The sequence below is a fragment of the Solanum dulcamara genome, chromosome 11 (genome assembly GCF_947179165.1).
Source record: "Solanum dulcamara chromosome 11, daSolDulc1.2, whole genome shotgun sequence".
Lineage (NCBI taxonomy): Eukaryota > Viridiplantae > Streptophyta > Magnoliopsida > Solanales > Solanaceae > Solanum > Solanum dulcamara.
The window spans coordinates 57823575-57926163 of NC_077247.1; the positions used below are offsets into that span (position 1 = coordinate 57823575).

Genomic DNA, 102589 nt, shown 5'->3' on the forward strand with positions numbered 1-102589 from the left:
ATTAATTTATTTTGTTAGAATTAAGAAGCTTGTTAATTAATTAGTGTTAATTTATCCTATTTTAATTTTAGCCGTATTTTCTAATTAAACTCAATTCGACTAATTTTTTAATTCTTTTGGCTATAATTGAAATAATGTGTCCCTTTTCTTAATTTCAAATCTAACCATTTTTAACCCCAAAATGCAACCCATTTCCCACAACGTTACAACACATACATATGCTTACCCAATTTCCTTTTTTTCTGCCAACTTCCAATTCAATTCAATCTCCTACAATACTAACATATCCAATTCCATATACATATTATATCCCTATACTAACCAACTTCATCTACAGCAATTAACCCATCCAAAATCCAAACCCCAATTCCATGTATACCACATGGCAATACCAAGTGACCAACACCTACACGTAAACTTTCCAATGATCATTTCAATTCTCCCATTTTTTAATTCCTGCAACACTACGTAATACAATAATTTCAACCGATCCAGTGGCCCAATAAAACCTATACCCTTTAATTACCCAGTAGCCCACCGACCCAGCCCACCTTCTTCTCAAATCTCAAAATCCGTCACAATCATCTTCCCAATTCCACCGCCTACACATACGCACATACGGAGACGCGTACACTTCCAATACACCGGATACATACACTCCAATCCGACAAACAGTACAACCCACCTAGCTCCGCGTCTCTTCCTTTGCTCGCGAGATTGAGCCAGGTGACAAGCTTTTTTAAAAAAATAGAGAGAATAGAAAAAATATATTATATAAGGTATATTTCTCAAATTAATAAATAATAATATAAATATAAAATTAATACTTATAATAATTTAAATATAAAATTAAAAAAAAATTAAATATATTTTTAATAGTTATCTCTAAATTAAATAACCAGAAATTACTTGAATAATACAACTAGCATGAACGAATAAGGAAAATAATTTTTACCCTTAAAGTTGTTGGTAAAGCAAATTCGGCCCTTCATTTGCGTCTCCCTAACACAAACCCTAGAGAGAGTATGGCGGACGAAGCGGAAGACGCCATACTGACATATCTGAAAAACAACGATGAGATTTCCAATTCTGCAAACTTTGCAGAAAATTTTGGTTTTAGCCATGACGAGATCGTCAATGTCATTCGCAGACTCCATGGCTTTAGATTTGTCGATGCTCAGGTACTTTGTTCGTCTTTCTATTAGTTGAATGTCCGTTCTATTTCGTCATCTGATTCATTCAGTATTCAATTTCATTTGGTATATTCAAATTTGACTAGAGAAAAGAAAAAGCTACTGTTTTAATGTGATTAGATAGCTTAACTCCATGTGTTCATTTTTAAAATTATTAGCATTGAATCCATTATATGGGTTCGTATTTACTATTTATTGCAATTTTAGTAATTTTTTATATATAAATTAAGCTCTGCTATGCATTCAATTGAATGCAATATTTGTCTTGTGGAAGTATACTCACCTTGGTGTATTGGATAGTATGTCTACTTACGTAATGTTCCTTATTCCCATCCCCTGTTCTGTGGAGAAAAGATTCAATAAGCTCAGATGTAATTTCATTTTGGAAAGGAAATTCTGACCAGAGAAAGTTGCATTTAGTTAGATGGTCAAATGTGGTGATCAATATACAATGTGCTGGTATGAGGCTGAAGAGTATTAAGCTCCAAAACAAAAGCTTTCCCTATAAATGGCTCCGAGTTTTGATTTGGAAGACTTATGCAACTCCTAGAGTTGCCTGTTTTGGTTACGTTGCAGCTAGGGATGCTTGTTTGACTCATGATAAACTTCAAATTTGAGGTTTTTCTCTATGCTGTGTATGCTTTTTTTCATGAGAAGTCTATGGAAAACACCAGTTATTCATTTCCCCATTGCAAGCCAAGTGTTGCAAATTTTGTTACTGTTTTTAAGCGTTTTTGTAGTACGTTGGGTTATACCAAAGGAGATAAAAAGCTTGCTGATTTTCCCACGGAGTCAGAGAAAACGTGAATATTGAAGATGATTTGGAAGATCATACCCATTGTGCATTATGTGGGCTGCAAAAGATTTTTCATTTCCCCATTGCAAGCCAAGTGTTGCAAATTTTGTCACCGTTTTAAAGCCTTTTTTTAGTACGCTGGGTTATGCCAAAGGAGATAAGAAGCTTGCTGATATTCCCACGGAGTCAGAGAACCCCGTGAGTATTGAAGATGATTGGGAAGATCACACCCCATTGTGCATTATGTGGGCTGCAAAAGATTTTCTTCGAGGGAAAGATAGATACTATTTCTTTTTGAAAGCATAGGATTTACTTTATATATTCTTTTAGTATAGGGGCTAAAAGGTAGAAAATATGAATTATGTTCAAGTTTTTTCGGAGACATGAGGATATAGTGGAGAAACTGTTCAGCTATTTTTAACTCCACACAGTACCATCTTGGTACTGATTTTGATAAAACTTTCTTTCTGGCTTTTATATAAAAACATCTATACAAATCATTGGTTTCACAGATGTGAAACAATATTTGAATTTATTGAATTGTGCAGGATATTAGGAGAGAGAGATGGGTGCTTACTGAAGAGGGGAAAACTTATGCTGCCGTAGGTTCTCCAGAATTTCAGCTTTTCTCAGCAGTACCACCGGAGGGGATTGCGCGGGAGGAGTTGCAGGTGGCAGCATATTCTTGGTTTTTAGTGTTTTTACTTAGTTATTTTCACGCTCCATTTCAGATTGCTTTTACATCAACAGAACAAAATTATAATCGCTGAAAATAAAGATTCAAAAAGAAATGGGGAAGTCCTAATACTTTTAAACGACTTCATTAAATTAGCAGGTTTTTGGTATGTACACATTTTCATTGTTGAGTGAACTTTCTTTTGGCTAAGCGCTTATCTGGATGCAGAAAAAATTGGATCCTGCAGTTTATAAAATTGGTTGCCAGCAAGCTATAAAGAACAAGTGGGTTGAGATGGAGAAGACACATGTTTCAAGGAAGGTACAGTAGGCAAATACGTAGGACTGTAATTTTGCTCCTTTTATTTTATTTTGTTGGAGGTGTACTTTTGCTCATCCTCCTTTGTATGTCTAATATATCATTCTTAGTTATGATCACATTTTTTTAATTGATGAAAACCTGTACCTTCTCCCAACCCTTGCCTAAAACAAAAGTCTTATATCTTTCGATATCAAAAGTTTATTCTGTTGTTTTCAGTTTCTAAAAAAGATTATTCCATTGTTAAGCTTGGTTCTTTGTTACTTGCTTGTCTCTCACTTGGAGAAGCTTATCTCTCTGCTTCTCAATCACCAAATTCGTCCCACACAATTCATTTTGATCGGTAGTAATAGCAATCCTCTCTTGCAACTTTAATTTTGTTTTCAACCTCACTCTACTTAAAGTTCTTAACACCATCATAATCTACTTTCTTCTCCTACCCTTCTACTTGAGCTTGTAAGTGCAAAAATATATCTATACAATCATCCTCAAGATTATGGCCCAAGTGGCTCCAATACTTTTGAGATCAAAATATTTGGAAATCTATGAGTAGTGACCCTTCCGCTATAAGGTCTTTCTCTTTAGAAAAAAGAGGCGAGATAGTTTCATCATGTTACCTTGCCCAAATGATGAATAGCATTTTATCTATTCCTGGATCCCCAATGGTTCTTGCTTGGGGGACTAGGATAGTCAAATAATCAGGGATCCCCTCAATCCTCACAATGACTATGAAGGTCTGAAAAGGCCTTTATTACTTGCATAGTACCAGTTCTTTAGTGATAATAAGGTTCCATTTCTAGCTTATATTCAACATTATTAAACTGTAACTGTCCCTCAACTTCCCTTGTGGTGGTTCCAGGATTTTTCTGTTTATCCTTCTATGTTTTGTTGCTGCTTATTGTTTGCATCTACTTCAGTTTATAGCACGGGCCTTCTTTTGTTTTACCGTTTCTTTCCTTATCTTCATCTGTTGAATGAGGTCTCTGAGAACTATAGTGTAGAGGTAGCAAGTGAAGGTGACATCAACATGTGCTTCTTTTAATACTTTTTACAGGGATCTCCCTTTTAGTCTATTTGTTGATTTCATGTAGGTCCAACATGCTGATGACAAAGTTAAAGATTTGCTGTTGCGGATACAAAATGACGAGGTATATAGTTTTGTAGTCAGTGGTCATCTTATTCCCCAGCCCTTCACTTTCTACTCACCTTTCATCTTTTCTAATAGCTCCTCCCACACAGGAAATTAGTGATGGTTTTGTCGCTAGTTGACTATTATATTAATCAATTTGTTTTTAACAAAGCAAGGCTTTGCAGACTGTCAATCAGGAGGATATTGATGCTCTAAAGCGAAGAAAACTAATAATTCAACAGTAAGTATCTATTCTTCAATATCCTTTCTACAGCACTTGAAGTTTGCAAGATGTAATCTTACAATTACCCTTATACGTGGTCAAATACTGGTTCTTAAATATGTTTCTTACTGCTGCTCTTTATAGGGTTTGGAAAGGAAATTCCGTAAGAAAAGGTCCTGAATATGCCCCAAAAAGGAAAAGAGCAGCTACTGATCTCACTCGGGAAAATTTACAGAGGTAGCTTTCTGACTCATTTGGAATGAGTAGATAATCCTTGAAATTTACTTCTAGAAAATGGAGTTGTTTTCCTTGATGATGGATGATTTTTAGTTGCTGCTCAAGTTAAAAAAACTGTTTGCCTCTTAATTTGGACTGAAATATATTTCCATTTCTTGTTTCTTTCAGAACAAGTGTAAATACAAGAGGATTTTCCTCATAAAAAGATAGCTAGGTCATTCAGTTATGCGCTCAGCTCTGATTACATTATTGGAAAAACTAATATTTTGGAATGTTACACAGTCTGACCAAAAGCTTTTGGATGTTCCTGAATAGGGAATTGTATCAATATTTAAGGCAGTTTGAGCATATTGTTTAGTTTGTAATTTTGACAAAGGTCATCATGTCGCATAATGCACGTAATACAATGAATTGCCAAGCTATATAGAATCAAAAGTGCAAACTCCAGAAAAATGTCCTCGAGTTTGAACTATAAATTTGGTAAATGCTGCATAATTTACTCAAACGCCAAAAATTCAGGAGTTTGACATTGTCCTTGAGTTTGAGAACTCCCTACGTGTAGATCTCCAGGAAAGTGTCCCTTTTTAGCTTATTCTTCAGCTTTGAACTCTAGACATATGCTTGAGAGTTTCGACTATCCTGGAGTTTCACATGTAGGGGTTTCAAACTCCTAGATATTGTGCTGGAGTTTCACATTAGGAGTTTGGAACTCCAAGACGCTGTGCTTGAGTTTTTTCTTGTTTTAGCTTAGAGTATTTTACTTCCACATAAAGAGAAAGTAGTTTCTACTAGTTTTCAAATGTGGTCTATTTTTTCAATTACTAGTCAAAAAAGTGGTCATCACTTGTTATTTTTTCATTTTAAAAAACAAAACAAATTCATGGGCAGGATGGTTTTGGAGTTTGTAATATTTATTCATACAAATTCATGTGTTTGAATAATTAATCTAAGGAGGGCTCCACTAATTCCACGATGACGAAGCATTTAGTTTATTATCTAATTAACATATGTTGCTTGTTCCTTACTTCCTTTGAAGGGGTGACTGGAAAGAATTGGAATTTAAAGAGTACAACTTCAGTGCTAAAGGTCAGCCAGTTGAAGGTGGCCATCTTCATCCATTGCTCAAGGCATGTTTTTGTTCCCTTTTTCATTATTGATTGTTGCTGTGCCCTTATATTGATTTTATTCTGTTAGCTAACTGAGGCCATGCCTTCCCTCACGTGTTGTTGAAATCTTACCATCCTGTTGTAGGTTAGGCGGCAGGTACAAACAATTTTTCTTAATATGGGGTATGACTAATTGACCTTTTCTCATGTCTATATATGGAGGCTGTATAAATGCATGCATATGTGTGTAGATGAATATGTCTATATATATAGAGAGAGAGATATTTGGAAATTCTCTGTAGTGGACTGTAAGTGCAAACTTCCATTTGAATTGTGCAGGTTTGAGGAGATGCCAACAAATAATTATGTCGAAAGCAGGTAAGCCATTATTTATTGTTAGTCTTTTCCCTGATCATAAATATAAGTGAGCAAGTCATAATTGATGGAACATCCAGGATTCCCAAAGAAAAAAGTTGTTAGGCTATATGAAATAACTTAACTAGGAAAATGACACATCTCCTTATCTTTTTACTTTTATCCGAACAGTTGGAGCGGACATTTTCTTTGTGTTGAGAATGTAATTAAACAATAAAAGTATACTCTCTTAACAACTTAAGCTTTTAGATGAGATGGTCACACACTTCAACATGGTATCAGAGCAGGCAGTGATCTTGAGATCGAATCTCACTGCCACCCATATCATAAAAGAATTTCCATGTGCTTGGCTCATGAAAAAAAATCAGGCCCACACATGATAGGGTGTGTTGTGAATATAATTAAATAATAAAAGTGTGTTTTCTCTAACAGCTTAAGCTTTTAGATGAAATGGTAACACACTTCAACACTTTGCATGGCTCTTAGTTAAGAGGTTGATATGTAAATATCTTGAATCAAATCCTACTTTATCCTCCATTAGAGATGCATGTTTTGGCTGTTGTCATTTTACTTGCTAATGTTTCTACTTCCTAGTTCTTAACAGTCTCAAAGTACTTCTGCTGTAAAGCAAATTACTAAATGCTATTTTTTCATGTTGAACATTCATGAGCTTCTGATGGTAAACAATTAAATTTATTGAAGATGGATGGTAAAATATAGCTATTGAACATTCATGAGCTTTCAAGCTCAAATTGATGGTAAACCATAAATTTCACTTGCCAACTTTACTATTTAGAAGTCTTCTCTGGTGTATAGTTAGTGGTGATTGGCGCAATGTCATGTTCTCTTAGTAAAAATTGCGAGGATTAGTATTTGTGTTAATCCTTGTCAAAGAAGTATACGTCAATGTGCCTGGTCATAATTTGCAGTTTTTGGAACTTCGATGCACTTTTCCAGCCCCAACAGCACCCTGCCCGTGATTCGCATGATACATTCTTTTTGAAAGGTTAGTTTGACTTCACATTTTATCTGCCTCATCTGAGTTTCTTCTAATGGATTATTTGTTTGATATTGTAGTGCCTTCCTCGACAAAAATACTGCCAGAAGATTATGTTGAGCGGGTAAAAAAAATTCATGAATTTGGTGGTTACCAATCTAGGGGGTATGGTTCAATATTGCCAATCCTTAATTCAATGCCACTCACACTTGTCAAAGTTTTGACATTCCTAGACTCAGTATTTAACTGTCCTTCTTGCTTAGATATGGGTATGATTGGAAAAGAGAGGAAGCGAACAAGAATCTTTTGCGGACACACACTACTGCTGTTTCGTCAAGAATGTTGTATGCATTAGCTCAGGTTAAAATGGCTCACCATATCCAGAATCATAGTTTCATATATATATATATTACTTCATGCATTTTAAACCTGTAATACACATTTATTGCAGAAGCCATTCGCCCCCAAGAAATACTATTCTATTGATCGTGTTTTCAGAAATGAGGCAGTTGATCGAACACATCTTGCTGAATTTCATCAGATAGAAGGTTGTTATACAGTTATACAAATTCTGTGTCATTCATGTTTTCCTGTTCCTTGATATATTTTTTTCTTCTCTTGTTCTTCGATGGTACCGAACCTTTAAGCTCAAATAGACACTGTGCCTGCAAAACTGATTAATTGTCCCAAGTCCCAACTACTGATTGAATTCTTCATAGTAGAATTATATAATGAGCGTTGCTTGGTTTCTGTTTTAGGTTGGAAAGTAGGGAAGAGTATTTCTATTGCTTATTGTGACAGCACATTATCAAAGAGCCATTCCTCTTTGACATATTGCAATTAGGGTGCAGTTTGGTTCAGAGACTAATTATACAAGGATCGTTACGTGAATAATAATGTAGGAATTGTTATGTGGTGAATAATAATTACATGGATTGTTATGTAAAGATTGTCTACTTTGAGGGCTTGTCTTTAGACATGCTTATTCCATTTTTTCATGCATAAATTTTCGCATGAGTTGTGTTAGCAAATTATAGTTTGATACAGACTAACACTGTATTAGTCATCCATAGTTTTATACTGAAAGGCAGATGACTTTTCTGATACTATTTATTTTGTACTGTGGATGAGTACAACGCCTGTATCTGGCTTTAGATTATATTTGCTTCCTAGCTCATAGGTGATAGGTACTACATGGCCAGAATAAAATTTAGGGCTGCACTTTTTTTTTTATAGTTGTGAATTTACTTTTTTCTATGTTGCGTCTATGATTAGGCAGCTACTGGAACTGTTTTTACCAGCTAAAAGATCTTTTCAAATAGCAATTCATCACCTTTTGTTATGTTTTAGATTTCCTATTTGGGTGTATCATATATGACTTACCGAGTGACTGCTACAGTGTGGAATACCTCTATAATTTTGTAATAGTGGTCATGTGAAAAGCAGAAGACCAATTTATTTGGCATCCACCTTCACTCCTTTCCCCTTTAACTTAGCTGGTAGTCTGCTAACCTTTCTTGGCATGCTTAGAATAATATTTTTTGCTTACATGCCGAACGCAAGAAAATAAGTAAGAAACACACTTATTTTTCCAGAAAACATCTTCGTTCATGCTGAACACACCCTTAGTCTGCATACTTCTGAAACATATTTCTGCATCTGTGTAAATACTATACAGTTATAGGTCATCTCAAGCTATCTTCTCATATTCAAACATAATAATTGTCTTAAACTCTGTGTTAGGTAGTTGTTTAAGTATCTTCTTCTTTATCTGCATTTCATTTTTATTAAACAGTTTAATGAACATATTGTCACGGTTTCTTATTCCAGGCTTAATATGCGATCGTGGACTTACTCTTGGTGACTTGATTGGTGTCCTTCATGACTTCTTTTCTCGTCTAGGTGACCAACCAACACTACACTATATTCTTGTTTATGTTCAATTATTGGTACTACAATATCTGCTCAAGTCTTGGTTTCATAGAAAAGATAAAGCTTGCAGTGATATCATGTCCAACTCAATTTACATGAGCTTTTAATTTTGAGAGGGCTAATTACTGGTTGACTTTTCTTTTTCTAATTACAGGAATGTCCAAGCTTCGGTTCAAACCTGCTTATAATCCTTATACTGAGCCCAGCATGGAAATTTTCAGGTTGTAGTAGTATATTTGACGTGAATGAACAATTGTTCAACTCAGCATTAATTTCATATCCTTTTGTTTTGTCAGCTACCATGAAGGCTTTAAGAAATGGGTGGAAGTTGGAAATTCTGGTATGTTTAGGCCTGAAATGCTGCTTCCTATGGGTCTGCCAGAAGATGTTCGGGTTATTGCCTGGGGTCTTTCCCTTGAGAGGTATACGAACTGTTAGCAGCAACATGTTCTTATTTTCAAATTAAAATTAACTTCCTGTACTTATGTTATTGGGTGGTATTGATAGAACTGAGTTGTTCTTATGTTTGAACTTATTAGTTATTAACCTGTAAGGAGAACTGATAACCATAGTAAAGCCACACTTCTGTGCAGTGTTTTCTTCAGCCATACTATCTGAAAGCATGCTGTAGCAAGAAAGAGTGCAAAGTTTAATGTGTACATGTGATAATTGAATGTTCAAGGTTTGAAACCCTGGATCATTTGCATGTTTTTTTAGTTTGAGGCATAACGGGAGTAGGTCCCTAGAGAAAAAGGTATCAGTTTGTTTTTAGTGGTACTCAAAATTGTTTACTGCTGAAAAGTTGAAAGCCTCATTGGGTTGGTAGTTTATGTGACGTGAGTCGCTGATTGTGGTTGAGTAATCATGAGAGAGGGTAGATATGGTCTCTTTGTTGGTTTAGATGAAATTTTCTGCTTGCACGGTGGGTTGATCTGTTGACAAGGATGTATCACGTATCTATAATTCGAAATACCTGGGTGGTGGTGTAAAACCTACTTTTTTCCGTTTATATGGGTCAATAAAATTATGTTCACATTGTTTCATAGAAGTTTATTTTACTTGTCTTCGTGCACCAGGCCCACCATGATTCTCTACGGAATTGACAACATCAGAGATCTTTTTGGTCCCAAGGTATGCTTGGCACTTTGTTAATTAACTGTGGTACGGTTTCTCAACGATGCCAATGTTTGACCTTGTTCTTTTTTCTTTTTGCAGGTGGATCTAGGTCTCATTAAAAGAAATCCAATATGCCGGCTTGGACTTTAGTAATACAGCTTTCTTGACTTGTGGATCCATTCTATCACATGTGTCAGACACTGTTGATGGTTGAGAAGAGATTTTTCTGCTGGGCAATCAAGTTGAGATCATTTCTTTACGCAATGGGAAATCTCATTTGATCGTAGATGTTTTTATTGATACAAATGTGAAGATTAAACATCAGATGGGTGGGAGCTGTATTCAAATTTTGATGTTATTATAACTGGATTTGTGCTCATTTAGTCCCTTCACAATAATTATTTTGGATATCTAATGAAGGTTTATATGTGGAGTTGTTCATCCTAGGTCACGACTTTAATCAGATTCTCTGGTGGGAGATATATCTCAGATGGTTACTCACTATGAGTAGTTCTCTCAAAAAGTTAACTTTGTTTTACAATCAAAAAGGCACTTAACTATTGATTTTTCACCTACAAAATCATACAATCAATTTAAATAATTTTTTATTAAATTTTGTTGACATTAAATTTTTAATTTAAGTTATTTTTTTAGAAACAAAAAGGAACTCATTTTAACTATTTTGTTCATATGCCCTACTAGAATGAGTCATATATGCAACCCATTTGTCCCCCCCCTCTATTTAATTTCAACTTCTTAAATTTATAATATGAAGACATAATTTGCTACTCTTCAACTTTTCTCAGAGAATTTAGAAACATTGGAATCTTCATTATTGTCTCAATAATTGTTCAAAGGTTGACATAGACGAATTACCAAATTAAAACTAATTTCCTTATAAGATAAATTATTAAGTGAAATATCATCGATAATTGAATGACTTTCTAAGAACTCGTAAGTGACAATCTGAGCGACTTTAGTTGGTCAGCAAAGAGCTCGTAATAATAGAAGAAAATGAACTGTAAAGATCTCGTACGTTGTTTTTAGACTTCTTTATGTTTAAAAATAAAGATTTCTTATAAAACAAAATCTAAAAACTAAAAATGAAATTGTAAAGATTACACGATCAATTTACACTGAGCGCTTACCAAATAACAAGTATATGTTTGCTTGCTTTGATACAATAATTTTGGTAATGGCTCACTCGTCTCACCTGCTACTGACTATAAGATGTATGAAAGACAATCTGGTTTGCTTCCAAAGAAGGAGGGGAGTAATAATTTAGGGGATATGGACATTGGGCACAAGTTCGAGTGAAACATCATCCTACTGAAATAATTGAATTGTCACGCTTTTAATCCTTTAGGAAGTTCAGAAGGAACCAAAAAACAAATAAATACAACACAGGAATATAAGCTCACACCATCAACCCAAATTCAGCTTCGGCTGTAAGTTTACCAGTACAACAAATATATCAGTAATATATACCGCCCACAGCTAACACTCAATTCACCTTGAGCAGGTTTATGCATCCAGCCAACCAGAAGTATCAGTATCTTGATCGTCTCCTACTGCAACAATATCAGCTCATCTAAGTCATCATTCATCTAACACATCAAAACCAAATAAACAGACGATTGAAACTCACCGAGGTGAACGAGAGCGTGAACTAGAGTGAGAACGCGAAGGTGAATGTGAGTGAGAGCGAGTGCGGGACCGTGAGCCAGACCTTGAACGTAAACGATATCTACGAGAACTCCTTTCTCTGCTGGGACTCCGGCTACGTCGATGCCTTCATCAATTGTACATAATTCAGTATCAACCAGTGAAAGATAAAAAAGATTAGTATATAACAAATAATGGTTTGTGGGGGAGCACAAGATGATCTCTTGCCTAATAGAGGCAAGGGTGACAGTGGAACTTCAGAATATTCCTCTAAAGACGTTTTCTGTTAGTTGGCAATGTTAGAAGCTTCTTCGGTGCTAGAAACTGGGGTACAAAAGCCTAGAAAATATCCTCCAACTGTTGATATGCCTGGTTTGGAAAGAGGAGCCAAACGCTTCTGAAGGATTGGAGAAGTCTTTTGACTAGGGTGTCAACTGGGTGGGGGGTTCAAATGGATTGAGAATTTGAACTGATCTACCTGACACACATCCATATTTTAGCTTGGGACAAAGTGGGTTAGTTCAATGTAGAATAGCAAAGGGTCATAACTCAATTCGTCCAATTCAAATCATAAATGGGATACTACATACATACCCATGCATCAACAGGAACTAAAGAACAATGCGCGCTTGTTGTAAGGAACAGAAGTGAACCAACAACTGAAGGATTCCTTAGTATTTCAAGGGCGGATTAATGAATGACTGTCTTAGCTCTACCGACTGAGGCCCCGCCAAAGTTCGCTTTGCTTTGAGCCTTTAGGTAATCTTGTTTTCAGTTAACCCTCCTTGCCAAATTATTTGAAAAGTCAATATGATCTCAACCAATTTTAATTCATCTATTCTTTAGTTACTCCCCCACCAAGCCACCGAATCTACAATGGGTTGGCGAGTTAGAAAATTGCACAAGTTCCCTATGTCAATAGACGGATAAACTTTCTAGACAGGAACAACTGCCTCTAGCTCCACCAGCATGCCTCTTGTAGACAGGCATCACTCAATTTCTAATCAAGAAATTCAGAAATCCCTTTACATCAAGGATATACAAGGAGACAGGGTAAAGGAACATTAGATCATCAACTGCGGCAAGACAATTACTTCTGACAAGACAAATTCAACTCCCCTCTACATCAAGTACAAAATAACAAAAAGGATGAGTATTAGTACCTTCGAGGGGAACGACTGTAACTTCTACTACGGCTTCGGCAACGATACCGACTTACTCGGCTTGTCTCTGCTAGCTTTTCAAGCCTCTGTTTCTCTTGTTCTCTTTTCTTGGCAGTTTCAATAGCTGTATCTTTCTTGACTGCAAAAGACATCATTTAAGTAAAATGTACAACCTATTGTATGCAACCATGCATACAGCAATATGACCCACATAATCATATAAAAAGAAGAGAGACGAGATCTTTTCATCAAAAAAATGAAGAGATGTGAGGTCCTCGTTCTTGTTATACTCCTGCATGCAGCATATTATAGAAGACAAACAGTTTACTCTTGAGATGCACGTGAAGTAATGTATACTTTGTTTGTTCAATTGTTTGCTCATAATCCGCTTAAGTCTCTCCTGAGGTGTTTCCTTCTTTTCACCCTGCTGTTTAGAGAGGCTTGAACTAGTAGTTGTCTTGTTTAACTTTGATAGTGCAGAGGACGCACTGCCAAGATCAAAAAAAAAGGACAAATTAGTATCTGACTTGTCTTTTTAAGGAGACTCATACCCAAGAACAAACAGATATGTGGGGGAGGGAAAGAACAAACAGTCAAAAAAACAGAAAGTGGAAGGGTGTTGGAAGATGCACCTTGTTGGTGTTTTCAACATTTGGCCACTCTTATCCTTATCAATAGATACCCCAGATGCAGGATCTACATGGAGGGCCTCAAGAATACGACCAGTTGATGGCCTGCAGAAAAGTGAGATTTTAAACAAGAAATGTTTCATGTAATCATGCAAACTGAACAGCATCAAGTAAGTTCAACTCAGGGAAAATGAACTTCGGAATGGGACTTGCTCCCTCTTCCCCTTGACAGTTATTCGAACAGGTGTAAATGGTGATATATTCTAAACCACATTAAGTTCCTCAGCTAACAAATGGATGAAAAGCTGCAGCAGAGAAAAGACTGTCCAATCTAGCTTTGCAAGAATTAAAGGTCAAGTGCTCCGACCGGTTCAATGGATCAGTTCGAGACGGAGGAGATGGTGGTGGAGAATATCCTTCAATTTTAGGCTCGTTCTCAGCATTTGCGCCACCAAATTCAGTAATATATTCTATCTTCGGAGTTCTCTCTTTGCCTTGGTAAATATCATCAGATTTTCCTCCACGTTCGTAGCACCTTGAATGGGGAGGCGAGTATGAGAGAGACCTTGACCTGGATCTGTGCAGATGGAAAAAATGATTAAACAAACATTAGACAGACAACTGGCCATTTAAAAGTGAATACACAAAATACAAAAAGATAACAAACCTTCTGGAGCGTGAATAAGCTTCATATGTCGGACTTCGTCGAGATTCACTGCATAAAGAAATAGACAAAACAGAGTAAGAGAACAAGTCATACAACTGTGATTTTAACCTGATTTAAAGAATACAAGAGTAAGTGTGATCAATGCAAAAGAACTAGAGTACCGATAGGGATCATGATGGAGAACTCTACTCCCGGTAATACGGGCTGCTTCTCTTTCCCTCTCCCTTTCTAATTGAGAAGCCTTTCTTCTCTCTTTGCGACTCAGCTTCCTCTGCAAAGGAATGATTAGTATGAGAGTGGACCAACAATTTAGCAACGATTAAGTCTGGATTTTAGCCAACTTACTATTGCAGGATCTCCCTTGATAACTTCTCTTTGCCTCCTTTCTTCCTCCTTGGCCTTTTTGTCCATGTAGACAAGCCATCCATACCTTTTCACTCCATAATCTTTGGCAATTGACTCCATCACTTCATCGTTGCTATCATCACTATTAAAATCTTCATCATCCTCATCCTCCTCATCATCATCGCCATCTTCTTCACCATCTGAAAAGCGAGCCTCGTCTTTCCCCTCTCCGTCATATGAGAAACCCACTTGTGAATAGGACCCCTTGCGCACTGAAGACTGAGAAAGTTGAGGTCTGCAATACCGACAATTTTAGAGAGCAACAACTGCCTAGCAAACTAGACTATTTAATGTAACATCCCGGTTGAGAAGTGTTATATCACAGAACACCAAGGAAACCCACAAACAAATAACAAGTTTTAATTAATTGCAACACACTCACAGTTGAAGCCATTCAAGACACTAAATATTACCAGTACAACTCTGTACTAACTAATCATCTCTATAGTGAACATTTAATTAAACATCAAAATGATAATACCCATCTACAGAAGTATATTTTTGCCTTCACATTATAAAGCTGATAGAAAGTGAAAAGAAAAAAAATAACAGTTGCGAGAGATAATAAAAACCATAAATTATAATAAAGGAAATGTCACACACGAAAATGATAAATATTAGACATCTGGGTTGTAGAATCTAAAATGAGCTAAATAATTTTATTTAAGATGGGGAACCCCGTAAACTACAAAAAAAGTACAGAACCTACATCAAGATATAGTTCTCTACAAAAGGAACTCAAACTTCTATACAAATAGGAATCTCATGGGTGCACCAAAACAAGACACATGGGGCTATTTTCCAATAGTACAAAATCACAGTCAACCCCTTCAAGCACTCTCCTATTTTTATCATTCCATATTAGAATAGGGGGCTAATGGAGCAACATCCCATCGCCCCATCCCCTCAGTGTTCTCTTCCTCTTTCTAAAGGCCAAACTGTGCAACACTTCCTTCAAAAAAGAGTGATTATGAACTAAATATATATTATGTATCTAAAAATAAAAAATTATATATTACGTATAGTTACTACATTGTAGACCATAACTTTAAGCAAACAAAAGTTCAACGAACTTCATCACTTCCCACAAAATCTGTAAAGCAATGACCCACAAGTTTGAATCAAATAATTGAACATAACCAGATTTCACTTTGGGCCAACGCCATGAAGAATGTTTTTCATTTTAAAAAAGTCTCACATTTTCTTCTTCCTTCTCTTTTTTATTTGATCTTCGACTCTTCGCAGAGTAGGGGGAGTGGACAAATGGCAACTAAAAGGCAAAAGACCTAAAGTGAAAAATAAGGACAGAAAACAGAAACCTGTCAGAGCCAAGAAGTACAGTGGTCTTAGCCTCCATCTCCTGATTAACATGTTGCATACCCTCTTCATCTTTAACTGTCAATACATAGTGTTAACTCGGGCAGAGAATGGTGTCCCCAACAAATATGCAGAATTGTTTCTAACAAGAAAGAGATATTCTATAATGAATAGCAAAATGTAAGTATAGTCAAAAAACCAAAAAAGTACCGACATCCTCTACGCCGATGCTTAATTAAATCCCGATAACGCTGAAAATTAACAAACTCTTCTAGTTCATCCTCTTCCTCTGTTCTTTCTGGGGCCCGACGATGTCGGGAACTAGCATCACGAATAAAATCAAGAAGAGCAAGACCATCAAATCTGTAGGTTGATAGTCAAAACGTCAATTATATGAAGAGCCAAATCTCCTATGACAATCAGTATTCTATCATAGTAAGAGTTGTGAAATAGTGACCTGTCAATCAAAATGTCCTGTTTTCCATTCCAAGGTATCCTGATACATATACAAAGAAATAAGCACTTTAAAAAACATGAAACCATTACAAGCATGTGAATTTTATCTAATACTACTTCAAGCCAGAAAGAGTGATAAGCATCACCGCACAAATCTTAACTAGTTTCAAATGTTCTGATGACTTTGGATCAGTAAAAACCGAATCTTAGGAAATCGTGATATTAAAATACCTCAGCACAATAACAATACTTTTAGGATGATTCATTTCATCGGGGAGAAAGAGGAGGCATATAGAAGTATAATCTCAAAGAATGTGACCTTGAAAACAAGATGGTAGTAGTATGAGTTGCCAACTAATATCATTATTTATTAGACTATTATTTTTACAGTAGGCATGTAAATTTCAACTCTTGGAAGCAAATGAAACTAAGATGGTGATTCCAATAAAATCATTACATGCGCCAACAAAATGCAGACCAGAACAAATAAATATATTCAGAAATTTACCAAATGAATCTTAAAAAAATGAAGTTTAGAACCTAAATTGTAGACAATAAACAAGTACAACGAAGTAAAAATGTTAGTTCACTGCAAACATGCATCCTTGTGTATGATAGTTCAAATTAGCCAAAATGTCGTCAGTTTTCTATTCAATAATTGAATAATCAACATTGTTCCAATTTGTATGAAACTTTCCATATTGAAGCATCTCAAAATATCTTACACTATTCCACTAATAATAAAACTCAGTATACTTTTTAAATTCAAATTCATATTTTAAAATATTTTCACTATTCACTAATAAGCTAGATCAACACCTTAACTCCGAGTCAAGCCCTAGGATTACTTGAATGGAAGAAAAAAATCATACATTCCCTGCTGATCCTTGGTGGCTTGATAAAGAGCGTCGTCGCGGTATATACGACAGCGAGAACCGATGGCTTGAATGGATTGCTGAGGATCGCCACGGCGTTTAGCGAGATAGATGGCCCGTCTCTGAGCTCTCTTACGAGCAGCGTCCATCATATCGTGGACTTTCTTCTCCGACCTTCGAGCTTCGTGCCACATCTTTCTTCTTCTTGTTGTTCGGTCCCAATTTGCAGGTGAAGAATCGGAATTGGAAACCCTAACACCCTCCCTGACTTCCGTTCCCTGCGATTAATAACACACTCACTTTTAGGGAATTAAATATGGATCAAAAACGTGATAATCACGTGCTCCTCTTTCTTCTTTTGTTTGTCGGACCGGTAATTTTCATTTTTATAATGAATGACTACATATCTAATTTTTAATTAATCAAACTATGTGACTGTGGTTCCTTTATAATGGAAATATATTATATTTGAATTATTTTTATAAAAATGTATTACTCCTAAATATAGAATTTATAAAATTGATTTTGTAAATAATTGAACTAAAAATGAAGTGTGATGTTTTTCCCGAATTTGTTGATTTAAGATTAAGGTAATATTCTTAGATTCATATCAAATTAATATATCTTTATAAGAATTTAGGATAAATATTTCAACAAGCAATTCGATTTCTGATTTCAAGCCTTTAATAAAAAAACTCTCCTCTACTAACTCCAATTTTAGTTAGCAATTCATCAAATATATCAACATATTCTTATACATAAGATACATGTCACAACTCCTTGAAATCACTCATGAAATTATCAAAGAGTTCTATACCAAATTTGGAATAAAGAAATTTTATATATTCTTCCTAATTTGGTTATTGTCGAATAACTTTGTTCTTTATAGAGATTTAATATCATTATAGCTCCTTAAACTATTTAAACAAAATACATATATATAATATCATGAAAGTACAAATATGTCCATCCAATTAAATCTTTAAAGTGTTGATTAATTAGCAATAACAAATCGCTATTCCTTTATTTTTATTCTTAAATTTTAACAACTTTCTGTTTTATTTCGTCAATAAATGAAAAATAGATATGCGAAAAAAAGATAATTGTTAGTAACAATTAACAAGTTTATAGTTATTTATAAGTGTATAAAGAGAGTGTAATGTGCCGTTATGGACAATAGTAAATTGATCATGAAGCACAAATATATCTTACCTTTTTACATCATGAAGCAACAATAAATTGGTTATGTTATGAGATATGAAACTTGAACTTGTACCTATCCTAATTGTCATCCACATATTAGTTGTTGAACTATCATGAACTCAACAACGTCAACCCACCTAAGCAATGATTTATTTCTATATTGAATAACTTCACAAACATGCCCTAAGGCTATATCTTAATTATCGCACACAATTTCTCGTATTAAATATTTCATGAATCTTCTTTTTATAATATTGAGGTGCAATAGAATTATTTTCTCACCTGATGATGAACAAATGTACCACTTATGTGGACTACTTTTATATTTTCATCTATTTTATCATACTCAGTGTGATTCCCCAAAAAAAAAAGTTTAGAGAGAGTATGCTTTACTTCTGTAGCCATATTTTGTGTAAGACGACGGTATCCATACTATGTTATTATTGTCTTAGTTAATTATTGTTGGATTCTATTTTTACATTTTTTTTTGACTTGCCAAGTTTACATGAAATTAATGGGTAATTATTGTCGAAATGAACAAAAATGTCCCACGTTTATGATTTGGTCCAAAAATGTCTTTGTCGTTAATACTTTGATTCAGAAATGTCCTTATTGTTATTTAATGCGTCAAAAATGTCTTTTTTCAAATAAATATATTATTTATTTTCTTTCTGAACACATTTTTTCCTAATAATATTTCTTTTATTACCAAATGTTTATTCTACTTCAATTAGAAAAAAAATTAAAAAATTAAAAATATTTTTTATTTTATTATAATTATTTTTATCGTTATTTGAATACAATTTAATGATGGATTTATTATTATATTATATATATGACATATATTATCCATTAAAAATTAGAGTATATGAAATTATTCTTTTTAATTGATAAAATAAGGTTATAAAAAATAAATTAATTTCCTACATTTTTATTAGTTGAAATGGTTTGAAAGGAAAGAAAACAAGAATAGCGTTCCTTAAAAGTAATATTTTTATAAGGAACAATTTTTTCAAAAAAATATATTTATTCGGAAAAGGGCATTTTTGACCCATTTTATAACAATTGGGGCATTTTGACCCATTAAATAACAATAATAGCATTTCTGGATCAAAGTATTGATGACAATTTATTTTTTTTGATAAAACAATAACCGGAAGACATTTTTGTTCATTTCAAATAGTTTAATAGCATTTTTTTATCCGTTTTCCTTATTTAAATTATCATTCGCCGCTAACTTACAATCATAATTATGTGGCACACGTTCATAATTTGGCTTCTAATTATATAAATTCAGAATTTATATACTTCGATTATTAATGGTATAGATACATAATTTTTCTAATTGTACAAATCCAAAATTTATATATAATTATTATGTTGAAATATTTAATTTGTATAAGGTCTGAAAATAATTTTAAATATATAAATATAAAATTTGTATATAAACAGCAAATTATATAAACAAAAATTCACAACAAATGAAACTATAGTTCTGAAGCATAATTAAATATACCGTAATTAATGAAGATAATTAAAATACGTTGTGGAATTTTCTCATTAAAGAGCAATCATTATGAGTTGGACCAACCAATACCTAGCGTGCAAGGCCCACAAGACGATGTCACGTGGGCCCATTTCCCTTCTCTCGCCTAATATAAATTCATTTTCCTAGTCCACTTGAATCACAATAACCTACAGGCCCGAGCCATCGGAGCTACCCACCACCCTCTCATAGGGGTTGGGTTGGTCGGGCATTCTCCATGTCACACCTCACCGGAGCTCCGCTATCAGAACCACCGTTTGCACCATCCTCAGCGGCGATGTCTCCCTTGTACAAACAGAAATCTTGGTCACCGGACACGTTTCGCGATGAGGCGTGGCAGCGGCGGAAAGGTACCCATGGAAGCCGCCGGAAACGGCGGAGCAAGAGCGTTACCGATGATGACCTTGATGAGATTAAGGCTTGTATTGAGTTAGGGTTTGGATTTGACTCACCGGAAATGGATCAACGATTGTCTGATGCTTTCCCGGCCTATGACCTGTTTTACGCCGTCAATAAACAATATGTCGACACCATTTCAAAGGCTCCGTCTGTATCATCAGTCATCTCTGATTGCGAGTCAACCATTCCTCCGGATAGTCCCCACACCATTGTCGATCCAGGTATTTGTTAAAACCCTCTGCTTTTCCTCCATTGTGTTTAAATCATATTAATATTGTCTCAATTTTTATTAGTACTCTTTATTTTAGAATGTTCGGAAAACACAAATTTCATAACTATTCAACTATCGTAAAATCAATTCATTCATCTAATCATTGTTCAAATTTCCAATTACAGAAACTTTCTAAATTTGTTACTGTTCTTTATTGATTTGAATACATATGCACGATTTACTTTTGCCTATACTCCTAGCAAGATTCTTGATATGAAGTAGTAGAAAGTTGAACGTGTGGTTGCTAATATTTGGTAGGAAAAATGAATGTAGGAGATAATCCTCAGGCAGTGAAGACAAGGTTGCGGCAATGGGCACAAGTGGTTGCTTGCGTGGTGCGTCAATCTTCATATTAATGGATGCTGGAAGTTGCATATCTGTTGATTGAATGAATAGAAAGATGATGGTAATTTGTTGTACCAGTACTATTGTTTTTCGGGGCATTGAAGCAAAAAGGGACTAAATCAAACAAATCATATTCAATCTTAGAGCTAGTACTTTGTTGATTTGATGTTTATTAATATGATGATTGTGCTGCAACCACAAATACAACTGATCCATCCCAAACAATCTCTTGTTAATTAATTGCTAGTAGCCTTGTTTGTTGATATTTCCATCATTTGTAACATCCTTGGAAGACTGTTTTTTTTCCTTTGGAATGTTTCGTCTTTTTCCCTTCATTGTCTTCTGCACCTAAAAAAAGGATCAAAAGTTGTTTCTTTAGCTGATTTGTCATAGAATAGCGGCTAATTGAGGTTAAAGAAAGAATATGATAATTGCAAAGCATTCTCGGTTCTCTTTGCATTGATGCTTATAAGTTACATCTCAATTCTTTTTTTAGTTGAGGGACCTTGCTTTCTGGAAGTTTGATATTCTTCAAGCTTTCCCTTTGTACTATGCAAATATCTGATCCGTGTTTCTCATGATAAGCAAAGTGCTTACTTTATTTATTCTGATTGATTTTTGAATTAAAATTGGAGGGAATTAAGTATTGTTATTCATTACTTACAATAAATTCAAGCTAGTTCAATTATATTACTTTGACATTATGCGTGTGAAGGGTCATCTGCTACATGTTTGTTTTATTTGTGATATAGGAGAGTTTTTTCCCCTCATATAAACCTATTCTAGAGCTAGGAGAATAGCAGTTGTTATCTCTCATGGTGATTTTTTTTTTTTTCATGTACTCAACTTTCAAAATGCTTCGCTCATGTAAATGCACGGGATAAAGTGGCCACAATCAGGAATTTATATGAGAGGATTCAGAAAAGCAATAGGTTGATACACATGAGGACCAAAATATGTGACCTAGAGTAAATTTTGAACCCATTTTGCCATTTCACTGGACTTTTTCCTTACACTAGAAGATTATATATAAATTATAACAAAAGAAATTTATTTTTATGCTTTTTTTACATTACTCTGTTTTCTTCAACGACCCTTCCCTCCAATTAGTTCTGCCGTTGATGGGATTGGATGACAGGCCTATATAATAAGGAAAATAAACGTTGATATATATCGTTGACCTATTTTTTGATGTTTTGGTATTGGGTCAAAAGTCACTTCCATGTTGTTTAACGTATCAAAATATAATATAAGTTTAGTGATTTTATTGATATAAAAATACGATAAGTTACTTCATCAAATAATTTTTCTAAATTGAGGGACCATTTTTAATGTACCCAATTTAAAACTATAAATGTTTAATGCCCGATGTGCTAACTTTTTCGAACATTGTATATACAATATACAGTAATATTTTCTCATTTTAACTAGTTATGTTAGTATAATGAATTAATGATGTGTCAATGATATACAAACTTGCACTAAGTGAAGAGATATGCTAAGAACTCTTCATATAGTTTAAAAATTGTCTACCTAATATCCTTAACCATCAAGAATAAAAGCGGATCCAAAATTTCAATTGTATGAGTTCAGAAGTCGAGTTTCAACAACGTCACATCACTTTATTTGTGCTATGAGTTCATAGTTCAATAATTTCAGCAATTTCAATGAATCTTACACAGATAAATCCTTGTCTTAGCTACAACCTACAAGCTATGGGTAAAAATGAACTCACAAGTCACAACTATACTATCTGATTCACCCTTAATCAAGAGCCACAATAAAAAACTATTCATTGTTCTCTAAATATATGTATACCTGGTATCTGAAAAATATGTATACTGATCTCTTGAGATCACTAGCACATACACAAATGGTCATGAAATAATGACTATTTTGCTTTGGGACCATATTTTCTTTTCAAGCATTAAGGCATATTACGTTGGGAATTATATTTTATTTGACCAAGTTAAACATATGTCTATACTTACAATTGAGGTCTTTTCTCTATGTTAAGAAACTGAAACTTTGACTGTTGACTAGAAGGAAAAAAAAACGAAGAGGGAAGTCCTAAATTCAGATAATATTATTGCCTCCTTAAACACTTCCTTTATTTGCATATATATGTGATTTTAGTGAAAATGATATATATTCATTTAAGTGTGTAGACCGTACAAATTAAATTCTGTAACAACATACTATATATAATCTATATATGTAGTGTCGGCAAATTTAGTTTACCACGTGTGAAACGTTGACTATGAAAAAGGTTTTTGAATAAATATTCATCTCAATATTAAGTTAATAAGTAGAATTAGTCGATAACTTTTAATTGCCTGAAAAATGTGTATTTGGTGGTAAAATTTACCAAAAGTAAATTCTTTATTCTACATATTGAGGATCGGAAACACGACCAAAAAAGATCATTGAAGAAATGCTAGATTATTAATGTTAGTAAACTGTATTGAAAAAAAAAATTAAAACAGTAACAACAATTAAAAGTAATAAAACACAGAATCTGGAAATTTAATGCAAGAACAAAATCGAGCCCACTGACTGCACAGTGTGTCCTTAAGGAAATTATTCCCCTCAAAGTACCCGAGGTTTTGGAATCTTTCCTCACAGGATAGAACGATTTACTCACCAAAGTAGAGGTACTGCAAATCTTTGATGACTTCGAACCACTTGATGACTGTATTTCACACGAGTTTTAGGAAGTGCAGAAAGAAGAAGAAGATGATATATATTCAGAATTTCGTATGGAACATTCTGAGGATTAAGAGACATATATATAGACTGTTTGCACCTTTTAAGAAAAGACACCTGTTGGGAAAAAAATTGTCTGTTGAGAAAAGGTTTGCAACTTTTCGGACAAGGTTGCAACCTTTCAAAAATCTGTTGGAAAAAAACAGAGAAAAATATTTAAATTAATCCGGGAAAGAAACGGGTCGCGGTTCAGGATTTTTCCCCTTAATTAATTAAATAAATAAATAATATTAATTAATTAAAATATAAAAAACATTTGGTCCAAAAAGATTATCAATCAATCATATCAATTGACCGAATCCAAATCCAAATCCAAATCGAAGCCGAGCGAGCGACGACGACGACGGCGCGAGGGGAGCCCCTCTTCTTGACCCTTTAGCAACATGAAGGAGTGCTTCTACTTTTAAGTAGGAGACTTTTCATTTCCACCACATATGTGGGACCAAAGCTTATTTAATAAAGCAAGAGAGAACATATCATTTTCTTCCCCACTTCTTTTTCCCTCAATTTCCCATTCAAACTATCAATTAAACCTAACAATTAATACTATAGTATATTATATATAACAATCAACTTGCACGTTAGTGTTATATATTTTCATGGCCGACTGGAAATGTTAATATTTTAATTTAATGACTAGAGAGATGATAGGACGTAGTTTTCTGGCTTACCAAATCAAAGTTGCAATGCTAACGCAATATATGGGTGTTGTGGGGAATTTAACATAATATGTAAATCTCATGCAAATGGTTGATTAATTTGGTATACCAACAAACTAAAAAAGGTTAATTAAAAATTTTCTTTTTATATTGGGAGGCATTGACAATTTGCTGATGTGATGCCAAAGGGTAGTTACAAAGTATAGTACGAAATCGGACAGTGACATATAGAACCCGTTTGGATTGACTTTAAGTTGGTCAAAATTAACTTAAAGTCCATTTTCAGTTTTTGGACGTGTTTGTCTAATGCTAACTTTAAGCCAGAAAGTTCTTAAAGTCAGTCAAAAATGAAAAGTTAAGATTCCTAACTTTTTTTTAAGTGCTTAAAGTCATTTTCTTTAACCATGAAAATTACTTTTATATCCCTTATATTTTAACTAAATTTCCAAACTACCCTTTTTATTCTTTTAATTCTAAAATTCATATAATTTTCCTCATTTAAGGACTTTTATCCAAACAGTCAACTGATTATTTATAAAAATAACTTTCAGCACTTTAAAGTTCTAAAAGCAGTTCAAACATGAAAATTACTTTTTTTAAGCTCATCCAAACAGGCTCATAATATATAGATGCTCATCAGTTGCTACAATAATTTGAGGCTCAACAAAAAAAAAATTGGTATTTGCTTGGGTGGCAAAATGTCCAATCGTTCAACTTGTTTAAGTTTGGACGAATTATTAACCCGTATATTTATTAATTCAATTTATTTCAATCAAATTTATTAAAAATTATGTTGATATATAATTCAAATTGAATAATGAGAAATTTTGTCAAAATATTTTTTAATTTTTTTTTTGATATGTTATATATAGTCATATTAAAGAAACATATAGTTTTATTAGATAGTAAAATATTTTTAAAAAAACAAATAAAATAATTAAATTTAGTAAAAATTGAATTAGATTGGGTCTAGACTCGTTCTATAATTCATTACTTGACCTATTTTGACCAAGGAAATTTGAATTGAATTGGGTCTTGATCCGTTTGTTGTCTTTGATCCATTATGACCCGCCCAAATTCTGTCCAATAGCCCCACCTAATTTGCTCCAACATTTCGAGTTAATATGTCTACTAACAAACTATTTTAAATCAAGATATAAAATGGAATATTTTTTCATCACGAAAATAAAATAATATATATATATATCGTTCTAAAGATCTGAATGAAATTAAATTGATTCATCATCTCTAATATAAATCTATCTCGCATAATCCCATAATATAGTAAAAAGAAATTAAAATAAGTGAGTGAGGCCCCTTCTTTGGCTGAGTCTGCAATTTTTATATGAGGTAATCACGTAGAGAAAAAAGGTTATACAAATAAGGGGATTTATATTGAGAAAGCTGTCTGGTCTTCCATGGAACAGGAATAACAGCCATCCGTGTGTGAGATGTGATTTATCTTTTATATATACTCCCTCCCTTCACTTTACTTTATCATATTTGGAGTGGACACATTTGTTAATAAAGTAATAATTGACATTATGACTATTTTTATTTTTATTATATCTTAAAAACAATCTGGCGAATAAGTGATTAATGCTAAAAGTAAAATATAATTTTTTTTGATATGCTAAAAGTGATAATATATATTTAAAATAATGTATAAGTAAAAATGAACAAAAGGAGTAAGGAGTAGTATAAATTTCATAAAAGTTATAAAAAACAAACTCAAGAGTTTAATACCACGTGTAAAACTTGATGAAAACTTCAAACTACGTACTGAATTCAACAAGTCTTCATACTTAAGGTTTGAATTTTGCAAGTGTGGCGTTCAAAGTTCAAACTCAGATAACTTATTAAATAACACCCATCTTTGTAAGAAATAGCAAGTGTAATTTATTTAATTTTTTTAAAAATCCAGTTTAATGGAGAATTCGAGATAATGATCAGGGTAAAATTCACGAATAATCACTTTTCAATCTCAATAATTTAAAATAGGCGCTTTATCATGATGTTTTAAAATTGCGCTGGAATTTCATTTGAGGAATTTAAAATTCCATAACGACAACTAATTTTTAAAAATAGGAACAAAAAGTGGTTAATAGACATTATTTTTGCTATTTGACGTTTACTGACTCAACTAATTAGAACTCATATTCAGTAGACCTAGTAAAAAAGGTAATATACTCTTGTTATTGAAAAAAAATTTCATTTCAAAATTCAAACTCGAACCTCTGATAAAGAGTGGAATAATCAACATCTAATTTGTCGAACTTGACATTCTCTAAATCGCCAATTTCACCGCATTCTTCTAGCTCTAGGAGTCGGCATATTTTGAATCAACCCGAAATGTAAAGTGAAATTCGAAGTACTTTTTGGGATATTTGATTTGGATTTTTGGATTATGGGTTGAATTTCTGATGATACAGAAATGATGGTGGGATATTACTTTTTTGATAGTATAATGTTGGCGGTGTTTCCTTACCCAATCAAATACGACAACTAGTTAATGGCCGCCTCATTAGATTTCCTTGTTTGAATCATGATAATTGTATGGGCAGAGTCACTAGCTAGTTTGCTAGGGTCACTTTCTCTCTCTCACAAAAACAAATTTTGTATGAAAACTCCTCAAAACACAGTTGAACATGTAATAACTCATATCGCCTACTTGTTCGACGATTGATCAGTCAATGTTGCACATCCTTTTTTTTTTTAATAAACCAATTTGAAAACGACACCAATTTGATCACTCCTACTCTCCTTTTCAATTATCAATTGGACTTGGGCATATACAACTTCATGTATTTTTATACTCTCTTTTGATCATTATAAATATTACGTTTGTTTATTTTTACTTGTCTACTTTCAATTTTACAAGTTTTTTAAGAAATAATAATTAATGTGAGTAGTCTAAGAGTAGTTTCTTGGAACATTGGGACGTTGACGGGAAAACCCATAGAGTTAGTTAAGATTCTAAAGAAGAGGAAGATTAATATAGCTTGTGTACAAGAGACCAAATGGGTAGGTTCTAAAGCTAAGGAGGTAGACGGGTATAAGTTTTGGTTCTCTGGTAGATCGAATTATAGGAATGGGGTAGGCATTTTAGTAGACAGTAATTTAAGGGATCAGGTGGTGGAGGTTAGGAGAGTCACTGCTAGGATGATGTCGATAAAGGTGGTCGTTGAAGGGATCACGTTGAACATTATTAGTGCTTATGCGTAGCAACCGGGCTTAAGCGAGGAGGATAAGAGGCGCTTTTGGGAGGATTTGGATGAGTTAGTGGGAGGCGTACCGCCTATTGAGAAGCTTTTTGTGGGAGGGGATTTCAATGTGCACATCAGGTCTATTTCGGGAGGGTATGATGATGTGCATGGAGGTTTTGGCTTCAGGGACAGAAATGGAGGAGGAGTTTTACTTTTGGATTTCGCAAGAGCTTTTGGGTTAGTGATAGCCAATTCGAGTTTTCCAAAGAAGGAGGACCACTTGGTAACCTTTCGGAGTGCGGTGGCTAAGACTTAGATTTTTTACTCTTTAGGAAGGATGATAAATGTTTGTGCAAAGACTGTAAGGTCATTCCGATCGACAACCTTACGACCTGACATACGCTCTTGGTGATGGATTTAGGGATCAAGATGACGAGGAAGAAAAGGATCGGGGATGACTGACCTAGGATCAGATGGGGGAGTTTGACCACGGCTAGCGCCCTGGAGATAGGGGAGAAATTGAAGGATATGGGGGCATGGGATAGTAATCGGGATGCGAACACTATGTGGGATAGGACAACTAGTTGTATTAGGGTTGTAGCAAGGGAAGTGTTGGGAGTCTCAACAGGTAGCCATGGCCGGCATCGAGGAGACTGGTGGTGGAATGGAGAAGTGCAAGGAAAGGTGAAAGCAAAGAAGATTACGTATGCGAAGCTGATAGAAAGCAAGGATGAGGTGGAGAAGTGGATGAATAAGGAACTTTATAAGATAGCGAGGAAGGAGGCGAAGTCGACGGTTTCGACGATAAAAACGACAGCTTTTGAACGCCTTTATGCTGAGCTAGAAGAGAAATGCGGGGATAGAAAATTTTTTAAGCTAGCCAGGGCACGGGAGAGAAGGGCATGCGATGTGGATCAAGTGAAGTGCATTAAGGACGAATATGGAAAAGTATTGGTAGAGGAGACCCTCATTAAACAGAGATGACAGTCGTACTTCCAAAAACTCTTGAATCAAGAAAGGGACAGAGAAATTGTGTTGGAAGATTTGGAACATACAGAGAGGCTTCACGAATCTGGGTGTTGCAGGAGTATTATGGTCAAAGAGGTTAAGGGTGCTGTGCGTAGGATGTGCTGGGGGAGAATGACCAGACCTGACGAGATTCTTGGGAATTTTGAAAGAGCGTGAGCTCGGTAGGTTTGGAGTGGCTCACTAGGTTATTTAATATCATTTTTAAGACAACAACGATGCCCGAAGAATGAAGGTCGAGCGTAATGATCCCTCCATACAAAAACAAGGGGGATATCCAAAGCTACAATAACTATAGAGGTATCAAGCTTCTAAGCCATACTATGAAAGTGTGGGAAAGAGTGGTGGAGATGAGGGTTAGGAGAGGCGTGTCTATTTCAGAGAACCAGTTCAGATTTATGTCGGGACGCTCAACTACAGAAGTCATCCATCTTATGAGGAGACTGGTGGAGCAGTATAGGGAGAAGAAAAGAGACTTGCATATGGTATTCATCGATCTAGAAAAGGCTTAATTTAAAGTTCCACGAGAGATACTATGGAGATGTTTGGAGGCTAAAGGTGTACCTATGACATACATTAGGGTGATCAAGGACATGTATGAGGGTGCCAAAATCAGGGTAAGGACAGTAGGAGGGCACTCAGAGCACTTCCCAGTTGTGATGGGGTTGCATCAAGGATCAACCCTTAGTCCGTTTTTATTTGCCTTGGTGATAGATGGATTGAAGCGATAAATTCAAGGTGAGGTGCCATGGTGTATTCTTTTCGCGGACGACATAGTCTTGATCGATGAGACTCGTAGCGGAGTTAACGCTAAGCTGGAGGATTGACGACATACCTTGGAGTCTAAAGGGTTTAAGCTGAGTAGGACCAAGACAGAGTACTTATAATGCAAGTTCAGTGAGACACCTCAAGAAGTTGGAGCGGAAGTTAGGCTTGGTGACCAGGCCATCCAAAATAAAAGTAGTTTCAAGTACCTTGGGTCTATCATGTAAGGCAGCAGAGAGATTGACGAGGATGTCACACATCGTATTGGGGCAGGATGGATGAAATGGAGGCTCGCTTCCGATGTTCTATGTGACAAGAAGGTGCCACCACAACTTAAGGGCAAGTTTTACAAAGTGGTGGTTAGACCGGCTATGTTATATGGTGCGGAGTGTTGGCCAGTTAAGGTCTTTCACGTTCAAAAGATTAAAGTAACCGAGATGAGAATGTTGAGATGGATGTGTGGGCATACCAGGAATGACAGAATCAGAAATAAGGCTCTTCGGGACAAGATAGGAGTGACATCGGTGGAAGAAAAGATGCGGGAAATGCGACTGAGATGGTTTGAGCATGTGAAGAGGAGAGACATAGATGCCCCAGTGCGGAGGTGTGAGAGGTTGGCCATAGATGATTTTAGAAGATGTAGGGGTAGTCCGAAGAAAAATTGGGAAAGAGGTGATTAGACAGGACATGACGCAGTTACAGCTTAACGAGGACATGACCTTAGATAGGAGGGTGTGGATGATATTAGGGTAGAATGCTAGTACATAGTCTCGTTATTCTTCCGTATTAGTAGGCGCATTAGCGCACTATAATTTCTTGTGCTCTGACTTCTGTTATTATCTCTTTATTACTTTCAGGACTTTGATTACCCTATTTTATCTGTGTCGCTCTCGTTATTTGCGTTATTCGTTATTTGCTTTCCCTTATCTTCTTAGCCTTATCTGACCACTTTTTAATGCTTCTTTTGAACCGAGGGTCTCCCGAAAACAGCCGTCCTACTTTGGTAGGAGTAAGGTCTGCGTACACTTTACCCTCCCCAGACCCCACGTTGTGGGATTTCATTGGATTGTTGTTGTTGTATCTATATTAATCGATGTATAGTTTTAGGTCTTCAAAAATGATTTGAAGAATAAATAGATAATGTTGAGGGTAAAATAGAAAAATAATTATTTTTTTATATATTAAAAATGACAAATAAAAGTGATTTTTTTTTTGAAATAGTGAACGATTAAAAGTGAAGGGAGGGAGTATATCCCATATGTAACTTCTTTATGCGACTATATATAAAAGTTAATTTCACCATCAAGTTAGTTAAAGGGCGATTATTTCCTATTCTTTTACAAATTTGTTTTTAATTTTATATCTTCTTTTTTACGAAAGATCTTTATTTTTTATACATAAAAGATCTGAAAAGGTCATTTATATTCAAATTATAAGTAGACAAAAAATTTCAATTTCTCAGTTATGAGCTAAGATACGTATAATTATATAAATAATTTTCATAACAAGCCTGACCTAATATCTTTAAAAAAATATAAAGTAAATAATTTGGTATAACAGGTTTTCTTATTGTATTACGTACTGTGGGAATTCATGTTTGACTAATTGGAATATGCTTGTAGCATTATATTACCTACATTTCTGCAGCAAGGAAATTAAACCATCCTATTGGGAAATATACGACTTGTCAAAATTAAAGTAGACCTCTCTTTTAATTTCTTCTTTTGTCGTTTTCTTAGAAACAACACAAAAAGAGACGTAAAGGTTGAATAAGGCGTTTTTAATTAGTTAAACAAATAAGTAAGCTTTGATTTGCAATAATGATCTGGTAGGATATTCTTGCCCAAATTTCTTAGCTTAAAGTCGTTACACAAGTTTAGTGAATGCAACTTAAACCTAACCCCCCATTAATTAGAAGGACATGAAGTTTTACTTGCTAAAGGGAGGGTTAATTTGCTTTTTCTTTGGGTTACTTCCTAACTACTCTATATAAGAGATTAATTAGAAGCATCTATGCAAGCTGCAGGAAATTAAACTGTCTATTTTCATCGATATATAGTAATTAGTCTTGTTCTTTTAAACAATAACGTCATCATGACTGCATGTTTTACTACACGGAATTAACTAAAACCTCTAGAATTCACTATTAATTATTATTTCTATATATGTAAGAAGGTCGAGAAAAACCTTTATACATATATAGGAAAATAAGCTTGTACTTTTTTGGCAAATTGTGAACGTACATGATTGCAAAATTTGGAGATAGAAAAGAGTTATTATTTAATTTTATTCCGATCTGACAATAAAAAAAATTATTTATACTCCCATACATTAAATTGAATAACTTTCAAAAATATATAATTCAAACAAAAAATCTTTGGAACTTTCATTTATTGAGTGATTTTACTGAGCTTTATTCACTAGGATAACATAGCTAGAAAACTATTTTTTTTTTATCATATTAAACTGAAGCTCATTGTATACAATTCTTTGGGAATATATCGTTGATTAACCCCAGCACTATATATGGTCATTTCCTTAGCCTACTCCCACTAGTTATTTTTGTTAGTATTTGTTATCATAATAAAATAGAACAAATATGGTTGTTTCTATTTAATTAAAATATAAGATGTCTATTTTATCCATATAAACTTTACTGGATTTTCTAGAATTTTCACTAGCATGTCCTTGTAACAACTGGCATTTGCCATAATGTTTTGGTTATGGTAGGTAATAATAGTATATAATCAGTAGGAATAAATAAATAATATTTCTTTCACATAACAAAAAACTAGTCCTTAAAGTTTATACCTTTTTTATAAACTTCTAAATTGGCGGCCAACCATCGTCATTATTTTTCAAAAGTACCTATCCAAACATTAAACCGAAAGTCTCACATTACGCACTAAGCTCCCTCTTCTTCTACAACTATAATTCCTCCAATTCTAATACGTGTAACATTTTCGTCAAAATAGTGCGAAGGATACACATTATGGAATGATATATTGGATATTGTATTATTTTTTTGTGGCTATTATAAAGGGGAATTCAGAGGAGGGTCATATAATTAGCAAAAATAAAATAAAATAGACATATAAATATCAAGAGAGAGACGACCTCATTATTCCTAACAATAAAAACAAAATCTATATATATTCCGTCTTTTTTTAACTTTATTTGTGAGATTTAGGCACGTTATTGTTAATGTTGAGAGAGAGAGATGAGAAGAATTGAGAATGCCCAAATGAAAGAAAGAAAAGAAAAAAGTCCTTAAGCGTGCAAGCAAATTGGAGTTTGTTAGGTGAGAGAGTAGAAAACTCTATCCACTTGCCAAGTTAAAATATTGTCAAAAGTTTTCATATACAATAAATTTAAGATTGTTTTGAAAATCAAGGACCATTTTTTAAAATTTTCATATTAGAATTTGATTATTTTAAATTTTTATCGCATAATACTTTATTCGGAAGAAAGTATTTTTTATCAATTTTTTTTTTTATATTCAAAATTTTTAATTAAGAAAGAAGAGCAAATCTTATCCAAATTCACCACATATTTTTGATGGTTAAAAAACACTTTACCGATGGAAGAATATGAATATGCACCACCTAATTAATTGAAATTAAACAGAAAACACTTACCTATCAATTGTTGGTATCTATCAATTTATAGAAATCTTCAATAAGAAATTAAAAAATGGGTCCATCACCCACTACTTCCTTCTAGTGCATTTCATTATTTGAATTTAAACAAAGAAAAAAAGGAAAAAAAAGAGGTTACCTGTCACTATGCGACAAAAGCGCGTATTTTCTAAACTATGGGCCCTGCCTTAATTAGACTTTGTTTCTGTTCGAAAAGTCTTCTAAATATTTCTAGAACCTCTTAGTAGATTACTACTATTAAATTTGCTATTCCCATTCTTTTTTCTCTTCCATTTTCTATGAAATTTTATTCATCTTTTCTTCATTCTTCAAGAAGAGAGAGAAAAAGGCTGAAAATTCAAAGTTTTTTCTTCTTTTTTTTTTGGGAGAAAGATAGTTATGGTCGTGTTGTTCTTGGTGAAGTTTGGCAAAGTTGTAGCCAATGGAAGATTCTAAGATCATCATCAATCGTCCCAAAAATAATCTTGTTCATTCTCTAGTGTTTCTTTTCGGTTTCTATTGTTGGGATTGGGAATTCCTCACTGCCCTTTTGCTTTTCAGTTACTGCTCCTTCTAATTTTCCTCTTTTTTAAAATTTTCCCTAGGATCTTGTCAATTAATTTTAGGTAACTCATAAATTAATAAGCCCAAATCCCCAAAGGGGGGTTGATAGATTTAGAAAAACAAAAGGATAAAAGAGACAGAGGATGTCGCAAAGGACATCGCCGGCGCCGTTTCTGTTGAAGACTTATCAATTGGTGGATGATGCGGCCAACAACGATGTCATATCTTGGAATGAAATTGGCACAACGTTTGTGGTGTGGAAAACTGCTGAGTTTGCAAAGGATTTGCTGCCCAAATATTTCAAGCATAATAATTTCTCCAGCTTCGTTCGGCAGCTTAACACCTATGTAAGTCTCTTTCCCCCTTCATCTTTAAATTCTTGATTATATACATTTATTTTTTAATATATATAGTCCCATAATTTCTTTTCTAGATTATATTTATTGATTTGGTGCCCAATCTCTTTTAACCAATTACAATTTCTTAGGTTTAGACAATAAATAGATAGTTATTCCTCCGTAATAAAAATATGTATATATTCTAGAAAGTAATTTTTTAGTCCCTTAAAAAAAGAATACACATTTTTATGGTATTCAGTTGGTTAAGCACCTCCACCCACGATCGGTTCGAGTCACACTGGAGGGAAAGTGTGGAAACACTATAAATCCTCCAAAATGGGGGATAAAAAAAAAAAAATTATATGTAGTTGCACAAATATTTATGCACGAGTTTTTAAAAATTTCTTATTAAGTCAAATTAAATTACATAAATTACCTTTATATCAAGTCAAATTAGATTACGTAGTTGGAGGGTTACATATTACATATTTTTAAAGATATTTATTAAGAATAAAATAAAAAAATATTTTTAGGAATGAATAGTTTTAATTAGTATTGACACACCTAGTTTCGGATGCTTTCGGGAACGTTCTAGAAATCTTCTCCGCAGGACGTGAAGTCAATTATCATTTTCTGTAACACATCAAATATGTTCTTTATTTTTTTTTCTCCCTCCTCTCTCTTAGGACTAATAATAAAAGATATTATGCACCCTCTCGAGGACAGGAAGAGGAGCCAATTCTCCACCTAATTCATCTCGTGGTTATACTAAAAAATTAAATAATTTAATTTTAACAGTAAAAAATGTACAGTAATTCTTTTAACTTTACTGAAAAGTCCATAAATATAAATTTATTTTGTATTTGTTAATTTGATTTCTGAGCGCAAATAATTTATCTCATGTGGTGGTTGGTGACAAGGACAAATGTATGAGGTAGGAAAACTGTAGAAGCAGTGCCGTGAATTATCGTTTGTGGATTATCGATATGTCATGCCATGATCCAAAGAAGGTGACCAAGTCCAATTGGAAACGTGGATCCTATATCTGTTCCCTATCACAACGTATTTTGTCCCTACTTGTAGCTGGAATTTTAGAATTTAGCAAAATTATAAATAATGATTGTTTTCATGAATATATAATACTATTCCAAATTAAATTCGTGTTCTATCAATATGGGTTATGACTTAGTGGCGAAATCATTTTATTCTTAATTAGAGGTTTTGGTTTGAGTTTTTGGTATGGAGAAAATTCTATTGGAAAAACCACTCCGAATGGATCCTTTAGTACGCAATTTGAATTTAGTCGGATCTCCAATGCCTACTCCGAGTAGGAATCAAAGAAAAAATTGTTCTAGAATACTCTTTTCTAATTTTTACTTCTGCTTTGTCTACTTATATTTTCCAATATTCCAATTTAACGGTGGAGGGGAAAAAAAGGTGAATATTCCTATCTACCCGGGACGGAGGAAGGATGTTTCTTTTTGGGCCTAACATGATAGAACTACGAAGAAAAATGTTGTTGGTCAATTTTAGCTGCATTGCTTTCGCATAAGTTGGGCTATTAAAGTCATATCCCATTATCCCAATCTTCCTAAAGTAGTTTAGTCTATTTTTAGGCGTTTTGATAGATGTCTTTTGCCTAAGAGCCCGTTTGAATTGGCTTTAAGTTGGTCAAAACCAACTTAAAGCTCCTTTTTAGCTTTTGGACGTGTTTGCCTAATGCTGATTTTAAGCCATAAAGTTCTTAAAGTCAGTCAAAAATGAAAAGTTAGGATTTCTAACTTTTTTTTTCCAAAGTGCTTAAAGTCATTTTCTTTGACCATGGAAATTATTTTTATATCCCTTGTATTTTAACTAAATTCTCAAACTACTTTTTTTTATTCTTTTAACCCTAAAATTCACATCATAAGCACTTTTATCCAAACACTCAACTGCTTATTTATAAAAATAACTTTCAGCACTTCAAAGTTCTAAAAGCACTTCATACATAAAAGTTACTTTTTTTAAGCTAATCCAAACGGGCTCTAAGTCTAATACTCTAGAAGCGCCCCCCCCCCCCCCAAAAAAAAAAAAAAAAAAAAAAAATTATGATTTTAAATGTTAATAATATAAAATTTTAAGAAGAGAATAGAGAGTTGACTAATTGAATCATAATTCCAAAAAGCTATTTTTATGGCTTTCCTTGCTGCTCCCCTCTTTTAGTAAGTTTGAGAGATGCATGTTTTTGGCTCGTGAGCTAATTTTATGTACCGAACTTTTACAGTTTTACCCAGTGTTTCATTGAGTGAATATATAGATTTATTAACCATGGTTATGTTATGTTGTTGTATATTCATATACATGGCATGCATCCATCAATGTTAACAGCATACCGGGGTATGCTTTAACCTTCGCTTGGTGTGACATGTGCACCTTAAATCCACGATAAACTATTTCTCCAAACTCAACAGAAATTTGATACTTCAACCAAAAGATCCTCTTTCACTTATAAGTGTTAGGTGGTGAATAGCAACATCTCAATGCTTTAGATTATACCTTAAATTTATTGAAGATCAAGTATTAACTAGATAATTAAGATCATTTATAACATTATGTGACTTTTTTTTGTCACCAAAAAGTTTCTCATCTTTTTCTCCTATGCTGCAAGCAGGGTTTTCGGAAGATTGTGCCCGACAAATGGGAATTCGCCAACGAGAACTTCAAAAGAGGACAGAAGGAGCTCCTCACAGCAATACGCCGTCGGAAGACCGTGACATCAACCCCGGCCGGTGGAAAGTCCGTGGCAGCCGGGACTTCAGCATCTCCGGACAATTCCGGGGATGACATAGGTTCGAGTTCGACCTCGTCCCCAGACTCCAAGAATCCGGGTTCCGTGGAGACCCTAGGAAAGTTAGGAAAGTTGTCCCAATTCTCGGACTTGTCAGATGAGAACGAGAAGCTAAAGAAAGACAACCAGATGCTGAGCTCAGAGCTGGTGCAGGCGAAGAAACAATGCGATGAGTTGGTTGCTTTCTTGAGCCAGTACGTGAAGGTTGCACCCGATATGATCAACCGTATCATGAGCCAAGGAACCCCATCAGGGTCCAGCCTTGAAGAGTTGGTCAAGGAGGTTGGTGTTGTTAAAGATTTAGAAGAGCAGGGTAGTTATAACGACGATGATCAAGAAGACGATGACGAAAAGGGTAATAGTACTCTGAAACTATTTGGTGTGTTGTTGAAAGAAAAGAAGAAGAAAAGGGGTCCGGATGAGAATATTGATATTTGTGGGGCACGTGGTAAAATGATGAAAACTGTGGACTATAATGGTCCATGGATGAAAATGTCTTCGGCAGCTGGAGAGAGCAGCAAGATTTGTAACTGAGGTGAAGTTGATGCATGTGTTCTTTAAAGGTTTGAGCAGAGTAATTAGCTTCTCCTTTTTGATTTACAAGTTTGATGTTTATGAATAAATAGAGAATATAATTAGTATGAGTAAGTATTGGGGTTAGATTACTGCTAAGTTCGTGTATACACCACCTTTCATGGTCGAAATTTGACCTTTTTTAATGTGCTACTGTTGGTTGATTTCACAATAGAAAGATATGTCCAACTGCAATTGTAGCTCTTGTAATTTTGCGTGCCCATAAATAAAAGTAGGAATTTTACAAATTTTATAGTGTTAAGAGTTACTTATATTGTATCTCTATTCTTTTTTAAATTATTAGAATCTCTTAAATTTTCCTAAATAAAACAAAAGCAGTCAATAATAAATTAAAAAATTATTTTGTTTTTATTTATGTGATGCGAGTTGACTCAATATGATGTTTAAGTAATAAAGTGAAGAAAAGTTTACCCTTGACATGTTACAACTCTTATGTAGCTTAAAAGATTTTTAAAACTTATAGTTTAAGACACACTGTGATATTTGTGTGTATCAAAATTTCTTAATTAAAAATAAAGGGATCTTGAAATTAAATTATTTTTAATATAAAAATGTCTAATTCTTCGTGGAACATAGAAATAAGAAAATAATTTCACATAAACTTAAATACAGGGAGTACTTATTTGGAGAAGTATTTGGCCAAGTTTTCTCTATCACCTTCCTTTGCTCTCTTCTCTTTATGATGATTTGTCATTAATTTTCCTCCATTTTCAAGCCCTTCTTTGTGTGGAGTAAATTTATTTTGAGTTGTTTAAAGAAAGATATGAGCTGTTATTCGTCATTGAAGAGCTTCGAAACTCAAATGTGAATCGTTTCAAATTTAAAATTATATGTTAATCATTTCAAATAATATTTAAAAAGATTCAAAACATTTTAGGAGTGCTTAGAGGAGGGTTGAGTTGGTCGGATTTTAAAAAAAGAAGAAGCTAGATTGGAAAGATAAACTGCTATAATGTATATTTTTTATATACACTATTTATACAAAATATATATATATATATATATATATATATATATATATATGAGCTATTTTGTTGAAAGAAAAATAACCTTAATCTTTATTTTATGCGAATATTAGTCACTATAATTAATTCATACATTGAGTATATATACTCACGGAAGACAACCTAATCTGGCGGGTGGATTTTTTTTTTCTTGAGGCAGGTGGCTAAAAATAACAAAAAACCAAGAAAATCCTCCTACTCCTACTCTTAGAAAGCCTGAAGTGGCAATAATAAATACAGGCCCATTGGGCGTAACTCGGATCTGCAAACATGAATTAAATATCAAAGGCTCTTCTGGTCTCAGCGTCTCTTCTATTCTGACAAAGGAGACAACGATACGGACAGCGACACACATTTCACATATAAATTATGGTAAATCTTCTTTCTACTTTCTGTTTGGATTGCTCTCATGTTTTATTATGATTTAACCTTTGTTAATCACAAATATTATATCATCTTCGTTTGCCAAGTGATCATATTTTATGCTACGTGTTTTATGTTCCTTTCGAAAAATAAATTTAAATTGTAACCTAATTAGAAAAATTACCGGATAAGGTGGCTGTGTTTATCCTGGATTTCCCCAATAATGCAATTTAATACTCATCACCCTTCAATACTATATTCTCAAAAAAAAGAGTAGATGAATAAAGGCTATTTAGAGGGAACATAGGAAAAAAAGGAAATATTTTTAATGTCGTTCGATTGAGATAATTGTTCATATGAGGTTTTGAAGAAAATTTAATCAATATTGATGATGTTGTGTTATTCATTTAATATTAGGAATAGTTGTTATGGAACTATGCTATGAAATAACATTTTGTTGTAGGATATTTCAGGGCAACTAGCCTCTGCAAATGTGTGTTTCTTGATATTTTGCTTGTTATTGAACAAGAACATCTTTTGTGACCACATTCTGACTTATTCTTATGAGATTATGATTTGGCAATTGATGCTTTTCAGCCTTACGCTGAGACAATACGTACTTTTGCTGATTGCTATCTAAATTTTATTGTTCTCACTAGATAGCAATGAGAACAATATGTCGCTTTCCCTATCTGTTTAGCACCTTTTAGTTAGGGTCCACACTAGGGATTTGGTTAAACCACTAAGGATTCTTTTTCTAGTGTTGTAGGTGGTCAACGTATCAGCTATTCTTCCCCATTAGATTTGTTTTTTCCCTTCTCTTTTTTTTTTTTCATTAGATAAGATTAGATGAAAGATATTATCTTTAACGCTTTTTTCTCTTCTATGGCTTGCTCTTTCAAATAAAATTTTGGCCTTCAGTAATGCAATTGGGAGAGCCTCGGGGGACTTTGGTCTAGTGGTAAGATCGCAACACGTGATTTGTGGGTTAGAAGCACGTCCCGGATTCAAACTCTTCGGCAGAAAAAAATCTACTATTTTAGGGGATAAGGGTAGAGGGACATGCCCATTATCCTTTCGAGTTTCTAACATCAGATGGTTTATTTAGATGGAGAGTTTTATGCTGTGGCTGATTACACCAGCAATATTATTGTTAATTGGTAGATGAGCTCATGGAAGATCTTACAATTTTTCATGTTTTTATTACATTTTAAATGAAAGTAAAATCTCATTTCATATTGTCTGTTTTTTTCTTTTACTTGTGAACAAACTGTATTTGAGCTCATCATCAGGCAAGCGTAACTAAAAAGATCTTAAGAAGGGAGACTAGAAACCGTCACCCTGGGCTGACGCAACAGAAAAGGCAAGAAATCAAAGAAGCATTTGAGCTCTTTGACACCGATGGCTCTGGTATGGAAGTTTTTCTATCCCAATACAATCTTCTTGTTTGTTTAACAGACCTGTGCTCGCGTTCTCTTTAACGTGATATTTCCTTAATTGGTACTGTTCAGGAACTATTGATGCCAGCGAGCTGAATGTTGCTATGAGGTTTGGTAATTTCTTTTCTGAAGTTGAATCAATCTAAGATACAATATGTAGTTATGTGCTAATGTAACTTCTATTGCAGGGCCCTTGGATTTGAAATGACAGAGGAGGTAATTTTGAAATCCCATTGCATCCTTCTAGTTTCTGTTTGAAAACACTCATCCAGTATTTGTTTACGTCCTCTCTTCTAGATCATGATTAATTAATGTTACATGTCAAACTTTTTGTTTTCAGCATGTTGAGCTGATGATTGCTGACGTGGACAAGGATGGTAGTGGTGCAATTGATTTCGATGAATTTGTACACATGATGACTGCCAAGATAGGCGAGAGAGACACTAAAGAGGATCTCGCAAAAGCATTTAACATACTAGATCAAGATAAAAATGTAAGTCATTATCCACATAGTTTTGAATCGTGCTCCACGTGGATTTCTCGGTTTTAGAAAGAATGTAAGTCCTTATAATATTCCATCTTGAGATTGCAGGGGAAAATATCTGCTGCTGATATTCAGCAAATTGCCAAGGAGTTGGGTGAAAATTTCACCGCAAGAGAAATACAAGAGATGATAGCGGCAGCAGATGGTGATCGTAAGTTCTTTTCTCCAATGCCCCTACATTCTTACTTATTCCATTTTGCAGGAATCTTTAAGTATGGTCCTAAATTTCTTTTACCCTGTTTAATATGCATTAGATGGTCTTTCTAAAGTAGCATGAGTGAACATCAATAAAGTAAAATATCATTTCCAGTCGAATGAATCCATTTTTTATGTATACTGATCAAGACATTTGGGTTTTCTTATATAGGTGATGGAGAAGTAAGTGCTGAAGAGTTTACAAGGATGATGAGGAAAACCAGCTTCTCAAACTAAGTTGTACAAAATCATATTGTGCGTGACACATAAACAGATTACCAGCTTCGCAAACAGAGTTTACAAGTTGCTTGTCCTTGTCTTTTTCCCTTCTCCTATATCACTCTGCTCTGTCATGTATTGTGTGTGACACATAAACAGATTACTATTTTTTTCAACTGAATAAATCAAAGAAAACAAATACGATTGAAAATTAAAGGTAGTGGATCCTTGCATTTGCCCAGCTACATTTTTGTAAATAAAATTTATTGATAAGTAATATATAAGAAAGGTTTTCTTTATGTTATTAACACACAAATTCAGAAGAAAGATATGCACGGCAAGTGTAGCCAGCTTAAGAAGAGTTAAGATAAAGTGAAATTATACGTGATTGCTATGCTTTAAACAATTTAGATGGAACGTAAAATGATATTTGTTAGATCCTCACTCTAACTAAGCAATGTCGACAAGGGCATGACAAGGATTTCTACGTTGGCCTTTGGCATGTGCGTGGCGAAGCAATGTTGTGTTCAAGATGCTTAGGTATTGGCTAGCCAGCTTGGATGCACAAAGGCAGGACAGACACATGTGCCCTATGGTGATCAAAGTCAAATACCAATTGTACAATATAGTTATATAAGGCCATCAATAGTATAATACTGAAAAGAAACCACGTGATTCTAAGGTATTTTTGATGGTACTATATTTATTTAGTTTGTGGCTTTTTTAAAAAAAAAATAACATGCTTTAAAAATATTATATACAGCAAATGTTATTATATAAGATTAATCACGATTGTTTGCAAATTTAACTATCTGTTATATATAAAATTCATTAAATATGTACATATATTACATTAAAAACTAAATTATTGTCAATTGAGTCACTAATTCAAAATCCAAACTCATACAATTAAAATCCTCATTCCCGTCTCATAGCAGTTACCACTGTTAGGTATAGGATGTTGGGGAAACACGAGAATTACAACAGCAGTAAAATAATATTTATTTATAAGTGAATACAAATAATGCTTAAGTCGTGTTAGACACTATTTTAAAAAAAAACATTTCAGCTACGCGAAATATTTTTTCAAATTATACAAGCCTTCTCTATAAGAGAAACATGAACAACAAAATATAATTAATACAAAATCGAAGTTAGCTTTTGTCTTCTTCCTTCTGAGAACAATTCTGAGCCCTTTTATAAACTAAGCAAAATGAGACTTAAAAGTATAAAGGAAATTCAATACTAATCTCATTACATGTGAAGCAATGTGCATAATTGCCTTTGACCATAAGGTCAGCACATGGAAAGGCATGAATAGCCTCTTGTCCTAAGAGGTGGACTAATACTTGAGCACATAGAAATATGACAATTGATCAATAAAATACTTTTAAAATACAAAATATTTCAACAAAATGAAACTTCGATTTTTTAGGCTTCCTTCCAGAACCTTCGAGGACTACATGTTCTAATTCCAAAATACGTGAATGTTGTGGTGTCAAATGCATATTTGCCTACAAAGAATCACATGCATGTAATGATTTTTCTGAAAGAGCCACGTAAACTCAATACAGTGGTCTGTACTTCCTCAGTTTTAGAATGTTACGTGGCTCACTGTGTGTGCATGCAATTAGTGATTCAGCTGCTTACACAGCCAACCCAAACAAAATCGATTGATTATTTAAGTATAGGGTTTGGCTTATATACATTAATTGATGTATAAAATATTTCTGCATCGGGAAACTATATTACATGTTATAGTAGCAATTAGTTTAATTGTTTTCAAAACTATCAATCTTAATTTTTATGAAGAAGCACCTATAAGTCTTTTTTTTGTATGAAATGTATATGAGTTTAATTTCTTCAATATTTAATAGCTTTTTAAATTTATTAATAATTTTTACTTAGACGATTGAATCATAGCATAGCATAAGTATTTATCTTCTTATTATAAGATTAATCACGATTATTTGCGAAGAAAACTATCGTTATATATTTTTAAAAATTATTAAATTTATATATATTTTTTAAATTAAAATTTATAATAATAAATTAAAATTTTAATTTTGCATCCAACAGTTACCACTGTCAGGTGGAAACTTCAGTAGTGAGTGCAACTCTAAGGGGTCGTTTGAAGCGAGAAATAAATAATAATACCTACATTTCGTTAAGGGTATATTTTAGATTAATTTTGAAATTATTTTTTTTATTATTTGTACTATAATAAATAAATAAGTTATCTCATATATATATATATCATGACATATTTAGCTAATCCCATAGAGGCTTTTACATTTTCCTTCCAGAACCTTGGAGGATAACATGTTCTAATTCCAAATACGAGATACACTGTGTTTCATGAAATAGGCACAAATGGCATACAGCCTGACTCACCGCGTGTGCATGCAGTTAGTGATTCAGCAGCTTACACAGCCAACCAGAACAAAATCGAGTACCCCATTTTAGTATTAGAGTTTGTCTTTATATACACTGCTGGTAATACTTTAAAGTAATTTAAAATCCAATTGTACTACTTAAAATTATTCTTTCAATTCCTTTTTACTCGTCACTTATCATATTCATTAAAATAATAATGATTCATTGATATGAACTATTTTACCACGTTATTCTTATTAATTAATCTTTTGTATTAAATTTTAAAAAATTATTTAGAGAATAAGTAATTAATTAAGAAAAAATAATAATATTTTTTTTGATATATTAAAAATGACAAATAAAAATAAAAATTTATTTTTAAAATAATAAATAAAAGAGTATTGTTCGAAAATATAGAAATATAAATTTCAATTTTGGGATCCTTATTTACACATCCGAACGAAGGAAGCTACTATATTTAGAAAGTTGTAAGTTCTTTCTAGAACCTACGAAGATATTTTATATTTTAGAACCTACGAAGATGCTTTGCTGTCAAGTGGAAAAAGATTAAATAAAAAGGACCCATTTTTCTCCAAATAGCCACGTCAAGTAGTCAGAGTTGCTCATTACGTGGCGTACATATGAGAACTTCGTGTGCAGTAAGTGTTCCAGCTCAGCCCAATCACATCCCAAAAAACGGAATCTATAAATACGCACACAACTTATCCATGTCAAATCAATCAGTAACAACTACAACACATTTCAGAAGAATTTCTATTTTAGAAAAGAAAGAATGAATACATTCTGTCAAGATTCTCTACTTCTTCAAGAGAATCAATGTTATAATCTCGCCCACAAACTGAGTCAAAACCAAGAATTTTACTACATGGTGTCAGCTCTCCGACATGTTGTCTCCGGCGCTGGCGATGGTCTGGCGAACGGCGAAGCTGCTCAGCTTTTGTGGGAAGTACAAAATGCAAGTGGTGGTTCAGCTAATTCCATGCCACGTAAGCGCATTAATGTGGACTCAGTGGAGTTGCAGAAGGGGAAGAAGAGGAGAAGGAGAAATACGAAGAAGGAATTTAGGGGAGTGAGACAAAGGCCATGGGGAAAATGGGCCGCGGAGATTCGCGATCCGCACCGAGCCCAACGAGTTTGGCTCGGTACTTTTCTTACTGCGGAGGATGCTGCTAGAGCTTACGACAAAAAAGCTATTGAATTTAGAGGTGAAAAAGCTAAAACAAACTTTCCTATTTCAGAATATACTGCAGCTGCGGTTAATGATCAGATTAACAAGTCGTCTCCAATGGTAGTAGTGGAAGATAACAAAGAATTAGAACAAGTCCTTAATGTTGGTGACGTGGCTGTTAATGGTGAAAATAGTAGTAGTAGCATGCAAAATGGTGATTATGACGACTTTTGGGAGACATTGGAAGATGATGGACTTGTCAAGTGGATCACACAGGATATGTTCTTCTGATCATTTAATTTCTCTTTCTCTATTCGGCTTATGTTTTTTTAATCTTATCTGAAAATATCTTCTTTTTTTCCCTTTGATGTTTGTCGTTTTCTTCAACTGCTTTTGAGCGGCTAAGGAGTTGTAGGAAATATCTTGTAATTTAAGTATTGTTACTCAAGTGTTGAGGTTGTAATCATATTATATGTATATACTTTCTCTTCTGAAAAAGTGTCTTTTTCTTATTATCATTATTATATCAGTAAGTTTTTCAATTTAGTATTTTATATGATTAAGTTCAAATTCTGGACTAAATCTATTTTTAATTTAAAGATTATAAAATTTAATTATTTTTTAAATCAGGTGCTCAATTAAATTAAGATAGTTAGGGAGAGTATCTTTATGGAAAAAGGAAAAAGACTTCAACAACAAAGGCGGCCGTGATTTCTTTTCTTTTAGTAATAAAAAATGTAAAATCTATTTCGAAATTTAGCTAGGACAACAATAATAAAAGTTTTTAAAATTTTCTTTTTTATATTTGATTGAATACGTGGAAAAAACATAAATTGACTATATGCGTAACCTACATAAAAGAACTTTTCTAGTGAATTTGCTCAACTTTGCGTAGAAAGGTCTCAATTTTTGGATAAGGTATCTCAGAGAAATATTGTTGATGAGAAAGACCAGCTTTGAAAACTAGTACAAAATCATATGGTGTGATGTTTGACCAAAAAAAAAAAAGAAGCCACACACACACTCTTTTTGACATTAATTGAAATTGCTTGTCCTTTTAGTGAAGAATAAAATTGAAGTGAGACTGGATTGGATTGTGATACTTTACTGCAAATAATTTAAATATCTTCAAGAAAATAGTAGGATAGATAAGATGTTACATAAAAAATTAAAATAGAATGATTGAAACGAAAAATTGTAATTAAAGTGTAACGCATAAAATAGTATTCACCAAAATCAAATTTGTTTTGCCCAAATTTACTACCCTATTATAAGTGGATTAAATAACTAATTTGTTTTGCCCAATTTTACTATTTTATTTTTAATGTAATAATATAGGATTTTAATTTAAAATCAATTAAAATTTTATTACTAAATCTTTCCTTTATTTGAATTAGATAAGAATCCTAATATTTTTTGCACTTTACCGACTAAAATTAGTTTCCTTTTATTCCTATCATTAACCTATATGAATTAGGATAAATAATCTTATAAATGTGTAAGTTTCTTATTTTATTTTTTTCCATATTCTTTACTCACACTCTTCTCCACGTATATTTTTCTTTTTAGTGTTACTTATTATTAGGGTTTGTATTGACTATAAAATTTCATGGCTACACAATATGTGCATTCAAGTTATTGGAATGATCAAATTCAGTCTACTAGAAATTATGTGATCAACAGAAAACCTATTTACGTCAGCTGGACTTTTCCACCTAAGGGGCATATTAAAATCAACACCGACGGTAGTTTTATGCCTAATTCAGGATTAGTCGGATTCGGAGGGGTTGCGCGGGATGAAAATGGCAAGTGGTTAGGCGGGTTCTATGGAAGACTTAGCGTGAAAGCAACATCAAGTCTTACGGCGGAGTTATGGGCTATACGTGGCGGTTTGATCCTAGCCAAAATTTATAATCTGAAAAAAGTCATCATCGAAACAGATTCAAGTGTTGCCATAATGTTGCTAGGTAAAACAATCGTGGAAAATCATCCTGATCGTGTTGTAATGGAAGAATGCAGGAGTCTCATATCCGAACTTGGAATTGGTCTAATCCATACTTTAAGACAAGGAAATTATTGTGCAGATCATTTGGCGAAGTTGGGAAGAATGCAAAAAGAAGATTTAGTCATAATACATCATCCACCCTATTCCGTGCAACGATTGCTTCTAGCGGATATAGATCATGTAGCATATGCTAGATATCCAAAACCTTGTAACCTAATGAGGGATAGGACAAATATCGGGAAGTTGTAGATTTTGTAAAAGTCGAAAAGAATAATTGCAATGATATGTTATTATTTTTTAAATTTCTGGAAACCATGTCATGCATAATATTAAATTCGTAATCCTGATTTATTTGTGATACTATAACGATTGTTTAAACCTTCAATAACAATTGAATGTCTATTGGACTAATATATAATCATTACAATTAGTTTAATTAAAGTACTAATTAGTTCCTTGGAACACATTAATTTATAAAGTTGTAGTATTTGTTTTTGTAAAAGCGTATGTAGTCTCGTAGAGATGAGTACGATATATTTTCTTAAGCATAGATTTTACTTTCAAGAATTTAAAAAGTCGAATTTTTGAATTAGACTTTGGTTTTTGGGTTTAACTAAACCCAAAAGCTAGCTTAAGATGTTCCCAAAATTATATAAAGAAACCAAATTATTAAGAATATGTAAAGGATTCACTCGGCAAAGGTTAAAAGACGTGTGTCTTTTGAACCCTGTGTCAAGAGAACTAACTCTGATATTTAAATAGAAAATGATAGAAAAATATGCTTAGTAAAAGAATCAGCTCCAAATCAATTTTGTGGTTAGAAACAAAAGAGTTATGATCAACAAGGGGAAAACACTTTTAAACTAATTAAAAGTTCGGTTTACATGATTTCTGGAATGATCGAGAACATCCTAATTCATAAAACAAATTGAATTTTAATAAAAAATAATTTGATTGTCTTTTGGAATCTCATTTGAACTTCTTGTATTTATATAAATGAGTCAAATGTTCGATCATTAAAGTCCAACAATAACATTATTTCCTATATAATGTCGCCTTTTTAATTACATGAACTGCATGTCATATATTTAAGATGACATAATTATAAGGTACTTTCTCTATTTTAAAATAAGTGATATTTTTAATTTAGACACATTCTTAGCACTTATACACTCTTAAGAAATATGAAAGTGTTTTATTACTTTACCCTAAATTAATAATTTCCTTGAAAAAGAAGTGGTTATTGACTCAATCAGGTAGTCCGATTCGGTTCCTGAATACATCAATAACTTCTTACACTTAATAATAAATTTTTTTTAGACGATTGGATTATATTCAATGGAGAATTTAATTGTGGGTGAAAAAAAGGATCACATGAATCCATGATTCAATATATTATTTATATGATTCTTAAAATATATCTACTATTATCTAAAGATATCCATGATCAAAAGATTGAGTGATTTACCGATTGAGAGATGGACTTAACTCCTCTAGACTAAGGGATCGAATCTCACTTACTGCCATAGTGTTTTTCAATTTTTTATTTTTTTTCTAAAACCACCTTTCATATAAAGTTGCCCCTTTCGGTTTTTACTTATTTTCAAAAGTAAAACACGCAGAACAAAGCAGCCAAAATACGAATAGATGATATTTTTGTGATAATATAAGTATTTATTTTTTGCTTGTCAAGTTATTGATATTTTAATATTTTTTTTATCTTATCTTAAATAATAATAATAATAATATATTTATCGTCTTAAAATTCTGAATTCACTACTAAACATAGAATAGTGTCTTAGAAACAATAACATGCTTTAAAAATATTAATCCGTTGGATGTCATCATATAATTTTATTCTATCCCATATACTTCAACAAACAATCCCTGATAGAGGCTTTTGCGTTTTTCTTCCAGAACCTTCGAGGGATTACATGTTCTAATTCCAAAATACGAGATTGTTGCGGTGTCAAGTACATATTTGCCTACAAAGAATCACAATGTACTCTAATTTTTATGAAAGAGCCACGTAGTGTTACGTGGCCCAGCAACGCCGTCAGATGGAGGCACAAATGGCATAAACCCTTGCACACCACTTGTGCATGCAGTTAGTGATTCAGCAGCTTACACAGCCAACCAGAACAAAATCGAGTATTTAATTTTAGAGTTTGTATTATATACATTATTACTAGTAGTACTTAAAATTAATTTAAAATCCAACTGCTGTTTCCTAAACTTCATATTGAACGAATTGATGAGATTTTCTTAATAGTTCAAAATAATTGCGAGAATTATTAAAAATATTTACTCTTCATTTAATGAGGTTTCTTAATTATTTTATATATTTTTATGAGAATAAATTGAAAATAATCAAAAAAAAAACAATAGTACATTTTTCTTAAAATATACCAACAAACAATTGAATTAATATTAATAAAGATATTTTATTTAGTAAGTACAGAACCTACGAAGATGCTTAGCTGTCAAGTGGAAAGACCGTTTTGACTCCTGTAAAGATATCACAATGGACCAATTTTTCCTTAAATTAGCCATGTGAAGTAACCAGAGTTGCTCATTACGTGGAGTACATATAAGTCAACTTAGTGTGCAGTACGTGTTCCAGCTCAGGTCAGTCACATCCCCAAAACAGAATGTATAAATTCGTACACAACTTATCAATGTCAACTCTTTAATAACCACAACAAACTTATTTTAGAAAGAATGAATAGATTTTGTCAAGATTCTCTACTTCTTCAAGAGAATAAATATTGTCATACCCTCACCCACAAACTGACTGAAAACCAAGAACATTATGTTTTCTCCGGCGCCGGCGATGGTCGAGCGGACCGCGAAGCTGCTCAGCTTTTGTGGGAAGTTCAAAATGCAACTGGTGGCTCAGCCACGTCAGATAATTGCATGCCACGTAAGAACATTAATATTGGTGACCAGCATTGAAAAACTAGTACTTAAAATCATATTGTGTGAAATTTGACCGGAAAAAAAAACTTTTTGACTTTAATTCAAATGGCCTGTCCTTTAGTCATCATAACAAGAATAAAATTGAAGTGAGACAGGATTGGATTGTGATGCTTTAATGCAAATAATTTAAATATCTTCATGAAAATAGTAGGATAGATATATATTACATACAAAATTAAAATAAAATGATTGAAACGAAAATTTGTTATCAAAGTGTAACGTCATAAAAAAGTATAGACCAAAATCAAACGTAATTCATAGAACAATTATTACTATCAATATTATATATTGTATAAATGAGCGAAATGTTCGATCAGTAAAGTCCACCATTATCATATTATTATATCCTATATAATGTCACCTTTTTAATTACATGAACCGAGTGGAATGTATTTTAGATCATATAATTACAAGACACCACTTAATTTGAAATAAAATAAAAAACATAAAATACCAATTATATTTTGAATAGGAGAGAGTACATTTCATACTTATGATATATTTATTTTAGTTATTGAAAAATTAATATATTTTTTCATAAATTTTATGTCATAATGTTATTACTCCCTCCATTCTAATTTGATTTCACTTTTTTATTTGTTAATTCTGACAAACCAACATAGGATAATTTTTTTCTTTCTATATATCCTCAAATTATTAACATTGAGTTAATGTCTTTGAAAATGTAGTGAGCAAATATGTTTAAAACTCTATCAATTAATAAAAGTAAAATGGTAAACTCACTATATCAACCACTGTTTTTTTAATAGGTGTGTAAAATCAAAATTTGACAAATAAAAATGAATGGAGGGAGTAATATCCTAGTCAAAACTTCAACGTTAACAAAACTTTACCTCTATTGTGGTTAAAGGAAGATTCAATAAGTAATGAATGTGGTAGAGACTTCCATTTGCGGTTCCTTCTGGTACCTTCGATGATTACATGTCCTAATTCTAGGAATATACAAATACGAGAATGTTGCGGTGTCAAGTGCATATTTGACATATTACTGAGTTTTCTAAAAGATGACCACGTTAATTCTGCTGATGTCAAACCTCAACGTGACACTTCCTTGGGCTCAGCAGCTCCGTCCACCTCAGCAGATTGGAGACACAAGTGGCATACATATGGCTAGCCACTCCCACACCCAACCAAAACAAAATACAGTATATATTTCTACTACTTGTTATATAATATAATATAATATTATAAAATAATTTTTCTTACCTTTAAAATTATGAACGAAAAAAGGTTATGCATGTACAGACATATTTATGATATGTAAAACCTTTTTATAAGAAATTAGTAAGAGTTTATATACACTCTTATTTGTCCAATATTTATTTGATGTACTCTTAAAAGTGTAATAAATAAAATGACTATTTTATTATATCATCTTTGATATAATAAATTTAATTCTTTAAAAATGTATTAAAAAATAAATATAATTAATAATAAAGCTAAATAAAAAAATTAAATGATAAATTTTATCTTGATTTTTCAAACTAGATATAAAAGCACATATTTATTTTTAATATAATAAATAAGTAAAAGTGAGTTGGTGTAATATAAGAAACAATAGTACACTTTTAACTCCTCTCAAATATTTTGTATATAACTATAAAAATATTAAAGTCAGTTACTTAGTACTTAAAATTACTTTATTAAAATTTAAAAATAGAAGGTTCCGTTGCTTTCCTCCGAATGAAGGAATCTCCTATCTATGGAAGATGGAAGGTTCCATATATAAGTAGTAGTATTTTTTAGAAGCTACGAAGATTATAAGAATGCTTTGCTGTCAAATGGAAAGACCCTTTGCCTGTTTTGACAACATAGAAATCAGCAAAATCGAGTGCAGTCATTTACATATGTGGCCTACATCAAAGTCAACCCCGTGTCCAATGAGTGCTCCAGCCACATCCCCAAAACTGACTGTTTATACACATAAATACTACTCCATATAAATACGCCCACACCATATCCATTTTTCATTGTTTCATTAACAACAACAACAAATTATTTTCTTATTCAAGAAAAAATGAATGGATTCTGTCAAGAGAATAAATGTACTACTCCTACTCACAAACTGTCTCATCAACAAGAATTTCACTACATGGTGTCAGCTCTCCGACATGTTGTCTCAGGCGCCGCCGATGGTCGACCTGACGGAGAAGCTTCTCAGCTTCTGTGGGAAGTTCAAAATGTAGCCACGTCAGATAATAATTCTTCAATGCCACGTAGGAACATTAATCTCGTGGACGAAGGGAGTTCTTTCAACGTGGAGTTGGAGCACGGGAAGAAGAAGAGGAGGAGGAGGAATACGAAGAAGGAATTTAGAGGAGTGAGACAAAGGCCATGGGGAAAATGGGCCGCGGAGATCCGCGACCCGCACAAAGCCCAACGACTTTGGCTTGGTACTTTTGTTACTGCCGAAGATGCTGCTAGAGCTTATGATAAAAAGGCGGTAGAATTTAGAGGTCTAAAGGCCAAAACTAACTTTCCTCTTAAGGAATATATTAATGATGCAGTTGTTACTGATCATGAGAACAATTCCCCAATGGTCGTAGAACAAGTTCACGATGGCGATGAGGTGGCAGTGGCTGATAATAATAATTATATTGATGGCGAAAACTGTATGGAAAATAATGGTGATGACTTTTGGGCCACTTTGGAAGACGACGGACTTGTCAGGAGGATAACACAGGATATGTCCTTTTGAACCTATGATATTTCAATTCTGCTTATGGTTTTTGTCTTATCTGAAAAATATCTTCGTTTTTTTTGCAGGTTGTTTTGTCGTTTTCTTATTTTTTTCTTTGACTACTCTTAGGTGGCTAGTAGGGAGTGGTAGAAAATATCTTCTTGTTTGAATATTGTACTGAAGTTTAAGGTTTGCGACTATTATTATTTTCGTCAAAAAAAAATGACGGAAAGTTCGTATCTTCAAAAAATCATCCAACTTATCCAAATTTTAGAATTTGCCCTACTAAAATTACTTTTATATTTTATTTTAGGATGATAAACTAATTCAACTATTATTTTTTTTTTCAAAAATTAGGAACAAAAAAGTCTATTAAACTATCATTCTCGTCATACCATATTAAAGTTTATTTTTTTTAATAATAAATATATTCAACTCATACACATGATATCTATTAACCCAATTCATATTTATTAATGGATCTAATGAAGTTTTGATGATAGATAAAATGTACTGGGCCAGCTAAATAAAAGTGAAGTTGTCCTCATCTCAAACATTATTACAAGATGGGTTCAATCTTACATGGTGTTTGTGATCAACTGAACATCCATTACGTTGCCTAATACGACGAAGATCCAAATTGTAGAATTTGTTTCATGCTTAGGTGTTTTACGGTCTTTGGGGATAGAATTCTTGTATTGGGTAATGATCGAGTTGTACTATTTCAACTTTTTTTAAAAGCAATTGTTTAGGGATAAACATAATAGGAACTTAGCTTCAAGTTAAGGGTAACTCGAAGAGGGAAGTAACAATCTGCATAGGTTGTTGATATAGTTAGTTCCTAGGTTGCCTTTCTTGTATTCTAAATTCTGTTGAGCCTCACTTATTTTAGTGAATTTGGGACAAATCCTACATAGGTGTAGGTCGTATTTTTGTTCACCCCAGATGTTTTTCTACGTAAAAATCGTGTCTTTTTACTTTACTGCATTTCACATTTTACTTCCAAATAGAAATAAACAAGTAACCCAGTCCATCACTTGAGCGAAAATCAAGTATAACCCGATTCACTCCCTCTTATGTTATAGGAAGTGCAGAGTATCAATATCTTACTCCCAAACCTGACCTGACCAAGAAGATCCAATAATAGTTGTTGATCAAAAAGATCCAATAATAGTTGTTGATAAAATTGACAAAAGTATATCTCGACCTTCTTATGATAACAAATTGTTGTAAGAAAACTATTTTTCCAACCCAATTTGCTAAAGGTGCTAGTTCAAAACGCAAAAACCTGTGTTAATGGTTGGCGATCATCTTATGGTAGAAGAAATAATGAGTGTTTGGTTGCTATCTAATTCATTAATAATTATCAGTTGAATTGGTTGTGTTTCAGTTGACATGGTTCTATAAATAATAAAAAAATGTAATGAAAGTGTCCAAACTAGCTTGTGTGTATATCCTTTCGAGTTAGGTTATGTACAACTTGACTATTTCACTGAATACTCATTGTGGTAATTGCAAGGACGTTTGATATTTAATTTAAAGAAGCGTCTCAGAAAATAACGGGTGGCGACATTTATGGCCCTTTCTGAAACATATTCCCTTATCTATGAGAGGAATGAAAGGTGGAATTATAATCTTTATATTCCTTTCGACAAGCAAGATATATATCGAAGGTTTCCGCCCCAATCAATGTTAAGTACTCCCTCCGTCAATTTTGCGTAGCACTTTTTGAATTTACATTTGACATAATTTGAGAAAGAAGTGAAGCATTTTCGAATTTACATTTGACATAATTTCTCCAAGACTAATGCTGTAATGATATAAAACATTCGTTAACCATTTGTATTACTATAAATCGTTTCATTAAAAGTAAAAATAATAATTTTAAATAGATTAAAAAGAAAATTATGCCACACAAATTGAGACAAGAGTAATAGACTCGCCATATCAAGAAACAAAGACATGCTCAATCCCAGATTGCTTTACTTACAGGCATTCAAAACTCATATAACCAGATAACCATTGGCGTGCTCTTAAATGCAGAAAATTCTTTTTTTAATTTAACATCTGAGAACACTTGGTAGAATTGAAAGAGTGAAACTGGCACCAAATAGAACAACTTTTCAACAAAAAACTTACCAAAAGAAACTGCTGCAACAAAAAGTACTAAATGGACTCTTAGACCCTGCATAATCACTTCTTATTCCGCGCTTCGAGTACGGTTAATCTAATCGAGCAGGCATGCAACCACTTAGTTATCATTTAACAGTGACAATGACTCAGAAATGTTGCAAATATTTCATTTTCCACTCAATTTCCAGGCTAACATAAGATATTGGAAAGCAAAACAAGAGCATTCTACTAATGTTTAACAAATGGCTTGTTCCTTTTGTCCTGCTGTTAACAAATACCAAGGGGGGACTAAATCAACGAATAGAAGCCAAAGCAATAAGCAGTTGACGAAAATTTTGCAGATAACAGCCGGGCAAAGGTTTAATTTCAAATCTCAGCAGCCAAACCACAACTCAGTAATCCGTATTCCGGACAAAATTGAGAGGATCACTATAATCAACAACCAATTATCTAAAGTGCAAATTAAGTTATTTTCAGAGGCCATAAATGCAAGAAGGTACCAAAACTAGCTTGATTGTCCCCCTGACATATACTCAGTAACAGATCCTTCCTTACCTATCAAGATCTCTAAACAACCATGTGCTTTGCTCATCCAGTGGTTTTTGTCCCACTAAGGGTTTGCTTAGCCACGTATATTTGTTTCACCTTAGTAGATGGAACCGCGCCCAAAGACTGATTTCTGCCCTGGAAACCCATTCTGCGATGGGACCAGTCATTTCCAGCCATATTTCTCTGAGACATTCCACCACCCCTGTGATAGTTGTAGCCTGCAGTTTGACTCTGCTGAGCAGGGGCATTCTTCTGCTGGCTCTGGGTTTTGTAACCACTGACACCTTGATCTTTACCGCTGTTGCTGACACCATTTCTGAGAGCATCAATTTTGCCAGTATCTGCATTGGCACATCCAGTGGAGCTTTGACTGGCCTGACTCTGAGCAGAACCACCAGTAGCCCCCGATTTGGAGGAATCTCCAAGACCAATTTCAACAGGAAACTGAGCTGCATTGGCAACTGTCGCAACAGTAAAACTTGGGGTACCATCAGAGGCTTCTGGAGGATGAGGTTCCAAGAACCTATTGGTATTCAATGACTTATCAACAGAATGACTGTGTCCAAATTTAGGAGGCAATGCACCTTCAGCTTGCTGCTGCGAGGGGTGAGAAATGGGAACAGAATGAAGAGGCGATGCAGGGACATGAGACCAGCGAGCTTGGACTGGCATTTCAGGTGAAGACTGAGTTGAAACCAAAAGCAAAGCAAAATGTTATATGAGAGAACTGCTTGCACCAATAGATCATATAACAAAAATCTAAGGCGTTACAGAGTCCATATTCTTAGAAATTAATCAATAAATTCTACACTAAATGAAATAAAGGAAGACAATTATGATTATTTCAAAATCCAAAAGAAGTGAGCAGCTAAAATAGACAAGTATACTCCACTACGATGGGGTGAGAGATTCTACAAGCCCTCTTTTTTGTTACATCAATGATGGTATGGCATTCATTACCTGGAAAGGAGACACATCAAACATGGCCAGAGGAGAAGCTATGGGCATAATTGGTGAAGCAGGGCCAAGGTGCTGGACGGTAGCAGGCATATTTGATAAATTCCGCTGAGAACCAGCCATATTTACATTATTCATATCCACCTCGGTAATACCCATTGCGGAGGATGAGGGTGTGTGCTTCCAATCAGGCTGCTTTCCAGAAGGTAAATAAGTGGTACCCATAAAGCTTAATCCAACCTGGCCATACTGTCCAACTGGAGCAAAATGATTATAGACTACCATGTGCGGCGGACCTTGGACCCCAGGGATACCTCCAGGTGGGCTTATGAAAGGGCCAGTGAACCCTGCTGGATGACCGTAGAATGAGTCCAGCGTAGAATGGCATTGTTGCCATGCACCAAGTGGACCTGAGCTAGACACAGTAGCTTTCTGTGACTGTGATTGGGAGCCACCCGACTCTTTATGTGGACCGAAGGCAAAAATAGGACCACCCAACATGGGATTCATCTCATAGAAAGGAAAATGTGACGGCGGGCCACCAGGAAAATGAGATAGGATTTGGCTCGAAGAATTCTGGGGACTTGGCAGGGACGGCCACAATGATATCGGAGGAGTTTCAACATTGAGATCAGCAGGAAGAGATACACTAAGAGACTCTTCTGCCCTTGATTGGCTGCTCAATTGCTGATCACCTGCGATAACACAGACTGATTAACAGGCAACTGATAGAACCATTAGATGATAAACAAAGTATAACTGGGGATTCCAAATTTTGTACCTTCAAAAGTTTTAGTTTCTGAAATGGCAGAGCCCAGTCCATTCCCGACAATTTCATCACTGCTGATAGCTGCTACAGCAACAGCAGAAGCAGCTGCTTCAGCTTCAGCCTCAGAATCTTGTACATTTACGCATGGATCATTTGCAAGTTTATCTTTGTCAAAGAAAAGGGTACAATCACTTTCATCTGGAGAAATATTACGGGAAATTTGTACTTCAGATCGATTAGACCCTGGAGCTCCAATCCCATGTGAAACAACACGACTACTAGTATGAAGAACCGTTGGGGATGTAACAGCACCTGATAAGTGAGGGGATTAGATTATACATATAGAATAATCATAACTTAGAGATACATACATATGAGATGACAAGGCAGGTTACCAAATTGAATTTTCTCGCCAGCAAGCAGGGAGTTAATTGGACTTGCAGCAGAAGAAAAAGATTTGTCCTTTGTTAAGATGGATGATGATGGTAAGATGGGCTCAGTGACTGCACTACTGTGAGCTCCAACAGAAGCCGCATGTGCTTCGAACCTAGCAGGGTTCATAGCCTCTTCAAGTTGGCTCTGTGACAAGGCCATAACCTATGCCAAAGTCAGTCAGAAAATTTCTCGGAGCCAACGATTACAGGAACAATGAACCACAAAAGAATATAGATCTCATAGTCAACAATCTAATAAACAAAAGACCAACGAACAATAGCGCCACCAATATTTAAGTTTTAAATTTGTGAATATCTAGTATCATTTATGAAAACACGGATAACAAAACCAGTCACAAAATAACGCATTACCTAGCTGATGTTCAAGAAAGAAATTGTGTTGGAATTTTGGCTCAGATATGGATAAAAGATGAGAACCATGAGAAAAACTTCCAAAAAGAAAAATAGCCAAGTATTTTAATACCATATTGATAATTTGGAAAAGAATAGTCACTCCAATTTTGGGTTTGAAAGAGGAAAAAATCAATAAACTGATAGCAGAAGTAAAAACAAGGAAGAAAAATATCACAGCAGAAACTGTTGGGAGTATAGGTGCCCAATAAAACTACGTTGTTTACAATCAAGTTAGCAAATCCAGCATAAAATTTTTCGTTGCACATTCAATCAGAACACAATTTAACAACAAAAATGACAGTGATCTAACTGGAAGCAGTATCACATGGCTGTATAAAACAGCACAGTTATTGAGTGGAACAACAGCTGACAAATGAGAATACCTGTTGATTGATCTGTCCACTACCCCAAGAGTTTAGAGGTGATGATGTTACATTCTCTGTATTTTTCTTGCTCTCAAACATCAAGCCTGGTTCAAGGTCATCTCCACCAGCAGAAACACCACCAACTGAGGTGGTTTGGTGCGACCTGTAGAAGTAAACAAACAACACATGCATAAGCATTTTAGGAGGTCAAGAGGTTCTTTGGCTATATTTTGCCAGTAGAGAACACATACTTTGCCGTATGAAATTGTTTATCAGCATGAGATCCATTGATCCCTGCAGGCGTTCCAATTGGAGCCAGTGGCTGCAATACCACAGCAGTAAATCCAGTGGACACATCCTTATAAGCAGATACTTGCGCCTCTGAAGCAATAATATCTAAATAATTACTCTTATTTGATATTTCTCCACCCACAGATACCGGAATTTTATTTGGGCTAGTTGAAATTGCACTACTTTGTCTGGTCGTCCGAGGTTTGCGTGGAGGCTGAGAACATGATTAAAAGAAGGTTAACAAATAACATTGCATAAATACAACAAGATGGTACAAATAAACATGGGTAAGTCATGATACCTTAGAAACACGGGATTTCGCCTTGATTTCTTTTTCTCTTTGTTCTCGCCGATCATTCAGCATTTGCCTCTTAGACCTGACTTCAATAAAGTCATCTTCATCGCTGGGTGCTTCTATGCCAGGCTGTTTAAAAACACGTACAACACCACTTTGCAATGGAGCATCAACATCCTCCTCAGATATGTTCATTTTTAGGTTTCCCTCGCCAGTGTGAGAAATATTCTGATTTTTGTGCAGAGATGCCCTTCCGTCATCTTTGCCTGGCTTGATACTAGAGTCAATCTCCTGAGAATCAACATTTGCTGACTTAGAATCTAACTCCACATTTTGCTTCAGTAGCTTACTAGAAAAGGATCCTCTCTTTAATCCACTTCTTGCCAGAACCGCTGTGGCAGTTCTCCCACCCTGATTTAACTTATCACCATGACCAGAGTCATTAGAAAAACCAGTGCTGGATGATTGCCTGCTATCTGAATTTTCGCGGATTCGAAATTCAGTTCGCTGAACTGTCCGACGAGGTCGTCTCTGAAATCTACTTGACTCAGAAAAAGGACCATCAGAACTTGGGAAAGATGACCTCGAATTAGAACTTTTTACAGCATAAGTGAATCTTTTCCCCTTGTTGCTGTATGCTTGGCCTTGCGCCCTGCCCCCAGCAGAATTTCTCTCATTAGAAACTAACTGAATTGATGGCAAAGCACAGGACGGGTTGCCATCAGATCCCTTCTCCTTAGATGGCTGCACATGCCTATCTGCATTATTCAAGCCCTTAGCTTCAACTTGGATATCTAACTCCGAGATAAGTTTTATATCACTAGCACCAGCAATCCCAGCAATGTTGGCCATAAGAGCTTTGCTTTCTGCACTTCCTTGTACCGGCTTACTGCCATGAGGTTTCACTAGAAAACCATGTCCCTGATTTGCTGAAAGAGATTGAACATTGACTTTCACCAGACTAGAAGTAGAAGCATCTTGAGAAAGTTGGGGAGGCATAGAACCTCCAGAGTTTTGATTGGTATTGTAAAGAGCCTGCACATTGGACTGACCAAAAGACATCGACTGAGCAGTGATTGGCAGAATCCCTTGTGAGACAGTAGATGAATACCTGAGCTGACCAAATTGGAAGATAGGAGGCTGTGATGGATGTATATGAGCAAGGGATGGACCAACTGGTGGATGGAGATGAAGAGGCATTTGAATGGAACCAATTTGGATGGCTGGTACCGGAGAAGGTATCAAAGAAGGACCAGAAAACAGCCCAAACTGAAGCTTAACAGGTAAATCAGGTTGACTAGAAGACGTTAAACTTGACACACTAGTCTGACCAACAGAAGATGGGGTGCCAACAGATGAGAAAGTTTGCTGAGCACATAGGCTAGAACCACAATAAGCATCAATACTAGTCAATAGATGTGACGCTGCTGGAGTGTGAGGTTCAGCACTCAGTCTAAACTCAGATTCTTGCATAATTTTTTCAGCTTCTTGGACCCTGTTAGAGGAGCTATCCAAACTTGCCCCAGGGGGCCCTTGAACAGGATGAAGGCAATTTTCATCAACTTGAACCCCATTTATAGATCCACCTTCAGAGGTTTCAGGTCTATCAAATACACTTTCTTCATTCCTTGAATTCCTCTCGAAATCGTCACTAGGTATTGCAACTTCAACACCCTCATCAAAGCCCAAAACCAAGTTATCTAGATTGTGAGATGATTCTCCCTCACCTATTTGCAGATCTTCAAATTCTTGGTTCAGATCAAGATTCTCATCATCTGCTTCACGCACTTCATCTTCTTCCCTATAACCATCATCATCCTCATCATACTCTTCTTGCTGCTGCAATTCACCATTATCTTCCACATTCCAGTCTTCCTCCTCCATGGCGGAGAGAGAGCTGGAAGCCATCTTCATGGCATCCTTTGCAGAATTATCATTTAAGAGAGTGCATTCATATCCAGAGAGACTTACATTATTACCTTCGGCTGCAACAGATTCTGAAGGAGAATCCCCAGATTCATCCAACTCATCATGAGAGAGATGAGGAGGAGAGTTTTGGGGGCTTGTGACAGATAGAGAAGATTGTGAATCACATCTCGGGGTCATATCTTTATTCAGTTTTGTGTCTTCTGCAAGAGTGTTCTCCTCCTGGGAAGCAACCAGTTCAGATGGATGGCCACCAAAATAGCCTGTCTGCCTTGTAGATTCACCTCCCCGAGGATGAGGATAATGGCTTTCATTGTCAACAAGGTTTGATGAACCAGGGTGATCATTCATACCCCTAAAAGTTCTCTGCATAGTAGAGAGTGAAGGTGGAGGAAGTACCCGTGGCTGTCTCACAGCATACCTTGACTTACCATAGGAATAAGGTTCATCCGCTTCAGAATTTTGATATAGCCGATCTGGGTAAGGGAAGCGAGTATTGCCACGAGAACGAGCTTGCCCCCAACCAACATCACCATACCTATCAGCAAGATTATCATTAAATTCTGTGTCCATGTCCCTGTTCCTGATGAATGGATCAGCCCCCATAGATACGTTCCACCTATGCTCTTGCTGATGGACAAATTCATCTGTAAATCCTTCTCGTCCACCTTTGGCAAAATTCCCAGAAGCCAAATATCCAGCTGATCCTGATAAATCTTTCCGGGGGGCTGCTCTGCCTCCAGCAGATACCTCCCTTCTTGGACTATGATGATCAATATCTTGGTCTCGTAGATGCATTGATGAGCTGCTTCCATTCTCAAATACATCCCCTCTACATGAATTAATAGGTCTTCCTCTGTCTGGAAAATTTGTGAAACTCCCTCGATAGGAATAGTGCTGGGAACTTACATCAGAAGATCTGCTTAAGACGGCTGTGTCAAAAGATGCTGAAGTTGTTAACCGTTCCACCATTCTTTCACTCTCATCCCAATTATCCACATCAGATGCCCCTGAAACATCAATTTCCTTGCTCATGGCAGATATTTTATCATCAGTAGTGACAATTAAGGTATCAGTTTTTGTCACTTCAGTCTGCCTCTTGGCTATCTTGGCCTCCAATTCCAAAAGTTTTTGTTTAGCAGCCTGCTTCCTCCTTTCTTCCTCCATGAATATCCTCCTTTTCTCTTCCTCTCTCGCAATTCTCTGCTCTTCAGCTCTTCTTACTGCATCAAGCCGCTCTTGCTCTGCCCTCCAAGCAGTTTCTCGTGCTTCTTCTTCCAACTTAATCCGACGTTCTTCCTCTTCTCTAATCAGTCTCTGCCTCTCCTCTTCCTCTATTCGAGCTTGCTCCAATGCTCTTTCTTGTTCTTCCATAACTCGTTGTCGCTCAAGCTCTTGCATCTTTTGAACTCGCTCCAGTTCAGCCTCGAAGGATTCTCTGACAGGGTCATAGAAATCAGTCTGCTTAACCACATCCTTTTTTCTCTTGAACACCCCAGCATGTCCTCCAGAAAAAAGATCCCTTTCATCAAATCCTGTAGATTCGAATTCTTTCAGATATGGATCCTCTCTGTATGGCCTTTCGCCCCTTGAAACATGTTTCTCCCTGCCGACATTCAAAACAGGGTCACCAAGAGGCAGTGATTTCCCAACAGATGAGAACGAAGATTTTGACCCAGCCTTGTTCTGAAATCCATCACGCCTGTATCTGCTGGAAAGTTCACTACCAAGGCGATCTTGAGTCATGCGCTCAACCCCTCGACTGTTGGATGATTCTGTTGCATGATTCCAGCGTTGTTTGCCATCAGTAACAAGACCCATGTCCTTCCTTCCATATGAATAATCCCGACTTCCAGTAAAACTTCCATCACGAGCGGTGTCCCCAAAATATGGCGGAACATATTTGTTATCTTCCCCAAAATCTTTGTTAACAACAGATCCACCCGAGCTAACAGCATTTCTGTTGTTTGCAACATCTGGAACATTACCATCTCTAGAATGAATTGAGTTCCTCCATGTGCTTGTTTCCCTACCTTCTCTACTAGGTATTCTCAGATCCCTGCTATAACTGTCACCTCTCTGGTCAGTGGAAAACCCATTCCCATTCAGGGTATCTCTAGGAGCCCTCCTTTCATATTGGTTATGAACAGCTTTATGGGGTAAAACACTAGCTCGAGGCATGTCAAAATCCCTATCCCAATAATTATCAACTTTTGAAATACCAATATCTCTGGCCCTATCTGCAAATACATGTCCAGTGTCACGTTCATCATCAGCCCAATCAAATCTGGGATTCAACCGCAGTAATGGAAGAGGCCCCGGAAAGAAATCTTCCTGCTTCCGAGGTTGATCTCCCCTGCGAGCACTGCTCAAACCATGACTTTCATACCCATTTTCTGCCAGGCCATTTCCAGGAGCATGACGCGAAGAGTGCCCATGAGGACGCATATCAACCCCCGAACTCATGTTGTAACTGTCTCTTTGTTCATCAGATGACCCTTCACCAGATACCTGCTTCTGCTTTTGACTCAAACAATCCTTTTGCTTGTTTGCCTGTCCAGAAGAGACAGGCATCGCAGCTTGAAGAGAAGGAAAATCCTCACCTCTCAAAACTGAGACTTTCTCAACTGTCAAAGGAAATGATTTTGCAGGACCAATAACTGCAGCTCCAATTCCACTTACACGAGCTGAAGGGGGCATATAGGATGCACTGACCTGGTTGGTGCCATCAATACCATGCCCAGTATGATCCAAGCCATCAACAACATGACCATCAGTATTTACATCTTTCTCTTGCAATGCAACAGCAGCAGGCTTAGTCCAACCCATACCAGAAGATGATGGCCTCGGCCCACTTCCTTGACCACCACCTCCTGATATCCCACCACCGGATCCTGATAAATCAAATTTCTCATGCTCTTTCCTCAGTGAAGGCAAATTCAAGGGGGGTGGAACAGATAATTTCGGCCCAATTTTCTGAGTACTTCGATGCCGTGACAAAACAACCAGACCGCCACCCCCACTACCAGACCGCCCACGGCCCAGACCGGCGGCCTGGCCATAAGAACCACTATAAGATTTATTATCATGATGAGGAGACTGTCCATATGATTTATTCAAATTCACAGACACGAATTTGCTCCCGACACCGCCATGATTGGCCATATCAAAAACCCACAACGCATCAAAAGTAAATATAACAATGTTTTCTCTAGCCCCCAAAGAATGTTTATCAATAACAAAACCCTAGGAACCCACTCCGACCTGAATCAAGACCCAAAAAAAATGAGAGTAGTAATAGTTTAATGGGGATAAATTTATTATTACAGATAACGAATCGAATAGAACAGGTATTGAACAGTATTAGTGGCTAGATTAGGGTTTGGATACAAAGCGGGTCAGAAACGGGTTAGATCAGATGAAAATGAGCAGGTAGGCGTACGATAATGAGCTTACCTCCGACGGCGTAAGATAAATGACGGCGATGTTTAACGTGCGCCGCGTCTATAGATATAGAGAGAGGGAGAGAGTGAATGACGTTGGAGAAGCCCTACTGCTCTAGTCGTCGGACAATAGAGGGATCACTTCTCTTCGTTTAGAGAGAGAAAATTGGGGTGAAACAACGACCGAAATATTAGGGATTATTGTTTTTTCCTTTTCTTTTTTCCCCCAAATTTATTACTCTAATTACATATCTCACCACAATATTTATTGGATTTCGTTAATGTCGGCCCTCGACTCCTTGCTTTGGGCATTTTGGCACAATTATATCGTTTCATTTTTCAAACTAATTAGGTATTTTTACACAAATAATCGGACATATCAATTTATTTTTAAAAAATTATGTACATAGAGTAAACACAATCATTCACATACTATACATATATACTTTTTATTATTTTTAATTTAATTAGTTTGGTGAACAGCTATTTAAATTTATTTTTCAACTAATTATCTATAAATTGTGTCAAAAAAAGAGGTCAGATTAGAAAAAATACTACTACTATTAATAAGAGTCTACCAGCAAAAGGTTGGTTGTCATTGTGTTTGCTTGTAGCTCTTAAGGATGTTTTTGGTAATATATTTTGAATTGTTAGAAGAAAAAATTAAGGGTGACAAAAGAATTTTAAAATTAAGAAAAAGTGATCCAAGTAATTACTGATTAGATGTGACAATTTGAAAATTAGTGCTAATGACACTAATTTTAAATCTCTCAAGTTTTATTATTTATATAAAAACCCTATTTTTCTCATTCATCCCTCTTCCCTCCCCTTTCCCACCTTACCAATATGTCGCCACCGTCCCTTCCCCTTCTCTTGTCGTCACCATTGTCGTTACACCTCCGCCACCATTAATTCTTCCTCTTCTCCACCACTTCCTCCTCTTCTTTCTCATCCACCACCACTGTTGCAAGCTCTTTCTTCTCCACCGTTGTTCCCACAACAACAACCACCTCAACTTTCGTTGTTACCACCACCATCAACCCCTTCTTTGTAGTCATAACCACCATCTCATTCACCTCACAACCGTTGAAGTTGCTGCAAAATGTAAGTCATTTGTTGCAAAAAGTTAGCAATTTGTTGCAATAAATGTCCTATCTGTTGCAACAAATAACGACATTTATTGCAGATAGAACATTTGTTGTAACAAATTGTTAACATGTTGCAACAAGAATTTAATGCAACATATTGCTAACATGTTGCAACATACTGTAAAAATAAGGATCAAAAAGAGAAAAAAAAGAAAAGCGAGATAAAAAATGTTGAACGTTGATGGTGATGACAGCAACAACAAAGACCATAAAGAAAAAAAAAAAGTAGATGGGGAGAGAGAAATCTGGAAAAAGAAAGAAGGAGAAACAAATGAAGATTAAAAAGATAATGATGGAAAAAATTTCAAAAGTTGAAATTTTAAAAAAAGGGAGGAAAGACTTTTCAAAATTTTCGAAATATTAATATACACCCAAATTTTTTAATTAAGTCTACTCTTCATTTATCACATTTGACCAAGTTATTATTACCAAAAATAAAACCAACACTTAAAAGAAACCTTTTGTTCAATTTTCTCATGCGTCTCTTTGTTGACATACCTGTTTCTAGTCAAGGGTATTTACGTTTTTTTTTTTATATATTTAAAAATAATCTTTTAAAAAATACTATAAATAACAACAATTAATAACTTAAAAAATTTATAAGACATAAAAAAATCAACCAACTCTCAAAATTATATCAATGTCACAAAATTGGGAAAGAAAAAGTAACATATATTATTTGAAAATGACGTAAAAAATACTATAAATCAATATAATTAACAACTTGAAATATTTGAAAGACATAAAATATTTGATTGACTCTTCAAATTTTATGTGTCACGTAAATTGGAACACATGGAATATTGTATATTGTTTGAAAATAATGTAAAAATGTTATAAATCACAATAATTAACAATTTAAAATAATTCAAAATCATATACGAAATTGAATAACTCTCCAAATTTTAACTATAACGTAGAAATTGAAACAGGAAAAAATTTCTGTGGGTAAGAAATATTAAGCATCACTTGTTATTACGTATCTAAAATATATATATTTAAAAATATTTAAATATTTATATTTGGTAACTAATATGCAACGAATAATCAATATCTTCTAATTCGTGTGAATGTAATACAAATCAATTTGGTGTTTTTTTTCTTTTTTTAAAAAGAAGAAGATAAATATGACTTTACAGAGTGTATATGATGAGTGTTAATATATAATTTACTTTTTAAAAATCCCTTTTTTAATTTTTTTTTTAATACTTAAAATATGTGTACAAGATATTATTTGGGAAAATTGTAAACGAAGGAAAACAGCCTGAGAAAGTATTTGATGATTGAATTTGGAGGAGAATATTCGTAATCTCTGGGAACATTGAAAACACATACACGCTCAACTGAGAGGTTACAAAAAGGGGAATTGGGCTTTAGAGTAGGGAAATTGAAAGGTGAATCCGCGAAGCAGTGGTTTTTTTTCTTCAATTGTTCAGCGAAGCAAAAGTCTCAGAAGCCACACTGATGGAGCCCAATGAAGCTCCATTATCGACTTCTCCATCAAGCTTCAGTTTCAGCCAGCAACGTCATTTCTACCTCGCCGTCGATAGAATTCAGTTCAAAATGGTAACCCTTCCTATTCTCCAATTTCCTTCAACCATTAGCTTTTAATACTCATTGAAACTGAAATGAAACAGGAGACTTTGGTGGATCTATTGGGCATGGCTGGCCGGCTATGGGCCATACCTATTGTAGTTAGCTGCAGCACACGTGACGAGCTCGACGCTGTCTTCTCCGCCCTTTCCAATATCCCACATATTACAATGGCCGCTCTGGTTCTCTCTCAATCCGTTTTCCTCTTTGTTGTAAATTAGTTTAAAATTAAGTTGTTAAATCAACATTGTTAATCTGTTATGGGACTTAGATGGTTACAGAGGATTCATATAACGGATACAGGTAGTTTGGAACTTTGAAATTGAGTCACAGCTGGTTGATGGATTGAATGATGAACATGTTATTTGAATGAAATTAGTCTTAGCAAAAGGGAAATTGATATGGAGAGTCTCAACTAGGTAGGGATTGAGGGTTAGTTGATTGATTGATTGAACATATATGTGTGAAATTTGCAGTACAGTGATCTTCCTGAAGCGGAACGTGCAAGAGTTTTAGCTAGTTTTCGTCAGGCTACAATGAGGTGGATCAAGCAGGATTCAGGGGAAACAGAGAAGGTAGAGGAGAAGTCTCATTTGATAGTTGTCACGGATGTTTGCCTTCCCCTCGTTAACTCTGGGGAGTCACCTATTAGTGCTCGTGTCTTGATTAATTATGAGCTACCAACAAAGAAGGTACTCTTCTTGCAGGTTTTACATTTCCTTAATCTTTCTTTTCAGCATTTTAATAACTCTTACTCGTGGGACTTGAAGAATTGTTAATTAGAGGTGTGACTTTTAATTGTTGGATCATAACACTCGTAGTGGACTTGTGTGAAATGACAATACTGTTCATTCCCAGCTTGGAGTTTAGAAAAAGAGAGAGCTAACTTTTGAAGAGCAGGAACAAGTAAACCATAAGTTTCTAAGATCTGCTTATTCCTTTCTGGCATCGTTTGACCAGTGTACACTGAGACCTGCTTATTTCTTTCAGCTTTTGATGTTCCATTATTTCCCTCCTTTTGGATTCTAGCATAAAGCTTTCTCCCATAACATGCTGCTTATTTGTCTTTGTTAGAAAGTGAAATCGAAAATGTCGCCACAAGTACATACATAGAGCCCGTTTGGATGGGCTTTAAGTTGGTCAAAACCAATTTAAAGCCCCTTTTTGGCTTTTGGACGTGTTTGCCTAATGCTAACTTTAAGCCATAAAGTTCTTAAAGTCAGTCAAAAATGAAAAGTTAGGATTTCTAACTTTTTTTTTCTAAGTGCTTAAAGCCATTTTGTTTAACCATGGAAATTACTTTTATATCCCTTATATTTTAACTAAATTCCCAAACTACCCTTTTTATTCTTTTAACTCTAAAATCCAAACACTTATTTTCAATATAAGCACTTTTATCCAAACACTCAACTGTTTATTTATAAAAATAACTTTCAGCACTTCAAAGTTCTAAAAGCACTTCATACATAAAAGTTACTTTTTTTAAGCCCATCCAAACGGGCTCATAAAGAGAACATGTTAAATTCATATTTATTGAAAGTTAGTATGTACCTTCAGGTTTAAAATGATGAAAATATTACATAAACAAAACTGTTAGAATAACTATCAGATTGGAGCCATTAAGCTGTTAGATTAGGTCGCGAGGATTCCGAAGTTAAAATGAAACGCTTGAACTCTGTGCAAATGCTCTCATAAGTTTGAAGTATGGAAAGTACTTTAGAGACTGAGGATATTAGGATAAGTAGAAATAGAACATAATTTATTCATAGTTAGTTTAGCTTTCTCAAGAGGAATGAAGTTGAAGTGAGATTAAGTAAGAATGTAGTGCCGAAATGCACATACTTCAAATGTCTAGGCACGTTCTTTTAAGAGAATGACACCAAATATGGAAATTTCACACATGAAATTGAAATAGGATGTCTGACATGGAAGAGTGATATGTGATAAATGAATTCTTATGTATAAGTGGAAAGTGAGTTTCATAGGATGGTCATGGACCAGTGTCTCACAATATTGTTTGGAAATCATATGGGCTTCTAAGCACCAAATATCACAACAACAACAACAACAATATACCCAGTGAAATCCCACAAGTGGGGTCTGGGGAGGGTAAGGTGTACGCAGACCTTACCACTACCTCATGGAGATAGAGATGCTGTTTCCGAAAGACCCTCGACTCAAAAGTCACTGTTCCAAGTTCGAGAGAAAAACAATATAGATAGCATAATAAAATACTACTACAACAACAACAAGCCCAGTATAATCCCACCATGTGGGGTTTGGGGAGGGTAGAGTGTACGCAGACCTAACCCCATCTTGAAAGGTAGGACGGCTGTTTCCGAAAGACCCTCGGCTTAAGAGAGAAGAACAAGAGAGGAAAAACAAGAAAAACAAGACATAGGTCAGTAGAGCCAAGCATATCGAAAACAATATAAAAATATGAATAATGAGAGCGAGAAAGTCAGGGTAGGAAAGACCGAAAAAAAAAGAGCATTAACTACTATAGATAAATAGGATACCCAAAGTAAACCGGACCAACAAATACAAGCAGTAATCAAATGCAGAAATCAAATGTTAATAAACAAATGAGCAAAACTACGACTACTATGAAGAAAAGATAAGCCACCTAGCCCACTATCTTAGTCTAAGTCCTCCACAGCCTCCTATCTAAGGTCATGTCCTCGGTGAGCTGCAACTGTGCCATATCATGTCTAATCACCTCTTCCCAATACTTTTTCGGCCTCCCTTTGCCCCTCCTGAAACCGTCCATAGCCAACCTTTTGCACCTCCGCACTGGAGCATCTGTGTCTCTCTTCTTCTCATGCCCAAACCATCTCAGTCTCGCTTCCCGCATCTTGTCCTCCACCGATGCCACTCCCACCTTGTCTCGGATATCTTCATTCCTAATTCTATCCATCCTAGTGTGTCCACACATCTACCGCAACATTCGCATTTCTACGATAGCAAAGTAATGCGATAATCAAAGACAATAACAATACAACTATACAGGCACGCCTAGACCTACGACCACCCTAAACCGACACACGACAAGACACCATTCTATCCCTACTAGTCTTCTACCCTAATCCGCGACCTCCACTCCTTTCTATCTAAGGTCAAGTCCTCGGTGATATGTAGTAGCGTCATATCTTGTCTAATCACTTCTCTCAAATACTTTTTCGGTCTACCCCTACCCCTCCGCATAGCCCCCATATCCAACCGCTCGCACCTCCTATCTGGGGCGCCGACACCCCTCCTCGGCATATGCCCAAACCATCTCAGTCTCGCTTTTCTCATCTTGTCTGCCACAGATACCACTCTCACCTTCTCCCAAATAACCATATTCCTGATCTTATCACTTCTAGTACGTCCACACATCCATCTCAGCATCCTCATCTTCGCAACATGCATTTTCTGAACATGAGAGTTCTTTACTAGCCAGCACTCCACTCCATATAACAACGCTGGTCTAACCGTCATTCTATAGAACTTACCTTTAAGTTTAGGTGGTACTTTCTTATCACACAGAACTCCAGAGTCAAGCCTCCATTTCATCCACGCTGCCCCAATGCGGTGCCTGACATCATCATCGATGTCCCCACTACTCTAGATGATGGATCTAAGATATTTAAAGTTTTCTGTCTTGGGGATAGGTTGGGTGGCAAGCCTCACTTCTATGCCCTCTTCATCCATCGCAACACTAAATTTGCACTCCAAGTATTCTTTTTTGGTCCTGCTCAAACTGAAACATTTGGACTCCATCGTTTGTCTCCAAATCTCCAACCTATCATTAACTCTGTTCTGAGTCTCATCAATCAAAACTATGTCGTCCGTAAATAGCATACACCATGGAACCTCTTCCTGAATAGACCGTGTCAGCTCATTCATCACCAAGGCAAAAAGAAAAGCTATTGTATAAATGCGGATATTGAGATGGGTTTGTGTTTATACAAGATTAGATAACATAAGAAACAATCACATTTGACAGAATGTATCCAACTGTAGTGGTCCACAGGTGTGATAGTATGATGATTAAAGATGCTAAAATTGAACAAGGTAGACATACTGGTTAAACAAAACAAAACAAGGTTGATATAAAATCACATGGAAAGAAGTTCTCTTCAAAGACTTCTTTTCTTGATCAAGGAGTTCTCTTCAAAGACTTCTTTTCTTGATCAAGGAATTCTCGTCAAAGTAAATCATCCATACAAGCGCAACCAATTAGTTTGGATTAAGGCATTGTTGTTGTTTTTAGACATACAAATGTCCACGTTTTTGCCAGAAGTGTTTTCAGTTTTGTTAAGGTTTATATACAACGTAAAAATTGGTGTTTGATTTTTTTTTTTGGATAACCTATAGTTTCTCTTAAAATACATTATTTAATATCAGATGAATAAACTTAATGGAGCTGGAAGAGGTGTAGAGGATTCTAATAGTCTATCCCATCTAGTTTTAGGATTGAGGTGTAATTGATTTATTTATTGTGTAAATGCACTCAAAAGATGATTCAACAGGATTTGTATTCCATAGGTTCACTCTTATATGTGCATAAGATGTGAGATGCTAGATAAATACTTATTTTCTCATCCGAGTTCTGGATTTATTTCAAGATGGATAGACCAATGCATGAATTGCATGATCCAATTAGAAGCCAAAGAAACATATTAAGAAGGTACATCTAGTGATTCCAACTTTCTACAATTCCAAATTATTTTTGCCTACTCATGTTTAGTTTCTTTGTTAAACAAGTTAGTGATTATAAGTCCAGTTAAGTAAGATAAGATGCACTGAAAATGGTCTAAGGTCTTAAACATTGAAAAGAAACTGAAATGTAGCACTTCTTTTTTCCTTATTTTTTTTTGGGAGATGTGGGTTTGGGGGAGAAGGGGTTCTGTTGCAGTGTTATCAAAAGAAAAAAAGTGCAAAAAAGCTCTAAGGTCCATTGGAGCTTTAAGCGCAAATAAAACTTGTGTTTTAACGAAAAAGGCACAAAGGGAGAAAAAATATAAATATATATATGTTTAGTCCAGGACTAACAATTATAAGCATGAATGACAAATATATGAACAAAGAAGTTGATTTTTTCCCGATAACGTGAAATATCAATTATTTAGTGTCGCCTCTTCAAAAGAAGCTCATTGTCAAGGAGAAGTATGCCTTAGAACCTTGATGACGACACTGAAGTGCACATTAAGTGAGACTAAGCGCTCAACACATTTTTGCCTTGCTTCAGGGCTTAAGCACGCTTTAAGTGCGTATTTGACAACACTGTTGTATAGTGACGGCATCATAGGGGCCTGCTCCTTTTCATATATATATATATATATACACACACACACATATATATTGGATAGATGAAAGATGGTTATTATGTGATTACACCTCTACGACTACCCGAGGAGAAGTGAATAGCCACGTGCTTTGGGATAATTGACGTTCACAATGCCACCTTAATCTTAGCTAGCAGTGCAATGATAAGTAGCTCGGACTCTAATGTGGGTGTCCGATACGGGTGTGGATCTAGAGGTCGGATTCTTCACGATCAAAATTTTAAGATTCGGGAGTACAAATCTAGTTATGGATACCGGTGCGGGGATTCGGCTAAAAATAATTCAAATATCTAAAAGTAGAGTTATAAAATTATGCCAAGATCATGGTATAGACTATTTGGAAGGAAAGAAATACATGAATTTTTCAGAGCAAGTTTGAATCTGTAATTATAATTAAGTACATATGCATCTCCTTGCTGTTTTATGGTGTAATATGGCTATTACAAATGATATAGCAGCCACGATGAACTTCTTGAGTTCATTGCACATTCAACAATGATGTTGATCTGTAAATATCTTTAACGCATCTTCCGGTTGCTGACTTTTTTATACAAATATCTTTTAGCAATAAAAAAACATAGGCCTAAATTATAGTGTCACCCTAGCTTTTGTTTTGATTTCAGAACTCATTGTAGTTGTCTCGAATTTCTCTATTGATTTTTGGTCAAAGTACCCAAAATTGATTGACTAGATCCTGTACAGATCCCCCACCCACGTCGTGCCGCTCGGGTACGGCACATAAAGTGAAGAGTCCGAGCAATTTAGTTCACTGCAATGTGAGCATGATTCTTCGCCATCCACTAAACCCGTTTACATGAAGAGACTGCACACCACCATGTTCCAGGATTTCTTGATGCGTGTATATATGTATACAACGGGTTCAAAGGATAGGATGAATTTTAAGGATTTGGCATATGCTGATTAGGCAGAGAAGTAACAATGATGAACAACAAGAACCAAAGGTGAACAAGGGCAACTAGTGAGACTTTTAAGTCTTAAACATGAAAGAAAACCATTAATTGCTCCAGAGTATCCAGACATGCAAGTACTGACTTGAGGTTTGCTGTGATTGCAAAACCCTAACATCATTCGAAGAGAAATTATCATGAAGATCTTGTCAGACCCTGAATTTGCTCGGATACCATGTCGGCTGAAATCTTTCATCAATTTGAGATATTTGGTGAAGAATATGAACACCCCAGTGTGGTTTCTGTATTTGTGAATGAAGAATATGAACATCTGGAAGAGTTGCCAAAGCTGTGAATGAATGTAAACAACTAAACATATATCCTCACAGATTTCAGCTGAAAATAAAATATCTAGATGCTATGCACGAACAACTAATAAGCTGCACAACACCTGTAAGCTGTTGATAAATAATAAATTGGGCCTAGTCAACTTAATGAAGAACTGAACTCATAAGCTTGGGCTAGCAGCCCAGATGCTGCCTCCATTTACTGTATTAGAGACAGATATCTAATTTGCCCGCATATATGTCTCCACTTTACACTTGTTCAAAATCAGCTCAGGTAAAATCAATCACTGTACCTGATAATCAATATATGTGTGAAACAATTAACTCAATACACTCTTTAATGGGGGTTGAATTTTTTGAGGTATTTTGGCTTCAGTTCTCTTTTTTCATGAGTATAATATATATCATGGGCTCATAAGATTCTTCTGTTCTTAATTCTTTAAATCTTATTAGTTCCTCATTTCTGTTCTTTAGGAACCAAATTTGATCCTAGAAATTGTTGGAGGAAGTTGGCCTAGAAAAAACATGTATAGTGAAAGATATATACTTCACTTGACAATTGCATTTAATTGTTTGAATTTGTGATCTGTACCTCAGGACTTGCAAATGTACTTACCTTGTTGTTATGCTCTTATGTAGGAAACATATATGAGGCGCATGGCTACTTGCTTGGCAGCAGGTTCTCTTTCCATACTAAAGAACTGGATTTGAAAAGAGAGCAGATTAGACTTGAGAGAAGGAATAAGAGGAATGGAAGCAAAGAATGCAAGATAGAACATAATTATTTTTCACATCTCCTTCATAATACTTCCTTCCTCATTGGAGTCAATTAAGAAGGATGTCATCCAAATGCCCGTTCCTTCAAACTCCCTTCCCCCACCTTATTTTCTATGTAGTTGATAATATGTAGTGTCATGTTAGCTTTGTTATTCTTGAACATATCACATAAGTTTCTTGATCATATGCAGATGGATGTGTGATCAACATGGTTGTTGGAGGCGAAGTTGTTACTCTCAAAAGCCTTGAAGAAAGTAGTGGCCTTCTCATAGCAGAAATGCCCATTAATGTAAGGTCTTAATTTGGTTCTTGCAGTTTATTATTGCATGGAAACATCAGTGTGAAGCCAGGAATGGGATTATGAGTTATTTGGACCCGTGTGTTGTTGTATTGCAATTTGTGGATGCATACGTGCACAATTGTCTCGTATTTCTATTCTTTTGAAGCTCACTAATAATCTCAATAATGTTTGCTTGTCAACTTGTGCACATGCTTCTGAGCAGATTTTTGAGATTCTGTGAAGAGATGAGGCCCTGCAGATGTCTTCTGAACCCATGAGATTTCAAGTAATTAGGCATATGATTAAAAAATTCTCCACTTCTGTAGTACTACATCAGACTGTCATTTGGCTTTCCTGTGAAGAGATGAGGCCCTGCAGATGTCTTCTGAACCCATGAGATTTCAAGTAATTAGGCATATGATTAAAAAATTCTCCACTTCTGTAGTACTACATCAGACTGTCATTTGGCTTTCCTGAGTAGAGTTCTGTTGTTGAATTTGGATCCTATTCCATGCTTTGTCAATTATGAGATGAGTGTTGATTACCCGAGCCTTTATCTGGGGGGTTAGGAAGGGGGTGAATGTGATTTTCATCTTCAGGATGGTTTCAATTTTAACGTAATATAGCTCCTTGCCTATGTCATTAGGAGAGGGGCTATACAGATTTAGTAGCTGTTCATTTTAATCTGAAGGTACTCTACACGAAATATGAATTTGGGAAGATTTGAATTGTCAGTAGGTTTACGTTAGAGCAATTGAGATGTTCAAGAGGTAAGATCTTTATTGGGCCATGTCAATGTTGTTCATATATGCATGAAGTCCAGTTTTGATTATTTAACTGGTAGTTGGAATTTAGAAAGTTGCATTCTTGAGTTCAAGCCTACTAATGGGATTATGGCCTAGAAGGGTCCCTTTTATCATTGGGATTCGTGATGCTTTGCTGCCAACCAATGTTTCTCGTTCTTGGCTCTAGTCATTCTCATGACTTTACTTTCAATTGTGACTTGATTCCACTATCTTTCACAAATGAGGCCACAGAACTTGGTTACATTAGCTGTAACAACTGGCACACTATCACAATTTGCCGTCGTGGTTTATATTGCATGAGAAAGGGGAGGGACAACTTTTATTCTTTGCTGCCAACTGATATGGCCAATTGGCCATACATTTGGAATTACAAGATTTCGACTTGAGGACTTCTAGTATTACTTTTGTTGTACTTAAATGAATTGGTCATGTAATAGGCATAGAGATGGGAAATGTAGTTAAGTGTTTGTGATATTGTAATTCCAATTTTATGAGAGAAGAGAAAGTATATAGAAGAAAAAGAGAATAATAGTATAAAGACAGAAGAGAACAACTAATTCAATCTGTTTACTAGTATGTATTAGTATATATCTTTTATCCCAATCAAGGAGTGATTTATGTTGGGACCGGTAGATTGTCTGAAGCCAAATAAGTTCATTGGAATTTTTCTAAGAAAATCTTGGAATTGACCTACTCAGGCCCCAGATAAATGAATTGGTTGCAAGATGTGGAGCACATTTTTTTCGGTCTAGCGGTTAGTCCCCACACTGTTAAATAGGTTACTTTTGTGTCTGCTTTGAGGATAATTAACCCATTAAAATCTTGAGTCCTAGAGGTTTGCTATGCCACATTTGAAGCTTCCTGTTGAAAATATCTGGATTTTAACCTGCATTTTTAACTATGCTAACTATTTTTAGCTGTGGTTTATGCTCGATCCCTCAAAGTCTTCTATCTGCTTACATTATATAATTTTTCTCTCCATTCAAAGAGATTGTGGTGAGTATGGAGATGGAGAAACAGATTTATATATGCACAGTTGGAAGAAATTACTAAGAAGAAAGAAGCAAAACAATGTTATTAAAAACAAGACTATTTTTGTGGGAAGGTAAGATGTGTTTTTCTCCAGGTTGTTTTCGTTTCCCTAGTCGATGTCTAATTTCACATACAGTTAGATCCCCTGAATTGTTCTCGAGTAAAGTTTTATGCCCATTTTAGCTATGATATTCTTGATAAATCTTGCAAAATGGCTGATTGCAACATGCCAGGGTGTTTTTGGAAAACAGTTGAATTTTCAATCCTTAACTTGATCTCAATCTCCTAAACCAAATATGGGATAGAAAAAACGAAAGGTAACCTCGCCTAGTCTTAGGGGAAGCTACACATAAATGACTTTGGGAAACTTTCAAAAACATCAAACATTAGGCCTTAAATAGGACTACTTAGCTACAGTTTCACTAATTACATTCGCAACTATACTTTGGTTTGCTAAGCATTTGTTTTTTTGTATTTTTTCACATATTTCAGAGATAAAAACAAAAAAAGACAAACTGATTTGTATCAAAATGAATGCATATTAGGAGGAGAGAAGCAAGGAAAGAGGATGAATACATGTTGCATTCATTGTATCACGGATATAAAAATACATAATACAAATACAGTTGCATATAAATTTAGTTTTTCGAATACAATTGATATAAAATACAAATTTCTCACATGTATTTGATTGGATATTATTGATACATAATACATTTGACAAAGAAAATGAATGCATATTGTATTCTTATGAATACAAATATAGTTTTTTGAATACAATTGATACATAATACATTTAATGCATTTCTTCTTATTGGCGGGAGAGAGAGGGGAAAAGGGAAGAGAGAGCAGCGGGAGGAGAGGCAAGGAAGAGATGAGGGAGGAATTCGCTATAAAAAAAATATTGATTTATTGTAATTCTTTAAATTATAATTGTGTTTCATAAATATGTTGATATTTTTACCTTCTTAATTTTTCCAATGACTTTCAGGGTAAGAATTTGGATCTTGTCTAATTATGTAGTCTAAAAGAAGTAGAAATTATTTTCCCTTAACCCCAATACTTCACAGCGTGCCATTACAATTCCTTCCAAAAAGTGACTTGTATAGCCGAATAGTTTGCCTTCCAATCGTAACTAGCAGTCATTTGACGGATGATCATTCAATCTTTACGTGCATCAAAGTCACTAAATTATTTTTGTAATGAAAAAACTTACTCAACTTAGCCCAAATATCACATAGAGTTGCTAACTTGTGACCAAAAAGTTATTTAACTTTACCTAAATTTGTAGAAATAATATTGTCTATTGACACTAGGTCTCTGAGACATAATATAGAGTAATATTTTTTGTGATTCACTGTTGACGCTCATTATACAAGTCTTCCATTGTGAATGCCTTGGGCAAAGATGTATAATTTCTCATGACCTCCTTCTAGAGAGAGTAGAAGATACATTACGAACTTCATGTCAACCTCCTCTCTCCGACTCCGAGGAGGTTTTAGTTTTACCGGTAACTGGACTTATATCCCATGGGTCTATAATAAATGATGAAGTTGATTCAGCAAATCCTTATAACAAACTTGAAAGTAGGATAAGAATCATCAATTTCATGCAATAATCAGGAGCTAGGGTTGGGTCCCCACATTTGAAGGGGACATGCAAAGCAATGAATCTGAGTAATTGGTTGATGAAATTTTTTCCACGGAAAGAGGGAGTGTCACGTGAAATCTGATTGCCAGTGCATTGCCTGTTCCGGGCAATTTAATCTAAGTGTTTGTTGTGCGTCTCTTTCTTTCATCAACTGTGGGAGATATTGATAGAGATAGGTGCTGTCTTATGGAAGGGAAGAAAGGGAACACAATGAAGATGGACAATACATGGTCCCTAAAGTTTTATGACAAAAAGGGGTAATATCATCTGCATCTTTGCCATGGATTATTACTTCTCCTGATACAACAATTTAGCTAGTACTAAGGTGGCCTACCTGTGCATACTGCTTTAGAGATTTAGAGAGACTTATCAAGTTGGCTTCCATCAATAAAAAGGTTCTTTTAAACTTTAAGGAAAGGAAAGTATATTGCTACTTTATGACTAGCACATGGCCATGCTAATTCATGTTGCAAGTCCTATTCACAATTTCAATTTTGTGAATTCAACATTAAATCACTGATGGATTCAGATCTACTATTTGTTATAATATTAGTGGATTTTACACACAAATTTATATCTGGCGTCGAAATTATTTGGTTCATATGAACATGGTGCCGCAGCAAAGTTAATTAAATTTCACTAGTCTTTGGTGCTATGGACTTATGGTACAGGAGGCAGATAATTAAATATAGCTTCGGAGGGTTCGTTCAACACTTACTGATTACCCCTTCATAAACGGATGCTTGAACTATGTGTCATTTGTCCATGCATGTGGACAATACCGATTTTACCCCTTATAATAATGCTCAGAAGCTAACCATCGAGTGTATATAAACTTTATTAATACGGACGATATAGCAATGATTAAGGTTCTCGAGAATTTGGCAGTTAGGCAAGAGTTTGTAGCAAATTCTGTTATACACCAGTCCAAATTAAGGCGCACGGGGAACGTAGATTTTGACCTGCTTTTGCCGTTTGAATGGTTCATGTGTATATACATATCTTCCATGGATTTTCTTATCAACGACAACTGATGTATTACACGTGCAATGCTTTGTGAGAGTTTTCATATACGTGGTGTTTACTATGCTACGTCGATGGCACTTCCCTTCACTCGAATCCTCACCTACACATGTTGTAAATCCCTAAATTATTGCATTTGATCTTTGGATTTGAGTATTATGGTAACGCTGGAATGACATTTAGTTATCCAGAATTTATGATTCTTTAACTAATTGATGGGATATTTAAGATTAAATTTATATTTTGTTTGATTAAAAATATAAATTAATTCCAAATATAATACTCGACATTTATATAGTAATTTAACTTATACCCAAGTGAATGATGTATTTTTTTTATTTAATAGTGAATGATGTATTCTTACTAGTCATTCCATGTCCATTTTTTTCCTCCAAGTACTATTAACATTACTGCTACTATTTATAGTAGTGAAACTTTTAAATAGTCCGATGGTATAAAGATTTTTACTATTATATTTCTTTTACCTCTTTTGGTAAAATGATATATATATTTAGGTAAGATTGGGCACATCTTAACAATTCTATCTATTTCTTGATACCTTTGTAACTAAATAACTGGCCTATGAAAATTGAAATAATAAATTGAGAAGTGAAAAAGAAAAGAAATGCAAAGCAAGAGAAGGCAAAGAATCTAATGACGAAGAGATGTGATGACAGCTTAGTGAAATTTGTCATTTGCATGGAATCCAACAAAGATTTGGATTGAAGTAGAGAAAGGACAAAGGTTTTCCCCATGTATACTTTCCACCTTATCTTTCCTATGTCTCACTCTCTCCATTTTAAACCACCGAGAGCTCACTCTTCACCCACTGGTATATATCAACACTATGTACATTTTCCTTGATAAATAGATGTTGAAACTAGTTACTAGTAGTGGATGAACCAGAACCAACTTCAATTCTCTCTTTTTTATCAGAATAGAATGTTTATGATCCCCCTGATACATTAATTAATTAATCGTTGTTGTTCAAGGTTTCTTTATTAGCTTCTGCACGACACCTCCTGTTGTTTTTCGTGATGGCTCTAACACCTTCAACGCCTCTGCTGATGGATACTAGTATTCCGATATTGAAATCAATTCATGCAGGTACAACTCCGGATGAACAAGATCAAACTCATCAACGACCAAACATTACTGAGGTTAGTTTTTAAATTTTTCTTTTTTTTTAAAAATAATAAAATTGAATCTGGAAATTAATTGGAATGTATGATGCTAGGTTGTGGAGGAGGTGAAGTTGCTATATTCAATAGCCTTTCCCATCATTGCTGCTGGATTGCTTATATATGGAAAATCAATGATATCAATGTTGTTTATGGGTAGATTAGGTAAAGAAGCACTTGCTGGTGGATCTTTATCTATTGGCATAGCTAATATCACTGGTTACTCTGTTCTTTCTGGGCTTGCTATGGGTATGGAGGCTATATCTTCTCAAGCTTGTGGTGCTAAACAATGGCCTCTTATGGGTCAAACTCTACAACGTACAATCTTGATTCTGTTATTTTCATCCATCCCCATTTCTCTTTTATGGATAAAGATTGAACCTTTACTCCTTTTCTGTGGCCAAGATCCAACCATTTCATCAATTGCTTCAACTTATCTGTCTTTCTGTCTCCCTAATCTTTTCTTTCAATCCATTATCAATCCTCTCAAAATCTACTTGAGAACTCAGAATGTTACTTTCCCTGTTACTTTTAGTGCTGCTTTATCACTTGCCCTGCATGCACCTATCAACTATTTACTTATCTATCAACTTGGCCTTGGCATTAAAGGTGTTGCTATGGCTGTGGTGATAGCTGATTTCAATCTTCTTGCTGTTCTTTTTCTTTATGTTAGTTTTTCTGGTGTTCATAGAAAATCTTGGCAAGGTTGGTCAGCTGAATGCTTTGAAGGGTGGAAACCAATTTTGATTCTTGCTGTCCCTAGCTGTATATCTGTATGCTTAGAGTGGTGGTGGTATGAATTGATGATATTGTTATCAGGGGTTCTTTTTAATGCTGCAGAGGCAGTGTCTACTATGGGAATTCTCTTGCAGGCTACTTCACTTGCTTATATATTTCCATCAGCGTTAAGTTTGGCTGTGTCCACAAGAGTTGGGAATGAATTAGGAGCCAATAGGCCTAATAAAGCAAAGACTTCATGTCATGTAGCAATTTTGTGTGCTACATTTACAAGCTTCATAGCAATGCTATTTATGACAACATTAAGAAATGCTTGGGGCAAGGCTTTTACAGACGACGAGTCGATTTTGTGGCTGACAGCAGCGGCAATGCCGGTGGTGGGGTTGTGTGAATTGGGAAACTGCCCACAGACCACCGGTTGTGGTGCTTTGAGGGGCAGTGCAAGGCCAGCTTTGGCTGTTCATATAAACTTGGGCTCTTTCTATGGGGTTGGATTGCCCCTGGCAATTGTATTGGGCTTTGTTATGAAGATGGGCTTGTTGGGCCTTTGCTTGGGCTTGTTGGCTGCTCAAGCTGTTTGTGCATGTCTCATGGTTTTTGTGTTGAGTAGAACTGATTGGATGGTTCAAGCCCAGAGAGCCAAAGAGTTGATTGGTGTTGATGTGGAATATCAAACTATATCAATTAAAACAGTGTGCTAGAAAGTTAATTTGTTTATCCTTTGTATACTGATAAGTACAGTACAGTGCAGTGGTATGTATCTTCCTTTTTTCTAGTTCTTCAGCTTGTTTGCTCTCTATAAAAAAAAATCGGTTTTTGTGGTCCTTCAAGTAAATAATTAATATGTATATATATATGTTGCTCATGGAGTCATGTTTAATAATTTCATAGGTAGGAAGAGTTTGAATTTGAACATTACTGAGGATACATAAATTTAAATCAAAATATAATTTCAAACTTAATAACACATTGCCGGCTGAACACACAGGGAATTGGAGGTAGCATTGTCAAAGACACTTGTAAATTGTAAAGCTTGTCAAAGTTAAATGAGTTGCCATTAGAAATTAATACTAATTAAGTACATCCAATTAGTAATTAACAACCACAGAAGCAAACATTTTCACCTGGTCATGCCTGCATGATAAGGGGGCATCGTAACTCCCCGGCTTTGTCTATCCATATTAGCTTGCCACCCTACAAGTACAACACAATTACAATACATTATTATAAACGTAGTGTATAAGTGACCTGATTATGTAAATATTTCTTATATCATCAGTGCATAAACTTATGATTACCTATGCCCATATCAAAGCCACGGTTCTTAAGCTCTCTGTATTCTTGGCAAAGAGCACAAGGTTCACAGAAAACGTGTACAAGACAATCAACACAAGGTGCCTCTTCCAGATCATATTGCCCCCTCATTTTGGACCTATAGAAACAGGAATAAAGGCTAGGCAATCCTGTCAGCCCCAGCAAACCATATAATGCACCTCTACTCGCACATGCTAACATCAAAAAACAACACAAACATCATAAACTTACTTCATTACAATCATTGCTACGAGTAACCTCTTTTTACACTTCACAAAAAAAAGAAAGTTTCTTGATTTTTTTGGGTGTTTGATTAATAAGTAGACAATATTTTTGAGGAAGTCTATAGATTAAAGATTAAAAAATAAATTTATCAAATCAGTAAGGGGCCGTTTGGTTACTGGTTAGAGTTATGCATGTATTAGTTATGCAGGGTTTAGTCATGTAGGTATTAGTTATGCAGAATTTAAAAAAAATTAGTGAGCTAATTCTTATTTCTTAATTTCAAAATGTTTAGTGAGTTAATATTTATTATACTCATTAAAATAAATAACTATCTAAATAACACATTAAAATTTAAATAATACCAATAGCTAAAATAATAAAGTAAATAACAAATAACTAAAAACAATTAAGTAATTTGTATTGAATAGGACTAAGCAATCAAGACAAAAAAGGGGTAAATGTGTAGTTTGTTATTTTAATACATGTATAACTAATACCCACATAACTTATTCCACCTTCTATCCCGCATAACTTATACATAGATTCCCTCATAAGTTATGTCAGTATTAATTATGTAGGATTACAAAAAACGCAATCAAACATTATATAAGAGTAATATGTGATATAACTTTTGTCCTATTTGCAAACCAAACATGATATAAAATTAATACATGAATTAGCTTTGGGTTTATTCCATAACCAAATGGCCCCTAAGTGTTTTGATAATTTTTTTGAATCCTACGTATTAATGATAATGTCTAAGAATATAGTAGTTGTTGCAAGTGATGAGAAAATCGTCTTTGAGCTTTAACTCATTCCCAATAGCTGCAGTGTAATTGCTCAAGAAATTAAAGAGACCAAAGTACACCTCCGGCATAGATGCAGGATCTAACACCCCAAATGATCATAACTAGACATATGGAATGCGAATAATATAATATGAGAGTCGAACATTGAATTAATCAAGAATTAGGATGAGACTAATTATAATACCACAATAAAAATATGAATGTTGAGCCTCAAAATTAGATCATGTGGCGAGAATTATTATCCAAAATTATATAAATAGACCAAATTACAACTTCTACACTAATGAGTTGAACAAGTAGTATGAAGTTAAAAGTGAAAGAGGGTATTTACTTCCCTTTTCCATCGATTTTTTCTCTTGGTAACCAAATATCAAAAAATAATTTATTTGAAACAAATTAACTTTCATCGTATCAAAAATACGCCTAAGTGAAAAAAATAAGTGAGACAATATCATAGTACTAAAATTAATGTTTACATACTTACAAGTTGTTCCTTTGTTTAGTATTTCGGAGATCTGTCCAAAGGTGATACAAGGGCAAACAGAAGTAACTAAACAGTTAGCAGGGTCATCAAAACAGTGGCAAAGACCGGTTGACCACGGCGGCGGCGTGGCGGCGGGAGAGTGCACCGGCATACTGGGGGCAGATGCGTAGTGAGGAGGAACATAAGGTTGTTTCATAGGGCCAGGATTATATCCTTCACCGGAGAATTTGCCGTAGTCTTGATGAACCGATGGATACATTATATTTGTTTTTAGAGTAAAGTTAATTTGAAGAAAATGAATGAATTGTTCCTCTTGGTAAATGGTACAATGTCCTAATTTAACGCAAAACATTAGTTTCAAGAAATGACTTTAAAGTATGAAATGCGTACCTAAAACATCCTTTCTAAGAAATCTTGTAAGAGTTGAAATTTTATTAATTAAAGTAACTAGCACTATATGCAACAACACGAGTATAGTCTACCGACGACTTTATCTCTACATTTAGAGGTAAATATGTTATTTCTGATAAGCTCTCGGTTCAAAGAAAAAATAATCTAAAGTAATTCATAAAAAAAATATAACAGAAGCGAAAACATAACAAAACATTTTGAACAGTAACTACAACAAAATAATACGATAATTAAAGTACAAGAAATAGTCAAAAAACAAAAATTACATAAACAAGACTACAACTATTACTGCCTACATCCCATATTAGATAGACACTTTCTGTTTTACACGATAGTTAAGAAATCATTAATAAATTGATCAATTTTACTATTTTGCCTTTTGTTTATATCAATGGACATAAAATAAGTTAGAGAAAATATGCATATAAAGAGTCTGTTTTGATAGACTTATTTTAAATAGTTTATAAGTTGAAAACAACTTATAAGTCAAAAAAAAATTGTGTTGCACCAACTTATTGGGTCTTATTTTAAGCACAAAATGACTTTAAGTTGGTCAGGCAAACACTCAAAAAGCTGAAAATAACTTATAAGCAGCTTATAAGTCAATCCAAATAGGCTCAAAGTATAGAATAGCTAGTATTGAAAATTGTTCGTATTCAAACTGTCATATTAATTATAGGGGTAAAATGAATTTTTTTTTAATTAATACTATTCTGATTGTAAATGATCAAGTAATATGGACAATTATTTTTAATAAAATGTCCATTTAATTGGGGACGGAAGGAGTAATATGAATGGACTTGCACAATAATATAGTGTACCTTCACTTTGCACCATATGGTGGATGGAAAAGAAAAAGAACAACTTGCACAATGTACCTCTTTCAATTTGTAGTTTTTTTTTTCTTCAATGGTCTTGTTTTTCAGGAAGTGCATTTTAATAGCTAATTAAAGTCTCCTGCGTTAATTTCTTGATTAACCTTATTGAATTGTACACGTCGTACCATAAATTTCTAAGGGTAAATTAAAGGTCAAATCCATGCCTTTGCCATTATAATTTTGATACGAAGTTTCTCTTAAAAGGGTTTAATTTCCTGTCTCATTCAAAGAGGTGAATGAGATACTGTATTATTTTCCAAATTCAAAAGGTTTGAATGGATTTTACTTATTTATAAAAGGAAATGGATCAAATAGTCTGAGATAATGTTAACTTTTCTAGAAAATAATGCCAAGAAAAGAGAATGAGGGTTAGTACAGTTTATTGAAGTGGATGTCATGTTATGTGACAACTCATAAATTAAAATTAAGCATGCTAATTTGAACAATTAAATCGTACAATATTCTGGTGGTGTTATCAAGGGTTCATCTACAAATGTAACATAAATTAAATTTATAAACATTCGTGTGAGTTAAAACTGAGCATTTCAATGCGCAATCCAAGCTCAATTATTCACTAAAATATTTGGAGCACCTTATTAAACTCTCCCTCTCAAAATAAATGATATTTTTAATTTGGGCATATTCCTTAAAAAAAATTCTCATTCCTAAAAAGTTTTTTTCCGTTTCAAAATAAGTAGTATTTTAACTTGGACTCCTTTTAAGACAACTACTTATTTCTCCTTTTCAAAATAAGTGGTATTTTTAGTTTGAGCACACTCCTTAAGAAAGTTAGTTATTCCTAAAAAATGAGATGTATTTCCTTCGTCCCAAAATAAATACTACATACTCCCTCCTCCCATTTTAGTTGTCATGTCCTACCAATAATTAAGATTGCTCGGGGTTGGATCGCCATCTGAGAGTGAAGAAGTCATCCTTCACCACCCATGAAGAGTCGAGCAAGAGCAATCGCAGCAGGCGAAAACTCCAAAATCCAAAACGTTGGTTAGGGTTCCGGAGATTCAATTTGACTAATTTGCGCTTTTCAAAAGTCAATTTAACTAATTTTTAAAATTAAATTATATTACTTTAACTCAATATTATAAAGTAAAAAATTAGATATTCAAAAACTATACGAAAAGTACTATAAGTTATAATTTTTTCATATCAATATGATAAAAAAATATATCTTAAAATATTAGTCAAAGTTTATTTAGTTTGACTCTCAAAAAGAAAATTATGACAACTAAAATGAGACGAAAAGAGTAATATTTTAGCTTAGACACACTCCTTAAGAATCCTACTTATTCCTAAAAATACTCTGTCCGTTTCAAAATAAATGATATTTTAGTCACTTATTTCGAAATAATGAAAAGATAAAAAATAAATATATAAAAAAACACTTATTTTGAAAAAAATGGAACTAAGTCTTTCAATAAATTAAAAGGATGCTTCTTAATTAAGTAAAATCTGATCTTTAAGCTGGTGTCCACGTGAAATGAGAAAGAGTGTTCAACGTTAGGTTTCAGCAAAAATCATTTAATCTACTCTTTCTTGATTTTATCAATAACAACAAATTAATCATTCAAAATTAGAAGTCCAACCATAAAAAGTCTTTACAAAGCAATACGCACCTTCCTAAGAAATTGCCTCATCGCTTAATTTTTTTAAATATTTCTTATGTATATCAGTTTTGACAGAGTTAAAAATATTTACTAAAATATTCATAAATATTAAAAAAAAATTACAGGAAAAGTCAATTTTTCCATGTATTTATAAAGTATAATTGTTCGATCAAAAAATAATCAATCGACTCCAATTAGACAAAGATAATTTCGGCCCTATACGTGCAGGGCCTACATCACGTGGGAGGCCCATCAATGCATGAAAGCTGCTAATTCTGTACTAGAATGAAATGGATAAAATTATGGTGGGCTGGCTAGCTATGCCCAACAATGTAAAGTTTGGTAAAAATTTAAGGAATCCCGAGCTACAAATTGCATCCTATTTCTATTCTTTTAATATTTATAAAAATTTCTTGATTTTAAAAAAATCCAGATACATAGTAGATTGCCGAATTCATAGTTTTGATATATTACTTAACATTTTCTGTTACGATTTATAAGAAAATCGACTTTAATTATAATTTAATTTCTACTATTCACGTCCGTCAGTTACTTATGAAGCTGTAATCCGTATGAACTCCAACATCATTTCAAAATTTAAATTGTTTTCATCTTAGTTCTCTTCAAAACGCATCAAAATAGAAAAATTAAAAATCGATTTAAAGCCATATGATGAATATATCAATATTGTTGAGACATTCAGGTTTTTGGGAAAACAATGTGAAATATGAATAATACAAGAGTGATGGAATAGTTATAGGGCAAAATATCTCTTTTATGAATTTGAAAACTGCCATTGTTGTTGAATTGGATATCGATGTGTCGAGGAAAAATATGAAAATTCGATACATAATAGAAGGTAATTCGTCTCCATTAACAATTAGGAATGATACGGGAATAAAATTGTACGTTGAGTTGAAAAACAAATGTGCCTGATTTCTCAATGTACCTACTTTGTATTGATACATCGGATAAAATGGCTAGACATATATGCTTGTTTGATGGCACTTCTGGTGAAATCGTTTGTATTGAAGGTACGACTAATGATACTCAAGCTCTTTGTTACACCCCATATTTTTTTTAACTCGGAATGTCTCTTCAGTTCCTTAGACATTATCATGTGATCCGGATAAGCTATGGCACTACCAAATAACTCTAAGGAAGGGAGGATGTGATGCCCCGTGATAGGGAAGGTTGGAAATAGAGTTATAAGTATTTGAAAAGAGTTGGAGGTCAACTAACAAATCGTGGAACTTGACTTTCTTGCGTAATCTACTAACTTAGAAGTCATACACACTTAATCTACTTGAGTATACGTCGAGATTATGTAGCAAGGAGTGCATAGGCTCTTAAAATGAGATGAGATGACGAACCTACGAAAGGGAGCGAAAACTAGTCTCCGAACTTACGAAAGTGAAGCAAGCAGGTAACAAGCAAGTAGGTGACAAGTAAGCAGGTGACAAGCAGGCAGGTGATAAGCAAGTAGGTGACTCACCTACTTGGGATGGACCCCATGCTGCCACATGGCAGTTTTGGGTTGGAAGCTTGGACGAGGTGGCACCCTAAGAGGCTGCCACGTGTCACCCTAGGGGGCTGCCACGTGTCACCTCATAAGGAGGTGTATATATATATGTTGGCTGACTCTTAACTCATTTTCCATCCAAAAACATCATCTAAATAAGAGGAAAAACGTGAAGAACCAAAAGGAACAAGGCAGCCACATTTTTGAAGAATTAAAGGTGAGTTCTTCGATTTTTCCTTCGTGAATTAATTAGCTATGGTGTTCCTCAAGCACGTGGAGATGTATATATGCATATATATGTATATTATGATGACTAAGAAGTCATTTCTTCAGCTGTACACTTAGGAAAAATTGGACAGAAACGTGAGAGGAAGAAGAGAGGAAAGCTACGACCTAGGGGCTGCCAAGGTACGCCTCCGAGTTTCGCTCCATAAATAAATTATCTAAGGTATACTACGATGAATTTAGGGTGCTAATAACATAAATTTACTTCTTGGGGCAGCGAGCAAGTCGCACAAACAGCCCGCTCAATTTCAGCGCGTTTGAAGAAGTTCCGAGTTGCGATTTGACAAGTTCTAGCCAATTTCGGGAAAGGTAAGTTCTTCCCCTTTAATTTGAAGTTTATGAGGTTAAATTAGGGTGTATTACACACCTTAGGATCTGATGGAAGTTGGGGAAAAGGCTTGAAAAGTTCGGCATTCGAAATAAGCTAAAACGTAGTCGCTATGGTTGAATTGTCGCCGAAATAAAGTATTGCCTTATGAAGTACTGCTGCAGGGGAATTGGTTGGTTGTTGCAGGGCCTAAATATGATCTAATGTGGGTTAAGGTGCTGCTGGTAGAGTCCACATGACCCCCTGTTGCGTATAATTAAAGGCGTTATAGAATAAAGACTAGACACCCTATTTGATATCATTTTTTTGAATGGGGCATTTGAAGTTATATTGTATATTGTTGGTATGCATTGCTGCAGGTTGTTGTTGTTGGTTGGCTGTAGTTCTTAAGGACCTAATTAGAAATTTGGATAGGGCACATTATAGGGGAGGTGCTGCCCAATTTTCGTTAACGCCTTAACAAACTAAAGAACTAGTCGAGGAAACGACTAAGGAAATAGATTCCATGAATACTAAGGTGTAACCTAAGATACTAGAAAGCTAAGAGTAGTTGATATTCGTATTAATTTCATTTTGAATAGGTTCAGAAGAAGACGAGACGAGACGAGTAGGATAAAGGGTAACTCCCAAGAGGTATGTAAAGCTTTCTCTTGGCATGTTTTGATGTAAGTTCGTACATCTATCTTTTTTTCCTTTTGGCAATGTTTAGCCTTAAGTGAATTGTATATGTAGTGCGGGGATAATTCCATTCTCAGAATTCCGAGTATGCCTCATAACCCCTATCTACTGTTCAGTATTAGAGTTCCTGTGAAGATTAAGTATTGCCCAGTAGGGCTTCTATGTGTCAGAATGTAATGTATGTGAAGCTATCTCTCATTTCCATTGAGATATAATTGATACGAAAATAAGATTACAATGCCATAGTAGTTCACCAAGCCTCTGAAGGGCCGGGTATGTAATATGTATATGAAGATCACCTGAAGGAAAGTACAGACTATATAGAGCTTATTCTCTCTCTTCTTTTGGCATATCTTAGCTTTAAGTTAAACATGATACTATCTCTGAGGTAATGATCTAGCTTGCATATGGTTACTTACTACTCTGCTTGTGCATATGGTTTACATATCCTTATCGAGTCCCATAGAGGGCCGGGTATGACCGAAGTCCCAAAAAGGGGTCGGGTATGATATAAGATGATATAAATATTTACCGAGTCCCAACAAGGACCGGGTATGATCGAGCACCACCAAGGGCCGGGTATGCTATGTGAATGCAATGATAAGACGACATGATTGCAGACCGAGTCTCATTAATGGGCTGATTATGGTATATTTATGCTTATGATGACATAAAGATAAATTTGTAACACCGAGTCTCCGAGCGGGCCAGATACGGTATGTGATAGTGATATACATGACTTTATTTTGTAAGGTGCAGGTACAGTACCCTATTAAATGTTATACTTGGTTTCCTGCATCCTTGGTTCAGTTGTTATCTCAGTTATGTTATGCTTATATACTCAGTACATATATCGTACTGACCCTCCTTTCTTCGGGGGGGGGGGGGGGGGGCTGCGTTTCATGCCCGCAAGCACAATACAGATTTTGGGAGTCCACCAGCTCAAGATTCCACTCAGCAAGTTTAGAAGAAGCTCTATTGATTCGGAGCCAAGTTTTGGTACCAAACCACCGATGTATATATTTGGTTACACAGGGGTACAGCGGGGCCCCTGTCCTGCCATATGTTGTCGTTCCTATTCTTAGAGGTCTGTAGACATGTATGTGTGGGTTGTTCTTGAATTTATTTCGACTGTGCCTATACGGCACGTTGTAAATGTTTTTACGTTATGACAGTCTTATCGGCTTGCATTCTCTATCATGATACGATATGAATGAAAGATGCCACACGTACACAAAAAAGTTTTAACTCATTGGGGTTTTTGTGAGTAGTATCGCTTTGCTCATAGTTCAATTTGACTACAGTTGACAAATATGTATACGGGGGTCCAGGTCGGACCCCAGTCGTGGCCCACAGGGTTAGGTCGTGACACTCTTGCTGTGGTTGAAGCAAGAGTTGGTGATTCGTATTATATATCGAAATTAGAAGTAACAAATCACATTACAGATACAAACAATACTGATGTGATGGAGAAATAATTGTATAAGGATAAAGCAACACTCGTATCAGTGATGGCGAAATACAAGGTTGAGCATAATTTCAATTTCAAGGTTAAGAGATATGATAAAAAGAGGTATGTAAGTATTAGTAGTGCACTGACAATTAAGATATTCATAATTTTTTTTATATAGATAAGTAATGATAAATTGTAATTTAATTTTATGTTGGTAAATTGATAAATGTTGATATTGTATGTGCTGTTAAGACCTTCTTAATATGATAAATAGATATTTTGATACATTGATTTTAGATGATGATGATAATGTGTTTCTATTCTTTTATTTTCGAAATGTTATGACATATATAATGTATCAATAACTGTAACATATATCAATCAATATGGATAATTTATTTTCTGATACAAACTATATTGATTTGAATTTAAAAATTTTTGATTATTAATTTATTGTTTATTAATAGTGTATTATTTCTCAATTTCAGCAGTTTGTTGAATTTTTTTATGTGTGTCGTTGTTCATCTATAATATATTTGATACATATAATATAGTTATGTATTAGTATATTTTTCAGAAGACTGTAGTTAGTGTATGAAGGCATCTTGTCGGAAAAAAATTTAGATGTATTCAAAGTGAGGTACTTCAATGGTGAACATACATGTCCATTGGGAGATAGAAAATTAACCAAGGTCCAAGCAACCGTTGGATTTGTTAGTGGGGTGACAGCTCCTAAATTGGTCAATCATAAAGAATTGACAGCTCAAATGATATAATTGATGTTGTGAAAGAAGTGTACTGGATTGATATTTCTTACCATCAAGCTTGGCGTGCATGAATTCTAAAAAGGAAGGATAAAATCAAACAGCCCCCGCCAAAAAATGTAAGAATGTATGTTAAATTGATTAAGTCTAAAATGATACATTTATCAAATCATTATGATAATTGAATAATAATTGTATTAAATGACAGAGTATTTCTAATTTACCTCGCTAAAGATGCTAGACATAAACATTTCATATTTAGGCTTAAGATCAGCCACTCGCCAATTACATATTCTTGAAATTTAATTTCCCTCTTTAACTGCAATATCGGGGTGCACTATTGATGCACATTCATACATCCATGCATTTAATGCGTAGGGAATGCCTCCCAAACGATACAACTATTTAACAGTTATAAATTATTGTCTCATACTTCTCATCAATTTGAAGTATACGAGTTGACCCTATTGAAAATGCTCGTACCGACTATCCTCAACCATTCTAATATCATCCACTAGTATGGTTGTATCACCAAGTTGAGAAAAAAAAGGGTATGAATGAAGTACAAAATGGCCATTTGAAGTGCATCTTCATTATTGTCCCAATTGCCCAACGAAAATCTCTGAACCAAATGATTTTTATTAATATCAGATTTGCTATCAGGAAAATACTTCTCTAACAACCTGCTAGGAGGGGAGTGAGGATATGCAAAATTTAAGATATTACCCGTGCATCTCAAATCGATAATGATGGCAAATTCTTTGATAGAGAAATGTAAGACGTTACCCTGTATGTGTCTAATGTGCAATTCATTGGGATTGTTGTGCTCCAACTGAAGAAGCAAGATACATTTTGTAATTTATCTTTGAAAATTACACTGAGGGATATTGAGGTAAGAACCAAATATAGTTTGCCGAAATAATTAAATACCTTCTTCTCTTATTGACAATAGAAAATCAGTCACAAAATTTGGGTTATAAGATGTACCAAACCTTAATGAGTGAGTGGAATATTTTTTATAATATATTTCATACCCTGCAGTAATAACACAAAGTAAATACTTAAAAGCTTGTATATACATAATAGTGCGTCAAAGAGTGACAACTAACCAATAACTTACTGAAAATTATACAAATAAATAGCATGATACACAAAATTATATGCCTGAAAAAAAACACAAATTTATTTAGATATGAAAACAGTAGGAATGTATCAAAAAAAAATTAATCACAGAAATCAGTATCATATTTAGTCAAATACATTTATATGTATCAGTATCATGTTTAGTCAAATGTATCAATATGTATCAGTATCATTGTCATGTTTAGTCAAGTGTGTCTATATACATTTTTAATGAAATATATTAGTAACAATTTTAATTCAAATGTATCATTATTAGTTATAATGAAATGTTACAGTAATATATTTTGATCAAATGTATATGTTTTTGATTTAAAGAAATGTATCATTATCAAATTTTAATAAATGTATCAGCCTCAATTTTACACAAATGTATAAGTATCAAATTTGATCTACCTTACGAACAACAATTATTATTCAAATGTATCAATAACAACTTTAAACAAATGTATCATTCTCAATACACATATTTGTACGATTTGAATAAATTTGTTGATACATCTCATGCTATAATACATGATTATTGATACATGTAATCCTACTGTTAAATATAGTTACTGATACATTTGATTGATATTGATACATTTGCATATAACTGGACGCAACAAAATTATAACTACTGTTCATGATATGTTGTATTTAAAATAAAAAATAATTAGAGAAAAAGTTGAACCTATGATAAATTTGGGCGTGTAATTGCGAAATCTACTTTTTCCCTCCTTTTTTGAAGCTTTTTCAGAAGCTTCTTCGGCTTTATACTCTGAACCAGAGCATTCAATCTTCTTAGCCTTCGCCATTTGCAAATTCTTGGTGCCTACTATGTATTTACCTTGTTTGGACCTATCTTCATGGAACCCACAATCAACAACTTCAGTAACATTAGGTATTCGATTTCGATATTGAGAAATCAGTTGGGTGAGACCAATACTAAAGGACGGACCGATTTCCATATGAATCAGTATATTTTGAAAGAATTTGAAGCAAAAAAATTTGACATTAAACCAGTAACTTTAAGAAAACATATGCAGAAATACTAATACCTCTTTTGAAAAATGCAACTTACAATTGCGCCTTAGAGTTAACCTTTAGTACGTGAGCGTGATTTGAGGCGAAGATTAAGGTGTTTCCTTCTTTTTTGAACTGTAAAATCGAAAAATGTGAGAGAGAAAGACGAGAAAAGAGGGTTTTAGGCGATGAAGAAGGATTTTGCTGAATGTATCGGGTGAGGGAAGAGAGAGAAATAAAAGTAGGAATTTTGATAAATTTTTTAAATGGTTGAAATTTTTAATAAATATGGTAATATAAGATGTGTACTTTAGTAAATTTTTTCTAAAGTTTGCACATGAAAATTATCAAGTCCAACAGCTTCAAGATTTGGTTCACAACATTTTCCATATAGCTTCTAAGTGGAGGGAAACAACCCAGATTTGAACAACTTCTTGTCCATCATACAATAATATCCATTTACGTAAATTGATTTGTGCAATTTCCATATAGCTACTGTTTCTTATGAAAATAACATTTCCACTAATCTTTTCATGAGAAGTCTTGTCCACAAGCTTCGATAAATAGGAACAATTCGATTGGCCTACTTTTTTTTGAAAATGGTCGATCGGCTTAGCCAAAATCCTTGGCATGATGCAAGTGACAGCTTGTATCCAACTTTAAGTGGTCTTTATGGTTTGAAAATAAGTTATGACAGGATCAATTACGTTGAAATTAGTTATTCTAGTATTATTTTTTAGTGAATGTTTGGTTTATTGTATTAAAATTAATATCAATGGTATAATATTTTGGAATAGGTTGTTTGTTTTTTAAAAAAATCCTCCATAAATATAAAGGATGTGAAAATGGATACATAAAAAGGATTTGAGGTGATATGTTTGTCATTTAAATTAGTGATAATTTTGTTATTTTAATTATTTTATTTCATGATAGGTTAATTCACAATTATTATTCCACTCAAAAATAGAAATAACTTATCTCAATACTAATTATTAATCTTGAGATAAATTATTACAAAATTTATAACCAAATAATGAATTAAAGGATACTAAAACTTTATCCCAAAATTATCAACATGTCCTAAAGTAATTGGCATGTTGCACTAATTAAAGGAAGTGAAGATAGTGAACAGCTGGAACCTGGAGAAACTCAGAGCTTACCATCCACTGTGTGCTTTGTTTTGACTGATCCATTTGGTGCACTTTAATTGTAGCTCTGAATGGGTATACAAAACGTGTGCCTATTAATATTTTCTGAGTTTTTGATTAATATATACTTTTGACCCCTCATTTCAAACTTGTAACCTTTCAATATCTGCAAAAGCTGCATCCCACTTTGTCCTATCCTCAGGGTGCATAAATCACAAATGAACATATTTTAACTATGAACAAAATAAAAGATTAAGTACATGCAACAATACCTCCGGTTTGTTTTTCAAGTATACACTAATCTAAATAGTTAAATTGTGTTCGATATATTGTCAGTTTAAAATGAAAGCAACTGATGCTAGATATTATGATATAAAAAAGAGACAACAAAGTAGTAAGACACAACATAAATACAACAACAATACATTAAGACACATAAAATAATAAAAACTATGCAATAACTAAATAATACTACTATAATGACGAGAGGAAAGCAGGAGGCTATCCCACACCTCTCAATGCGACAACACTCAATAAAATTTTATCAAAATTCTCAATATTCATATCACTACATTTCATAATTTCTTCAACAACGTACGTCTCGCACCTCTTTACTAACACATTCTATCTTTTATATATATAAACAAAAAAATTCTTTTTTAGCTCGATCTAAAAAATTAGCGCACTACAAAAGTATGGTCTAAAATTGACAAAAGACTAGAGGTTTAATTAATGGGGTTATGGAGATCAAGATCACGTGGTCCCCTAGCCAACTCATTCATTAGTGCTAGTAGTAGTATGATAAAAATACAAGTCAAAGGGGAGTCAACCATATTAGCCCATGGATGCCATCTGCACTACTACTACAGCATCTTTCTGCATTTCTGTAAGCAAAAGCCAACCTCCCCTTTTACCCTTTATTCTGTGATTTTCTGCCTTTCTGTCTACCCTCTTTCCTGTCTTAGCCGGTACTTCCTTCGTTTCTATTTATATATTATTTTTATTAAAAAATAAATATTTTTTAATATTTATTATTTCACAAAATTAATACATTAATCTTAAAAGCATGAATTTGATTAACATAGAAAACAAAATAATTATTTCATGTTCATTGGTGAATTTTATTAATTAAAATAAATTAATTTATGTTCATTTATTGAAAACTTACTTCAAGTGAACATTAAATAAAGGTGCAATCGTAAACTTAATTTCTTAAATGAAGAAACCTAAAATGATACTCCCTCCGTTCTTTTTTACTAGTCAAATTTTGACTTGGCACACCTATTAAGAAAATAATGATTGATATAATAAGTTTATCATTTTATCCATATTAATTAATAGAATTTTAAATATATTTACTCATTACATTTTTCTAATGTTCATAAATTAAGAGTATAATGAAAGAAAAAAATTATCCTTTTTTAATTAGTTAAAATTAATAAGTAAAAAAGGAAATCAAATTTAAAATTTTTAACGAGTAAATAGAAATGGAGGGAGTAACACAAAAATAGTAACGAACGGAGTAACTAGTATTTGCATTTAAAACATTTTTAAGCTGTTGAAAAATCCAATGTCCCATCCCCAATTTATTATTACCATTTACTCTCGTCTTTGAATCTTTTTAGATTCATATATTTCCTGCCAAGACCCCACCTTTACTTTGTGTATATCCTAATTTTATTTTATTTTACAATATTTTATGAAATCGACAACACAAGTTTGAATATTTTGATGTGTACTAAATATGGTCAAAATTTGTGCCTATTTCTCTCGTCTCATTAAAAGCTAAAATTGGATTTTTGACATACACTGGATGGGCACTTAAAAGCCGAAATGATCAAAGAATTGATTCTAGGGAATGAATGCACGGAACACTATATACCAGCACGTCGAAGAGATAATGAAAACGAAATGTCACCCCAAGGCACTAAACTAATAAGACAAAAAAAGTCCATTTACATATTATTTTTAGTTTGAACACACTTAGAAAATTTACTTACTCCTAAAGTAAGAGATATTTTTTTTACTAAATTGATTAACTAAATTGTATCTATTTAATATGGTTTACACTAAATTCACATGTTCATAAAATGAGAGTTGTAAAAATGAAGATGTTTAGGTGAATGTGTAGAAAGATTAGAATAAATAAAATTAAGAATGAAAATATTTAGGATAAGGTGGAGTAGCCTCCGTTGTGAATAAATTAAGAAAAGCAAGACTAAGATAGTTTAAATACATGAAGAGAAGATGTGCAAATGACCCTGAGCACGCAAGTATGAGAAGTTGTCTATGATGGATTTAAGAAAAGGTAGAGATAACGAGGATATGATCTTAGATATGAGAATATATAAGTTAAAGATTAAGATAGAAAATTAAAGTAGGCAGCTGAGCGTGTATTACTTTCCTGAGAATAGGCAATTGGTGGTAGTTAGTTGAACTGTACCTGTTAATTTCTCATGCATACCATTAGTAGTAGCATTATTACCCTAGTTTCGTATTCTATGATTTTTGTTACAGTTTATTATTTCTTGTACTTCGATTATCACATTATTTGATTGTTGTAGTTGTTCCTTATTTTCTGAATGTTATGTTTCTTATTATTTGCTATGTCCTCTTTATTTATGAATTTTTTTGTTCAAACTATTTTGATATGCGTTACTTGAGCCGTGGATCTTTCGAAAACAACCTTTTTATATTCACGAGAAAGAAATAAGATCTACACTCGCTCTATAATTATCATACTTCACCTATGTAGTTATTATAAAAATCCGCTTATCTAAATAAGGGTAGATTTGAAAGTAAAAAAAAATTTAACATCTTTTTAATTATATAAACAAATATTTATTTTAAATTAAATGTAAATACTAAAGATATCATATACTATGGATCGGAGGAGTATATTCCAATCTTTTCATATTTTAACAATATATTGTATGAATCCACAACCCAAATTTGAATATTTGATGGAATACTAAATAGTAAATATGGTCCAATTTCTGCCAATTTTTTCTTGTCCTATTATAGGCTCAAATCGGATTTGGACACACACTGGATGGGCACTTACAAGACGAAATTATTTTCCAACTTATTATATCCCAATCAAAGAATTGATTTTGGGAATGAATGCACGGAACACTATAAAACGGCACGTCAAAGAAAAAAAGATAACGAAAAAGAAAAGTCATTCAACTAACAGAAGAAAACGTCCAAGGAATGGCCACTCAATGAAAAAACATAATGAAGTGACAATTTGGCTTCCTTCGCTGGAGAATTTTATTTTATCTGGAGATTATTAATTTTATTCTAAGTATTAAACGATCCAATAAGACCAAACTAATACGCCATGCCAAAAACATCACCATCTTTGATTTGATATCCATGTACATCCACCATATAGTCAAAATGTGACTGGTATTTTGTCAAAATATAATTGTACTAATGATGTTAACTATCCTCCGGTCATATTTTATTTCGTGTAGGGTTATTATGTCAATAACCCTTTGAATTAGATATTGAGGAGAGGGATCATATTTTGTTAAACTAGTCAATATATATAAAAAAATGTCTTCTATAGCGTGCGCATAAAAAAAAAAAATTTTCCTTTTGTGATATGGATATGATCCATTCACTCTGAAAGATTTTGAATTTGAACTATAAGAACAAAATTTTGTTATCAGGTTGTGTTGAACTACACCAAATTATTAAGTACTACTCCCTCTATTTTATATTAACTGAATTTTTAGAATTTTTTTTATTGTTCAAAATAGTTGAATTGTTTAAAATTCAAGAGAAATATTTAAATTTTTTTCTTTGTTTACCCTTTCCATTAATGAAATTTTATAATTTTCTAGGAGTTAAACTACACTACTTACAAAGTTATACTCTAATAAAGCATTACTTATATTTATGATTTCACATTTAAATATCTTTATGGGATTGATTAAACAAAAGGATAATAGAGAAAAATATAATTCAAAAAAAATACTTTTTTTGTATTACCTTAGAAATTCAATTAATATGGAATACAGGGAGTATTACTAAGGAGTGTTTGCTCGAATCTAGATTAGCCTAGGCAATAAATTTCGTATATTGAATGCATAAGGGAAAAAGAAATAAAGAGCCTCTCCTCTTTCTAACATAAATGTGATTCTTTTTCCCTTGAATTCAAATCGTTACTATTCCCTCCATTTCAAAATACTCGCCTTGTTTTTTTTATTTGTAATTTTTTTTAATTCACCTTTTCTTTTTTACTTATTAAATTTGACAAATCAAGAAAGTATATTTTTTTTTACCTATTATATCCTTAATTTATTGAGAGAGTTAATATCTTTGGAATGTGTAGAATTTTTTGAAATCTTAAATGATCAATCCATCTATAGACTTAGAGTACCAAAATATTTTGGAATTTTGATTATGGCTTTAGTGATTAATAAGGGTAAAATGGTAAACTCACTATATCAATCATTGATTTCTTAATAGATGTGTCAAGTCAAAATTTGACAAGTAAAATGGAACAGGGAGAGTAAGTGAATTCTTGAGGTAATGCACACCATTAAGAAAAAAAGTTTAGAACATAAACTGAACACCACTTTTGCCCTTTAAGTTATTCTCAAAATATTTTTGAAAATATAAATAATTTAAAGTAAAATCATAAATATGAATAATTAACTTTCTTGAAATTATCACCTAAAAAATGTAAATGAGGGACAAAAATGAAAGAAATTTTTAATAATTTTCTTGAACTTTGAATAATTCACTTATTTTGAACTATAAAAAAAGACTCAATAATTCTCTTATTTTAAAATGGAGGAAGAAATAGGGGCGGTTTTTCTATTTAATGGACGTTACAAAATATCTAGTTTTAATGAAGAGCTAATTTAAATTAGTCTAGCCATTAAATTTGAAAAAGGGAAGAGAAAAAAGAGGCTTTTTTGTTGTTACTCCAAGATCGCAGGGCCTATACTCCTGATAATGATATAAATAGAGACATGTAGTCGTGGGTATTAGCTCAGAGAAAGGGGGTCCCCTTAGGAATTTATTGAAGCAACAATTGGGAGTAGTGAGGGGTTGTGGCCAAGGGTGGTTGGGGTCTTATTTTGCAATACCAACTCTCTCTCTCTCTCACACACACACACACTAGTCACTATGTTATGTTGAGAGTAAATAGTCACTCCTCTTCCTCTTCATGGCATGCTTAGAAATGTACAACAAAAGTAACTCATCCACTGACCACAACAACAACAACAACATCAACAACGACAATGTTTATTCAATGAGTCCAAGAATCTCCTTCTCCAATGACTTCATTGACTCTTCAATTAATTCTTCTCAACAGATGATGATGAAGAATAATGAGAGGAGGGATGTTCCTGTTTCCTCTGACTTTGAATTCTCCGTCACTAATTATTCCATGCTTAGTGCTGACGAACTTTTCTCTAAAGGCAGATTGTTGCCCTTCAAAGACACACACAAGACTACTACTATTCGTGATGAACTCCTCAATGACGATAACGATGATGATTTTACCTTGAGGATACCCAAAAGTTCTACTAGGTGGAAAGGTCTATTAGGCCTAAAAAAATCTCATCTTGGCTCTAAGAAAATTGACAAGAAAAATGATGAAAAAAGGCCTCAAGACCTACCTCAATCCACCAAGGTACGTTTTATTTATGCAAAAATTAGTTAGTTAAGTATCTAGTAAAAATCGAGTCTTTGATATAACTGTTCTGTTTATTTTTGCAGGAAGTGTACAGTGGGTCTGGTAGTGGAAGGGAAATGGACTTTCGTTTTAATTGAAAACTAGTAAGTAAATTTTTACAAGGTATTTTGGGGATGGCTTATGCTTTTTTAGTTTTCAAGTTTGGGAGAATTGAATCAACATAGATTCTGATTTGTTTTGTGTACAAGTGTTTGGAGTTTAATTCTTCTTATCATTTACTACTAGTACTATCTTTCAGAGCTATTGTGTTCTTTTTTTTTTTTTGGATTGAATAATCAATTGTTAAATATGTACAAGTTGGGAGTTCAATCATGTCTAGGTCGTATAATTTCTCAGATGAAATGACAACTATAAGGGCATTTCGGTTAAAGATGATTGAGAAGGCCACCAAGCCATCAATTTCAGGATGAGAATCTTGATTCATTTCGAGCCATAAGTTGACATCATATTTAAATAATACGTAATTCTTATCATTTTTATTTATATGCTATATTAAAAATATATTTTTTTTAATTTTTACTTGTAACATATCAAGACAAAAATATATGTTATTTCATGTTTTATTCTTAACAATTTTTTAAATTATTTTTGAAAATCTAAAACTAATATTAATTAATATTATTGTGGTAAAATAAGTATGTCAATTCTTTTATTTTTTTTAAGGGCGTTCAAAGTTCATTGCAAAATACTAGTACTAGTACTAAGGTACATGACATATTATTCCTTATTTCCTTCTTGTTCTTCAACTACAATATTTGTATATTATTAGTATTATTTTTATTTTTTTAAAAATAGAAATGGAAGTCAAATGGTCAAACTCAAAATGACAGAGGGGAACAGCTGGATGAGGAGGAAGCACAAAACTCCAAAATAGATTTCACTTTTACCAATCTGAATCTGACTCAACAGAGTTGATAAATGTGCATTTGAATATTACAGTGACAACATACATATAATGCCCATAGCGTAGGAGCTGCCGGTCAAAACGTACTTGGCAACTCACAAACCATTTTGCGAAGAAGCTTCCTATTGCTATACTTGATATTCTTTCTCTTCACTTTCACAAATATATTTGAAAATTTTTTTAAAAAAATTGAGAATCAGTGATTGATCATATAACTTGGGCCAAATTCTAATATTTAAAATTTATTTAATAAAAACATCTATCATCTATTAATCTCAATCAATATCTATCTACAATCAATTCCATTAAAAAAAAAACTTATTTTTAATGAATTATAATTTATTCTGAATCAGTGACAAGTTTGAGTATATAATTATTGTACTGCTCTTGCCATATTATTGTTTTGTTATTGTTGATTGTCATCAATTATGTTACAAAGTTAATTTTTAACCGAACATATTCATTATAAAATGATAATACAAACTTATGGATAATTTTAATAAATTTTATAACTTATGAGTATAAATTATATCTTTTAAAAAGGCTAAATATTTCTCACAAAATCTATGACCAAATATGGGAGGGGAAGGTCATATTTAGGAAAAATTTACCAGAATTCCTCCACTACGGATGGACTGATCTAAAGAGCGGAGACTTGATTCGATATTTACAGTTGGCCTGGTCGACCCAATCATGATATTGAAGGAGGGGACCTTTTCTCGAAAAAAAATATTCTTGCAACTACGAAAACCTTTAGGATCTACTCCAGCCTTTAGAAATTGGTTAATCGGTAAAGATAAATGTACTTGATGCAAACGCATGATAAAAATTCACTAAAAAACATTTCAAAATTTATAGCCAAATGATAGCCAAAAAAAACTTCTTTATTTATTTTGGAATCTTTTGTAAAATCAAATGAACTTTTTGTGTACAAGAAAAATGACATCATTTTGAATAATAATAAAATTTGTAAAACAGAAGTTGAAGATGAGCGAGTTAAAATCAATCAAGTTCATTTTGTTTAGACTAAAACATCAAGCAGTGATGGATTCGTAAATTCATCCCTATCCATTTT

General features: G+C 34.2%; 11 protein-coding genes and 2 pseudogenes across 18 annotated transcripts; 10 read left to right on the plus strand and 3 right to left on the minus strand.

Moving 5' to 3' along the window:
- The first annotated feature begins 944 nt into the window (after nt 1-944).
- Nucleotides 945-10544, plus strand: LOC129872907 (phenylalanine--tRNA ligase alpha subunit, cytoplasmic). 2 transcript variants are annotated; one of them, XM_055947859.1, is made up of 18 exons: nt 945-1181; nt 2538-2660; nt 2894-2986; nt 4075-4131; nt 4289-4353; nt 4480-4572; nt 5609-5699; nt 5824-5861; nt 6018-6056; nt 6983-7059; nt 7131-7215; nt 7314-7410; nt 7502-7598; nt 8881-8952; nt 9137-9203; nt 9279-9404; nt 10059-10113; nt 10198-10544. In XM_055947859.1, exons 1-18 carry the CDS (start codon nt 1026-1028, stop codon nt 10246-10248), a joined length of 1482 nt encoding a protein of 493 aa, XP_055803834.1. In that variant the 5' UTR covers nt 945-1025; the 3' UTR covers nt 10249-10544. The 2 variants fall into 2 exon arrangements, with proteins under 2 accessions (XP_055803834.1, XP_055803835.1); XM_055947860.1 differs by having other exon boundaries at nt 946-1181; nt 4298-4353.
- An 862-nt stretch (nt 10545-11406) lies between these two features.
- Nucleotides 11407-17579, minus strand: LOC129872908 (uncharacterized). 3 transcript variants are annotated; one of them, XM_055947862.1, is made up of 13 exons: nt 17273-17579; nt 16402-16440; nt 16159-16307; nt 15947-16022; nt 14568-14862; nt 14384-14493; nt 14223-14270; nt 13923-14132; nt 13559-13660; nt 13284-13414; nt 12927-13065; nt 11747-11890; nt 11407-11666 (listed from the first exon to the last, which is right to left on the minus strand). In XM_055947862.1, the coding sequence occupies exons 1-13, from the start codon at nt 17467-17469 to the stop codon at nt 11648-11650; spliced, it is 1659 nt and encodes a 552-aa protein (XP_055803837.1). In that variant the 5' UTR covers nt 17470-17579; the 3' UTR covers nt 11407-11647. The 3 variants fall into 3 exon arrangements, 2 of the variants coding, with proteins under 2 accessions (XP_055803837.1, XP_055803836.1); XM_055947861.1 differs by having other exon boundaries at nt 11407-11669; XR_008762616.1 differs by lacking the exon at nt 11407-11666 and having other exon boundaries at nt 11754-11890; nt 13255-13414.
- A 2573-nt stretch (nt 17580-20152) lies between these two features.
- LOC129874627 (uncharacterized) lies at nt 20153-21374 on the plus strand. Of its 2 annotated transcripts, none has more exons than XM_055949941.1 (2): nt 20153-20644; nt 20953-21374. In XM_055949941.1, exons 1-2 carry the CDS (start codon nt 20242-20244, stop codon nt 21048-21050), a joined length of 501 nt encoding a protein of 166 aa, XP_055805916.1. In that variant the 5' UTR covers nt 20153-20241; the 3' UTR covers nt 21051-21374. The 2 variants fall into 2 exon arrangements, with proteins under 2 accessions (XP_055805916.1, XP_055805917.1); XM_055949942.1 differs by having other exon boundaries at nt 20155-20644; nt 20968-21374.
- Nucleotides 21375-33407: 12033 nt separating this feature from the next.
- Nucleotides 33408-37675, plus strand: LOC129873560 (heat shock factor protein HSF24). The gene is made up of 2 exons (XM_055948676.1): nt 33408-34010; nt 36652-37675. The coding sequence occupies exons 1-2, from the start codon at nt 33807-33809 to the stop codon at nt 37360-37362; spliced, it is 915 nt and encodes a 304-aa protein (XP_055804651.1). The 5' UTR covers nt 33408-33806; the 3' UTR covers nt 37363-37675.
- Nucleotides 37676-38441: 766 nt separating this feature from the next.
- LOC129873562 (caltractin-like) lies at nt 38442-41499 on the plus strand. The gene is made up of 7 exons (XM_055948679.1): nt 38442-38798; nt 40082-40199; nt 40301-40337; nt 40417-40444; nt 40569-40721; nt 40821-40923; nt 41140-41499. The coding sequence occupies exons 1-7, from the start codon at nt 38796-38798 to the stop codon at nt 41202-41204; spliced, it is 507 nt and encodes a 168-aa protein (XP_055804654.1). The 5' UTR covers nt 38442-38795; the 3' UTR covers nt 41205-41499.
- Nucleotides 41500-44315: 2816 nt separating this feature from the next.
- Nucleotides 44316-45207, plus strand: LOC129874365 (ethylene-responsive transcription factor ERF071-like). Its single transcript, XM_055949639.1, has one exon. The coding sequence runs from the start codon at nt 44356-44358 to the stop codon at nt 45040-45042; it is 687 nt and encodes a 228-aa protein (XP_055805614.1). The 5' UTR covers nt 44316-44355; the 3' UTR covers nt 45043-45207.
- Nucleotides 45208-51754: 6547 nt separating this feature from the next.
- LOC129874229 (ethylene-responsive transcription factor RAP2-6-like) lies at nt 51755-53324 on the plus strand. Its single transcript, XM_055949488.1, has one exon. The coding sequence runs from the start codon at nt 51774-51776 to the stop codon at nt 52452-52454; it is 681 nt and encodes a 226-aa protein (XP_055805463.1). The 5' UTR covers nt 51755-51773; the 3' UTR covers nt 52455-53324.
- Nucleotides 53325-54974: 1650 nt separating this feature from the next.
- On the minus strand, nt 54975-64215 carry LOC129872290 (uncharacterized). 3 transcript variants are annotated; one of them, XM_055947223.1, is made up of 8 exons: nt 64026-64214; nt 58650-63833; nt 58309-58562; nt 58076-58220; nt 57240-57441; nt 56857-57156; nt 56079-56770; nt 54975-55802 (listed from the first exon to the last, which is right to left on the minus strand). In XM_055947223.1, exons 2-8 carry the CDS (start codon nt 63732-63734, stop codon nt 55158-55160), a joined length of 7323 nt encoding a protein of 2440 aa, XP_055803198.1. In that variant the 5' UTR covers nt 63735-63833; nt 64026-64214; the 3' UTR covers nt 54975-55157. The 3 variants fall into 3 exon arrangements, with proteins under 3 accessions (XP_055803198.1, XP_055803199.1, XP_055803197.1); XM_055947224.1 differs by having other exon boundaries at nt 57240-57423; nt 58650-64215; XM_055947222.1 differs by having other exon boundaries at nt 58650-64214.
- Nucleotides 64216-66403: 2188 nt separating this feature from the next.
- LOC129872374 (ATP-dependent RNA helicase eIF4A) lies at nt 66404-74939 on the plus strand. The gene is made up of 6 exons (XM_055947361.1): nt 66404-66726; nt 66798-66935; nt 67230-67445; nt 73978-74017; nt 74307-74404; nt 74619-74939. Exons 1-6 carry the CDS (start codon nt 66625-66627, stop codon nt 74634-74636), a joined length of 612 nt encoding a protein of 203 aa, XP_055803336.1. The 5' UTR covers nt 66404-66624; the 3' UTR covers nt 74637-74939.
- On the minus strand, nt 72790-84056 carry LOC129872375 (cell number regulator 1-like; annotated as a pseudogene).
- Nucleotides 79480-81644, plus strand: LOC129872373 (protein DETOXIFICATION 48-like). Of its 2 annotated transcripts, none has more exons than XM_055947360.1 (3): nt 79480-79738; nt 79899-80066; nt 80144-81644. In XM_055947360.1, the coding sequence occupies exons 2-3, from the start codon at nt 79944-79946 to the stop codon at nt 81524-81526; spliced, it is 1506 nt and encodes a 501-aa protein (XP_055803335.1). In that variant the 5' UTR covers nt 79480-79738; nt 79899-79943; the 3' UTR covers nt 81527-81644. The 2 variants fall into 2 exon arrangements, with proteins under 2 accessions (XP_055803335.1, XP_055803334.1); XM_055947359.1 differs by having other exon boundaries at nt 80014-80066.
- A 3184-nt stretch (nt 84057-87240) lies between the features above and the next one.
- LOC129872750 (uncharacterized) lies at nt 87241-91672 on the plus strand (annotated as a pseudogene).
- Nucleotides 91673-99890: 8218 nt separating this feature from the next.
- Nucleotides 99891-100828, plus strand: LOC129873810 (uncharacterized). Its single transcript, XM_055948998.1, has 2 exons — nt 99891-100547; nt 100634-100828. The coding sequence occupies exons 1-2, from the start codon at nt 100077-100079 to the stop codon at nt 100685-100687; spliced, it is 525 nt and encodes a 174-aa protein (XP_055804973.1). The 5' UTR covers nt 99891-100076; the 3' UTR covers nt 100688-100828.
- Nucleotides 100829-102589: the final 1761 nt, after the last annotated feature.

Excerpts from the sequence above, each read along its gene's own strand:
- LOC129874627 (XM_055949941.1), top strand. The coding sequence starts at position 20,242 with ATGTCACACCTCACCGGAGCTCCGCTATCAGAACCACCGTTTGCACCA. Across the intron at positions 20,645-20,952 it reads CCACACCATTGTCGATCCAG|GAAAAATGAATGTAGGAGAT; the intron begins GTATTTGTTAAA and ends AATATTTGGTAG.
- LOC129872907 (XM_055947859.1), top strand. The coding sequence starts at position 1,026 with ATGGCGGACGAAGCGGAAGACGCCATACTGACATATCTGAAAAACAAC. Across the intron at positions 7,060-7,130 it reads TGATACATTCTTTTTGAAAG|TGCCTTCCTCGACAAAAATA; the intron begins GTTAGTTTGACT and ends TTGATATTGTAG. Across the intron at positions 10,114-10,197 it reads GAGATCTTTTTGGTCCCAAG|GTGGATCTAGGTCTCATTAA; the intron begins GTATGCTTGGCA and ends TTCTTTTTGCAG.
- LOC129874229 (XM_055949488.1), top strand. The coding sequence starts at position 51,774 with ATGAATGGATTCTGTCAAGAGAATAAATGTACTACTCCTACTCACAAA.
- LOC129874365 (XM_055949639.1), top strand. The coding sequence starts at position 44,356 with ATGAATACATTCTGTCAAGATTCTCTACTTCTTCAAGAGAATCAATGT.
- LOC129872374 (XM_055947361.1), top strand. The coding sequence starts at position 66,625 with ATGGAGCCCAATGAAGCTCCATTATCGACTTCTCCATCAAGCTTCAGT. Across the intron at positions 66,936-67,229 it reads ATATTACAATGGCCGCTCTG|TACAGTGATCTTCCTGAAGC; the intron begins GTTCTCTCTCAA and ends TGAAATTTGCAG. Across the intron at positions 67,446-73,977 it reads ATGAGCTACCAACAAAGAAG|GAAACATATATGAGGCGCAT; the intron begins GTACTCTTCTTG and ends GCTCTTATGTAG.
- LOC129873562 (XM_055948679.1), top strand. Across the intron at positions 40,338-40,416 it reads GAGCTGAATGTTGCTATGAG|GGCCCTTGGATTTGAAATGA; the intron begins GTTTGGTAATTT and ends CTTCTATTGCAG. Across the intron at positions 40,445-40,568 it reads GATTTGAAATGACAGAGGAG|CATGTTGAGCTGATGATTGC; the intron begins GTAATTTTGAAA and ends TTTTGTTTTCAG.
- LOC129873810 (XM_055948998.1), top strand. The coding sequence starts at position 100,077 with ATGGCATGCTTAGAAATGTACAACAAAAGTAACTCATCCACTGACCAC. Across the intron at positions 100,548-100,633 it reads ACCTACCTCAATCCACCAAG|GAAGTGTACAGTGGGTCTGG; the intron begins GTACGTTTTATT and ends TTATTTTTGCAG.
- LOC129872373 (XM_055947359.1), top strand. The coding sequence starts at position 79,660 with ATGTATACTTTCCACCTTATCTTTCCTATGTCTCACTCTCTCCATTTT. Across the intron at positions 79,739-80,013 it reads AGCTCACTCTTCACCCACTG|GTACAACTCCGGATGAACAA; the intron begins GTATATATCAAC and ends CAATTCATGCAG. Across the intron at positions 80,067-80,143 it reads AACGACCAAACATTACTGAG|GTTGTGGAGGAGGTGAAGTT; the intron begins GTTAGTTTTTAA and ends GTATGATGCTAG.
- LOC129873560 (XM_055948676.1), top strand. The coding sequence starts at position 33,807 with ATGTCGCAAAGGACATCGCCGGCGCCGTTTCTGTTGAAGACTTATCAA. Across the intron at positions 34,011-36,651 it reads TTCGGCAGCTTAACACCTAT|GGTTTTCGGAAGATTGTGCC; the intron begins GTAAGTCTCTTT and ends TGCTGCAAGCAG.
- LOC129872290 (XM_055947223.1), bottom strand. The coding sequence starts at position 63,734 with ATGGCCAATCATGGCGGTGTCGGGAGCAAATTCGTGTCTGTGAATTTG. Across the intron at positions 57,157-57,239 it reads TGGCGAGAAAATTCAATTTG|GTGCTGTTACATCCCCAACG; the intron begins GTAACCTGCCTT and ends CTCACTTATCAG. Across the intron at positions 55,803-56,078 it reads TTGATGTGTCTCCTTTCCAG|TCTTCACCTGAAATGCCAGT; the intron begins GTAATGAATGCC and ends GTTTCAACTCAG.
- LOC129872908 (XM_055947861.1), bottom strand. The coding sequence starts at position 17,469 with ATGTGGCACGAAGCTCGAAGGTCGGAGAAGAAAGTCCACGATATGATG. Across the intron at positions 14,271-14,383 it reads CTCCATCATGATCCCTATCG|TGAATCTCGACGAAGTCCGA; the intron begins GTACTCTAGTTC and ends TTCTTTATGCAG. Across the intron at positions 13,661-13,922 it reads CGAACTGATCCATTGAACCG|GCCATCAACTGGTCGTATTC; the intron begins GTCGGAGCACTT and ends ACTTTTCTGCAG.